The sequence below is a fragment of the Chelonoidis abingdonii genome, chromosome 2 (genome assembly GCF_003597395.2).
Source record: "Chelonoidis abingdonii isolate Lonesome George chromosome 2, CheloAbing_2.0, whole genome shotgun sequence".
NCBI lineage: Eukaryota > Metazoa > Chordata > Testudines > Testudinidae > Chelonoidis > Chelonoidis abingdonii.
Genome location: NC_133770.1, coordinates 111,986,069 through 112,130,247, shown reverse-complemented (window position 1 = coordinate 112,130,247; position 144,179 = coordinate 111,986,069).

The window sequence follows — 144,179 nt, the reverse complement described above, 5'->3', positions numbered from 1 at the left end:
CTTTTCCAGATCACATATGATTATAGAATATCAGGGTTGGAAGTGCACTTAGGAGGTCATCTAGTCCAACCCCCTGCTCAAAGCAGGACTAATCCTCAGACAGATTTTTACGCTGGTTCCCTAAATGGACCCCTCAAGGCTTGAGCTCACAATCCTGGGTTTAGCAGGCCAATGCTCAAACCACTAAGCTATCCCTCCCCTCTATATTGAGTAGCACAGGTCCCAGTACAGATCCTTGAACTATTTACCTCTCTCCATTGTGAAAACTGATAATTTATTCCTACCCTTTGTTTTCTATCTTTAGCCAGTCACTGATCCAAGAGATGATCTTCCCTCTTATCCCATGACAGCTTGTTTTACTTAAAAGCCTTTGGTGAGAGATCTTATCAAAGGCTTTCTGAAAGTCCAAATACATTACATCCACTGGATCACCCTTGTCCATATGATTGCTAATACACTCAAAGAATTCTAATAGATTGGTGAATCAAGCCATGTTGACTCTTCCCTAACATGCTGTATTCATCTATGTGTCTGATAATTTGTCTGGTACTGAAGTTAGGCTTACTGGCCTGTAATTGCCAGGATCACCTCTGGAGCCTTTATAAAAAAAATCAGTGTTACATTAGCTATCCTTCAGTCATCTGGTACAGGGGCTGATTTAAATGATTGGTTTCAAACCATAGTTAGTAGTTCTGTAATTTCATATTTGAGTTACATTAGAACTCTTGGGTAAATACAGTTTGGTCCTTGAGAACTATTACTATTTAATTTATCAATTTGTCCCCAAACTTTCTCTATTGATACCTCAATCTGGGACAGTTTCTCAGGTTTATCACCTACAATGAATAGCTCAGGTGTGGGGGATCTCCCACACATCCTCTGCAGTGAAGACCAATGCAACGCTTCTCCATAATGGCCTTGTCTTCGTTGAGTGCTCTCTTGGTACCTCAATCATCCAGCACTCCCATTGACTGGTTGGCAGGCTTCCTGCTTCTGAGGTACTTTAAAAAAAATGCTGTTTATTTTTGTTCTTTAGCTAAGTTGCTTTCTAATTTTTTCTTGGCCTATGTTATTATACTTTTACACTTGACTTGCCAGAGTTTATACTCCTTCCTATTTTCCTCTCTAGGATTTGACTTCCAATTTCTAAAGGAAGCCATTTTTCCACTAACTATTTCTTTTACTCTGCTATTTACCATGGTAGCTTTTTTTTTTCTTTTTGTGTGTGTGTGTGTGTGGTCATCTTACTGTTGTCGTTGTTTATTATTTTATTTATTTGGGGTACACATTCAGTTTGTGCCTCTGTTATGGTGTTTTTAAATAGTCTCAATGCAATTTCAAAGCATTTTTCCTTTGTGACTGTCCTTTTTATTTTCTGTTTAACTAGCTTTCTCATTTTTGTGTAGTTTCCTTTTTTTGGAAGTTAAATTTTATGGTGGTGAGTTTCTCTGGCATTTAAATCCATTACTGTTGCTATTACTGAGAAGTTCAGCTATATTCACCTCTTAGTCCACATCCTGTGTTCCACTTATGCCTAAATCAAGAGTTGCCTCTCCCATTGTGGTTTCCAGGACTAGCTGCTCCAAGAAGTAGTCATTTATGATGTTTAGAAATTTTATCTCTGCATCCCTTCCTGAGGTGACATATATACAGTAAGTATGAGGATAGTTGAAAACCCCCATTATTATTCCATTTTCTGCATTTGTAGCCTCTTTAATCTCTCTGAGCATTTCACAATCACCATCACCATCCTGGTCAGGTAGTTAGTAGTATATTTCTACTGCTATACTCTTATTGTTCAAGCATCAAATTTCTGTCCAAAGAGATTCTGTGGTACAGTTTTATTCATTTAAGATTTTTTATTTATTTGACTCTGTGCTTTCTTTCACCTATAGTGCCACTACCCCCTAGAAAAAATGACTGTGTCATTCCTATATATTTTGTTCTTTGGTATTATCATGACCCATTGTTTATCCTCATTCCACCAAACTTCCACAACAGCTCTTATATCTCTAAGTCAGGTCTGCATGAGCTCTCCCCTGACATCCAGTGATGAGCTAGAGAACAAGACTTTAGAAATCAACCTTGTTTACATAGACATGCCCACTCTGCCTATGTGCACAGCATGGCGGAGCTGCTTTGCCCAAATGATTACTTTTGGTTGATGTTGGCTCACAAGTCACTTTGTCATTGAGTGCAGGGGTAATTAACTGTTGCTATCCTTGTTGTGTGAATCAAGAGCAGCAGAATTGTGCGTGGCAGCCCTGATTGTGGGACTCACCCTCAACTTAACTGCACTCACTATGCAGGGGCCAGGGGGGCCAAAGTCCAATAGAGTTGAGAGAGGTTGTGGACAGGTGTTTGTACCTGGTGTTGTTGTTTCTTCCTCCAAGACATCATTTGACTCTCCTCCCTTCACTGTGTAATGACAGAGCTGATTAACACTCAATAGTGAAAGAAACTGTCCAGCCTGCACTAGCAGTGAGGCTTCCCTGCTAACAGTTGAAATCACTGAGAGCTAAAATCACTGAGAGCTGTGCTAAGTGGTGGGACCTCAAGACATCCCAGAGATGCAGCAGAGCAGCAAGCAGCTGGCTGAACAGCGAATGACCAACTAAGTGGCCCACAGAGTGAGAGGAGTGGCTAACGAAGAGAGCAGTGGGGCAACTGGTAGAGTGGCCAGTGGAGTGAGTATTGGGACAGCTGGTGGAGTGAGCAGGGCAGCTGGTGGAGTGAGCAGAGCAGCTGGCTGAGCCAGTCCGTGTAGTAAGCAGGTTGTCTCTCCCCCTAGATGGGAAGTGAACTCATGGAAATGCACCTCTGAACTCTGGGTCTTTACTGACCAAGGATTGTAAGTGGGGTGTGGGGGAGGGAGAAGGGAGGGGCATCTTGAAGGAACATTTGATTATTGGACTTAAGAACCTGAGGCAATGGACACTGCCTATCTTACTCTGGGGTGGATGTTTTTACACATGGTTTTATGCTTATGAAACCTAGTTGTGGCATTTTCCCAAGTTAATGCCAAGTTACTTTCCCCCTTTTATTGAAAGTTTCTTTTCTACACTCAGAAGCCTCTCAGAAGCACCCAGAAGGTGATGTGTAATTTTCACAGATTATTGGGTGGAGGCTCAAGCCAGTTCTGTATTGTATTGTTGAAAAGGAACCCCTAGATATTGAACCTGGCCCTTGTCATTGCTGAATCTACCTGGCAGAAGGGTTACATATCAATATGCTAATTTAATGCCAGGCACTTTAGATCACTCATCTTGGTATTTAGACTTCTAGCTCTTGTATAAAAGCACTTCTGTGTTGTATTTAAATGGGAGTCTTTTAGGTTTGACTGTTCCTCAGTAGCTCCTATCGGTGGTTTACCAATTTCCCTTCTATTCTCTTTACCACCTGTTAGCTTTCTCAGCTCTTAGTTTAAAACATCCTTTACAGCCTTTTTCACTTTACATGCCAGCAGTCTAGATCTGTTTGGTTTCCTTCTTGTATAAACTCCTCCTTTCCCCAGTTCCTAATAAACCTAAAACCCTCTTCCCTATATCATCATATTATCCACACATTGGGATCCTGTAGTTCTGGCTGTCTTTCTAACACTGGGCATGCGAAGTATTACACAGAATGCTATCATAGAGGTCCTGGATTTAATCTCTTACCTAGCAGCCTAACTTTGGCTTCCAGGATCTTTCTCTTACCCTTCTCCATGTCACTGGGTTCTCGTTTTCACTGATTGTCTGTCTGACTGGCTTGTTTGTCCTTTCTACTTGAAAGGGCAGGCACACAAAAAATTGATTTTTAAAAAATTAAACAAACGTATTAACCATTAAAAATGGCTCCATTTGGATTTTGCTTGATTTTAGGGTTAAAGTTCAGGTGATCTCTTTTCTCCCAAGCAGCTCTCCCTTATTTAGTTCTACTAATGTGTGAAGTTTTGCAAAGAAAAAGTTTTGCAAAGAAAATTCAGCCATCCTATACTTGGGTTTTTTTATTATTAATTATAGCGAGAAAACACTTGCCATTTCTTTAAGGGAGAATAATGAGAACAAGCTCTTAAAGCAAATACAGTACACCAAACCTATCCTTTCACAGCCTTTCCCTCGTGGAACCAAAAGGGAAAACCGAAAGACATGCTTTAAAATGGAACATGCTTAAAATGGACATGCTTTAAAATGGAAGTCCTGCCTGCAGTCACACTTCCCTAACTTGGAGGGATTTGAATTATTGAAAAATGTCCAATGCTGTCAAGTAAATATGTGTCATTCAAATAAATAACCACTGTACTCCAGGGTAATATTTATAACAATCTGCATGAAGCCCAATGGAACAATATTTTTTCAAGAAGGTTTTTAAAAGAAACACAACGTCTTAGAAAGAGATTGGAGAGCAGTTCAGGATGAGGTCATAACGGACTTGAGTAATTGAGCCGTTGTAACATTTCTACAGTCCAGTCTGAAAAGTTGGGTGCCTACATTCAGTTATCTAAATCCATATTAGAGATAAAAAAAATCAGCACAGAAGTAGACACAGTTGGGATCATGTTGCATAAAAAATACAATTGGTTATTATCTGTCAGTTAATTAACCACTATAAATTAAATTACAAGGCTCTTGTCTTTATTGCAATCCAACACAAAGAATATGCAACAACATTTAGTAAATTACAACTTGTGCAACTCCCCATTAACTGCATAATTTCTTTAATACATTCCCTAAGTTGCACCACTAAACATTCTATTGATTATGACAGACGGTAACACTGGCTGAAATTGTAAAAGAGAACTTTTAAGGTATTATGTCTAGCTATTCCTTTTTATGACTGTCTAGTAAAGGTCATTTATGCACAGCTTCCTCTGAACTCATTTTTCTGTATTAGGTTAACTTGGATGATATCTGCCTGAATGTTTTTGAAGTACTACTGCTAGACTATTCAAGCTATAAGACTTAATTGCTCTAAGTGTATACATGAGAATCTCTTTAACCTTGCAAGCTGAATAATAGCTCATTGCTTTCCTAAACTCTTTATGTTTTGATATTGCATTCCTTCAGTACCCAAAACTCCCATTCACTTCACTGGCATTTAGGATGTAATGTTGATCATCCCTCCACATTACTTAGAATTTTTAGTTTTCAAAATTACATTCAGAGCTAAATTCCATCCTATCCTGAAAAGTTGCAGTTGCGGTGAGTGGAGGGATTTTTCTCCACAGCATCCAGATCTGTAAAGTAATATCAACAGAGATTTCTCCTTACTATGTGTCTCCAACTGTGTACTTCACAGCTGCAAGATGGACACAGACACCACAGCTGTCATCATCATCATCAGGAATTAGACCCAGGGTATTCATCACCAAATGCATAAGCTTCCATTACTTGAGCTCTAGGATTTGATCCCCACTGATGACCTTGAGGTCTATGTATGTATGTAGCCTTGGTTCATTATGAAATGGGACTTGGGGACCTGAGACTGAGCTTGTCTGAAATGAGGAATACAGTATATAATACATTGGCCTAGTGTGTGCAATTGTGAATGCCTCTGTCATAGGTTTCACCCCCACTCTTAACTTTAGGATACAGATGTGGGGACTTGCATGAACACCTCTAAGCTTAACTACCAGCTTAGATCTGGTCTCGCTGCCACCATCCAGATTTCTGAGTTATCTGGAAAACTCTGTCTTCCCCAACGAAACCTTCCTCTCCCTGGGTAGCCTTGAGAGACTCCTCCACCAAGTCCCTGGTGAACACTGATCCAAATCCCTTGGATCTTAAAACAAGGAAGAATTACTCCTTCCCCTTCCTTTCCCCCACACCAATCCCTAGTCAGTCCAGATCCAATTCCCTTCGATTTAAAAAACAGGGAAAAATCAATCAGGTTCCTAAAAAGAAAGCTTTTAATTAAAGAAAAGAAAGATAAAAGAAAAAAACCTCTGGGAGATAGCATACAAGCTGATCTCACAGACAACAGATTTAACACACAGGATGTTCCCCTGGGCAAAAACCTTACTACACACAAGAACACCCAAATTTATTTACTCCCCTAATTGCATAAAGACAAGTTACAAAAGAAAATAAACATAAACCTATTTATTCCTTTCTAAAACTTAGTACTCTGAGAAGAGGCTGGTTCCCTGATCTTTTTCACTCCAGCTGAAACTGAAACTGACTCTAAACAAAGGAAACTTCCCTCCTTCTTTTTGAAACATTTTGTTCCCCCATTGGTTCCTCTGGTCAGATGTCAGCTAGGCTAGGTGAACTTCTTAACTCTTTGCATGTAAAAGAGGCATTAACCCTTAACTATCTGTTTATGACAGCCTCTAATGGCATGTTTCTGTAATTATTCAGACTACTACAGGCTCACTGACAAAAGCTACTTTTTTTAGTTCATGTGGCAAGGGGCACCTTGGTGTCCTTTTGGTACACTCGGTCCTGGGTTCGAAACCCTCTTACAACAGTGGTCCTTGCAAGTTTATGTGGCCACAGTTCACTATACCAGCATCTGGAAGCAGGACTGGTGAGAGTGCCTACTGCCCCTTTCACAAGCAAGGGTGAGGAGTACCAGTTCCTACTTGGGCATCTAGCTCAAAAACTACAGCTCCCTCTAGTGCTGTGTACTGACACAAGCACACAATTTGGGCCTTAATTTTTTTCCTGTCTGTTCAGTTATTCCAATGACTTTAATTAAACCATCCCAGGAGACATTAACTCAGAGAGATTTTTCTCAGTTGTTGATAGTTTTACTTGATTAAAAACAAGCAGTAAACTCAATTCCTTTTATTTTCCAGAATGATCAATAGTAGTGTTATTGGTGTTATTTAATAACAGTTGTGGTTGCTGTGAGGATTTTCAGTCCATTTTCCAACTCTGTAGACAGTGTTTCATTATTTTTGTGGTGCTCTCAAGAAGAGTGCTGGAATTTGGGGAACATAGAAACTAAGATTGGAGAGAAAACTCATCATTGTTTTAATTAGGGGTTGTTTTAATATTTAGAGCAGGGGTTAGCTGTCCGGGCCGAGTCTGTTAAGTGACGTCTTGCCTCCAAAATTAGTAGAGTCTTGTCCATTGTGATCACCTCACTATGTGCAGGACTAATCTCAGATTAGCATTTGTCATAAGTAGATAGCTAAGGTAAGGGTTAATTTTCTTTTACTGTAAAGGGTTTACAAAGGGAACCAAACACCTGACCAGAGGACCAATCAGGAAACAGAATTTTCAAAAGTAAGGGTGGGAACCTCTGGAGGTTTTTGGTTTTGTGCTCTGTCTTTTGTTTCTCCCGGCTATGGAGGAAACAGCTTTCCTGCTAACTCCTATTGCTTTCTAATATTTCTCTACAAAAGCCGTGAAGTAGCAAAGGCAACAAAGGAAATAGGCTGTAATATCTTGTGTTTGTACTGTGCTGGAATGGTTTAATTGGGCTATCGTTTAAATCGACTGTTTATCATATTTTCTTCTATAAGCAAGAGCCTGTATTGATCTCTTAATGCAGTATTATTGTTTTGTATTTTCTTTCTTTTTATATAAAGTTTCTTTTTAAAACTTGTGGGAGTTTCTTTTCCTAGTGAGGCAAAGGGATAGAAATTTCTGTACCAGGTATCTGTCTCCCTCACGGGAAGACAGAGAGGGGGAGGGAAGCATTACATTCTGTTTTGACTTTCCTATTGTTCCCAGGGCAGAAACCGGCTCTGGGGAAAGAGAGAAAAAATCAACTCTGTTCTCTTGTGTTTGAGGTTTTTTCTCTAGTTACTGCTACGAGACCAGGGAGGGATGAATCTCCTGGTGTGTTAGCTGGGACTAGCTTTGAATGCCTAGCCTCGGGGGAGGTAAATAGCTCTCTTGGTTTTGCATTCAAGGAGTTAAGTATAGCATCGCCCAGGCTCACCCAGGAAGGGGGGGAAGCTGGGGGATGAGATAAGGAGACCCAGGGGTCTGGGTCTTGGGGGTCCTCCCAGGGAAAGTTGGGGAGGCCATAGAGGGGGGTCCACCCAAGGAATTTGGGGAACCCAGGCTAATAAGAGCCTAAATCCTATCTGGTGGCAGCGAAGTAAAATCCAAGCTGGGTATAAGCTTGGGGGAGGTTCAGGTAAACACTCAGATGTTAAACTCTAAGTCCAGATTTGAGACAGACGTTTACCACAGCATTGTCGAAACAGAGGTTTCAAATTCACAAATGTACTAAGGTACCCAATAAACGCCAGGTTCAGATGTGTAAATTTCAATTTCGGCTCCGCTGTGATTGAAAAAAATGCTTTCTGTGTCTGTCTGTCTGTCTTTCTTTCCACAATTGACTTAAGAAGAGCACTTTAAAGACTCAGAGAAAGTGCCACCTGCTGTGTCCTTATAGCATTTAAGATCCAGATCCTGAAAAATCAATGTGACTTGTACGGGTATGAGGATCTGCCCATGAGGAATCCTTTGAAGTATTGAGTCGTAAAGTTGTTGTCATTCCTTTCCAATGAAATTTTGGCATGAGGAAGAATTACAACATTAATAATTTTGCTGTTGCAAAACTAATATAAAGCATCTGAGGTTTCAGCAGAAGCTGGGCTGGTAACACAGGCTCTTATTAAGATTTGCTGACACTTCCCATGAGAAGACCATGTTTTCAGTTGCTCATAACTCTGCCAAACTTTAATTGTTTGGGCTGAAATTTTCCATGCTGGGTGGCTGCCTCAGGCTGAATAGTTTTAGGCATTTCTCAGTACCAGTTTAAGGGAAAGGATGTTGTTTTGGAATGATAAAAAAAAAAGCTGGTGATCTTTTCTTGGAAAATCTCTAGTGTCCCAGGTTTTGGAGCAGGGACTTCAATTTTGGCAAGGTGTGGGGGTGACTTTTGTGTCAGACATGTGCTTTTTGTTGCGTCTGTGAAAATCCACTCTGACACTTCCTGATGATACCCAGGGTTGTGAGGCACCTCGCTACCACCTGCTCTTAGCGTGAGGAAGTCTTGTCTTTGTCTGCCACAGGTCAGATTTCTGACTCCACTGGCCATGGGCAACACAAGCACTTAGCCTACACTGGCTTTCTGTCCCACTGTAGGTAATCAGTAGGCACATTCCGACCCCCGAGTCTTCTGAGCATCCCCCTGGGGTGTCCAGCCACTGGACACTCACAAAATTCACAGGTCCACTATTGCCAAAGGAATAGGACACAGCAGCTTACCAGTTTCACCACTCTACTCAACTCAATAAGCACTTCGATTTTTTAATAAGGAAAACAAGTGAACATTTATTTAACAAAGAACAGAAATGTGAGAAAACATAAGTAGAATTAATGGAAACAAATAGTTACACATAAAATAACATCATAACACATTTTCTAGAGCCTAAACATAACTAATAAGACATTCTCCTGTCCCATACAGGATAGTTCACTCAAAGTTTCTATCCTAGTGTTAAATATCCAAACCACCTTTCATCCTCCATTTATAAAATAATCCAGCTGGCAGCTTGTCCTCCAGGGGAAGAATATCTGGATGTGGCTCTGCATCCCCAGATATAGTTCCAACAAGCCATTATCTTCAGTTGTGAGCAGGGTAACCCCTGCTTTTTGGTTTTTATTTTCTTGTAGAACTTTTTCCTTGGAGACTTTGCAACCTCTTGATTAGCTTTTTTCTCAGATTGTAAATAGTCATTCATTGTGAAGTATACAATACTCAACGTATATAAATCTGGAGAGGTAGATAAGCATCTCCCACTTGAAAGAAATTTGTTTATCCTCTTCCGGCAACTAGCCCCAACTCACAGACCTTATGAACATAATTTTCAGGGTGTATATATACATAACTCCTTGCACATTTCACAATGGTTATGATGATCAGTGTGACACAGGTTTTCAGTAGCAACCTGACATGAAAACCTTTGAATTTTTATATAGAAACCAGATCTAGGGGATCTTACAATTCTGTGCAGCACTGTGCACTCTACCAATTAGCACGAAGAGGTCCCTGGCTCCCATCAACTAAATTTTTTGCCTAGTTATTAGCCTCAGAAATACCTCCGTTTGCATATGCCAAGCAGAGTTTTTTTAGAGTTTAGCAGCTAAAAACTCAGAAGATTCCACCCTCACTGAGTATGCTCAAGCCTCTAACAGCTCTCAGTGCTGATCAGACTGTGCATGTACAATCGCCAGTGAGCAACTGAGCACTTTACATCACTTCACAGCTCTTATATATGACCAGACTGCACATGTACTATCACCACAGAGTGACTGAGCAAGCAGCATGAGAAGGAAGCCACCTGGTTTGAATGCAGGGGAGGGGAAAAAGCCATGCTAGGAAGGAAGGAAAAACGATCAAGACAAGCATTCTGGTAAGACTGGGACTTAACAGGGGGAGAAACTGTGACTGGGACCTGGCAATGGGGACATTGGGATTGGTTGGGCAAGAAATCCAGGATCTGGGAGTCAGATGGGGACTGGGACTGAGAGTTGATGAAGGAAATGGGTCATAAGAAGAACACTGAGATCGGACAAGGAGGCAGAGACTGACACTATGAACCAATGAATGAGGTGAACTGGGGAGTATGATGAGGGGAGACAGATCTGACATGGAGCTGAGCTGAAATGGGAGAACTTGGGCTGCCTAGGCAAAGAGATTGAGACAAGGAGCTGGTGAGGAGGTGCAAGATTGAGGTGGAATGCCTGTGGGAGAGAATAGAAAGATCAGACAATGACTGCGGGGAGACAATTGGGGCTGGCTGGGCAAGGAGACTTTGACTGGGATGAGAAGCCTGAGAGCTGAGACTGAAACTGGATATGTGAAAACAATGGGACTAGGGAAAGGAATCAGGGTGAGGCTGAGACAAGACTGGAACAAGGAAAGTTTGGAGTGAATGAATCAGAGGAATCTGTGTCCACTAGAACTCTCTCCAAAGCCTGGAACGGAACCCGTGATTTCTGAGCCTCACCATCCCTCTGCTGGTAGCAACAATCTTGGAAACTCACTGACAGAGTATGTGTCTCATCTACCTCTAGTGCTGATTAAAATAGAAGATGGTAAGCTACTATTGCTACCAATCACTCTCTTAGCTCAAGTGTCAGAGGTCTGTGCAGAGGAGCTAAAGATTCTAACCCTACTGATGACCCATGAGGATATCAATATGATGCCACATGGTGGAATTTCCTGGTTTTTTTTTTTCCAGTTTGCTTTTTTTAAAAATCTAGGAAATTGAACGTAACAAATTACATTAAAAGAAGATTATTGAGGTTGCAAAGTAAAGTACTCAAAGGATAGGAATTTCCATAATTAAGGCTGCCAGTGCAACTTTAATTCAGTCACTTTGTGTGAATGCATTATGATACAGTCTTTAATTACATCATCCCATGTGATTTTTTTTCCATGGGAACCCTGCCTCATTCAGTGCACAGCATGATTGGTGCTGTGGAGATGAATGAGGGCTGTGTACTAAAGGAGGTGGTTGTCTACGCAAACATTGCCTCAATCATTGGAGAGGTTGGAGGATGTGCAGTGAATGTGGCTGAGGAATTGCGGTAGAAGAAAGTACAGTCATCTGGTTAAAGCAGCTGAATGTTGCTCTGAAGAACTGGATTCCATCCATGTGTCTGGCAGGGAGTTCCGATGTGATGCCTGGCAAGTCACCTAAACTAATTTTTTTAGAGCTGGTCATTAACTGTGTTTTCCTCATTTCCTGCATGCCCAGCTTGAAACCTTGGGTCTGATTTGCAGAAGTACTGAGTATTCATAGCTGCAACTGAAGTCAATGGGTCCTGTGCTCCAGTATATAAAATAATATATAACACTATGTGCACTGAAAAATCAGGTCTGAGTCACCTCAAAGTGGGCACCCAAACTTAGTGGAAACCTTTGCTCTGAATATGTCTATGCCTCTGTGTCTCATCTCCCCATCTGTAAATTGGGGATAATAATAATCCCACATTTTACAGGAGTGTTGTGATGATGCATTAATTGGTCTTTGTGAAGCACTTCACTATAGTGATGAATGCCACAGAAAAGCCTAGGAGGAAATTAATCATTCTATATTCAGAGTAGGGTGTGGATAGTGTGCAGTAAATAAAGCCTGGGGCCACATATTAAACAATGAGGAAAAAACAAAATATTGAATAGATGCTCATCATGTGATTACTGTCCATCTGGTGCACTGAATGAAGCAGGGGCTCTATGGAAATAATAGTATATGCAGGGGTGAAAGTAACTTAAGGGCTTTATCGTCTTGCAGGGCCAGAGTCCTGAGCAAGCAAGGTAGGGAGGAAGCGGTTCTCAACCAGAAGGGGCAGTGCCTCAGGTAGAAGGGGCAGGCCTTTAAAGCCCCAGGCCCTTTATATTGCTGCCAGTACCCCGGGGCTCCAGCAGGGATCTGAAGGGACCAGGGCTCCAGCTGCATTAGTGGCAGCAGGGAACCCCGGGCACTTTAAATAGCCATTGGAGCCCCATGGTAGTGGTAGCTGTGGCAGTGATTGGGAACCCCTGGGCTCTGGTGGCAATTTAAAGGGCCAGGGGCTCCAGCTGCAGTAGCAGCAGCTGGGAGCCCTGGGTCCTTTTAAATTACTGGCCTGGGGAAGCTGCCCCGTGCCAGTACGGTCAGCTGTGTACTGGCTCTTGCCAGTATGCCATACCGTACCGTACTGGCTTATTTTCACCTTTGAGTATGTGATCAAGTAATTAAAGACTGCATCATAATGCTTACACAAAAGGGGGCTGATTGAAGGTAATCTTCATTCTGGATTCCCTAATTTTTGAGTGCTTGACTTTGCAATTTTAATAACTTTCTTTTCATATCTTTTTGGGTGTGCAATATTTATGTATGTAAAATATGGCCATTAGGTAAACCATATTTGAAAAACAAGTAATTATTTAATAAGAAATTGGTGACCTTTTTTTCTTGCCGTATTGATTTTTGTCCAAAGACAAGGTAATTTGTATTTTGAGGCTCATGCTGCTAACCACTGGTTTTAAGAACAACACATGATACTGTGGTTGCCTGAGGCTGTAGAATACTGGAGTCACTGAGTATTATCAGCCATCTGTCCTGTACTTTTGAGGGGAATGTTACATTCGTGTGAGTGCCACCTTTATAGTTTGGGAAATTGTTCTCCTGGCATTTTCTATAGGTTCTCTGATGTTTTCTGATAAGCATTTCTATAACAGTAGAAAGTATTTCTGAAGAGACATTTTAGAATACAATATAATCCAAGGCCAATTAAGCAATTATGCATTCACATCTAAAAAATAGTATTGAATCATATAAAAGTAGAAGACATAGTAAACACAATATGTGAACCAGAAAAATACAAAGGGTGACTCACAAAACAAAGTGAAATTAAATTAGGGTACAATGTTCAGAACTGCAAGATTTTGAGATATTTAAGGGTGAAGTTCATCTTATTGGACTGGCTAGGTTTTCAAAGTTAGGCACACAAAATGTACACATATATATGTATACATTTTACTTGTATACACATGTGCAGGATATGTGTATGCAGATTAGATAATAGTACAATCATATGGCCAACTGGGAGAAAGAAATCTTTACTTGCATGCCTAAATCCAATAGGCACTTAACTTTGAGTACCTACTTTTGAAACTCGGGTCCCAGTTTAACTTCACAGTTAAAGCTCTATGCTTTGTGATACCAAATATATCTTCTATCAGCCCATTTTCTCCACTTCTCCTCTATATTATACAGTACTGTATATTTTAGGTATGTACAATAAAGATGGTTGGAAACAAAAGAAAAGCATTAATGAAAAATTTCATCAACATATTTTTCCTATTTTTCACTGAAAAATTATTTCACCTATATTTCAACTCTAGCCTATAGCATTTTTTCTTATCTTTGTTCTGTTATAGCTCTGATCACTGTAGTTTCTGAGCACCTCCCAAGTATTTTAAAAAGAAATTAAATATATCTTTCTTTCCTGCGTTCGGAGAAATATGTGTAAGTGAATGTGTTGTGTGTGTATGAAGAACCTATGAAGAACTATTAAAGGACAATTAGGTTGTAGAAATGTTTCATATTTAGTTCTGAAGGTGGTGAGTTCTGGGGTCATTTCTCACATAAGCTCCTGTGAAAGTTGTTATTATGATTTACTATTTTTATTATCATAAGAATGGCCATCCTGGGTCAGACCAATGGTCCATCTATCCCAGTATCCTGTCTTCTGACAGAGGCCAATGCCAAGTGTCTCAGAGGAAATGAACAGAACAGATAATAATCAAGTGATCCATTCCCTGTTACCCATTCCCAGTTTTGGCAATAAGAGGTTAGGGACACTTCAGAGCATGGTTTTACATCCCTGTCCATCCTGGCTAATAGCCATTGATGGCCCAATCTTCCATGAACTTATCTAGTTCTTTTATGTTTTCCAATGTGCATTATTTTGCATTTACCAACATTGAATTTCATCTGCCATTTTGTTGCCCAGTCACCGTTTGTAACTCTACACAGTCTGCTTTGCAATTAACTATCTTGAGTAGTTTTGTATCATCTGCAAATTTTGTCGCCTCACTGTTTACCTCTTTTTTCAGATCACTTATACATATGTTGAATAGTACTGGTCCTAGTACAGACACCTGGAGGACACCACAATTTATTTAATAGTGCCTAGACATGGACCATGCTAGGTGCTAGGTTTGTGCTAGGTGCTGTACAAACATAGGACAAAAAGATGGTCCCGTGCCCAAAGAATTTGCAATATAAGTATAAGATAAGAGACAATATATGGCTACAGACAGACAGGAGGATGCAAAGAAACAACCATACAGTACTGGTCAGATTGATAGGTTGTGGTTTCAACACATCAGCAACCTAGCTGTTATTAAGTTCTTTGTAAGCATCGTGGCAGAGAAGAGTTTTAAAAGAGGATAATGTGGTATCTTTGCCTATGTTTACAAGAAGTGCTCCCAAGCATGAGGGGCAGCACTGGAGAAAGCATGAAAGTGCTTGCTTGAAAATTTAACAAATGAGTGATGGAGGCTGGCATTATGGGCAGACGTGTGAATGAGAGATGATATGTAGGCTGGAAATAGGCTATGAAGGGCCTTGAAAGTGAAGACAAATTGCTTAGTTTTTGTGCAATAGAAAAGGGCCAGCTAGTGAGGGATGGAATGCTCAAAGCAAGAGGCACGGAATATGATCTTTGCAGCAGCATTCCAAAGGGAGGTGAATGGGACAACAATACAGAGAAACACAAGTAGATAAAGTTTTCTGCAGTACACAGCACTGCACAATCTATGATGTTCTGTTAGAATTTAGGCTATCAGTGTAAAAATCATACAAAGCTATATATATTAGTTACTTCACACTTGCCTTTTCAGAGATGAGTACAGTTTCAGGAAGTACTGTCAGTCTCAGTTTCTTATACCGATAAGATTAGCCACCATATCTTTCTGCTCGCTCTTATTTGTGGAATTGGACAGCTGAAACTGTATCAGTCTCTCACACTCCTCAACCATCTCGTAGCGGTGGCCAGTTTTATTGTTCAAGGCCATAGAGGGAGAGTCAATCTTTCAGGCAGCTGGGCCTCATCCAATGGATGGATTTAAATATCAGCATACAGATTTTCAGCTGGATGCCTGTGCTAAGGAAAGAACACTAGAATGATATGTTCATGGCAACCTGTGTTGCTAAGCAGATGGGCGGCTGCCTAGTTTAGGCTGCACATTTACTTCTTTCTAAAGTGTCATTTTCAGGTGTTCTTAACTTTCTCAGTGTTTTACCTTTGGGGTTGAAATTTGGCATGTTTGTTCTTAGGCCAAGAGCACATCTTTCTGGGAAGTCTGAGCTAAAAATATTCATCCACTTTCAGGGACAAACCCAGCAGAAAAAATATACTGTCCTCCTGTAATTTTGTAACCTCTTTTTGCCACAGCTTTAGAGGTTGCTTTTAAAAATGAGAACAAAGTTCATCAGTTTCAGAGGAGTCTTTCAGTGGTCTGGTGAAAACTGGTTGTGATTTCTCAATTATAAGCATTTTAAAATCTGCTTTGTACAGGTACCCCTGAGTTTTGTAATGCGAGCAACTAATGGTCTGTCACCATTCTTCTGGCCTTGTGCATTCATGCATAAAAACAAAGCCTTATAAGGAATCCTTGCTCCTGTATATTTTGGGAAGGTGATTATGGAAGAAGATATGGCTCAACATGATGAGGTGATTGAGGGAGTTTACATACTTTTGGCTAGCTGCCTTATCCCTCTTACTCATTTTTAATAAGTACCGCTGAGTCCACTCTATAGCAGAAGAATGCAGGAACAGTCCCATTAGAAGCTAGTTTAAAGGCACTGTAGAGCTTATGCTCAAGAGCATTCTGTTCTCTGTCTGTGGTACACAATAGTTTAATCTCCTCAAGGGATGATACTAGGGCCTAATTCTGGTTATTCATTTGGTGTACGGGTGACTGGGTAATGTGAGGAGGTCTGACTAGACGATTTGATGGTCTTTTCTGGCCTTAAACTCTATGACTCTATGCTTTATAAAAATGGCTTTCTTCCATCTTCCTGAACTTGCCATGCTCTGAATCACTCAGATGGGTCTTCTCCATAAAGAATATGTCAAATTTGTGGTTGGTAGCTGAAATAGCACTTATTTTAATGAGTGAGTGAACCCTTCAACTATAAGGATTCAATAGCATATACTGTTTGTGACAAATTTAAGAGAAATATCATCTAGTATGTTGAGATGATGGAAGCAACCTCCAACCGCCTTCAGATTACAGCCCTGATTCTCATTTGCTGCAAGGTCACTTTCCCCTGTTCAGGAAGTGTAAAGGGGCCTTAACATGGGTGTAACTCAGTAACTCTCAGGATGGTGTAAAGTTGGTGTTATTGCAAAAGAGAATCAGGTCCAACTTGCATTCTCTCAGTCAATAGAAGTATTCATAATATAGAACTTTCTCTTCACCTGATCAAAACATATTCAGAATAAACAACAGGAGATAGATAGATAGTGTGTGTGTACATACACACACAGAGCATACTGCATAAACATAGCTGTGGGAACTAAGGTACATTTGAGAACTGATAGCCTTCTTGACAAAGGAAAGATGCACAAAAAGTTTCACACACCTAAATGTATTTAGGTGTGGTTACAATCAGAAAAGTTACTGTAAAAATGACATTGTTTAACATATTGTTGTGTCATAGTGGCTTCCCAATTACATTTATTCAGTTGATGAGTCAAAAGATGGTTGTTCTAATGGCCAAACATGCAAACTCTAGCTGGGTTCACTCTGTCTTTTACATCATCATCCATCTGAAATTGGAATTTAAGTTTGCTACTGATGCATGAGATAGAATAATATCCAGCTCAATCTTGTAGAGCTGTCTTGGTTTTGCAGTGCTGACAGTACTAAACATTTGTTTTAGTCATTAAAGAAAGTAGATATACATCAAGTGCACAGGTAAAGTAGATCAGTTGGGTAAGACTGTGGTATTTTTCATAATCGCTTTTCAGGCCATAACTGCACTTTAAAGCTCTGGATGTGGTGACACAGCTAGTTTGACAGCTCCACCACTTTAGGCCTTTTTAACATCACAGCAGGATACATTAACATACCTAACCCTGACATAAAGGAAACAATCAAATTCAAACCTCAACACAATAAACTAAGTGCTCTAGCAAACATTGGCATCAGCTAACCACCCACCTTTTGCCTGTGGTAATCATTTTCAGCCACTGAATTTCAACCCACCCTCTCCTTAATTAAGAAAGAAATACATAATAAAAAGGGAACAGTCTTTGCATACTTACAGTGCTCTTAAAATGATACATATAATCAAAACCTCAATTAGCATCCAATTACTGTAAAGAGAAAGAAAATAGCAAATAACTTCGAAGCAAGCTACAGTTTGGCCTGTTTGATCATGATAGCCATAGCACCTAGAGCAAAACATTGTATTTTCTAGGTCTTAAGATTTTTGAAAAAGAAGCATACAAGTTTGCTAAACTTTGGGCTAGCATATATATATTGTTTATATTTGCATCAACTCAGGAATGTTTTCAAGAACTCCAGAGGCTATAGACATGGACTCACAGAGACTACAGGAGTTGTCAGATGTGCATCCTTCAAGCATCTCATTTGTGCTTGCCTGCTGATAAAGACTACAGGGTTGCATACTTTGTGCGTCTCTAAGCCACGTTGTACAGCCAATGACAGAGAGCTATATATTAGAGCTGCTGCCTGTAATGTATGTAGGCAGCAGCAGGAGGCAAAAGAGAGATTCCTTTGTCAGTGAGCAAGGAGGGAATGTGTAGGAAGTGGAGCAGGGGTAAAGGAGAGGGGAGCAGAGATGGGGATCACAGGGAGTTAAAGACATCTCTCCAACCCCTGCACTCAGAGCTGCTTTGTCATTTACCCTCCAGTTATTCGTTAACCTGCTGTAATCACTCTCTTTCTCTTCCCAGTCACAGATTCCCCTTTATGAGCCAATATTTGCAGAGGTTGAGCTATTAAACACAAGGTTCATTATAAACTGTCCCCGATTTCCACCCTCCCCCTCCACCAATGTCCCTGCTTTCCCCTCCCCATATTCCTCTTCCTTCTAACCTGCACCCTGCGTCCCTTGTCCCCACTATATGTCATCTCCATCCCCCCCCTCCCCAGCACTTGTCATCCCCTCCAATCTCCTCCGCGTCCCTGCTGCTTCATTCTTTCCCTTCCAGGCCCTGTTTCCTTTTCCTCCCACCACCACTACTTCCCTTCCCCTCTGGGTCCCTGCTTCACCCGTCACCATTGCCCTACTGCTCTAGCCCCTGCTGCTTCCCCTCCCAATTCTTCCTTCCTCTGCCTCTGTGTCCCCATTTTCTCCCACTAGCTCCATTCCCCCTCCCCGTAACAATGCTCTTTATGTCTGATAGACTCTTGGCTATGCAGTCTCCTCACACAGAAAGTTAAGCTCATGCCTCTGATATGCATAAGCAGCAGCATGGGGCACCAGGGATGCTAACTCAGGCGCTTCCAGTTTTCACCAAAATCGACAGGGTTCTGCCCATTGATGCCCAGAACATTCCCTGAAATATTACAATTGGTTGGATGTGGTGTTCAAACATTTTTGTGTTGTTTGTATTTCTTCTTCCTCCACCACGGAGCAGGCCTAGGGAGGCACCACACAACGAGGAAGGAAAAAATGAAACCTCCTTCACTCTCTTCTCCTCTATAGCTCCCCCTATTATTTCTTTTCTTTCTGTCTCAGAGATGTCATTCAGGATGTCATCATCTTAAACACCATTGGGACATGGGCAGAGTTGAGAGGGTGTGTATGTGTGTCCATTCTAGCAGGTATTAATGGCTGCCATCAACCAGTTCTTTGATCAGTCAATGGCTATTTTCCCATTTTTCCCATCTGGTTCTCTTTTTTTTCCCCAAAAAATCAATAGGGTTCTGCCCATTCATGTCTATAACATTCCCTGCAATAGTGAAGTTGAGCTGTTTCAAAGTTACCATATTACATATATGACAACAGTCCTAGCGTAATTTCTTTTCACCAGGGTTTTCCAGATTCTTGATTTTTTTTTCTTCAAGTCTGATTAAGTTGATTTATGCTTTGGTGATGGCATCTGAGACGAGTTTCTTACCTCAGAAACCAATTAGTTGATATCCCTAATTTGCATAAGTACTATATTGATTAAAGTGGTAGATTTAACCTGCCAACATTTCAAACTGACATCAATTGTCAAAATGCAATATCTTTCATTGTTGTTTGCAATATTACAGTGGTCAATATCCCCCACAACACACCTTTCATAATCCATGGGCACTACAGATGCCTATCATAGTGTGCTACCTCATCTAGTGCAAAAATGCTCAAATAATAACTATGTGAGTGAAGCCAGATAATCACTGTGGTCTCAAACACACAAAGAAAAATGATAAAGGACAAAAACACCTTATCACCTAGGCATGAACATTTTTCATAGAAAGATCGCTCCATATTTGACCTCTCAGTCCTAATCCTCAAAGGAAAACTGCCCAAGAACTTCAAAAGATTAGCCTGGGACCTTACATTCAAAAGTTTGCCAGGCACTGAATTTCATGATCTTAATAAATACACTGTATTTATGGCTTATTACAACAATCTGTAAATCACTAATGCCTCTTTTTTGTCCTGTGACTGCCGAAGTGTTAACGGGCCACTTCACTTTGAATGGGTTCTTACAATACAGTATGTGTCAACTACTCAGCCTAACCAAGCTGTTCCACTTTGTATTTAGCTGTGATACTACCAGTACCTTTTCCAGACCTGAAGAAGAGCTCAGTGTATCTCAAAAGCTTGTCTCTCTCACCAGTAGAAGATTGTCCAGTAAAAGATATCACCTTGCCCACCTTCTCACTCATCAATAGTCAACATAGCAGAAGCCTTCTAAAAAGAATTTTATGTTGCTCGCCATTACATTCCCTTCTTCTTCTGACATAGATAAGCGGCTTCCTTCTCTCCTATTTGGCTTCTCTCTTCACTCACTCTCTTTCTGAAGATTCTTGGGCCACACCAGAGGTGTCAGGATCTTCTCCAATTAACTATTAACTTGATGGGGAATGATAAAAATTGTTATTTTAATTAATGAGTTTCTCCTTCCTTTCCTATGCTGTACAGAAAAAAATCATATAGTTTGGACATATTGCAGTGATACTAAAGCCCCAGGAGTACCTTTTTTCCTAACTTACTTTGAAATCACTACCAATGACCATTTTAAAGATTATCTTAAAATTTTAGAATGTCCACATGTTTAAAATAAGATAAAAGAAAGAGTCTTTCCAACTTAAAAGGCCTGGGTTAAATTTAATCAAATCTGTACATTGAAATCATTTCTCTCTAATATTTTGATTAGCAGCTCTAATCATCATTAACCAGCTATTGAAAGGAATCAATATTTATTGGCTATGGACAACCATTTAAGCCTAAGGGCTGAGTCACTTGATTAAAAGAAGCAAGGTAAAAGGCAAAAGGCCAGAATCATTGTAAGTATACAAAGGTTTTTGTTTTAACTCACCTATTCTATTCCATTCTAAGGCTCATTAGGATATACTCAGACTTGTTAATTGCAGTATTCCCTTATTAGACCTGTTCATAAATGATGGTACTTGCTGTAGTGTACACAGAATCCAAATTCATTTATTTGTTTCAGGTAGAGCTGTGCAAAACCATCAATTATCTCTCTGCAAATACCGGTATTTTGCATTCAGTGTTGGTATTTACCACGGGTATTTGGAAATCTGATGTTTTCTTCTGGCTGTCAGTTTCCTATCCATATTCCTGCTTTGGAAATCTTTTTAATTGGGCAAAAGGGGCTGGACTGGGTCTTTATGTACTCAACTGATTGACAGATTTGCCTCCTGTTTTCTGGTAAGTGGAGCCATAAACCTAATTATGAAAGTTGCTGCTGGATAGTATGGGGGAAGAAAGGACTGTGACAAACTGGACTACCTGTTAGTTTCCTTTTCTGTCCTCCATAATTTAAAAATTCATAATTTAATTCTGGTGTAAAATGGTGTAGCCTTGAAGTCATTGATGCTACTCTAATTTACACCACATAAAGGTCTACTCTGTTATGCTTTCTCAACTGAACAGAAGCTTTAGACATGGAACTGTGAGAATTAAATTACGACAAGAAAGTTGGAAAGAAGAGTGTGATATCATTGTGCCCCCAATTTACTAGTGTACAGGTATGCCCTAAAAACAGTAAAGTGTCAAGACAAAGATAGTGTAATGGGCTGCTGGTAGAGTCTGACTATGTTGTTCTTAGTAGAGGTTATACACTGAAGTGCTTTGTGGGATTCCAGAAACTGACAGGCCCACTGTATAAATACTGAATAGTCTACCAAAAGACACTGATGAAGAGCTTTCATTATTCAAAGAAATTAGCAACACTGAAAGCACATTCATTACTGTGATGTTCAGGGATGGCTCTATGGTTTTTGCTGCCCCAAGCAAGGCACTCAGGCGGCCTTTGGCGGCTTGCCTGTGGGCGGTCCGCTGGTCACGCGGATTCAGTGTTGTTTCTGCGGGTGATCTGCCAGCCCTGTGCCTTCGGCATACCTGCCACTGAATTGCCGCCAAAGCCACGGGACCGGAGGACCTCCTGAAGGCGTGCCACTGAAGCCTGCCGGACCGCTGCCCTCATGGTGACCGGCACGCCACCCCCCCGTGGCTTGCCGCCCCAGGCACACGCTTGCTGCGCTTGTGTCTGGAACCACCCCTGGTGGTGTTGCATGAGGCCGTCTGCTGTCTTGTGCATGCTGCTATCTTTAGCTGCCAGAACAAGACCTATTTTCCACTCAATTGCTGAGCTTATTGTTGCATAGATTATTCTGTGTTAGGAGAAATTGTCCATGACACACACCTACACACACTCACACACACACAGACATCCACTGTTCCAGAACAAAAGACCTTTGCAAGTAACTCTAACATAGAGAGGAATTCATAAATTGTTTTCATACTCTATGTAATGCAGTTGTAATAAAAAGAGAAAATATACATATAGATCAGAATTACAAAGGTATTTAGGTATGTAAAAAAGCAGATAGATAGTTAGACTCAGATCCCCAAAGATATTTAGGTGCCTAATTCCCACTGAAATCAATGGGAGTTAGGTGCCCAATATCTTTGAGGCCCAGGCTCCTCATGGGATTTACAAAAGAGTCTAAGGTGTTTAGTGACCTTACTCCCACTGGATGTTACTAGGATTTAGGCATCTAACACTTAGGTGTTGTCAATCCATCTTCAACTTTAGGAGCCTAAATATCTTTGCAAATCTGGCCTGTAGCTCTAAAAAGAATAAGCATAACTATGACTGCTGACTACTTAGGCCATATTAGAACATACAGGTTTATGGGGGAACAAGATTAAATTTAGATGGTTAGGGACAAGAACATTGTGAGGGTGGAAAACAGGGCTGTTTTTTCTTGTATTGCCTAATATATGAAGAAAATAGTTTTATAAATTTTAAAAATGTGATTGTTCCTCACCATACATTTTTATTTATACTGACCTAGAAAGGTGATATAGTATACTAAATAATACAGCTGGTTGAACTTTTTCATTGGAAAAACATTTTTAAGAAATGTGACCCCTTTTTGAAAATGGATTTTTTTTTAAAAAAGCCAGTTGAATTTTCCCAAAGGTTTCAGTTCTTCAAATTAATTTCTGTGTACTACTAATTTTTTTCAATATTGAGTTGGGATATGTGTATGTATGTTTCTTTGGTTTTCAAAGGCCAATTTTAATTGGTCTGTTGAGTGGTCTGGTGTGAAAAAAATGTTTTAAAAGAATTTAATTTCAAATTGAATTTTTTAAATGATATTTTAAAACATTTTTGTTTTTAAAATCTACTCGTTCTGAAATGCAGCAGAATGAAACTGTCTGATAAATTTTCATTAAAACATTTTTTACATTTTTCCTTGGCACTAATTAATAACATTTGTAATTGATGATATTATTTCACTTGGTTTAGATAAGTGTAAAATACATATCCTGAAATAACTTGTAAAAGAGATTCATACTGCAAGGTACTCAGTACTCTGGCACTGAGCCAGCAAAACACATAAGCACCTGCTTAACTTTAAGTGCACAAGTAGTCTCATTAACTTCAGTACTCTTTAAACTTATGATTATATGTAAGTGCTTTGCTGGATTCGAGTCAGAGTGCTGAGCACCTGCAGGATCAAGCTCATGTTCTGATTTGACAAGAGAGATTAAGAGGTGTCTAATTGCAAGTTGTTCATCTGAATTCTCAGGAAGTGCCACTGTGTGTGAGCCTGGACTGAGTTTTTACTGCTTGCATGCAATGTATTTAAAGATAGTAACTGTGTTTCAAATTTTATTATTGCTGGAGTTATTGGCATGCAGAATTTAAACATATTTTCTTATACCTAATTAATATTCTGAGGATTCTCTAACCCAGAGGTTCTCAAACTGTAGTTCAGGACCCCAAAGTGGTCACGATCTCGTTTTAAAGGGGTCACTAGCAGGGGCGGCTCTAGACATTTCACCACCCCAAGCAGGGCGGCATGCTGCGGGGGGCGCTCTGCTGGTCACCAGGAGGGCGGCAGGCATCTCCGGTGGACCTCCCGCAGGTGTGCCTGTGGAAGGTCTGTTGGTCCCGTGGTCCGCTGGTCCACCGTAGCAGCCTGCTGCCCTCCCGGCGACTGGCAGATTGTCCCCCGCGGCATGCCACCCCAAGTATGCACTTGGCTTGCTGGAGCCTGGAGCCGCCCCTGGACACCAGGACTGGTGTTAGATTTTCTGGGGCCAGGGCCGAAGCCCAAGGACTTCGGCCCTGGGCGGTAGGGCTCAGGCTTGAGCTTTAGCCTGGAGTGATGGGGCTCAGACTATAGGACCCTCACCCAGGGCTGAAGCAATGGCATAGCTAGCAAGGGACATTTGGGTGGGCCCCGACTTTGGGTGAGTGGGCAATGATAGGGGACAAAGGAGGGAAGAAGAGATCGGGGGTCTCACTTTCGCCCAACTGCTCCAGTCCAGCCAGCCTTGGGGGGAGTGATGGATGCTCTGGCCAGTGGCTATTAGGGCCTCACACATGTACAAGTGCACCCAGCTCCGGGAGGAGACACCAACATCTGTCCCCATCACACAACCTTACACGAGGCCTGGCTCCCCAAGGTGGTAGGCCTATGTTTTTTGATGATTGCCGCCACCGGACCGGCCAGCTAGCCAGACACCCGTCTCCTGCTGTGGTGCGCATGCATGCATGTCATGCTCATCAGGCGCTCACTGCTGTTCCACTGCTGTCCCTTCCCTTCTGGTTGGGCCAGGGGTGTATGCATTCGGTCTGTGGAGCCCTCCAGGTCTGGGTGGCACACACAAGTGCTGAGGGGAGGGCCTGGATGCTAAGTAGGTGGGCTGCAGCCCACCTAGGCCCACCAGTAACTACACCCCTTGGCTGAAGTCCTTGGGCTTTGGCTATGGCCCCCTCTACCTACAGCAGTGGGACTTGGACCTTGCCCCTGCCCTCTGTGCCTGGGACAATGGGGCTCAGGCAGGCTCAGGCTTCAGTCTTCCCTTCTAGGGTAGTATATTAATTTTTGTTGTCAAAAGGGGGTTGCAGTGCCATGAAGTTTGATAATGTCTGCTCTAATCAATAATTATTGAAGGGATAGCTCATGAGAATAGCAGTACTGTGTGGAAGCCAAGATTTTTAAAAGTATCTAGTGATTTGGAGTGTTTCAGTTTTTGTGTACCTGACTTGTGACACACTAAAGGGCCTGATTTTCAGAAATGTCTGACAGTGGGTGACCAACAATCAAGCCCCTTTAATTTGGCCTTCCCAGAACTAAAGCACCCCAAAACACTCATCATATTTGAAAATCTTGGCAGGACCCTTTCACCTCGAAGTCATCACTTCAAGTTCTTCCCAGGTCTTTTGTGACAAAACACCACAACCACCTGGAGGGTATCCATTGGTTAATGCGAAATCAGAGAAAGTTCTTTATACAGTTCCTACTGGATGGATGATATCACAAAATCCATCATCACAATTGACTTTGATTGGCACCTATGCTGACAATCTCAACAGGGATGCCAAGGACTTGGCAGGGTGGACTTGGCAGGGTGGTGATGAGGTGAGGAAGTCTGCACATTTGGTCTACATTCTGCACCAATACTTTAAGCAGCAATCTCCAGGGCTGTCAATCCAGCACTTTTCATAATCATTCAATTAACTACAAATTTAAAAGAAAAAAAATGTGATTTCTTGATACATATGCCTATCTGCAGTCTCCAGAAGAGCCTGAAAACAGTGAAGTTACCTGTAGCAGACCATACATTATTTTGGAGTCCTGTAGAGTTGAGGTTTATTTGTGGCTTTATGGAAAAATATTGCACTTGCTTAGGAATAAAGATGGAGGACTGGCGTCATAGCACTGGTGTTCCTTTTGGTAATTTTTTCCTGGTGTCTGTATTGCTGCTCATTTCTGGAGTTTTGTAATGATCTCAGGTAATTGTATTTCTGTAGGAATCATTACTAATAGCTGGTACAATCTGAAAGTGTTTATTCCCTCTGAAGGAAAAAAAAAAGTATAGAATGTGGAGGAGGAAAGGAAACGTTTCTGCAAGCTACCTATGCAAGCAATTATAATTCAAAGTGCATCTGAAGTAATTTAAATCCTTCAGTAGAAGTTCTTATCTACTTTCTGTTAAAGCTTCTGCAGTAACATTAAACTGTCTTTTTCACTGCAGTTGATATGATTTTTACCATAAATAAAAAAACAGTTTAAATGAGAGGGTTGTGATGCAGGGGTATTTTACACAACTTGATGGTCTTATTTTTTTAGTATTTGTTCCATTTAATCATTTGTGATTGTTAAGTACTAATATATATAAAATATATGAATGAATGAAACCTGCTTATTACAACAGTGAGAATCAGTATAACATTTGACTATTCACTTTGCAGATTTGTGGCAGCAAAATAAATTTTGCTTGGAGGTACAAATGTGTATTTGCTTGATAGGTTTTCTTCCCCATATTAAACTCTGTATATATATTACCCAATATTTATTCATCATGACATGTGCAGCATGTACAGTTGTCTGTCAGTTTACTTTCATTCAAATATACTTGAAATTGTACCTACGATATTTACATTAAAATGAATAAATAAATCCTAGGCTAATGAACTTTGTTAAATATCACTAAAATGGCAAGGCATTGGCTCATTTACAGTTAAATCTGTGAACAGCCATTATGATAATGAATCATTAGAATCCTGCTCTTTGAAACATTACTTCAAAAGCTGTTTCACAGAGCTCTTCATACTGTGAGAATGACGGAGCATCTGAAAAATATTCATCCTCAGACATAAAGGGTTGGGTATGAGAAGATGCAATAAGCAAATATTATAGCTCCTTTTACTTTTGAAGATCTGGGTTCAAATTTGCATTAAGTGGGAAATGAAAAGGGGTTGGGTGGCTTAATCAAAATGCCCAATTGAGATCTGAACATATCAGAACATCCGCTATACAATTCAATACAGTTGTCTGGTTTTGATTGTGTGGAGCCGATGACTGGTATTCTGACTACAGTTCAGAACTGAGATGTAATGACATTTCTTTTCCATAATAGCTAGAAATCTTATTCTCTCATTCAACCCCTTCAACTGCAATGCCAATAACATTTGGTTTGAATTAAAATATCAGTATATTTTTCCCCAAAATTCTTAAGGATCATGCTTCTGCTCATCTTATGATACACACAGAAAGTTTGCCATTTGTGTGTGTATTTTTTGGGCAGGGATTATGTGTCTTGCCAATACAGCACAACTTTAAAATGGTGTATTGGACTGCAACATTTGCAGTTCATGCTTTTCTAGTTGTTGAGAATTGTAAAGCATGATTTTTTTAAAACCAGAGGTATAATCAAATTTGCTTTCTGTTAAAATTCAAGAATTAAAACTAAAAAAAAAAAACATTAAAAATTTAGAATCTTGGAAGTTTGAATTTAAAGAAAAAATGGCAAAATGTTTGCAAATGTCTTTTCATGTTTTGACCAACTCTACTCTAGATGTATCTCCTGACTGCTAGCATGATCTCTATCTGCAGTGAGTCCTCACTAGCTTGTTCTGATCCAGGCCCCAATCTCAGCAAAAGCAAAGTAATTGTTTTATTAAGGTCTGAGAAAAGAGGCAGTCATATTATCATAATGCTAAGGGCACCACAGATCATTTCATCTCATCTTTCTCTCTTCCCAAATATTCTCATACACCCTTTTAACACATACAGGATAGCCATAGAACCACTTCAGTAGGATACAATTTACCCCAGCTAGGGCCTGGAGGTGAATTGCTAAAACTTTGTGGTCAACAATATCAGAGATTGATACTTAAAAAGTCAGCATGGACACGTGATCTCCTCTCACTATAACAAAATCATCAACCACCAAAACTAGTGCTGACTTCATTCCGTAGCTTGTCCTGACTATTAGAGATCAAGAAAATCTGAAGACTTGAGAACATCCAAATCCCTTTGTCTTAATCTTCTTAATCAACTTACTCAAAAAGTGTCCATAGACCTAACCACCACAATAGGACACACTCCAGGGACATCAGGATTTGGGGAGGAAATTAATAATCAGCATCAAGACAATTAGAACTTCAAAATGTTTCTCCCTGGCCTGAGTGTTGTCACACTATTTAATGGAAATGATTTCTAGAAGTGTCGTGTAACAACAAATCCTATTAAAATCAGTGGGTGCTTCACACCTTGGAAAATCAGGACACTTATTTAGGTGATTATAGAGTTAGGAGCCTAATTTTAGTCACCCAGGTTAGGAAATTGTTGCTTACTGTGTATAGAACATAAAAGCATAAGCATAAAGTGGAACGGTAGTACAAAATATTCTGTAGAGATAAGCAAGCTGTGATTGCTTTGAGACTCAAAGGCCATATTTGCCCTTGATTATTTAAATACTCTGCTATCTATTGCAATTACAGGTGTATATCTGATGTAGAATCTGATATTTTAACTTAATCTTGCTCTCATATATATATATATGTATATATATATATATATATACACGCACACACACACACACTCCTCTACCTCGATAAAATGCTGTCCTCGGGAGCCAAAAAATCTTATCGCGTTATAGGTGAAAATACGTTATATCAAACTTGCTTTGATCCGCCACAGTGCACTGCCCCTCCAGAGCGCTGCTTTACTGCGTTATATCCCAATTTGTGTTATATTGGGATAAAGGTGTATATATTAGCAAAGTGTTATGGTTGAGACTTTAGTCTGAGAAAAAAATGTGTGTGTATTTATTTTTCCCTTTTTAATGTTTCAACCATAATAGTGTATTAGCATAGGTTATTTGCACTGATATATTGCAGTCCAATGCTGCCAGCATTGTACTGTATGCAGCCAGCATAAGAGCCGTGGTTCAATACAACAGTTAATCAATATTGAAAATTGTTTCTAATGGTGAACTCTTGCTGCTGTTTACTGTTCTGCACTTGTCAATGCTAAGCTTATGCTGCCAAATTCATATAGCCTTTGTGCTCCAGAATTCATATAAACCACTAATGAAAAAACATCCCAATGTCCCTCATTGTCTATAACATCAATAGGAAAATAATACTGAAGAAAAGCTTCTGTCCTATTTTACAAAGGTTATTTTTAGTGATAACTTCAAAAGGTAAGATAAGTACTCCAAAGGTAAGTACTCCAAAATCTAGATGATTAGTCAAATATCTGTCTCTCTCTTGAGTCTGCCAAAAAGCACATAAGCATGTTCTTAGATGGGCCCTGATTCAGCAAGAAACTAAAGTTTCTCCATTACTCAATGGGAAAATTCAAATGCTGAAAGCTGTGCACCTGAATCAGAGCCTAGGTTTCCAGAATCACCTGCTCCCATCAGGATAGGACAGATACAACTTAGATAATGTTTTCACCCCTCTAGCCACTACAGGAATATCTTTTCCTGCAGTATTTTGGCATGTCTGCTTTCAAGCTCAATCTGACCAGCCCCTTCCCCTCAGCCCCCCAAGAATAGAATTTTTCAAACATCATTAAAGCTTCCGTTTGAGTTTGGCTCATGCTTTGTGTCAGATCTCATTTTATCTGAATCACTTCAGTCATTCCTAGTTATTTTTTTCTTTTCAACTGTGGTCCTGATCCAACAGTGAGTTCCACAATGAGGAAACCCCTGCACCCACAGCGCTCATTGCAAGATCAGATATAACCATTGGCTATACACAGAATACAAGTATGGAAGTAGTGGTTTGAGTCGTGCTTCAGATTACATACTAATAGCAATATTAAATCCAAGTGAGAAAAAGTAAACTTTAGTAAATAAATATGTAACAAACCTGATCATTTGTCAAGTCAGCATACGGTAGGGGATAGGGAGTTGGTCCCAGGACTCAGGAGCTTGAAATTTGGTTCCCAGCTCTGTCACTGACCTGCTGCGTGACCTTTGGCAAATTATTTCATAGTGCCTCAGTTTCCCTCGCCACAAAGCAGAGATAATGATATTTACCCTCTTTTATAAAGTACATTGATATATGTAGACAAATGGTATTATAAAAAGCTAAATATTATTATAAAATAATTCTGAACAAACCATATGATTGAGGTTTAAACTGCCAAAAAATGACCCCTTCCCAGAGGTACATATCGAAAGAGACTTTCAAGGGAAGGAAAAGAAAGTTCCTCCTCCAGAGTCTCACAACAAAACATCTATATCATATGAAAGGGCTAAATCCTGGTCCTACTGAAGTCAAAGAGAACATTCTCATTGACCTCAAGAGAACTAGTATTTGTCTCTGAATGTTTTTAATCTGACAGGACAGTTCACAAATTTGAACTAATGTCTGAAGTCTAAAGCTCTAGCAGACAACGGGGAGCAGCCTGTAGTTAACTTTATTTTAAAAAATGTATACTGGGAATGAGGAAAAGAAAATGGTCTCAAAGCTCCCAGCTCCAGCAATTCAGAGTTCGTACAATTGGGCTATAAATTTTACAAGGACAGGCTTTCTCCTGAGATGTCTGCTACTTCCCACTTCTTATGGAGCTGGAAATCCCCCGAGGACAGCCTTTCATTTGTTGGAGCATTCTGTCACTTCTGTATCTGTAGTCAGGACAGGAAATATATAGCAGCAAAGCAATCACAAAAGAGTCACAATAATAAAAAGAAAAAAAAATCCTCTAGCAAGTCAGTCTTTGGATGACCTACCTGCATTATGCACTCTAACCCCCCTGAAGAAACTATAAATGTTAAAGTGTTGTATTGCTAATATTGCTGAATTTTGTGTCTAGGCAAAAACCAAAGTCATTACAGAAGGGCTGCTAGCTATAGACTCTGCTTTTTACATTATGTCCTGTTTCTTTATTTATTTTGATTTTTGAATGGTGCCCAAGGTACATTCCCAGGACACCAACATTTTATATAAAACACACATACAAAGAATAACAACTGGATGGGCGTTAATAATAAAACCCTCCCAGCAAATCTGCATTAGTAATGTCCCCACCCTCACTCAGCAGAAAGCTCTGGGCCTTTTAGGGACTGGTAGTCCTACAGGGGCATGAAAGAAATGTGCTTGCACCTTCATTGCCTCCTGAATGGCATCCACTATCTCCCTGGACTCTGTTGAGGAGAAGGGGGTTCTGTCTAGGTGTGACATTATTGATATAATCTGGGACCATATAGTACATGGTGGCAACCAAAGTCCTGTAGTGGCACCAAATCTTATGTAAAGGGGGACATATAAGGTGTCTAAGACCAGGTTATGGNAAAGGGGCTCATATAAGGTGTCTAAGACCAGGTTATGGGTTGCTGGTTATGATTATGCTGTCTGTATGTCTGTATCATTTTGTAGTTGAAGTTATGAGTATTGGCTGTATACTGTCTGTATTTTAAATTTGTGCTGTATTTCTGGGAAAAATCCCAGACAAGTGGGTGTTAGTTCTGCCTAGCCTGCTTGATGGCCCATTAAGGACTATCAGCTATACATCTGATCCATTGAGAGAAGGTAGATATGCCTTGTTACTCAGCAAAGTATGCAGGAACTTACCCATGTGACTCCAGACTCCATTTTTCTGTAATTTTCCACAGTAAGAACAAAGTGTTCTTACACCTGGAAAGGATTATAAAAGGCTGATGCCTCATCTCCATCTCAGTCCTGCTTCTTACCTCTGGAGAAACTTTGCTACGAACTGAAGCTCTGAACAAAGGACTGAATGACCCATCCCAGCTGTGGATGTACTCCAGAGACTTGATTTGAACGTGCAGTTATTCTATCACTGCTACAAGCCTGAATTAAGAACTTTGCCATTACTGTATGTAATTGATTCCATTTAATCAATTCTAGCTCTTGTCTATATCTTTTTCCTTTAGAATCTAAAGGTTTATTCATAAAAGGATTGGCAACAGCGTGATTTGTGGGTAAGATCTGATTTGTGTATTGACCTGGGTTTGGGGATTGATTCTTTGGAATCGAGAGAACCTTTTTCTTTTATTGGGGTGTTGGTTTTCATAACCATTCAGTCCCAGAATGAGTGGCACTGGTGGTGATACTGGGAAACTAGAGTGTCTAAGGAAATTGCTTGTGTGACTTGTGGTTAGCCAGCGGAGTGAGACCAAAGTCCTCTTTGTCTGGCTGGTTTGGTTTGCCGTGGAAAAACCTTAGCCTTGGGCTGTAACTGCCCTATTTTAAATGATTTGTCCTGAACTGGCACTCTCAGTTGGGTCCCGCCAGAACCGCATTGTCACACTAGGGTTCTCTGCTCAGTGCCCCCTTCTGGATACCTAATTTTGAATCTTTTGACCCACACTCCGTTCCTGTTTTCTTATTTGTTGCATCTCAGACTTAGTTGATCCCCATGTTCTTTTTGAGCTCTTCCCCTCTGAAAAGAGGGTAGTCCTTTTGGATTGGTAAATAGATTCCCTTTGGAGGATCTGCCCTGAACCCAGGGACCACATATTCCTCTCCCCATCCTTACGTACTTCAGACACTGGCCAATCATAACTGGAGTCCCTGTGCCTGTGGAGCAGGAAGGAGGTGGGGGCATGGACCTGCCTGTTGCACCCGCTCATGAACTTCACATGGAAGCTCATTATGGGATCTGGGCCCAGGGTAAGGTGGGGAAATAGGCAGAGGAAGCATTGTTATCTCCATTTCCCAGTTGGGGAACTCAGGTTGAGAGAAATAGTGACTTCCAAATATCATTCAGAAAGTCTGGAGCAGAGCTAGGGATTAAACCCACATTTCTGGAGCTTGGTGCCTTCACCACAAGACCTTCCTGCACCTAGCTTGGTCCGAAGTCTCAGGAAGTTCACTGCTGAAGAAAGAAGGGGCAAATTCTCTTGCTTCTGCAAGAGGATTTTCTAGCTTGAAGGCATATTCGGGTGACAGGACTGAAGCCCAAAGACCTTAATTTCTTCGAATTGTGACCAGAAAGGTAGCATTATTTAACACAAATTCACTATGTAATTTATAAAACATGTTTTAAAAACCCGGGTAAAGGATCATTACAACATGCTCATTCTGGTATTATGTTCTCCATTTTATTGCCATTTCAAGAATTTTGACTTCATTTGTGTAGCAGAACCTGAAACAGCACACTGCTCATAAATGCAATATGACTAAATCACACTCTGCTACTGCTGCGTGTTTCTGCCTAGTAACTGGTGATTTATACACACAAGCATATAATTTCAGAGAATTTTGACTCCTAAGAAAACTTCAAACATCTTAACTAATAGGTGTGACCTTTTACGTGTTAGTCAAAATGATGGACGCCGTAAACAAAGTGACCTTAGTATTTGAAAATAGAATGAATATAATGTATCAGTGCATGACCCCTAAATCACTGCGAGAGTTTATCTTAAGTACTCAGATTCTGTTTTGATATGCAAAACCTGAGAGCAGAATTTAGTTTTGAACACAGAAATAAAATTAGCAACCAGAATTTTTGCAGTGGGGATAAATTGTGTTTTCTCTTCTTTTCTTCTGACCTTATACCATGTTCACAGGCCATACTGCTGTGCTCATTGGCCAGAGAGAGCTGTTCTAATGTGATGTACTGTGATATACTCCTCTAGAGAAAGGAGGAAACAGAACTAAGATCCCAAGTGGTATCACTGTATGGCCACTGTACTGGTACCTTTGGCTGTCCTGTTGTCAGTATAATTAGGAGGCTGGAAAACTCAAGCTCATATTTCCAGGTAGTTTTTAAGAAAATGCTTTAATCTACGTAAAATACTGCTGTGCTTTCATTCATGTTTTGGCTTCAAAAATCAGCAAGGACTTATATGGAAACACAATATACAATTTGTTCCCACCTACTTATTACCTAGATTACATATTAATGCTCTATAATGTCTTACGCTCTGAAGAGTTATGCTCTAGGAGCTGAGGAGTAATTTACCACACTCCTTTATGGTTTCTTTTCTGGTTAGTATGTAAGAGGGGATAGACATGGCTCTGCCTTCTCCATTCTCCTCCCTACAACTTCCTGTCCCTTTTCTGCCAAGTTTCTCATTGAGAGGCAAGGGAGGCTTTTGGTAGCATCCCTGATGCTGCCACAAGTGCAGGGGCAGTGATTCTGAGCAGGCCTCATATGGTCCATACGCGGGGGGAGGGGGGGATTTCTTGTTCATACTCTGCTGTTATGCTCTTTACTAAGTGCAGGACACAACGAGCCTCAAATATAAAATTCACCTTAGTGCATGAGTTTCACTGAGCTCTAACATTTCATTACAGGGCAGTGAAAATGTCTCTAAGTCTCAATAAGGTCAGTCCTATGACAAGATAATGGTTTTATTTTATAATGAGATAGAGAAGGTGGGTGAGGTAATATCTTTTATTAGACCAACTTGTGTTGCTGAGAGAGACAAGCTCTCAAGCTGCACAGAGCTCTTCTTCAGGTCTGGGAAAAGGTAGTCTGAGCATTGCACTATTTTATAATGTCAGCCTCTGCATTTCTGCACCACTAGGCACACTGTTTGGAAGAAGTGATGGACAATGGGAAAGTTCATAGAATTATTATTTAATTTTACACCACTCTAAGTGTGTGTCTATACAGCTGCATAGAAAAAGGGTTTCCTTATACAATTTTCTGTGTCTGATGTCATAAGATTTGATATTGTATATTTAAAATGAGGAAAATAACAGGGAGAACACCAAAGAATGTATTCAATAACAAATGCATATTTATTAATTCGTATTTCTTCTCTAGTGAGTAATACCAACCAAGCACTCTCCCTCAATATTAGTGACTGAGTTACAGATGAGATCTTTGGGTGTTGCTATACCCCTTCATTCTGCGCTAACCACATATCCTCATTTTGCCCCAAGTTCAGCAAATTGCTTAATCTCATGTTTAAATCTATCCTTATTCAGAAAAGGGCCTAATTCTCTGTTTATTCAAAAAAAAAATCCCATTGAAATCAATATGCTTAAATGCCTGGGATGGACTTAAGTACCTGCTTACAGTCAAGCACATGTTTAAATGATTTACTGCTTCAGGGATATTTATCCTTCCATCTGCATATGTCCCACCAACTCCCCCAAATCTAGCAACATCACTCTTTAGCTGGAAGGACATTTTCAGTAGTTCACCTTTTGGGGTCACTCTTCATGGTATTCTACTGGGGGCACTCAGAAAGCATGGTATCTCCAATAGTTCCTAGTCTATGGAACCAGGTGTGCAGAAGTCACTCTTTGGTAAAGGGACCCACCTTACACTCAGTTGAAAATACTTTGACGGTAGTCACATAAGCATGAATCACCTAGTACACTTGTGATTCAGGAAAAAGGCTTTGAAGATGCTGCAATCATTCAAAAGCAGTAGAATGCCCCTACTGTTGTCAATATTTCATATAGTTGGGTCAGGTCCACAGTTGCAAAGAGCATTGAATTGTGGATCTATACTTTTCAAACAACAAAGTCATTTTCGGAGCTGTTCTCCACATGAGTCCAGTGAAAAAGATACTCAGTTTACTTTGCACAAATGAGTTAATGAGTGAAGGGTATGTGTGGAATGCTAACCTTTCAGGGGTCGGATAACTTTTTATGATCCACAAGTGTCATGTAAATTCTGGCACCCTGAGTTCTCAAGAAAGGAGTTATTCAGAAGAAAGAGAGAGGGAGGCTACAAAATCCCACTTGCTCCTTCGTGTCTTTGAGATAAATAGATTGTATGATATTATAAGGTAAAAGTTACAACAAATGGAGTTTGTGACAGCGGATATGGATATTTTAGGAATTATAAAATGAACTACCTCCTGGCCTTGGCCTTGATGGCCCAGGTGAACCTACCTGTATCACTTTGGGCAGCTATAGCCTGAGGATAAATGACGTGGAACATTTTTCTTCTTCAGCTGTGTTCTCAAAGTTGTTGTATATTGCAAGGAGGAATTAAAGATGAGGAAGGTCATAAGAAAGGTATTTAAAGGTGAAATTTCTTTCTAAATATAAGAAAACATACCAGCAGAGCATTTGGAGAGAAGCTGTTGGGCATGACTCACCACTAAGTTATTATGACATTCCTCCTCTTTAATTCATGCCAGAGCAACTCCATTGAAATCTAGTTACATCAGAAAAAACGGATGTTACACAGTGGCAAATCAGGCGCCGTTATTTTTAGTTCATCTTAAGAGACTGTTGAATTAGTGATTAGTCTTGCCATATAGCCACAGACTAGCACTGAAGAGTTGGGAGGCCACACCTCCCCAAGTGGAACTTAGGGTAAAATTCTGCCTCAGGTAACTATGTTCTATCTTCTGAACTCAAGTTTCATAGTTCCCTGGTGTGCAGTAGGTAACTCAGGCCATGGCTACACTGGAGAGTTAAAGCACTGGTGGTGGGTTTACAGCGCTGCAACTTAGTAACTGTCCACACATGCAAGGCACATCCAGCGCTGCAACTCCCTGGCTGCAGCGCTGGCTGTACATCTGGTCTACTTGGGGTATAACGATTGCAGGGCTGGTGATGCAGCGCTGCTCTGCAGGTGTGGACACCAAAAGCGCTGTAATTGGCCTCCAGGGTATTAGGAGGTATCCCAGAATGTCTGTTCACAACAAACTGTAAGACTGGGCTCCCTGGAGCTGCTTATCTAAAAAACAAACACAGCTCCTGTTTGCTCGAGAAGAGGCAGGGGAATTGCTTTGGAATGTTCACAGCTGTTTGCTTGAGTAGAGAAGCCACAGGGCGGAGGGGGAGGGGGATCCTCTGTTGGAGCTCGGAGTACATAATTTGCATTTAGTGAATAAGAGAGGGGTAGGGGAAGGGAACTTTTAAAATGATTGCAGGTTGGTGATATGTATGTTCCACTCCTTAGAACTTGCAAGGCAGGGAGCTGACAGCTCCAAAAATCCACTCTCTCTCTCTCCCCCACGCTTCTCCTCACTCTCTTCTTTTGAAAAGCACATTGCAGCCACTTGAACGCTGGGATAGCTGCCCACAATGCACCACTCCCAACAGCACTGCAAATGCTGCAAATTTGGCCACACTGCAGTGCTGGTAGCTGTCAGTGTGGCCACACTGCAGCGCTGTCCCTACACAGCTGTACGAAGATAGCTGTAACTCCCAGCGCTGCACACCTACAAGTGTAGCCATACCCTCAGAGCATACTGTATCCCTTCAGAAGTTGCAGCACAGTCCTCTCAGTCTAGTCAGCTCTCATTGTTGCTACATGAGGTGAAACATGACCTTGATCTTTTTTGCCCCATCCCCTTTTGGTGTTTTGCACTGCAGGGAGAGCAAAGGAGATTCATTCTCTGTGGTTCTGCAAGCACAGGGACCACAATTGTCCTAGGCTGCAGGACAGAGATTCAAAGTGCATACTTGCACCTTCCTCTCCCACAGTGCAAACCCAAGAACCAGCTGGGTCTCTAGCAAGTGCATATTTCAGTTCTTTTCACCACATGAATATGTAACACACACCTATATCATTGTAAAATATAAGGGATCAGGTGACATATACCAACATTTGTGTTGTTTGCACACACATGCATATTAAATCTGGCAGAGAAATGAGTAGGGGTGAGAAACCTTGCCTATATTATCAGAAGCCTTTTCTCTTCAAGCTGTTTCAAAGATTTTTTTTTTTACCATTTTTTGACAAAAATTGGCTTCTTAATAAATCATACATTTTCTTATGAAGGTTTGTTTCCATCAAAATTTGGGCAGAAGCGGCAATTGAAAAATGGAAAACTCTCCAAACTAGATTTTCTTTCAAAACTAGACAGTCTAACTCTACTCTTTTATCTTAATGGAGCTGGTGGGGTTGGAGAAAATGTTGTTGGAGTGTGGTTTAGAGTAAATGAGTGTATGTAATCCATTGTGGTGGATTACACTGCTCTACAGCCAAAATGCTTCTGAAATAAATGTAGTCAAACTTTACTAATTCTGGGTCACTGAGAACGAAAATGATGCTTAAAATTGTTGATTGGCTCTAGTCTAGCTGTTGGGCTCCAGACTACAGCAGTGGAATCTCCTGGCAGGTGATCTTAGGGGTTTCCATGTTCCGTGACTGTCAAAAGGATTTTGTCCCATTCTTCTTTCATGGAAGGTGATCTTGGTAGGCCCGCAACAACATTCGATGGATGTGATGGCAGCCCTCAACATTGTTCACGTAATCCAGATGAGTGGAGACTGTTCATTGATTCATCAGAAGACGAGTTCGTTCAAGAAGCTGGTTTTTGCTGACATAATGAGCAGATGTTTTGCCAGTCAATTCAGTTGGTCATGCGGCTCCATATGAAGGAAACGTATGACACATGAAACAACTTTTTAGGTGCATGTAAACTATGAACCAACATCAGTGGCAGCTTTGTGGCGATATTGAAAGGTTGTTGCTCTCGTTGCTTGGTCTGCAGACTAGGATAACACAAAGGACTAGCTGTTTGTCTCTGCAGAATGGGATATAGTCGTGCAGAGAAGATTCCTATTACATTCAAAGAAAAGATTGGCCACTCTGACAGTCAATTGGGAGCTCTGGAGGAAAAGTGTTCAGCATCCACCACTTGTTTGAATTCAAGGAAGCTTTTGTTACCAAACAACCAATATACACATGGCAAGCTGGGTCTGATGAAGCAACTTTGTCAAGGCCATGGACAAACAGCAAGCAGCTTTCTAAGTACCTCCCGTGGAAAATTTCCAAGGTTAAGTGAGCTAAGATAAAGGCAAGGTGTTTTTGTTGGTTCCTACAGAATTCGTGAACATTCCTATACCAAGAGATGATGCATTTGACCATAGCGACTGCCGGGGCAAGGAGAAAAGACAGACAATGGAAAACCTTCCATTAGTGAGCAATAAATTATTCTCAAAAGAAACAACACAGGCAGGACAACTTACAGGTTTGTAATGGGTTGGAAAACCATCCCTCAACAAGTGCATACAAAAGCCTTGGTTGCAAAACATGTCACTAAAGATCCATTTATTTTAATCACTCTCATTACAGATTTTTTTCCACTGAACTATCGGAGCAGCTGAAGACGACGAGCACGGCGACGAGTTTCACCAGAGAACATTGCAAACAAATGGAGAAACGCTATCAGGGCAAATGGAGAACACAAATTCAATTGCTTGCAGACTAATTGCCAGAGACAGTGAGAAGAGATGCCCATTTAATAGAATACCAAGAGGACAAGCCAATGAAGCGCCGAGCGAGTAGGTAGACACTGGAATAGAACTAAACTATGTACATCATAAGTTTTTTGGTGCCTTTTGGTTTCAATAATAAAATTAATTATTACTATAACACCTTTCTGCTGATTTTTAAAAGTGTACAAATAAACAGGACAGGTGAATATTATCATGTAAAGCAACCATAAACAGCATGAAAAGACCTAGGTTTACAATTTATGGGTTAAAAACTCTAACTATACTACACAATATACATGAGACATATAAATGGTAAAAACTTAAATATCTTAGAAACAAACAGTAGCCAATCAGTTGTTTTAATTGTCATATTTGAATTCAGCACATCAAAATACATAATAAATGCCACATTTTATCTCTGAAGCAGACGACTTCTCAAAAATTGTAGACTAGTGTTATATGAAAGTGCAATAGACTTTATCGTGGAGGTGAGGATGTTAAAGTGTGCTTTAACTGACTGTGACTGTGTTGTTGGGATTTGCATTTGAGTAACCTTAACTCTAAATTAAGCCGTTATTGTGTGTGTGTAGGGGGCTATTACACACACACAAGTCCTCCAAACAAAAAATGTGTGCGTATATGTACATATTTATGCATGTTCCTCTCTTTGATAGTTTTGATTCATCAACATACGTATATGTGTGTGAATTCAAAACTAATGTGGATACATTGCACTTAAATTTTCTTATTTTAACTATGGTTAGGATTTTCAAAACAACCTAAGGGAATTAGGCATCCAAAGTACATTGCAATTCCCTTAGGCGCCTTTAAAATCTCTGCCTGCTGTGTGTGTGTGTCTGTGTCTGTGTGTACACATATGCACACACAATCATACATATAGAGATATACCGCACACTCCACTATCAATGACCTAAAAAGGTCATCTTTGTAAAATGATTTTATAGGAGGGCTTGGGGAACATTCACGGGAGTTGTATATAACGTAACCACATTTCCTGCACTACCTTGTTTTATTAGGGAGGCTCACTGCTATGACAGCTGAAGAAGACCACAAAGATGCTTTCTGAAGAATATGATGACATATGTTCCAAGTTCCATATTCTCATTACAAGTTTTTTAATGAGAAGGGATTAATTTTCTACCATTTTCTATTCTCAGTACTAGTCATTGAAGGGAATAAGGTATCAGGGGTTTAATGCCTAATTTGTATTCAGTGAATCTTAGTAGTGAGCTACACTCCTTTGACCTTTTCAATACTTCATACTTTGGTTGGGGGGTCATTGAACTCCTTTCTTGTTTATAGCCTTATTACAGTAATCTAAGGAGAAAAAAGTACAACGGCCAGCCAATCAAACTTCACAGTATCAGAAAGGTCTGGTTAAATGCAGTACACTTCTATCAGTTCAAGAATATACAAAGCATTAAGCTTCTAATACCTGGAAGTATCAGAATGAAAATGGCATTTTACCCCATCCATATAGCCAAGTTTGTAAGAAGAGTTGGGGAACAGAATCAACATACATTCCACAATTATTGGTGTTGATTCTCCAAGGTCTTGCTCCTTTGTAGTCAGGTATATCTGTACAAAATAATGTACAGCTTTGGATTAGGTTTCTACCACTAACTTTGCACCAATATAGATGACTACAAAAGGTATATGGCAGTGGAAAAATCAGGCCTATTGTTCAGTAATTTGCCCTTATAAAAACCTTTAAATGAGTTCATATGTATTTAATACAGCTGGTTAAACATCTTTGAAATTTGGATTCAATATTTTTGTGGGAAAAAAAATAAATTTGTGTGGATTTTTTATAGAAGTCCAGGTTAAGGATCAGTAGAAAATTTTCAAAAAATTGAAAATTTAATTTAAAAAATTGTAAAAATTCTTCAGACTTTGTTGACAAGTTCTGATATTTAATTTTGATTGGTTTGGCTGAACAAGCAAAAGTTTGGATGCTTATCCCAATCTTCTCTGAACCACTTTGAGTTTGCAACATTGGACTGGAAATCTCAAAAGAATTCAGCTTCTTTTTAATGTAGTGCACATGCTTAATTTTACACATGAGTAGGTTCACGCAGTGGGATTTCTCAAATGTATAAAATTAAACTTGTGTGTAAGTGTGCAGAAGCATGGCCTAGAATGTTATTTTGGCACTTTTATTTGAGGAAACTTAGGAAATTCAGAAGCACAAAAAGGAAAAAAAATGCAGAAAATAAAGAGTTAATTTAATTGTTTAAAAATACATTTAGATTTTGGGTGAAGACTTGTGTCTTTTTTTAAATTATTATTATTTCATCTGAATTGGATTACACAGCTCAAATAATTATTCTGTTAAACCAAATTAGATAATTAAAGTATGTCAAATAAATACCACTCGATTGCTAGTAGCAAATATAATTGATGTTCCCTGCATATAACAGACATTGTTTTTATTCCTCAATTGTTAATCCTCAAAAATGCTTTAAACAGTCAATTGTAAACAATATACCATACATTTCATGTCTTATTAAATGTAAATTAAATTCAGCTTGAGACCCATCATTTAAAACTTACTTAGAATGGTTGCTGGACTCTCCTGATGAAACATTATTTAATATGGTTTGTGAGGCCACAGGGAGAGATAACAATTTGGAGAATGAGGGCACTATGTGTCCAGCATCATTTTAACTGTACTAAATATTAATATCTGGTATCCCTGAATGGCTGAATTTAAAAAGATGGTGACATTAGGCAGAATGTGAACATCAAAGGGACTTTTAACCTTAAGTGAATCAGGTCAATTACATTTCTAGCTTTAATGGTGTCAGACAGATACAGGGAAAATGAAGCATTCTGAAATCAAAGAAAGCAACGGCATAGCAATCGCATAAGTTACTATTTACAGAATGTGGTTCAGATACCATTCCAAGTAATATGTTTATATACCAGTTGTATATAAGCCAAAACATCTTCAGATATTAGAATAGTATTTCATTTTTAAGTACTCTAAAGTACTGTATGGTGAAATAATAGCAATGAATTATAGTTGTGCAGGAACTCCAGAAAGCAAGCATATATGGTGGAGCTTTTGGGAGATGCTTAAACAACAGGGGGATGGGGGAGTAATCTGTCTGAATATGTTTTATGTTTGGCTAAGAGTTAGTAATGGTGATGAGGCAGATCTTTCTGCCAGGTTCATTGCCTTTCCATTATTGCAAGTGATCATCATTTGCCTTAAGTAATGTTTTTGTTACATGGTTAAGGTTACCTCAAAATATAGAATAATCTAGTACGTACCATTCAGAAATGATTCCATAACTATTTTTTAAGGAGAATTTAACATTTTTAAGGGTGATACCTGAATGTATGTACTATGGGATATCAGTTTAATAAACTGTGAAGCATTCTTGCTATGGCGAAGTTTACATGCCTGAAACATAACAAAAATATGTAATATTTTGTTGCTATTTGTTTTTATTTAATAAGGATGCTATTATACCAACTAGCCAATTTTTCTTTAAAATGAGATCATTATTGAGAATCTACAGTGAAGGGCTGACTTAAACTGTGATTATTTTTTAAGAACTGATATTGATTAATAAAACAATCACACATTCAACATTTCTATTGCAATAGTCAAATAACATTGCCTGATTATTTTCAGTTTCCCTATACTTGCCTTGATAGCACTGAGGAAATACCAGTGAATTATCTAAGACAGCGGGGAAGATTTTTAAGGCAGACTATTATATACCTGTAATGTTTGTCATTTACTGATGTTAATTATAGATACGTATATGTATCATAGTTGCATTAGGGTTATGCTCAGCTTGTTACTTGATTTTGTATAGTGTGTGCTACTTGCTCATGACTATCAATAATGTATATTGCTTCTTCTGAGTTCCTGAGTACTTTTAACTCCTTGTGATGACAATGGGAATTAAGAGCACTCAGTGCCTTGCAAGATTGGGGTAAAATTTTCTGAAGAGCCCAAGTAACATAGGAGCCAAAGTCACTTTTGAAAATGAAGTGTAGGTTTCTACTTTTCTGCAACTCTTACATGAGACATCAGCAATATATTTTCTGTAGAGATGTATTCTCATAATGTCCTCCAAAGAAAGCATCATGGAGCGAAAACATCCGCTGCTACTTCCCGAGGGAGAAAAATGAAAGAAAATTCACTGAAGACTTGCTAAGTAGCACAGTGAGCTCACCAGGAGGATATTTGCCATTCTCTGCCTGGGTACCATACTGTGAGAATGCTAGCTAGGAAAAATAAAATAGCCCTGTCCTTTACCTCCCAGCTAGATCCTTTTCCTCTATTGCCAGTCTGCTTTTTGCACATTTTTTCCTGTGGGTAGGTCAAAGATGAAATGCTTAATTTTACTGTGAGTAAATTCAATAGTCATCTGGTTCTTGATGATCAGAGAGTTACATAAGAAATGGGAAGTGGAATAGATTTCTTTGGGTATCTGCTTAGGGAATATAGGAACTTTCTGTTGAACTAACGGACTTGTAGATTTAATCTCTGTTTTATGAAAACACAGCGTGGTAAACTTTTTTTTTTATAGGCATTGGGTCATATTATAAAGTGAACATTTCTCATGCCATAAAAAAGGAATAAGAGACACAAAAAATTTAAGATGAGCAAACCTCAAAAGAGTCAAAAATATGCTTAAGTTTTGACAAGCAGGGACACAAAAGACTGGATCTTCTCCAGAAATATTTGAACTTTGTGAGGCCACATAGGCATGAAACTTCCATTTCCCATCTCCTTCCTTGCAGCCTTCCAAGTTTTTTTTCCAGTTTCTGCCTTCCAGTGGCACCATTTCCCCCAGCAATTGTGTCTGTCTGTCTTCATATATACATTCTCCATGTGCTCTCTACCTTTAAATTTTGGGTTACAGCCAGAATTTACATAGCCTAGGACAAGAAGTAGAGGTGCCCTCTTCCTCTACCCCAGGTACCTTTTTTCTGCTTCAACTGTAAAAGGCTGCTGGATATAAAATAATGTTAATTTGGTCAATACTTAAGAACTTAGATAAAAATTATTGCAGGAATAATAAGGATTGGATATTAAAATTATTATACTTGCACCTGCCTTTCCTTTCAAGGTATTTTTGCCCATTCCTTCTCCTTGCTTACAGTTTTCTTAACTCTTGCAATTTTATGTCTTACAATATTTTGCAATGTTCTTAAAGACCCAGTTTCTGTAACCAACAGATTGCATGAGAATCTCAGCTTTCATTTGTTTTATAACATTCTCATGATGTAGAGAAAAAAACATGAAGCAAGTGTATCCTAGAGGCTAAAAATGGGGCTCAAAATTTGTATTTTAAAGTTTTTTTAAAGTCAATCTTATAACTTTTAGAGCCTGACTCAAGATTTTTGAAGACTTGTAATTGGCAGTACTGTGCTGTGTTTGTTTTGACTCTGCCTTGTTTCTGTCCCACATCCCTTTGTGTTTTTCAGCTTGTCTTTGAGTACCCTGTGTGTTTTTCCATCTTTCCTGTCACTTTCATCCTCCTGTTGTTGCATCTAATGCAGTTTTCCTTACTAGGTTGGCTACTTAAGCCATAAGTGATGAAGCCAGCAGGTAAAGCCGCCATCATCTTATGAAGAAAATTACATTTGACCCCACCCACCTTATCTCTGGTGGTTTGCATATTGCTGCTTTGGGAAGCTCTGCAAACATGTAATCACACAGCTAGTCCAAGGTGAAGTTCATGCCTGCTGGTTCTCTGTCCTGAGTATAAAGGTAGTTGGAGCATGCACCTTGTTGCTGCCTCTCCACAAAGAGCTCTCAGTTGCACCACAAGTACTCCCAAGGCTTTGTCTAATGCTGCATCCAGAACAACAGTATCATGTGCCCCTATCCTTTTGGATGGCAACTTTGCTTAATTTTGATGATTGCAAAATTTCCAGCCCATGGAAAATGCCAATATTTTAACATTTGTTTGGGAGATGAATTGAGATTGAAAGTCAAAATATCAAAAATTTTGATTCAGAAATGTCTAAATGTTTGCATTTAGCATTTTTGATTGAAACAAAATACTTTCTTTCTGGTCAGCTTGGCATTACTTTGTTCCTGCTGAGCAGCAATGGGGCCTCATGGGAGTAACAGTTCTGGGTCTCTGATGTTCCTATTTCTCCCCAGAGCCCTCCTGTAAGGTGATGAGTCACTCCTACGCTATGCTGCAGCTTATCTGGTCTGATGACTTTCAGGGTAGGTATACAAGCCTCACAGGAGGAACAGCAGCTCAGTCTACTCAATGTCACTCCAGGGCTTGGAACTCTCCTATTTGACGGTGGCAACAGACTCACTCAGCCTTAGCCTGCTCCAGCCCTGCTCTTGCTCCTTCCTCTTTCTAGTCCACCTCCTGCCTTGCTTTCACTCCAGCTTTGCTCCAACCACACTCTGTACTCCTGAGTCAGGCTCCGGCAACTAGGCCTGACCATCCCCATCATGGTTTCTGATGCCTGCTCCCTGACCATACTGTATCTCCTATGATCCACCATAGTTTTGCTCTATGGTTAAGCCTCCATGACATACCAAGGCTGCTGAGGTGGATGAAGAGCACTAATGGCAACCAAGCATAGAGTGAGTGAAAAGGTTACAGGCCATGTTAAATCTCTCCATGTTCCATCTCTGAGAAGAAAATCAGGGTGTTTTATCACAAGTTCAGGGAGATGGAGAGAGGAGAGGACATCCTTACCAAAATTGTGCCTATGTTTAAAATGATTTGAGCCAGTTCAGTTAGCCTCAAGGTCAATTGTTTCATATCAAGTGTTGGATGAGTTTTGGGGCTGCTGGTAGGCCATCAGTGTACGTAATATGATCAAAACAAGGGGAGAATGGAGCTCTCAGATGACAATTGTGTGACGCTGTATGGAATATGGAGGACAGTTACTTTATAATATTGTTAATACAAATATTGGAAGATTGCACAGAATTTGACCAGATATGCCATGTACGGTATCTCTGAAAATGTTATGATTTGCAAAGTATGATCATCTTTATAGATTTGTATCACCTTTGTATTATCAGTTATAGATATGTAGACTATGTTGTGGGGGGAGGGATAGCTCAGTGGTTTGAGCATTGGCCTGCTAAACCCAGTATTGTGAGTTCAATCCTTGAGGGAGCCGTTTGGGGATTGGTCCTGCTTTGAGCAGGGGGTTGGACTAGATGATCTCCTGGGGTCCCTAATAATCTATGAATTCTGTCTGTATTTCCAAACTTGTGCTGTACTTCTGGGTGGCACATCTGGACATATTGGCAACAGCACTGTCTAGCCTGTTTGATGGCCCTTCAAGGGTCATCAACTTTACAATGAACCCACTGAAAGGGCCAGGGGACTACACCTTATGATTCAGCAAGACATGCAGGGGAATGCCTATAGAGAGAACTCTAAGGTCTTTCAATGCCATGTGCTATAAATTTGTTTTTGGAAGGGAACAAAGGAAGTAGTACCTGACACATGGCAAAAGGACTATAAAGTGTAGCTGCATCAACTCCATTTTGTCTTCAATCTTGCTTCTTAGTTCTTATCTCTGGAGTGACTTTTCTACAAACAAAGCTCTGAACAAAAGACTGAATGACCCGTCCAAGCTGTGGATGTGTTCCAGAGGGACTTTCAAGCCAATAAACTTACCAATACTGCTAAGAACCTAATATGTGGACTTTGAAGTCTTTGTATGTATGTGACTGCTTTACCATTTAACTCTCTTCTTGTTCTTTCCTTTTCTCTTGATAATAACCCTTTAGTTTTAGATCCTAAAAGATTGGCTGGCAGCATGGTATTTTGGGTAAGATCTAACTTAATAAAATATTGATCTGGCAATGTAGCTAGCCCTTGGAGGTTCAGAAGAACATTTTGTATAGTGATAAGAGTTTTTAAATAACTCCTCATCTTACTGCACCCAAGTGCTGATTGGGAACCAGAGAACTGGAATTCAATAAAGGTGGCTGTGTGATTTCTATTTTTGCTTCTTGATAACCAGTGTGGGAGATCAGGAGAACAGTTTGTGACTGGTTGAAGCATTTAACTTTAGTGTTCACCACCAGTTTGGGGAGTGTCTGCTCTCCCTTTTGCAATCTGACCTGCCCTAGGCACCCCAGATGACAAAGTGCACAACCCTGTTTCACTTAAGCACAGTAGAAGTAATTTCAAAATGTGTCAAACTGCAAATTACTTAGATGAGATTAGAATTTGTCCCTAGGTGTCAAATGATCTGGAAATGTATATGCCTCATCAATTTTTCTCATGACAGTTTTAAAATGAAATTTACACATATGTTATCTGGGCATAAACCCGTCAAATAATAAGTGTAGTTTTTTGTCACTCTTTATTTAGACATCTTACAGCTCCCAATGCTGTTTCTCTACCCTCACACCCAGCTCTGATCCTTTTCTGCTATACTGATTTGTTTTCCACTGAGAGCTAGAGCAATGCAGCCTCAAAGAAGCAGGGGAACCCTTGTGCAGTCTTCACAGCTTTCTGAAGTACATGGGATTACTTTGCATCACAGCATGAACTTCCAGCTTTCCCTGGTGCAGAAGAGGCAGAAGGAGGTGGCTGTGGAGAAGGGGACAGAGGAGGAGATGGTGGGAGATAGGAACCCCACTCTCACCTGCAGCTACTGTGTGTGGAGGCAATCATGTAATTCCATTGCACTTTTACATGCAGCTATAATTTGCACCCACTACTGCTGCACACTGGTCCATGACTACAAGTCCACTCTCTCGTGCCCCACAGAGGAGAGCAGTTTTGTAACCTCATAGCCTCCCGGCAGAGCCATACTCTGTGCCCCTCTTCAGGAATGGGACCCTGGTTATGTTGGAAGATGCACCTAGGGTTGGGAGTAGGGGTTGGGGAATAGACTGATGTTTTGACAGGTGATACACGATTGCTGGCACTGGGATGGGGCTGTTGGTACACTTCTCAGCACCTTTGGGTGCATCCAGTGGTGGTGGCACCATGAGGCACTGGTCCTGGAGTGCCTCTCCATAGTTACATGGTAACCCTCTTGTAGCATGGTGCTGGTGCAAAAGCATCTAATTAGCCCCTCCCCAGTCAGTTCCAATCAGCAGAAACAGATCGAGGTTGATGGAAAAGACCTAATGCTGGCCTGAGGATTGGCAACACCTGCTGGCCTGACAAGCCAAGGGCTATAAGGCTGGGAGGGAACCAGAAGGCTGGGGGCAGCCAGGGAGAAGTCAGTAAGGGAGGGAACTGGAGTCCTCCTAGCTGAAGGCTGACTGTGCCTAAAAAGCAGTGAATAATCCTATAAAGCCTGTAAATAGATGGACACTGGTGATGGGATAACTGTAGGTAAATAAATACACGAGTGTTGCACAACCCTGAAGGCTCTCTGAGCCTTATTGGGGGCAGCAAGTGGATCCCAGGAAGAGGGGCAGGTCCTGGACCCTGTTACACGTCTTCTTTGCGATAGTGATATGTAGCCACATCTGGCTGCCCTGCCACCATTACAAAATGCTCCCAAAGGATGAAGCACTTCCTTCTCTTCGCCCAGCAACAGGCCTATCCACTTGAGATGAACACAGATGTCAAAATATCAGAATTTCCCATGGTACTAAAGTTCCATTTTCCAAGAACAGGGGGCTGGCACCAGTAGAGGGTTCAGGATCCAGGGATTCCTGGTGAGTGGAAGTGGAAGGGGAAAATAGAATTCGGGTAAAGTGGAAGGAAGCAATGACTTGGGGGGAGAAAGGGGATTGATTTAGGAAGTGAGAATAAGAAGGCACCATCCAGTGGGATGGAGCAGAAAGGGTATCTGTGATTCTGTTCAAACTGCACTGTGGGGTTACAAAGCTATTCAGGCTCAGGGATATATCACAATAGAGCTTTCACAGTACAGTGCACTCTTGAGTGTAAATACTGAGGAAGCTCCAGAGAGCGTGTTATAGGAAGCTGCAGCACTGGCTATTTATTTTCATTTAGAAAAAGCACCTGTGATTGTAAATAAGTAGTCACATATGAAATGAATACTAATAGACTAGTCATCATGTCCTGATCTTGGCCCTGTGCTACTGAACAGTAAAAATATTTATATACTCTTAAGTTTACTTTAACAGTGAATAAAGCTTTTATGAGCAAGGACACCAAAGGAAAACAAGATCTCAGGGCAGAGAAAGGCATCCCTGGACATATATGGATCTAGTGGAAATGAGTTATTTATTTTAAATAATAACTTGTGTATGACAACATCATTTTTCTGTTCAAGGACCATGTCTGACACTTCACTGCAGAGAGCACAGGAAGGGTTAGTACATTGACAGAGGTTTCTCAATAGATCTCATGCTGTACAAACTTCTACAGGCTTTGCTCTAAATAAGAATAAAAGAAAACCAACAGAAATGTATAAACCAAAAAACTCAGATGAAATATTTCTATAAACAGAGACTAAGGGTAGGATTTTGAAAAAAGCCTAAGTGACTAAGGAGAATAATACAATGAGACTTGTGAGTAAAATTTTCAAAAGCACTTAAGTCACTTAGGAGTGTAAGTTCGAGGACATAAACTCCTAAGTGATTTTTGAAATTTTTTACCCAGAAATGCCATTGCATTTAGAGGGACTTAGACCCTGTTGAAGCTTTTACCTTGTGCTCTTAAGCCATTTAGATTCTTAAAAAATTCACCCTAAACTATTTGCATGTTATACAGAAATATCTTTTTATTCAGGATTTTTCTTGAATCCACATGGTGTCCACATGGTTTCCTTAAATAAGACCTGAAGAACCCCGAGATTATTAGTTAGTTTGTTTTTTTAAAGAAATACCAGTTTTATTGAAGGCAATGACAAAACTTCCATTGACTTCAGTAAGGCCAGGATGACACCCCGTTTTGTAGTATAAATAACAAGATTTACTTAATATTTAAAAATGCATGTGTGCAAAAGGAACATACACATCTAAAACTGATGCTGTCAGGTTAATTAAATCGGAACACATAGCTTTTAAAACAGAAGGCAAATTCTATTCAACATCTTTTCAAATATATTTAAAAGCATGTAAAACTGTAGGCCACAATCTCAACAAAACAGTGTTTGGGTGTTAGCCACTCATCCAATGTTTTGACAAATGGTTAAAACAGCGTGTACATGTTCATTTGCTCCCATTCCTGAGTACCTTTATACAAGGAGCTAGAGACAATATCTGCTCACAAAACGCATCAGAATCCATGGAGTGGCATGGAGCAGATAGGCTTGCTGCTTCTCCTGAAGTTAGTTCCTGCAAATCAAGGGAAGCAGTTTTCAAAATCTCATTCCAAAAAAAGCTCTTGCTGGGGGGAAAGATGATTTACTAATGGACTCTGTGCCTTCTGCCAGTAACGGTCCCACCCTTTTTATACCTAATTCCCAATAAAATAACCTGATCACATCTTTTACTTTATGATCTTCTTCAGCTCTACCTGATTTGGTTTCAAATCTAATTCCTTCTTTACTTTGATTTTCTATGTGTTGTGCCATAATTCTGACTCCAAACACAAACCCAGATCCAAACATTCCTGAACGTTGATTTATATATGGATTTGAACTACTTGGTCTCTATTTGGTAATGAATTATACCAAATTCTGGGATCTGAACTCCCTAATACTATTGGAAAGGTCCAGTTGTGGTCCTCATTTTAGGTTTAGATGAATTCATTTATAATATCATCATTCTGACAAATTTATGCATTAAATCTCTTTAGCAGTAAATGAAAACTTTTATGAGATTTCATTATAACTTCTAGAATAAAAATGCTAGCAAACTGTTATCTAATAAATACAACCATTATATTAGTGATCTCATTGTGTGTTATGACACCTATTCCTTGACAAATTATGGGCATATTGCAGGTGGGGAACAAGAGATCTGCCACTGTGGTAGAAATTTCACCATTACATGAATTATTCCAGAGTGAGAAAACTGTCCCCCACCCACACTCACTGACAGAGATCAGAACAAAATCTAGCTCTATCTATTACTTGCTTTAACAGCCCCCAATTACGAAGTCCCATCTGTTCTTCAGAACTGCCAGTTCACCTAACAGCCAACCACATTAGACATTTTGAAACTGTGAGAAGTTAGCTTGAGCTTCTAACAAATTATTCATGTCAATCAATGTCAGTTTCCCCATTACTATCAACAGAAGAAGCAACCCATGTCCAATTCCTATTTTCAAATCCAACTGAGACAGTTTCTCCAGGATAACTTCATGTGGCCCAAATGCCAGCTCTGTTAGTTGGAACTAGCTTCAAACTAAGGATAAGCAGCTCCTCAGTGAAAATATAGGAAAGAAATGCTATATACCACTCACCCACTTCAGTGGGTGGAGGAATTGAAGGGGGCCAGCAGCAAAACAGGGCAGCCTCAGCAGTGAGGGAAGGAGACACTCACTGAGGAAAACTAGGTAGCATCCGCCCTCTCCACTTCGGAGTCTCTGGCACCCATTGACCAGTTGAGGAAGAGTGAAAGTGAGTGGCCAGTATTCTCCAGCTTCCAGAATTTAACCTGGAGCAGAGTCATATGGACCCTCTTTTGGCTCCATTCCAGTAGCCTCACCCTGAACTCAGAATGGGAATCCAGTCTGCCAGATGCTGCAGGTCTAGCTGATCTCCTGTTTGAGGATCAGGAAAGAATTTTTTTCTCTCATGAGCCAATTCATCTTTCTCGCAGCACCTTTAAGCCACAGTGGATGAAGGAGAAATGTGCTTAATACCCACTTGAGGTACTTGGCTAAATTGTTAATTCAGCACAACTTGCAGCCAGTGTGGTTAAAAGGATAAAATGAATAGCTGGTGAGGGGCCTGGGCCTTATAGACTGAAGTTAGCCCTTGTGGTCCTCATGGGCTGAGGTCCCCACCCTTCTGTCCCTCTTGCCGGAAGGGGAGTGATAAGACTCAGAGACTAGGGGCTATGCTGAGGAGAACCTACTCCAAGTTACAGGTTATATGGTAGGAGCCCCGAAACTGCCACACTGGAACCAATTAATAGCCTAGTATCAGAGAGCTGTAGCTGTTGGCTGGATGCCCAGCTCTGAAGGCAGCACCACCACCACCAGCAGCAGCACAGAAGTAAGGGTGGTATGGTATGGCGGGGAGTTGTTATGGGCTTTACATGGTTATATTTTTCCACTTTTAAATACATATTCTTGCATTTTTACAATGGCATGAATTTTAAGGTTTAAATAGCAGAAATCATTGAATTGAAGATTTTTTAAATATATGACCATAAAATTTACAAAAATGGACTGTGAGTTTGGTAGGACCTTAGGGATGGGCGGGGAGCAACTCTCCTGTGTATTTAATTTGAATAAAAGTTAAGGCCTGCCACTTAAAAGACATCCATGTGTCTGTCCTCATTTCACTGTTATGTTTTTATCAATGATTTCTTGCCCATGGAGCAATGGGAGAACCAGATTTTCATTGACATAATCAGCCTTTGGTTCCTAAACTGCTTGAAAAACTTAGGACCACGTATCTTGCTGCACTTCGTCCATATATACAGTATGAGTAATGGGAGATGTTTTAGGACTGCATAGTAGATGTCTTCTAGGGCTGAACATTTAAAAGGGACCTTTGACTTTTAATGGGAGTTGAGCCCCTAACTCCCTATTCCCCCTTCATAAAAAAATCACAGCCCCAGGAGGCAAGGCTGACCATATCTATAAACCCTAATTTATAGTTTATGAATGGAATACAAAAATAGTACTTGGCACTTCTCTAGCACCTACCACTGAGGATTTCAAAACACTTTGCAGCTCTTGCATGAATTAAGTTTCACAACATCACATAGAGAGCTGCATTATGACCCAAGAGGTCTGGGTTCTGTTCTTGACTCTGCCACCATCCTGCTGGGTGACCTTAGTCAGGCCACTTCATTTCTATGTGCCTCAATTTCCTCATCTGTAAAAGGCAATAACGATACTGAACTCCTTGGTAACATACTTTGAAATCTGCTAGTGAAAAGTACTGTATGAGAGCTAAGTGTTCTTATTTTAGAGATATGAAACATATATACAAGAAGTTAAGTGACTTGCCCATGTTTAGGTAGAATGTCAGTGGCAGACCTGAAATAGAACCAGACATCCTGAGCCCCAGCGATGGTGGTCTCAATTTTCAAAAGGGACAAGTGATTTTGGATGCCCAACCTGAGACAACATAAAGGGGCCTGTCATAAACAGATAGTTAAGGGTTAATGCCTCTTTTACCTGTAAAGGGTTAAGAAGTTCACCTAGCCTAGCTGACACTTGACCAGACGAACCAATGGGGGGACAAGATGTTTCAAAAGGAAGGAGGGAAGCTTCCTTTGTTTAGAGTCAGTTTTCAGTTTCAGTCTGAGTGAAAAAGATCAAGGAACCAGCCTCTTATCAGAGTAGTAAGTTTTAGAAAGGAATAAATAGGTTTATGTCTATTTTCTTTTGTAACTTGTCTTTGTGCAATTAGGGGAATTATCAAATTGGGTATTCTTGAGTGTATTAAGATTTTTGCCCAGGGGAACATCCTGTGTTTTAAATCTATTGTCTGTGAGATTAGCTGGTATGCTGTCTCCCAGAGGGTTTTTTTCTTTTACCTTTCCTTTCTTTAATTAAAAACCTTCTTTTTTAAGAACGTGATTGTTTTTTCCCCTGTTTTTTAGATCCAAGAGGATTGGATCTGGACTCACCAGGGATTGGTGGGGGGAAAAAGGGAGGGGGAAGGAGTAATTCTTCCTTGTTTTAAGATCCATGGGATTTGAATCAGTGTTCACCAGGGACTTGGTGGAGGAGTCTCTCAAGGCTACCCAGGGAGGGGAAGGTTTTTGGCAGGAAGAGAGTTTTCCAGATAACTCAAAAATCTGGATGGTGTCAGTGAGACCAGATCCAAGCTGGTAGTTAATCTCAGAGGTGTTCATGCAAGTCCCCACATCTGTACCCTAAAGTTCAGAGTGGGGGTGAAACCTATGACAAGGCCTGATTTTCAGAATTTACCTTCCCTCCTAAAATTGGGCCCATTTAAGGTATCTCAGAGTTGGACACCCAAAAACTGAGGCAGCCAAAAACATGTGTCACTTTTGAAAATGCATGTCACTATTTCTACATCTCCTAGTGTAGCATTTTTCAGCTAATGAGACTAGCCTTCATGGAAACGCCAACCTTTTCCAAATAAGGGTGAGCCTGGTGACATAGGACTTAGATAGTTATAGTTTGATATCATTACTGTATATTGACAATTTTCTGACTTTGTGTGGTATGTTTTCTGCCAAGACACTATGTTCTAAAGGGTCTTAAAGTTGTTTTATTTTATGGCCTGTTTCTTTTGTTCCACTTTGTTTGTTTCTTTATCTTAGAGCTTTCCTATAATATAAAGCATAGAACAGATGTACACTATTCTTTTCTGACATGTCGAATATGACTTTGTATTGTACTTAGCTTCCTATATTTTTATTTCATTGTCATTATTATTTTTCCTTAACATTTTTTTAAAAAAATGTCCAGAGAAAAGGAAGAGGCTTATTATTAATATGTACTTATTTTATTCATTGAACATTAATTTGTTACCCTTGTTTCTAGGCTGCATCTGCAAGCTGCATATGCACAGCTCAGGAATTGGAAGAGAGCAAAGGTGGCATTATGTTACCTCAGTCTTGAAGCTGAAGACCAGGCAAGTCAGTGACACAATCACAAGTGGCCTCTAATTCTTGTATCTCTGCCCTAATTCACATCTGGCCTTCAGTGGGCCCAAAGGACCAGGCCAGTAGCAAGGGCTCACTGATAGAGGCAACGTGATCACATATCCTTCCCATTCGGTGCAACTCCAGGCAGGCAGACTGTTGAGGGCAGGGGTGATGTAGGAGATTCTGTAGTGGCTCTGCACTACCTAAGGATTCCTTTACACTGAGGAAATCCCCCACCAGCCACTTAAGACATCATTTTGACTGCTGTGGAAAACTCTTCTGTACTATAATGCCCATATGATGCTTAGCCAGGTTGCGTGGGATTATGAGGTCAACAAGAGTCCTTGTGTGTCTAGAATGAGCAGGATTTAGTCCTAAAAATACTAGATGCAGGAGTTAGATGACAATTTTGGGAAATATTACCATTATTGCGATTAGCTGTTGTCTCATAGTCAGATTTCCATTTGCAACAGGTGTCACCAGTAAATGTGAAGGTTAACATTAGGGTCAAGATCATGAGTTCTGATTGAACAAAGTGCAGTGCCTCACATTTTGATCAGTGTTTAGGATTGTATGGAACAAAGTCTGCTGAGGCACAGAAAAAAGAAAAAAGCTTAGAATGCAGCAGTCAGCCTTACTTTTAAATGTGTAGTGTTGATGATATTGAGGGGAATATCCAGAAGGAAATGGAAGTTATTGTATTTAGATCTTTAGTGATTCCAGACTGCTTCTGTGAAAACTGCAATTTAAACAGGGCCAGCGCTTCCATTAAGCGACCTAGGCAGTCACCTAGGGTGCCAGGATTTGAGGGGGCAGCATTTTGCCACCCTTGGCAGTAATTCAGCGGAGGGAGGTCCTTCCGTGCTCCGGGTCTTCGGTGGCAATTCTGCAGCTGGTCCTTCGCTTGCTCCGGGACCTGAAGTGCCCCAAAGATTGGGAGCACGGAAGGACCCCCCTGCTGCCTAATTGCCGCTGACCAGGAGCGTGGAAGGAACTCCGCCTAGGGCACCAAAAACCGTGGCGCCACTCCTGAATTTAAAGGGCTAGCAACCAATTTATTATTCTCTGAAATACAAAAGGACAGGAGCACAGTATCATTTGACAGCTTTATTCTGCATCTTTCTTCAGTAGATTCTGCCATTTATTCTCTTGGGAAGACTGGAAAGCAAGAGAAGCTAACCAGGTATTGTCAATACACAGCACTCTGCAGCTGAGAATGAATTTGGCAAGCTGATTCCTGGTGACGCAGCTTTTAAAATATAAGTAATGTAAATGGAAAATCTATACACTTGTTAATAGTTCGGGAAAGGTGATCTGTCATCCCCGAAAAGTTTAGAATAACATTAACTAAAGTTTTCTCATTATGTGCTGACATTTTTCATTGAAGAAAATGTCAGCTTGTTGGTTGAGATTGGAAATTATCCAGTCTATAGACAGGAAATGGCCCTAAAGGCAAGTCTGCACCACAGTGCTACACTGGCACAGCTTCACCAATGCAGCTGCACCACTCTATCATGTCTGGTGAAGATGCGCTATGCCGACAGGATAGTGCTCTCCTGTCAGCATAATTACTCCCCCTCCACCGACATAGTGCTTGTGTGAACGGTGCTTAGGTTGATGAAACTTATTGGCTTTTTCACACCCTTGAGCCATGTAAGTTACTTTGACTTAAAAGATAGTGTACACCAGCCCTCAGACACAAAGTTCAGATCCAGTTCCAAACAGACCTAAAATTCAGCAGTATCAAGATCAGTATTTTGGTAGAGGATCATTTGTCTCGTTTCCCTATTTTTTTTTAATAGTGAGCCCATCACAATCACCTGGAGTTACAAGGGGCTAGAGCTGAGCAAATAATTCATTTTACACATTAAAACCTCTCTAACTGTGAATGGCTAGCCAGCTACAAAAGCAGTTTCTCCTCCCTTGGTGTTCACACTTCAACTGCTAGAAGAGGGCCTCATCCTCCCTGATTGAACTAATCTCATTATCGCTAGCCTGATTCTTGCTTGTATATATATATCTGCCTCTGGAAATTTCCATTACATGCATCTGATGAAGTGGGTATTCACCCACTAAAGCTCATGCTCCAATACGTTTGTTAGTCTTTGCCGCTTTTACAGATCCAGACTAACACGGCTTCTCCTCTGATATTTGACAGTATTTTCCAGTGGCCAATTAACTTTGGCTTGGTTAGATGAGACACTGGACCTCAGTTCTTTACAGTCTTTCCTTGCATATGAATGGTATCTTTGTTCTCATCTGCTGTCATTCACCATGCTGTGCCACTGAATGCATCTGGCCTGTGGCATGTGTCCAATGCCTGTATTTGTCCACCTGCCCTACTGCATTTCATGTTCTACTGGCCACTGACTAGTTAGTCTGTATGAGAATTGCCTGTACTGTTGTGTCTACACCATGCTGGTGAAGCATATGACTCTTTCTGGTAGGAGCAGCAGTGGCTATGCTGTCTCACATATACAGGTTATGTTACTGCCACCATCTGCGTCTCAGGGACTGTATAGTAACCCTTTCTTTTGATGTTTTCCTTCTTTGTGGCTAAATAATATTAGCACTGGGGCCAGTTTTGTGACCTGATGCTTACTTCCATCAGCCCATATAAGGTCATCGTATGGTATCTTAGTCTCCACCCTATGCAGACTGTCCAACTGCCATTTATTACCAGTTTGGGCTGAGGATTGGGAGCTCCATGCCCTTCTCATTTTGGGATGGGGGAGGGGGTTGTTATATTTCTGCAAACAGCATTTATTTTTCAGTCTTTAGGAGTAGAGGTCTTTTGGTGTTTAAAAGGCCTGGCCAGTTCCCAGGGTTTGGAGATGGCTGTTGTGTCAGCAGCCAAACACATATCATAGAGCAAGGCATATCCAAGAACATGGCTTATTTAGGTACAAAAATCTCACATGTCTAGCTCATGGTGGCCCAAAATAAATGCTCTGTTCTCTCACAGAGTGGGGGGGAGAAGATGCCCAGGAAGGTCACAGAGGGATCAGATTCTAAAAGAGAGAACCACACCAAACAATATAAAACACCTTGACTTCCTTTCTATCAGAAGGCACTTGTCAGGAAGTAGGACTAAGCAGGTAACTAAAAAACAAACCAGAGTGTTTAGAAGTTTGCTGTCCCAATCTATAAAGTTCACAGCCTCTAATTCACTTTCAGGATAAAACAGACTGCTTGCCTTCTGTCCCTCTTGAGATTTCTCAATCAAAAATCTCTGTTTCCTTCACCGTCATTCAGTAATTAAACAACCATACTTTGGCATTTTGCAGTTCAAGTAGAAATCAGCTAACTTTTCAAAGTATTCGCAGGTTTCTTTCATTTGGCGTATTTAGCTTTACTTCGGCTTGAAGACTTCTTCTAAACACTCAAATATGCTAATTGAAAGACTAAAATCAAAAAATAGCAGAGCATTCAGTACTCAGTGCTTCCTTGATTATTCAGTCCCTCAGCTGTCTTAATTATTTAAAATGAGCTGCCCCAAACTATTATAATTACTTAAAATTCTCCAAAAACCTTTATGCTTTGACTTTCTACTAGTCTCAGATGTGCAAGTCAGCGCCAGCTGGCTTTGCTACCAGAACTCCTGCATTCTCTTAGCTTCTCCCCAGATCACTCTGACTTTTCAGTTTTTGAGCCGTGTTGGGGAACAATTGAAAACAATTGTTTATTAAGGCCCTAAGATAAAAAGCACCTGTCAAAGTGCAACAAGCAAAATTACTGACAAGTTATTTTAATGATTCACGAGTGTGATGCAAGAACTTTTATCAAAAATTCCCCGTAAAACCTATATTTACAGAAGATAAGAAATGTTGACATTAGAAGTCATCATATTCCCCATAACTTCCCCATTCTAATAAAAAAATAAAAGTTAATGGTTAATTTAGGTTGCATACACATATGCTGAATTATGATGCTTGAAATATAAAGATGAAGAATCACTGAATGCTAAAAATAAGAGTTTTGCTAGTTTAATATATTAGTTTATATTTACGAATAGTGAATGTGTTTGGATGGGATAATACTTGTGCCAAGGCAATAGCCTATTTTTTGCCTGGCATGGATGTTGCCAAGTTCTTTCTCTTACACAGATTTGCATAGATAGTGCTAAAAGTCCCTATAGTGGGAAAAACAAGAGCAAAGTGACATGAAGATAAGTAATCACATGGAAGTAGCTTAAAAAGGAAACGCTGGGTAAACTGAAGCTTGTGCATGAATGTTGTTTGGATTATGAATTCTATGTTTAACGTTGATTGGAGGAATACTAATGGATATGTAATGTGAAACTGCATACGGACCAAGTGAGCTGGGTGTCACTATGCCTCAGTGGGTCATAGCTGAAAATGCCAGATTCTGGACAAACTGCTGAGAAATAGGGCAGACTCACCCAAAACTGGTGGTTATTCTATCATTACATTATATAAAGCCCTTAGGGGAATGGTCTTTCCGATACATCCACAGGAAGGCTTCTATGGTCCATTGTTAAAGTGAAGTGTTCATACTGGGCCATCAAGTCTGAATAATCCGTTCACAATGGGCTGGCCAGGCTGGATGTAAATGACTTTGCGGGTGTTACCCCAGGAATAAATACATTTGAGGTACAGATACACAGCCAATATTCATAACTTCAGATGCAGCGATGATACCCAGTTTTAAACATGATAAATTTGTTTAGCAAATCACAATGTTTCCATTGACACCTTAGTTGATTACTTTGTACAAGATTTGTTTCAATTGTGTAACAGTGGCAATAACATAAATGCTCATATTCAATCTTGTAGCATCACACTGGGGTCCCAAGTTGGAGAAATACCGGACCAGAAAATAAAAGAAATAAAGCATGAGAGGATCAGACCAGAAACTGAGACAACCATCATGTCTGGCCTAAATATATGTTCATAAACTGTAAGTGACAATAATTCTGTTTGAAAATTTATAACTAAAAGACTATATTGGGTGGACTCATGACTCAGTTTCCCACCTTACAGCCACTTCAGGGATTTGTCTGGGTTCAAAGGAAAAACAATATGTATGTGAAGAGAAGGGGGTGACTCATCCAGTTACAGACCTAGCTCCTGATCTATTTCCTAAAATATCTATTTATTAAGCCATTGCAGCATGATACTTCTTTACTGGTGAAGAACCATCTCCTTACCCAACTTCTGGACATAGGTCAGCAGAACAATGCAGAAAACACTTTTGTGACAGGGCACTATCAGCAGCACCCTGATCACTGACATTGCTGCAGTCTGAGGAAGGCTGCAAACCCAGCTGAGGACAATTGTACAACTTTATGTTGGGGGATTGTGAACACCTGGGTGACAATCACAGGGCTAACAAGGTAATTGAGGAGAATATAAGAGGAAGAAACAGGCAGCAAAGGCAAGTTCAGAAGGAAGCTCAGAGGGTGAGCCTAGGGGGGGTGTGAGGGCTACCGGGAAGCCTTCTCTTGATTGCAGGGTAAGAGAAGGAGAAATACATACCTTGGTGACAGATAAACAGAGGGGTGTGTGTGTTGTGTGAAGCCATCTGAATTGACCAACTAGTGCAGTTCTCCAGGTAGTGACAGAACTGCTCTGTGACAACTTTATAAAGATGAAGTGAAATCTGAATAAAAAGACTGTCACTGAGCGAAGCAGTCTGTGAAGAGCCCAAAAGACCATTACTGGGATTATTTTCTTCTTTGCCATTATACCAGACTCTAAAACTATATGCTAGGTTTGATTCCCCAACAATAGGAGAAGTTCAACAAGAAGGCCTTGATCCCATAAGAAGCTGTGAGGAGGCAGATCCCTGCATCAACACTGAGCCACACTGACGTCAATGGCACTCTATGTGGATGGTAGAGTCAGCCTGCAGGATCAGACAAAAATATCAGAAATGAAAGATGCTGTCTCTGAAATGGAAGATTTTTGCTTCCTACTGGTAAATGATGCCAAAGAGACTGATAGCCATCAGGTAGGAAATGCCTTGTGCAAATTAAAATGGTAATGAATGTTGGAAGAACTTTAGAAGCAGGAGAATAAAGTGATAAAGAAAACATAAGAATTATTGATTATCCACAGGGAACTGAAGGCATCTATATAATATATTTTTGCCAATGTACAAAGAGACCTCCACATGGGAATTAAAATCCATTCCCTTTTTCTCAACTTATGTCTGATGCTGCAAAGGAACATACCAAGTATCCATCCACTTGTGCAATGCTTTAAAATAAGAGGGAGCATCCTGAGAAATATTTGCTATGGTAAAGCTATAGCTAATAATAAATACTGAAATTTGGTCTTATTTTTTAGTCAAAATAATTTATCATTATTGCTGTCCTGTTTGCTAGCTCACCAAACTTTTATTGCTTCCTACATTTCTTGTGGGAGAAATGTTCCTTTCTGTCACCTCTCCCCCATAAAGCTATGAACAAAGCATGTGGATAGCTTTCCCTTGAAACATTTTCATGACAGGTTGGTTTATGTTGAACTTCTTCATGTATACCGTCAGTTTTGTTTTCAGTTCCACTCACCTGTTTGTCTCAATTCTTTTGTGTAGAAGCAAATTCCACAAAATGGATTTAGACTGTACAGTGAAGTGTTTCCTTTCATTCACTTTAGATTGGTTACCGGTTAATTTATTTGAAAGGCCTCTTGTTTTTTTTTATTTTCAGGACAGGATGAAGAGCTCAGCCTCATCCTTTTTTATTTTTAATTAAATCATTCATTATTTTGTAAACCTCTGTGATTTCCCATATCACTCTCTTTTCCCCTTATGTACGGTCAGGGCCGGCTTTAGGAAGTGCAGGGCCCAATTCGAACAGTTTCAATGGGGCCGCGGCAGGGATGACTAAAAAATACAAAAACAAACAAAAAAAACACATGTAAAAAAACATGTGGGGCTTGTACTCACCAAGCGGTGCTCCAAGTCTTTGGTGGTGGGTCCTTCACTCGCTCCAGGTCTTTGGTGGCACTGAAGGACCTGCCGCCAAAGTGCCACTGAAGACCAAGTGAAGGGCCTGCCACCGAAGGCCTGGAGCGAGTGAAAGACCCGCCGCCGAAGTGCCCCTGAAGACCCAAAGTGCTGCCAGGTGAGGAAAAATTTAAAAGGCATCTCTAGCCAGGGAAAGGATTCTCACTGGGCATGGGGCCCGATTCAGAGGAATTGGTGGAATAGCCCTAAAGCCGGCCGTGTGTACAGTCACTTGTCAAAGTAGAAATACTCTTTCAGCAGAGTGAACTACCTTGGGTTTGGAAACAAACTTTTACTTGTAAAATGTGTCTGTGAGTATGGGAAGTGATAATACTGATCCATCATTTTTCTGCATGGCTGCACATTCAGTTTACATTGCTTAGTTGTCTTTCTCTGAACAATGACATCATACTATCTATATGGAAAATTATGAAGTTGACACCTATATAATGTACAGAACTAGTAGCTTCATCAATGGTTAAATTTGCCTGACACTTAGCATTGTAAGATTTTTTTCCCCACTTTTGATAGCTTTCCAAAACTTGCCCATCTTGAGAAATTCAACCCAAATGGTTAATCAGCCTCAGGGTGAATATTTGGTAGCTTCAGCTAATATAATCCACATACAGTCAACAGGTCAGGCAACAGAAGAAACAGATTAGGACAATGAGATGGATGAAGAGGAGATATTGGACAGGGACAGATTGGAAGAAAGAACAGAAGTTAAAGGGAGGAACAAGGGCAGAATGTTCTGTTACCCCAGAGAACACTCCCCTACAGTTCCCTGAATGGAACCCAAGATACCCACATCTCAACGTTCCTCTGCTGTCAACAAGTGTCCATGAAATGCATTGGCAAAACTTATATCTTGTGCTGTTTTTGTTGTGCTCTTAATAGAGTATGACAACCTGCTATTGCTATCAGTACTCTTATCTCAAGCAGCAGAATATGGGCTATGGATTTAAGGAGTTCAACTCTGTTGAAAACCTGTGTAGGTGTCAATCTAATTCCATGAGGGACTTTCTGGAGCATTAATATGCATTTTTAAAAATGAAGGAAAGTACACAGAAAAATAGTTAAAATAATGTTACTTGCAAATGAAGCACTTAGAAGTTAGGAAATGCCAGAATTAGGACTGTCTATGCAACCTTATTAGCCTATCCATATCATCATACTCAGAGCAGAGACTGAGGTGGAAGCCTTTAGTGCTGCCTCTTTCAGGGCGCACACAAGGAAACATTATTAACCCTTCCCCTCCAGTGACTGACATGACAGGGAGCAATCAAAAGACTCTGCCCAGCCCATGGCTCTGGCTATCTTAGACGTAAAGGAATTACTTTTCCCATATATTCCTGTGGAGACAGTCTTTCTCCTCATCTGCATAGCCTCATCTTCATTGTTCCTCTTTTGTCATTGTTCTTATGCCCTCTAGGGGGAGGGATAGCTCAGGGGTTTGAGCATTGGCCTACTAAACCCAGGGTTGTTAGTTCACTCCTTAAGGGGGCCAATGGGGTAAATATCTGTCTGGGGACTGATCCTGCTTTGAGCAAGGGGTTGGATGAGATGGCCTCCTGAGGTCCTTCTAACCCTGATAGTCTATCATTCTGTCTGCTCCACAAAACTTGTGATTGCCTCACACATAGTCTGCCTCTTTCCTGTTACAGCTCTTCCATTTCATATAAACAATGAAATATTCAATGGTCCAGAGAGGGAAACTGACTCTATAACCAAACAATTAGGACTCTCCTGGGATGTTTAAGACCCAGGGTCAACTCTCTTCCAGATCAGGGATTTGAAGTTGGGTTTTCAACATCCTAGTTGAGTACCCTAACCACTAGACTAATAGATCATCTGTGGAGCTCCCTTTCTGTGGTTTTGACCAGTAATTCCCTCCAGGACCTGAGAAAACTTTCCTTACTTAGCTCCACTTTTTAACCCCCTTCCCTGCCAAAAAGAAGTTTTTCAAATAGTTCCCGACCCACTCCATACACAGATAGTCATTACACAGCAAATTACACAGTCAATAGTCAGAAAATATTCTCTGCTTTGTAGGAATGTCCCCTATTGGGCAGAAGAAACTTCATAAGTTTCAACTTTAGGAATGTCCTCCATTGAGAGGCAAAGGGGTATTTGGAAGGTGGAAAATAAGCCAGAGAGATTTGTTCTCTGTAGAAGAAAGACTGTTTCCACCCATTGATGAGCAGGACCCACAAAATCTGTGAACGTCTGTGAGTATTCACAGGAGAAAAGAGAACATCTTTGGCTTTAAAAGCACATATGAGTGAATAATTTGCCCCAAAGTGGGAAAGAGGTCCTGGAAGTACCTATTTATAATGCTAAATGTAGTATGAGTAACACACATGCATGTAACATGATTGTGAACCTCTGCTCTTTTTCTTCCTGAAGTCATCTTTGGAAATATGTTTCCTCTTCATGGTAATTGTTTGGGTTGTGGGTTTGTACATAAAGGAATGCTCCTCATAGAAAATGTTTAATTGCTTCTTTTTCTTTGCTTTAGACTCAGCAAAACTACCTCGCCTCACAAAGATAAATAGCTTACAATAAAAATGAAACCACATGGATATTTGCTCCAAGTAATGTATCAACTAGTTTCCCAACTATATTTTACTTCCTCAGAGTACCAGAAAACAAATTTGAAGACTATACTAATGCTCAGATGTATACCTGAAAACTACAAGACATCATTACAGGGTACTTTTGAACCAGTTCTTTTTTTTTCTTCTTTTTGCATAATATATGTGCACTCATTCTCTTTTGAGCTATCACAGCATGAGTTGAAATAATCACTCTAATTTATATGGCAAAACCCCCTCATTTGTGCTGATGAAATGCAGCTCATGACAACTCCAATCCCGTGGTTTTTAATGCAATTCAAAAAGCTGTCTGCATTAAAAGAATATATTAGGGATGTGAACAACTGATAGCAGTATGTTTTGTTTAAGTCTTGGAACAAATTCCTATGTGCGGGAGGGGAAAAAATGGCCCCAAGATTTTTTGATAGAGTATACTTCTCTGGCTGAAGTTTCATTTCAAGGCTCAGTCACATTTTAAACTTTTAGTATGAGGAATAAAAGTCTCATTAAGGAACTCTTTGGCATGTGAACCGGTATAATTGTTATTTGCAAGACTTGCTAGCAACAAAAAAAGAACACAATAGTTAGAGTGGTGTTAAAGTACTTCTTGAATAGTGAAATCATGTTCCTGGTGGGAAAGGATAAGGAACGGCACTGAGTTTATAGGGTCATGTTTTGTAGTATACCTGTCAGGTAATAATATCGCTGTTTTACTTTACTTTGTTTGCTCTGCGAAAGACCGAGATCTTACAGTGTAAATTAAGGAAATAATAAGATCTTAGATTCTAAACTTACACATAGAGCTAGGCGAATAACTGATTTTTCAAGTTCAGTGGCAGTTAAATTTGGAAAAAAATCAGTTTGGGTTGATCTAAAACTTTTTGGAATTTTCAGTAAATTGAAGATTCTCTTTCAGGGTTGTTATAGATCAGAGATTTGAACTGGGATCCCTCCACAACTGAAATAAGTCTCTGAATCACTGGGCTAAAGTATACAAATAGCAGAGAAATGGCACTATCACCAATACTTCGTCCTCTGACTGTTCAGTGACTGGCCAAAACAGTTTGTGTCAAATTTACGTATAGTTTCAGGTCAACCAAAACTGCACTACTGTTCAATAAACCATTTTCCCAAAACTTTCCCCAGCTCTATTTACAGGTCAGTGCAACATTCAAAGGGTCCAGATTTCCTTTCACTTTTTTGTGCTGGTATAACCCCATTAACTTCAGGGCAGTTATACCCCAATTTAGAGAGGACAGGATAATTCAAGACCAAAGAGTGGTGTATAATTTGCTCATAAAACTCTCCACCATAAGACTGTCTCTTTGGTAACAGAGTTTTTTTGCTTCCATTACACGACTGACCCTTCACAAACATACATGATTAAAACCATATTCTGCCCCTGGATGGATCCATAGGGGCCATGACTTCCAAATTGTCTGTAATGCTCAAATCAGACACAAAGCAGCCGGCAAGTACCTATAAGTCTAGCCCTAAATGTTTAAATTAATTCACCATCCTCTAAATAGCAAGTGTCCCAATTTTTGTTTTATTTCCTGTACTTGAAAAACTTTTGAATACAAAATCAGAGGACCAGGTTCACCAATTTATTTCAGCTACTTCATGCTGCTCCAGTGATGCACAACACTTGTAAAGCCAGTTGAACTGCATGGATAAAATGGATTTACAGCCAAAGCATCCTGGCAAATCTCGTCCTGAGCTTCCAGGTTGTATTGAAAAGAGATATAAGGCTGTGATCATTATTACAAGGCTTAGACTGGAAATTCTGCCTGCCCTACCTGGCATTGAGGGAGAACATTCTTGCTACTGCATTCTTTGGTGTCATGCAGTCTGCTACTCCTTGTTCATTAGTCCTGCTCTGTGAGACTGGAGAGGGGACCAAACTCCTCTTTTGCCATTCACCACATGCCCAGAGGCCCCATGAATTGTTTGCTGGTATTATCTACAATGTGATTTGAAGAGACATGCATGCTTACACATCAGAGTTACATTGGCAGACTTAAGTCCCTGGAAAGTATTGTGGTAAGGGATGAGCTATTTGGGCCCACAGAGACTTGCTTCAAACCTACATTATTCCAGCTTTAAGCTACTGTAACACCATTAGTTAAACACACAGAAAACTGGAGTAATGTAGGGATGAATCAGGCCCTATATATTCTGTAAGGTGAAATGTATCCCTGTACAGAGGCTTAGCACAAAGTCTATCTTTCAATGAAGCCCCACTGAAATGCTCAAAATAGAGTATAAGTGAGCCTTGAGTGGTACTCTGGTCTTTCTGCAGATTCTTTGTACATGAAAGATAGGGTCCAAAACCAACCTGCATTAAGCAATTGTGTAACTGATTACCCATACCACCTTTCTTTGGGTTCTTTTAATTTCAATTTGTTAATTAAAGGAAAGGACTCAAGAGTTGAATTTAGTTTTATACAGTTTTATTAACCAGCCTTAACAACAGCAACTCATACTATTGTATCTAAGAAGGCAAAAATGGACTGTGATTTGGCTAACACAAATAGAAAATTGGTTGACAATCATTTCTGGTTTTCAGAACCAAACCACACAACCACAATAGAAACTAACACTTAATATCTTGGGAAGGTGACTGTTTAGATTTTTGACAAAGAGTCCCTCAGAATAAGAACCTTGCTTTCTCTAATTAGTTATCAACTCTGTGATTGCTATAACAGAGGAAAAAGAATCCAAAGCTAGATCACAGTACAATCTGGTCAGTTCCTTACATGCCAATTCACTACAGTGTCTTTTCCAACTAGTCCAGCCTTGTTACCTGTTTCCTGATGAATGATTTTAGACCCAGAATATGACTAACACACCTAACTATCTAACAAGCTCCTACATTTATGACAAACTGAACGGGCTAAGCGCAGTTCAAAAAGCTTGCACAGTTGGTTTTATTGTATCTATATACACCTAGAATTTGAAAGGCAGTGTGAAAACATTAACTATGATAGACACATGTACAATGTTGTATAATCCTAGTTAACAACAGTAACTTATTCAGGTTTAAAACTGCTGTACAGCAATCTGGACTGGAACCTGTTATAAAACAAAGCCACACTGTAACTATGTGATAATCTGATATATATATGGAAGCAAGTTACACTTCCTTACTAATTAGATACCCAGTTTCAGGAACTGGTCATTTGACAGATTTGAATTTTCACTCAAGAGAAAGTCTGTGTTACTGATCACCAGCTCCTTGCTCAGCCATCAGCTTTCAGCTCAGTTATCATTCACACTGCAAACACAAAGGCAATGAAGGATGGACATAACTATAATATTTTGCCAGTGCACTAGCAAGCAGCCTGAATTGGTGAAAAATAGAGACGTTTAAACATGCCTACCTGATATAGGTGCTTGATGTCACCTGGAGGACTTCCAGGTTGCTGGTGCACGACTTCAGTCTTCTTTTCTGGTATCTTTGGCTTTTTGAAGTGATATGCTGAAGGTGACAGGCCACTTTATCCCATTTCTGCTGAATGATCCAAGTTGCTTCCTTTTCTTGGATATGCTAGCATGAACCAATCAGATGGTGACTCATCCTTCTTCAGATGATTCAGAAAGTCCAGCCAAAATAAGAGTCATCCTCTCTCATCATCCAATCAGTGAATGAGACATCACCTTTTGAGTACTTGCAACTGGGACTGGAATTTTCCAGTCTTTTTATAAAATAGATCTCGTCACGCCATCTCGTGTAAGACAATTTAGGCCATAACTGTTGGGTCAGCCATCTTGGGACATACCTTGAACACCAACTGATTTACTCCAGTCAGCAACTTCCAAGGGCCCCTTTGCAAAGCATTCCTGAGCCAGCTTTGCAGTTATGCTTGCTCAAGTTGCAGTCTGTCCATCAACACTGCTAGCTTCTGAATATCTAGTTTAAAGTTCATATAGCTTATACAAAGTCCATGTTCTCTAAAGCTCTTTAAACTTGTTTCCACAGTCCATTATACAATGCAAAGTCACTTCAAGAACTGTTGTTTCCCTGCAGGCCAGAACAGTTGTATCAATCTTCCATTTCTGTGCTCCTTGTTTTAACAGCAGTGGTGGGATTTTGGTGTGTATGGCTGAGCAGAGTCTGTATATTATTAATAAAAAAAGTTACATTTCTGTTTATTCCACTCTGTGGTCAAGTGTCCTTATAAACACACTGTATGGTTTCAGTTCCTTTTATTCACTGCCTCCTTCAGCACAGGTGTATTTCACTAACTCAAAAGTATAAGCATGCTTGATTGCAAACAGTAACAGGATATCCCATGAGGTAAACCCTGTCATTAATCAAAGGGGTAGCCGTGTTAGTCTGGATCTGTAAAAAGTGACAGAGAGTCCTGTGGCACCTTATAGATTAAGATGTATTGGAGTCTGAAAAGTGGGTATTCACCCACGAAAGCTTATGCTCCAATACATCTCTTATTGTATAAGGTGCCAAAGGACTCTGTCGCTTGTAATTAATGTTTACAATATTTTGCCCAAAGCTGTATCGCTTATAGCCGACTTCTCTTTTATTCACCTTTTAATTATACTTTAGAGTCCATCAGTCCTCAATTTTATTACTGTATCTTGCACATCATATAGTATCAGTGTTTGATATTTGAATATGCTTTTTTTAAAAAAAAATCTTTCATTTACAGACAGGGAAAGTCTCTTTAGCTGCAAGCAGTGATTCACTCTTGCAAAAGGCTGCAGCAACTCAGAGTTCTCGGACTATTGATAAAAATCAGACTTTGCATTTTATTCTCTTATCCTTCCATTCCATATTTTTTAAAAGGCCTCAATGCCCGGGAAAATCTTAAATGGTATCAACACATGACTTTGGGGTCTTAGAAAGCTGAATTTCATGCATTGTCATTATTCCAAAATGGGTTCATTGGTTTATTTATGTTCTGATTTGTAAAAAGCACATCCATTTCCAGACCTCTGGATGCATGTTCACTCTACACCAGCGGTTCTCACACTGTGGGTTGGAACAAAGTGGGTCACAACACCATTTTAATAGGCTCACCAGGGATGACTTAGACTTGTTGGGGCCCAGGGCCAAAGCCTGAGCCCCACTGCCTGTGACTGAAGCCCTTGGGCTTTGGCCCTCAAGCACGAGCTGGAGGGGTTTGGGAAGGCTCAGACTTTGTCCCCACTTCTGGAGTCATGTAGTAATTTTTGTTGTCAGAAGGGAGCTGCGGTGCAATGAAGTTTGAGAACCCCTGCTCTACACGAATAGCATTTTCTAAAATAATATGTTGACAAATGTCAGCTGAAATAAACCTAAAGTAGACAACATTGTCTCAGCATTGGATTAAAAACATCTGAATTCAGAAGGGAGACATGATTCAAGAGAAAGGAATTCAAGAGTCCTTGGAGAATCTCTCCTAATGTCAGAAAGAGACTTACATTCCCTGCAGCCTCTAAAAAACTTGATTAGAAAATAGGGAAAGACGCCAGAACACCATCTACTCCTTAAAAACATGTTAAAGTACATACAGGGGCCAATCAAAGGGATATTTTAAGTTTGTAATCGTAATTAAAGGCTCGTGACAATGCATATGCACAAAGGGGTTGAGTTGAAACAATAGTAAAGAATACAATTGTCAGACACATAGAAGAACATAAATTGTTGGGCAAAATTCAGCATGGTTTCTGTAAAGGGAAATCATATCTTACTAATCTATTAGAGTTCTCTGAAGGGGTCAAAAACATGTGGACAAGGGGAATCCAGTAGACATAGATTTCCCTTTGACAAGGTCCCTCACCAAAGGCTCTTATGTAAATTAAGTTGTCATGGGATAAGAGGGAAGGTCCTTTCATGGATTAAGAACTGGTTAAAAGACAGGAAACAATGGGTAGGAATAAATCATGAATTAAATCCTCAGAGTGGAGAGGGGTAACTAATGGTGTTCACCAAGGGTCAGTCCCAGGACCAATCCTATTCAACTTATTCATAAATGATCTGGAGAAAGGGATAAACAGTGAGGTGGCAAAATTTGCAGGTGATACTAAACTGCTCAAGATACTTAAGATGAAAGCAGACTGTGAAGATCTTCAAAAAGATCTCATAAAACTAAGTGATTGGGCAACAAAATGACAAATGACATTTAATGTGGATAAATGTAAAGTAATGCACGTTGGAAAAAATAACCCCAACTATACATACAACATGATGGGGGCTAATTTAGCTACAACTAATCAGGAAAAAGATCTTGGAGTCAACATGGATAGTTCTCTGAAGATGTCCATGCAGTGTGCACGAGGGCGGTCAAAAGCAAACAGGATGTTAGGAATCATTAAAAGGGATAGAGATAGGCAGAGAATACTTAATTGTCTTTATAATATCCATTGTTACGCCCACATCTTGAATACTGCTACAGATGGGTGGTCTTCTCATTCTAAAAAGAGAATACTGGCATGTAGAAAAGGTGAAAGAGGCAACTAAATGAGTTAGGGGTTTGGAGAGGGTCCCATTGAGGAAAGATAAAGAGACTAGGACTCTTCAGCTTGAAAAGAGGACTAAGTGGGGATGACAGAGGTATATAAACTATGAAGATGTGGAGAAAGTAAATAAGGAAAAGTTATTTATTGTTCCATACTATAGGAACTAGGAGGCACCAAATGAAATTAATGGCAGCAGGTTTAAAACAATTAAAGGAATTCTTCACCGCAGCACACATCACTTATGGAACTCTTGCCTGAGAGGTTGTGAAGGCTGGACTATAACAGGCGTGAAAAGGTGTAGTGGTCACCCGCAGCACATCCTGCTGTCTGCCAGGAGTTAGTTCTCCAGACCTCAGAATGCCCTCTGCAGTCTGGTGTCCGCTGCCGCTGGCCCCCATGTCGCTTCCAGACCAGTTCCCTTTACCAGTGGCAATTACACCTGTGCAATTACCCCAGTGTCTATGGTTTCCCTCTCTGGGCACGGGGTTCCAAACCCGCGGCTTCTCTGCTCCAGAACTTCGGTGGGCCTGGATCAGGCCTGCAGTCTAGGAGTTGCCGCTTGGAGCTCCTGTTCATCCCAGTATCCCACAGGACAGGCTCTGCCTCCTCCCCCGCCTGGAGAGAGCCTTCTCTTGGGCCTCTGGCTCTCAGCCTTTTAATACAGGCCAGCTATGGCCGTCTCCCCAGTCAGCCCAGCTTAGCAGCTGTAGCTACAACCTTCTCAGGGCTGATTTAACCCTTTTTCTGCTGAGAGCTGGGAGCCAACCCCGCTACAGAATGAATAAAGTCATGGAGTAAGCTCTCATTAATGGCTATTAGCCAGGATGGGTAAGGAATGGTGTCCCTAGCCTCTGTTTGTCAGAGGGTGGAGATGGATGGCAGGAGACAGACCCTGTTAGGTTCACTCCCTCTGGGGCACCTCGCATTGGCCACTGTCAGAAGACAGGATACTGGGTTAGATGGACCTTTGGTCTGACCCAGTATGGCCGTTCTTATGTTCTTATGAGTTAAGATTGAACGGACAACCTTAATGCTACCATTTCGAGTGCCTATCTTTATAACTGTAGCATTCCTTTATTTTTGCATGAAATATATATATTGGTAGTGCAGTGTAGTAAACATGTCAAAAGTGCTGAAGACAAGCAGGAATGTGGAAAAACAATCTCTGGGACTGGCTGAGTGCAAACAGTTTCTGGGATTTTACCAAAGGAGAATTTACCATAATCAGCCACTGTGCATATATTGCACAAAACCCCTTGAAGCAGGGACCATTGCTTTGGTTTTTGTATGTACAGCCCTTCAGCACAAAAGGGCCCTGATCCATGACTCGGGCTCCTAGATGCTAGCATAGCAGAAAGAATGAATAATAATAAAATGAAACACATTTCCTTTGTGACCAGGTGTGCATCAAGGGCCTGATCCCAATTATAGTGATGTCAGTGCAAAACTCCCACTGGCCATCGTGCATGATCCAGACTCATGTCGAATTTCAGGTACCAGACAATGAGCCAGATAACCTGTTTTCATGGCAAACTCCCACAGGAAGCAGTAAAAAACTGTTTTCTCTTGCAGAGATTTGTTCCAAATCATTCAACTGAGAAATGTGACTTTTAGTGAAATGATGTTAAGCGAATCCAATTTCCCCGTAAGAATGAATGTAAATGGGGGAGTTAGGTTCCAGGGAAATTTTGTTTTGCCATACAGTACAGTACTATAGTTGAGAGATGCCCCTGCCTTATCCCACACAGACTGAAGGCAAGGAGGCTGAGGGTGCTGTAGGCTAGGAGAAGCATATTGTGCAGCAGCAGCTTCCCCTACTCCGCAAGTACCAGGGGTGAGGGGCTCAACCCTCGGCCTGCTCACACCACCCTTTCCGCCAAGCCCCCACTCTTAATCCATCTCTTCTTCCCCCACTCATCCCCCTTTACTCCACACGCCGCATCCTTGCTCCTCCTCCTTGGCCTCCTGATTGCAGCAATCAGCTGGCTTGCAGCGTTCAGGAGGCAGGGGACGGAGGAGAAGGGGCGCCACCTCCTTGCTCCTCCCCCGTCCCTCCTGGCCACGGCAATCAGCTGGCTTGCGGCTTTCAGGGGGCAGGAGGGAGAGGGGAGGAGCAAGGACTCGGTGTGCAGGCTCCCCTCTCCTTCCTCTGTCTCCTGCCCATGGCAATCAGCTGGTTTGTGGTGTTCAGGAGACAGGGGAGGGAGAGGGAGCCCACGTGCCAAGTCCTCACTTCTTCCTCCCTCCCTCCTGCCCCCGAATGCCACAAGCCAGCTGATTGCTGCAATCAGGAGGTGGGGGAAGGAGAGGGGAGGTGCTGATGTGCGAGGTCTGCCAGCAGGTGGGAGGTGCTGAGAGAGGGGGCGAGGGGAGCTAATAGGGGGGCTGCCAGCTGTGGACAAAGCAGGCAGCCAAAGGATGTTATAGTGAAATATTGCACAACCTTAAATGGAACATGTTCTGTAATGGAGCAGGGATGTAAGATAGAAACACCATTAAACCAGAGAATGTTAAATGGGGAGTTACTGTATATTGATCTGGCTATGTGGCTGATTCCTGGAGATCAGAAGAACCCTTTGCCTGGTTAAATTGGTTTTCAGTAACCACTCATCATGAAGTCTAATGTCTAGGCAGGGCTGGCTCCAGGCACCAAAGCAGCAAGCAGATGCTTGGGGTGGCCAACATCTGGCTCTTCAGTGGCAATTTGGTGGCGAGTCCCTCAGTCCAGACCTGGAGCCGAATTGCCACCGAAGAATGAAGTGGCGGCAGTAGAGTGCCGATTGCGCCTTTTTTTTTTCCAGTTGTGGTGGCGAAAACGCTGGAGCCGGCCCTGTGTCTGGGTGATGGAATGCCTAAGAAGACTACAGTTTTGACTTCTTGTTAACCAGTGTGGTGAGACAGACATTTACTTTTGTTACTGGCTTGGTATAACTAATGGCAGAATAACCACCAGTTTGGGGTGAGTCTGTACTATTTCTTAGCAATTTGTCCTGAATGTTACCCACTGAGGCAAGGTGACAGGAGGTATCAGCTGCAGGGTGCTCTAACATGTAATGCACTAACTTTTTGTATAGACCATGCTGGCTCAAAATACATCGATGTGGGCTGTTCAGGTCAGGCAGGTGCAGAGCAGCCTTGCTTAGAGAGGTCCCTATGCATGTGCCACTGCAGGTGTGCCAGATTTGGTGGTAGGAAGCAGCAGCAGCAGGAAGACAGGGCTGGCAGGGAACCTGTCCCCATACTCAATGGGGTGTGCATGGGGGAAGGGGATGAATGAACAAGAGGCACCACTGCCTCCCCATCTCCCAGGGGCACCTAGCACCCTTCATAGTCCCCCCGGTCTCCCACAGACACCTACCATCCTTACCTCCTATACAATCCCTTCTGCCTCCTGCTGGCACCCAGCCTCCACTGCCTCCCAAAGCAGAGCCCCCTTCCCACAACTCCTTGCTGGCACCACCCCACCACAGGTCCCAGGAGAAGGAGATCCTCCCAGTAAGTACCACAGCTACTGCCCCCTCCATCCCAAAATACAGGCTGTCTGAACTGGTGAAGGCACGCTGAAGTTTTGCCTAGTGTGGCAAAGTTTCTTGAGAAGCCTCTGGAGAGACAGTTAAGAAATGCAAGGAGAAAGAGTGAATGAGTCACTGATAAAAGAACAGAGCATACTGTCTGCGTGTGATGGGGGGAATGAGAAGAATTCACATAAATTTGGAATTGATTCTTGATAAACACTGAAAGATAATCATAAAAGGGGCCTTCTGAAATAAAAACTGGAATCAATCAGTAAAAGTATTTATGCATTTTATCTTAACAGTTTTTAATATGGAAAGAGTTGAGGAGAGAACAATAGCAAGTACATGCAACTAAATTAAACTCAACCTGTCAGCATATAGTCTTTGCAAAACAATCCAATGAAATGTAAAGCAGTATGGTCTGGAGGTTGATGCATTGGTTTGGGTATAAGGGGACCTGGATTCTATTTGTGGAATTGTGAATGAGTTTGTGTTTCATTCTACATCTCTGTGTCTTGTGTTTCCCTTCTCACCCTCTCTCTGGCTTGTCTATTTGGGCTATAATCTTTTGTTCCTCACTATATGTCTGTACACCAGCTAGCAAAGTGGGGCCCCAGTCTTGGTTGGGGCCTCTGAGTGCTAATGGAGATGTAAGCCCCATGGTCAGAAGACTTAGAGGGATAGAACTAGTTGCTCCCTCTGTAGGGGAAATCCAGCTCTGGCCACCTTCATTTACTCCATTTACTGAGCTTTGTAGCTCTGGTTGAAATTTATGTTTTGATTGTATGCATGAGAGATTATGAATATTTCTGCACTAATGAAAAGGCAATTGAATTGTGCAGGATGTGCTGTAGAGTGAGAGGGTTGCCCTGAATGCACAAGCAGTGGACTTTGGTTTGGTAATGAAATTCAAGAGGATGAAGAGCTCTGCCTTAGAGACTAGCAGCACACACCAGTGAGTTGGAGTGAAGTGTGTGGGAAATTGTAGCTCGAGGGACAAAGGCTGTTGCATATTCCTCTCTATGTTGGGGGCTGGGGCGAAATCTATGAGCTTACGCTGTACAGTTCTCTGTGCTGTTCAAGACGGAATAAATTTGGGTTTATGTTTCAGAGGGGGTGCATGCCTAGGGAAGTGAGAGTTACCTTGGCTTTAGCCTTTCTACTGTTGGTTTGTGCAATGGCTAGTCAGAGAGCCTGCATGTAACTGCAACTGGGTGTGCCCCTACCTGTGTGAATGCTGGTAGAAATGTAGGACAGGGAGTGGATCTGAAGTTTGTCACAGGAGAACAGTGAGAGAAGGAGCCAAGGCTGGTGGGTCAGAGGGCTGAGTGGTACCCAGTTCAACGTGGCACACCAGGAGGAACCCGTCATAGAGTTGATATCCCACCCTGAAGTGGAACCTGTCAGAGTGGTTTTCTAAGAACTACAGCAGACCAGTGGAGAAGAGCCCACCCCTTGATTTCCTTGACTACTAGTGAGTCTAACTGGATCTGTGAATAGGGGTTTAGGAGGGTGGGGTTTGTGGTGGGACTGAGTACTGGAGCTCCATAAATCAGACAATTATTATTTGGAACTAGCAAGTTGACCAAACTCCTGATGCACTAATTTGAGTTACTCGGTTTCTTTTATATACATACATTTAGGATTTTCACATTTCATTTGACTATTCTTTCTATTCTCCAAATAAAAAAGATACTTCTGGTTCCAAAGCATGCCAGAGCCTAACAGATTTGAGAAAGTGAAACATATATCAAAAAAACCCAAAACAAAACAAAAAAAATACAGCCAAAGCTTTTGCTTTTTCTTCAAACAGAGTAATACTTAAAGCTGAAAAGAACTTGGTTACAAACAGCTATTGTAAATATAGTATTCTGTAGTACCAAGTCTCATAATGGAAGCCCTATATTTTACGTGCTCTGCAAGAGTCTGGTGGACCTAGTTAGAAATGGGTAGGGATGGGAATCCAGCATGACCTTCCTCCATTTCTCTGTGCATTAAAACAGAATTTGTAGCTGTTATTTAGTGTCCAAGATTTAAGAGACCATTGTGTGTGTCAGGGAAGCACTGTTCCTAAAGAAGCCCTGCCCTTTTGGAGAAGCAGCTGTCAATGGGCACAGCTGCTAAGAAGGTGTGACTGGAATCCCAAGTGCTGCAAAGGAGTTGAAGTGATTCAGATTTTGAACCAAGTTCTGTACTGTTTACTGCATATTTATCTGGATTTTCTTTCTTACAGTAGTTGCGTAATGCAAGCCTAATCCAAGCTACCAATTCTGTAGATTAAAAAAAAAAAGTCAAACACAGTCACTAGATGCTCCTGGCACCTGTGCAAAATAAAGCATATAACATTTTACCTTGGAAGTTTAAAGGGAAGTTTTTGCCACCTGGGAAGCTCTTGCTGCTTTATGTGTAGCATTAACACACGTATTAAGAGCAGTGTCACACATAAGACATGAGAGATAATTGTCCTGCTTTAGTGGGAACTGGGACAGCCTCACCTGTAGCACTGTTCCAGTTCTGGGTGCCATGTTTTAGGAAAGATGCGGACAATTTGAAGAGAGTCCAGAGAGGAACCGAGGAACCAAAAAATGATAAAAGGATTTGAAAACCTGACATATGAGGAAAGGTTTACTCTTGAAAAAAATAAAGACTGAGGGAGTAGGGGAGAGATCTAATAGCAGGATTTTATAGGGAGGACGGTGATCGATTACTCTCAATGGCCATTGATGATAGGAGAGAAGGAATGGGTTTAATCTGGATCAAGCAAGATTTAGGTGAGCTATTAAGCAAAACTTTCTAACTACAAGGGCAGTTAAGCACTGGATAGACTACCAAGGGAAATTGTGGAATTGCCCTCACTGGAGGTTTTTTTAAGAAAAGTTTGGACAAACATCTCTGAGGGATAGAGTCATAAATTACAGGCTTCACAAAATGTATAATCCTATTGGGAAACCAAATCTGCATGCAATAAATCAAAGTGGGAAAGATGTCTTCCTTTTTAAAACATAGTTTACAGCCTGATTCAATTCCACATTGTCAGAGAAGTACACTGGATGTTCCATTTAGTTCTTCTTTCTCATTTTAGTTAATCTGCTTTCTGCTGACTTTACACTGCCCCAAACTAAATTGGTCTATGTCTGACTCTGAGCTTTTCCTGATACAGCCAAAAGAGCCTGGATGTTCTGGTCTGGAAATTCTATTTACACTGAACAAGTTCCTTCATTTAACATGTGTCATCAGGGCCATATCTTGGAAGAGGAGAATTTGTTTCCCTTTCTATTTCGTGTGTTTCTTTTTGTAGGTCACCAACTCAAAATGTCCTTTATCCCAGAGATTAACCCTATGTACTCTTACTGCTCTGCCTTCCTTTTCTGTGTTAGCAGTGAAACCCTTTGATTGAGTCTGCAGGCCTATATAACAGTGAGAATATCAACAGTCATATTATGCTTTTATATCTTTGGGAGCCATTTCTCCAATAAATAAAATAAAATTTGTAGAGGCTCTGAACCTCCGCGTATTTAAGAAATCCCAGTACATAAAAGATGTAGTCACATATTTGCCTTCCCAGTGATAAAATATGTTTATTTTCTTTGTATATTGATCAGCATGGTGAGATAGTCTATTACTGCATATCCCTGTGCTCTCCCTTCTCCTGCCACAAATCTGGCATCTGGACAAGTTAATGTACTGTTTGTGGACTTGATCCACAAGGTAATCATAGAGAATGATCCTGATTTCTCAAAGAGCTTAGGCATGTGCTTGACTGTAAGCATGTGAGTAGGAACTAGTCATGCATAGGGCTATGCATGTCCTTTAACAGAAGTAGGCTATTTTTCCCCATTGCAGTTAAGTAGTTCATTTCTTAAGTTCTGTTTTGCTTCTTTGCAGGGAACAATGATGTAGTTCTCAATAAAAACACAATATTGATTTCATCCAGAAATATATTATACTAATCCATAAATAAAATATTAAACTGTTCATTTTGCCAGGAAGAATGTCAAAAGCCTTGCAAAACCAATGATTTTAGATAACGTTGTTGTTGCTGTGAATATTATTTTAATTAGTGTTCTGCAGCTCGATGATAGTTGGCCTATTTTGAGTTTGAAATAATATTCCATGTTAGTTGGAAAATTAGGGCTAAATTAAAAATGTACATGCAGTTATAGTAGCTAATAGATATATTGTGGTTAGCTCACCAATGTGTTACTCCAACTTTACATTGACTTAACTCCATTGAGGAAAAACTGCCTATCACTGAAGAAACAGTCATTAATCAAGCCTGATACTTGATGAGGCAGTGTCATTCAGTGGTTAGGTCAATGGACTGGTATTCGGGAGAACTAGGTTCCATTGACAGCTTTCCCTCTGGCTAGCTAAATGATCTTCAGTGAGTTACTTTAATCCCGTGTATCTCAGTTTCTCCCTTCTCTATAATGAGTATTATTTTTAAGCTGCTTTGAGGCATTGGGATGAATATTGCTATATAAGATCTATGTAGTAATTATGATGATGATAATAAATGTTTCTATAGTTTTTTTGTCTATTAAGTATTGTATATCACATCAATCAATTAAAATGTTAGCATTAGATAACTTTTGTTACCATGAAAGAAGATGACTTTCTTGTTCCAACTCTTTTCCTGACTAGCTGCAAGGCAATCTTAGTTAATGACTAGATTTAATTTTTCCAGCAGCATCTGGTTTCCCTTAGGTCATGTTTTATGTTGTTAAAAGAAATTCTGGGGCTAAAAGAGAAAAAATAACTTGATTCCTCTTATGATTAATGATATATTGGCTACAAATTGTTTCATTGTTCTGTTAACCAGGGAAGGGTTTTTTCACCAGTTGTACAAGATTTTAGGCCAAGTAACGTCAACTTTAATAACTCCTAGAGGCACTATAACTCTGCTTTAAACGAAATTATAAAATATCTAATGTGGCATGTCTTTTATTTTGTTAAAACTGTAGAGTAATAAACAATAAGAGTTCTCTGCTTAGAGAAAATTGAGACACGACAAAGAGTTAAGAATTCTATAAATGCATCTGGCACCCTATAAATCATCAAGTAAAGAAAATGCTGACAAATATCAACATCAGTGGAGTATTGATCTACCAAATGCACTTCAGCCTCTCCTTAAGCATACAAATTAAATGAACTGGAATAGAAAATCAGATTCTTTGGCACTGCTAATATCTAAATAGAATTGTTGGGAGTTTTGTAATTGTTCTCGCCTAGCCTTTTACAGCTCTCACTTTACTTCATTTAAGATGACAGAGACTTCTGTAATATCTCATTTCATACACGAAATATGAAAGTGAGCATTTAATAGCATGCCAGTACCAAATAAGGTTTAATATTTCAGATGCTGATGATATCAAACTGCAAATGGATGTTGGTGTGCTTTGTATTAGCCTATGGTTTTGAGGATGGAGAAAAGAATTCTAGAGGATTGTAATACAGGGCACATTTTATACTAGAATTTCACCTTGAATTATCGGGGCCAGAGTCTAATTCAAATTTTCACTATGTTGAGGAACACCTTCATCTACGAATAGTTCCATTGATTTCAGCAGGGTGACTCATGGAATAAGGGACTGCTCCATATGAGCAGAGGTGTCAGAATTTGGCCACTTAACAAGTATTACAAAAGGCTGTAACAAAAAACAAATGTCCCAATAAACTATTTAGTCAGTTATATGTGGACAATAACATCTTAGTGTCATCAATGTGCCCCAAGAAAAGTTAGGAGGCTAAAAAATCATTGTTTTACTCCCCTTTCATATGCACAATATACAGTAATTACTGCCCTGTGATAAGACTGATGGTCTATCTAGTCCAGTGCCCTCTTTCTGACAGTGGCCAATATCAGAAGTGACTGTCTTATACCCGGAAGCATATGGGATTATACCCCTTATAGCAGTCATGGGCAATAACTGGGCAATCAGGGGACAAGATAATTTCAAATCTGGGGAGGGGGAAAAGGCTTTGTTTTGTCTGTTCTTTGTCTGTCTGTTCTGTGTGCTTGCCGGAGACAGATCAAGAAGGCAAGCAACCCAACTCAATTAGAATAAGTAAATAATAATTAGGGAATGTGTTAGCTTACTTTTATTTTTGGCTTGTGATTTTCCTTGTCTAGAGGGAGGTTTTATCTAGAGGGGAGATCTTCTATGTTCTTGAGTCTTTTGTTATTCTGTAAAGTATTTACCATCTCAATTTTACAGAGGTAATTCTTTTACATTTTCTTCAGTTCTTCTTTTAAGAACCTGATTCTTTTTTCATCATTTTAAGATCCAAGGGTTTGGGTCTGTGTTCACCTGTGCCAATTTGTGAGGATATTATTCTCAAGCCTCCTCAGGAAAAGGGGTGTAGGGGCTTGGAGAGATATTTGGAGAAGGTAAAGGCTTGGAGGGATTTTTGGGGAAGGTAGGGCTCCAAGTGGCCCTCCCTAAATGTTTGTTTAAATCACTTGGTGGTGGTAGTGTTACTTAATTCAAGGAATAGGGGAGTTTTTAACCTAAGCTGGTAGACATAAGCTTCAGGGGTCTTTATGTGGGTCCCCACATCTTTACCCTAAAGTTCAGAGTGAGTAGGAAACCCTTATAGGGTGCAAAATGCTACCAAATTAGAATGCATTCTATTTCTACCTTAGGATTGTATTCTTTTAGCCATACTGATTCTCCATTCCAGGTTGGCAGCTTGTCATCATGAAGCTGACTCTCCCACCTGGACAATTGGCACAACCAGTTCTGAGGTGGACCCATACTTCAAAGTCCTCAAAAGCTAGCTCTATAATTAGTATGTCAGCTTGTTCAGCAGCTGTGGCCTCACAATGCTGGAGGTGAGGATAATTAGTTTCTTGTCCTGAGTATATACAGGTGCCACTTGGCCATGAAGCAAGTAATCATACATTCTGCAATTCATGATCTCAACTGGATATTTCCACCCTGACTAACCCATTTCTGATCTGCTATTGCCACAGGTTATTGCCAGCTGGGGGATTCCTAGGGTTGGGAAAGGGCTCCCAGGCACTCACCTCTTAACAAACATCCTGGGCAAGGGGGTATTAGATTTAATCCCTGGAACAAGTACTTAACGTTAGAACAACACTTTTATGTAACCCCAGCAGGAGTACACATAGTTCAGGATCTATAGAAGGGGTTACCTAGATTCCCTTGCGCTGATACAGTACCCAGCCCCTCACACCTGCTGAGACACAGACTCTCTGTCCCACACCAATGCAGTTCCCCCACCTCATCTTTGAGTCACGCCAACCTGTCTGTGCAGTCTGCTGTGGGTATGCAGTGCGAGCTTAGAATTATGGTTCCTGCTGCATGGTCTCCACTGTTCGGTCAGCTCTAGGCAGTGTTTGTAAAGGTCCTTTTTGCTAGCAGCTGGCTCTCCACCAAGCAGCTCCCTTTCTGACCTAATTCAGGGCTCTTCTTCCTGCACCTGCTTCTTCCTTTGTTTCCTCTCCAAACCTTCCCAGGCTGGTCCTCCACCCTGCCCCCGTCACTTGCTCATTCTCCCAACCCTCCCAAGGGTCAGAGTTAATTGTGTCCTTGTTTTAGAATGGCATATCCATGCCCCATCCCCCCATCAATCAGGTTTGTTTGGAGCCGAAGAGAGAGAGGGGGAAGAAGAAAGAATAAAGGAGGGAAGGAGCTTTCTGCCCAGCCCCACATGTTACAATTTTGGAAATTGGAACATAGTAGCATGGGACGAAAGAGCAGAGAGTAGCCCAGTGAAGGTTATTAGGCTCTCTTTCTGAATTAAGGCAGTGATTTATGAGAATTATAGTAGGCGTTTGTTTTACAAATGGATTAAGAGCCTTGTTTAAAGTTAGTAAGTTCCTCTCTCTGGTTCATCCCCATTATATTTCACAAGTTATTCTGTGTATTAATTATTGTAGTTTGATTGCATAGCTTATTAGGTAATATATTATCGTCCTCTCTGAGACCCCAGTTGAAGTCCTAGTAGTGCATGGTTGTGCACGTGTACAAAGCAGTTTCTCAGAACACGCATTCAGGATCGAGAACGTATTTACTGGAACTAAAAATCTGATCCCTGACTCCGCAGATCATAACATTTACCAAAAAAACCCAAAGAAGGACTCGTGCCCCTTGCAAATCTGTAGTGTGCTACATATGGCATAGCATTTGTTGCCACAATAAGTTAACTTATCTCATAAATTCCATTATTTTATTAGTGAGCCATTAATGACTAGTTAATCAATTTCCAAATTTTGTTACCAATTAATAAATTAGAAAATTTGAAAACTTTTGCTTGAGTTACACAGTTGAAAATGCATATTTAAAAAGTATTGTACATATTTGTACACAATGTCTGCAAAACAGAATCATGTCTTTTCTGAGGCTATGGATTTACGATGAATTATAGCAAATGACATTGTGTTCATATCGTCTATGTAACTTAGTAACACAAAAATTGTAATTATTTCCATTTAGTGTAATGGGAGTCACATCTGTCTATAACTATCATATTTCCACAGAGCTCATCAATATAGGTATTAGGACTCAAAGGGTGGGATTTTCAAAGGCACCATTATGCAAAGGTCCATATGCATAACTAAAGCCTTGCAATGAGATTAGCCAAAAGATGCTGCTCTAGGTGAGATGAAGGGTTAGACCTCTTATCTTGATTTTTATTTTATTTTATTTTTCCCCTTCTCCATTATAAATCTTTGGAAATTTAGGTCAGTGAATATTTAGGAATTGAAAATTGAAAATCTAAGATCCTTTGAATTTTAAATAGCAGGTGGGATGATGCTTGGGTGACTAGGGCACCCAGTAGCTTTAGTGTGGTGTCAGCTTGTTCAACTTCTGAAGAATAAAATTGCTGATCCTGAGCTAGCATGAGATAGTTAAAAATGAAGGGTTGAGAGGTGAGACATTAAGGGAAGTTATAGGATCAAGAGCTGGAGAGAGATCATGTAAAATGAGATCTGTACACAGTCACTGAAAAAGTATGATGAACGATGCAGTTGCAGACAATTGAACTGTCAAACAGGTTCTTGTTTCTTTAGAAGTTGTAATTTTCCAAATGAGTGAATTGATTGAAAGAGGGTATCAAAATGTAGACTCAATACACTCACTGTGCCCACTGCATAATTACATGGTTAGGTGACAGAGAAAAAGTAAAAAATAGCAGGTGGACAAAGCACATGTGTCCACAATACTGCTGTACCTCTTGTGTTTTCTGATGTATTAACTTCCATGATTGTTATCATTAGTATTTAGAATTATCAGATCCCCATTCTGTTACAAATTATAACAATGCATGACATAAAACAGTCCCCCACCCCAAATAGTTTACAATAAAGAATCGAGGGATATGGCAAAGACATGGGAAGCTCAAGGTAACAATGAGATGATAATGAACAGCATGATAAGCCATGATTGTAGCACACAATCTGCTGACCATTGTGAAGTGATATCAGGGCAGAGATGAGTTTTAAAGAGCAGTTTGAAGAAGGATAACATAATGGCCCTGCTAATTTTTCTAGGAAGCTCTTCTCATGTATAAAGAGATACCTGCTAAACAAGCAATCACTTCATGGATGAACTGACACCTCACAGGAACCAGTCTCTGTCACAAAGTGAAGCAATGAGATGGTAGGATTTGTCAGATCTAATCAGATCATTGGTGCATCTGTTGTAGTAGATCGGGAGCTAGCACCCAATTGTTGGGGAAGGGGGGAAACAACAACACAGCTACATCAAATCCCATTAACACATGTAGGCAATTGTATAACATTGAACACAGAAAAAGGTGTCTTTCTGACACCTGCATGCAATCCACTTATACCCTGAAATATGATATTTGATTTACCTTTATCATTTAATCTTAGCATGTGTAGCTACCAGTGTTGTTAGGGACATAACATTACCCACTCCTTTTTAAAATTCAGCTGGAGTTTTTGGCTTGAGGACCTCCTATGAGGGTGAATTTCACAGGTTGATTGTGTCTGCATAAAGGAGCATTTCCTTTTATTGGTTCTAAATTTACTGTTTTTTAATGACAGAAAAGAAAACTGGAGAGTAAAAAAGCAGTTTCATTGGCAATAATCTGTTAGAGTGCACCAGTGAAAACTAGTTAGCACATTTTTGTTGTTGTTTTTGCAAAACAAAACAAACAAATAAACAAAAATCTTTCAACAACAACAATACAAACTGATTTAACCCCACAGAGCTCTATGCTCATTTCCATGCTCTTCCAATCATCCAAAGATTCAATAGAAAGAATACTGAAAAGTCAATCACAATCTGAATAACAGTGATCGTAACTGAATTAAGTATGATAACTGGAGTTGACAAGACAGCAAATGAAAACAAAGACTTTGAATGGCAGTAGAGAAAATTTTGGGGAAATGGAAGCAAACTTAAATGGTATTAAATAGAGTTAAGACACGGAACGAAAGTTTACTATGATGACGTGTAAAGCATTCAATAACTGTACATCTGCAAAATGTGTTTATATGGTTTTTATCAGTAAGAAACAATGAAAGCAAACCAACATGATGAGCAAAGAAATCTAACAGTTGTAATCCTATCTGAGGAACTGTCAACTCAAGCTCTAAGTCAATAAGTAAATAAGATTATTTCTAGAAAACAAAAGGAAGTTAAGAGTTAAAAAGCATAATTATAACAACTGAGTTTATAGGCATAACTATTAGTAGTTTGTTTAGGTATCCAATGATGAGTGAGTGAAGAAGACAGCCCTAAGTTGGACCATTTGAAAACTGACTAAAATGGAAGACCAAAGTCCATCCCAGACTCCTTTAAGGAGTCACCAAATTAATTTGGTACTTATACATGCATTTTGGACATTGGAGAGGTACTGTGTCAAAGGGTAAATTCCCCCTTGTTGCAGGGGTCATACACCACCAAAACCATGCAAGAGGGCTGGGGCTCTGCCTCAGCCTTCTATAGGCTGGCACTGCAAATATATCAGGTCAGATTAGTGTAGGAACCGTGGAGTGCAGACCAGGGCAGCTCTAGGGAGAAATGCATTGTATAGCTCCACCACTCCACATTAAAGGAATGAGGGAGCTGCAGCAGTAGACATAGTAGTCTGAAGAAAGGACCATGGTGGGACTGCACTGCTGACCCAAGCCCTGCTTCAGGTTAGGGTAGCTGGTTGTTTTGTGTTTGTTTTTTTTTTTTTGTGCTTTGCTTTGCTTTCCCAGACCTACTCCCATCTCAGCATTTCACATGCATAAACCCTGTGTTCTTTATGTGGGTGAAGTGATGGTCAACGTGAGAGTGAGAGGCTAAGGTAATACCAGGGAACCACAGATCTGGAAGCATGAATAGAGAAGACTTAGGGCTACACTACAAAATTATGTCGAATTTATTAAAGGTGACCTGTAGTCTCCAATTTTACAAAATCAATGGTGTATTTCCCCACTATGTACATTCCGTTGGCGGAGTGCATCTCCATTACCATAGGTAGCATCAACTCACAGACCAATGCACTGTGGGCAGCTATCCCTCAGTTCCTGCTCCCAACTAGAATTCTGGGTTAGGCTCCCAATGCCTGATAGAACAAAAACATTTTTGTGAGGTGCTATGGGTACATATTGTCAGCCTCCCATGATGCACTTGGCTCCTCCCTCCATCCCTCTCTCCCCGAAAGCAACGGAAAACAATCATTTTCGCACCTAAGTCCGAGTTACTTGTGCAGACACCATAGCATAGCAAGCATGGATCCCGCTCAGTTGTGCGCAGTAGTTGTGAGCATCACAAACATCGTCCTATGGTATTTGCAGAGCATAGCCAGGAGCAGCCACGCAGAAGAATGTGATGCCATGCAAACAGCTATACTGGAATCCATGGAATGGAGCAATTTGCACATACTGGCAGCAACAGGCAGATTTGTTGACACAGTTGAACGCCGCTTCTGGGCCAGGGAAATAAGCACAGATTGGTGGGACCACATTGTGATGCAGCTATGAGATGGGGAGCATTGGCTGCATAACTTTTGAATGCATAAGGGCACTTTCATGGAATTTTGTGAATTGCTTTCCCCAGCCCTGAAGAGCAGAAATACCAAAATAAGACCTGCTCTGACAGTTGAGAAGTGAGTGGCAATAGCCCTGTGGAAGCTTGCAATGCTTGACTGCTACTGGTCAGTTGGAAATCAGTTTGGAGTAGGTAAATCTACCATGAGGACTGCTGTGATCCAAGTAGCCAAGGCAACCAATTCACTTCTGCTAAGAAGGGTAGTGACTCTGGGAAATGTGCAGGACATAGTGGATGGCTTTGCTGCGATGGGTTTCCCTAACTGTGTTGGGGCAACAGACAGAACGCATGTCCCTATCTTGGTACCAGACCAGCTTGCCAACAAGTACATAAACCGGAAGGGCTACTTCTCAATGGTGTTGCAAGCACTAGTGGATCACATCAGAGACATCAGCATGGGATGGTCAGGAAAGGTACATGAAACACTTATCTTTAGGAACTCTGGACTCTTCAGAAAGCTACAAGAAGGAACTTTCTTCCCAGACCAGAAAATTACCATTGGTGATGTTGAAATGTCAATAGTTATCCTTGGAGGCCCAGCCTACCCCTTGCTCCTGTGGCTCATGAAGATGTACGCAGGCAGCCAGGACAGCAGTAAGGAGAAGTTTGACCATAGGTTGAGCAAGTGCAGAATGGTGGTAAAATGTCCTTTTGGACATCTAAAGTGGCACTGGGACAGTTTACTCACTAGGTTAGACCTCAGGAAAAGCAATATTCCTCTTGTTGTTGCTGCTTGCTGTGTTCTGCATACTATCTTGAAAGTAAGGGGGAAAAGTTTCTGGCGGGGTGAGGGGGTTAAAGCAGATTGCTTGGCTGCCAATTATGAGCAGCCAGACACCAGGGCAATAAGAAGAGCACACTGAGGTGCACTGTATCTCCGAGAAGCTTTGAAGACCAGTTTCATGAATGATCCAACACCAATGTGACAGTTCTGTGTGTTGTTCCTTACCATCAACCTGGCCCCCTTTTCTCAGGTACTGCCCTGTAAACTAACCCCCCACCAACCAAAATGTGCACAGTGAATAAATAGCCTCTTGTCCTCAATTCATGCATTTTTATTATGCTAACAAACACTGAACAGAGACAGCAATGAATAGCAATGTTAACCAGATGTGGGCCTGATAACACAGGGAGGAAGGGGCAAGGACACATAGCTTGTTACAATTGTACTGTTTAGCAAGCAAAGCCGTGGAAATGAGAGCTTTCTGCTCCATGAACCATCCCCTGGAGTTGAGTTCAAGGAATAATGGAGCTTCCCCCCTCCACCCTCACCCCGCATTCTTGGATGTTTGCAGGCAGGCATGCTAAGCACACACAAAAGGGCAGGCGGTGTGAGAGCATGCCCGGGGACATTGTTTAGTGTGGAAACTCTTGGCACATAAACAGGCTTTTCTGGGAAGCACCCTTTGTGTGGCTGCACTGTCTGCCACTGTATCCCAATTGTTTACCTTGAATTAAACAGTAACCAAAATTGCATTTAACCCCCATAGTGTTATTACAAGTGTGCACTCACCAGAGATGCCTTTCCCTCCATCACAGTCCCACACCAGTGGATCCTGTGAGGGGATTGGCTCCAGAGTTAAGAAAAGGTCCTGGCTACTGGGGAGAATGGATCCTCCACTTGCCTGCTGTGCATTCTCCTCCTCCTCCTCTTCCTCTTCCTCTTCCTCATCAACAGCGTCCTCCTCATTGTTGACAGTGGCTGCCTGAGTCCCCTGGGAGACTGTTGGAATACTGGTGGGGTCTCTGCCTAGAGTCACATGCAGCTGCTCAAAAAAGCAGCATATCTGTGGCTCAGCACGAGTGACTGTTCACCTCCCTTTGTCTTCTGGTACACTTGCTTGAGCGCCTTTATTTTCACATGGCACTGCTGTGTGTCCGTGGTGCAGCCTTTTCCCCCCATGCTCTGTGTGATTTTGACATAGATTTCAGCATTTCTTCTGTTGGTTTGGAGCTCTGCCTGCATAGACTCTCCTCCCCACACAGCAATCAGATCCAGTGTCTCCTGTATGCTCCACGCTGGAGCACATTTGCATACCTGGGCAGCTGTGGTGGTGAGCTCTCCATGCTGATCAAACAGGAAATTGAATTCAAAAGTTCCCAGACCTTCCCTATTTATCTGGCTGAAGTGCAGTGGAGTTGAAAGTGCTGTCCAGAGCATACACATTGGAGCACTCTGGGACATCTCTTGGAGGCCAAACAAGTTGAAATACAGTGTGCTGTATCTACACTACCCCTAATTTGACCTGGGAAGGTCAAATCTAGTGCTTCTCCTCTTGTTGAGGTGGAGTACAGGCATCAATTTTAAAAGGCCTTTAGGTCAGCGGGAAAGGCTCTGTAGTGTAGACAAGCCAATTATAAATTCGCTCCAATGCAGGGACTGTTAATCTATCGACATAGTGTAGACCAGCCTTCAGTAATTGGTTAATGTGTAGTACTTATATAGATAGGCTGAGTAGTGTGAGACTAAGGTTGTGAGTTCAAGCCTTACCCAGAGCATGTTATGATATAAGTGGCTCTTGCCACTCATTAAGAGAAATTGAAACTTAATTGAGTACCATCAATGCTAATTCAGAGATTGTGACCAATACATCTCAACTTTTAGAAGAAGCAGACAAAAGAGTGGAGAGGGGAAAGCTAGGTGTGCAGAGCTGAGTGCAAAAGCTATGACACAATTTAAAAGTACTCCAAATTTTTACCTTTGCAGAAGTCTCTGAAATTCAAAAACGTGCAGGTTTCATGTCAAATTTTTGAATAGGATTTAAGTTGGCTAGGAAACAAGAGGTCCTGGCTCAGCCACAGACCTCCTGTGTGGCCTTGGACAAGTCATTCATCTGTTCTGTGCTTTGGTTTCCATCTATAAGATGGGAATAATACTTCCTTACCTCACAGGGCTGTCATGAAGAGAAAACTCCATGCCCAAAATACTGAGGTGATGGCCACTTTCTGTACAAGCAAAATTTTAGTGAAGAGGAGGAGCTCAGGGAGCAGAGTGCAGATGTTGAGACTCCCTCCCCAGTCTGCATAAACAGCTTTCTCAGATCTAGATGTATGTCCAGATATCCATCTGTTTCAGGCTAAACCTCCTACCAGTTCCAGGAAGTGGAGGTCAGATTATGTTGTCCCTCATGGAAAAATTCGAAAGAGAATTGACAAGCCTGTTTAGGAAGGAGCAGGGAGGTGAACAAGGAGACAATAAAAATAATGGATCACATGCTAAAGTACAAAGAAATATAGGTGGGGAAAACTAATTAGAGATATGCATTTATACATACTGCTGCACTAGGCATCCAAGGGCCATTCCTAAACGTAAAACATCATGCCTTTTATCAGTCACCATTTGTGGTGTGTAATTGTTCAAGTTAGTCATTCTGTATTGTTTCTACTTCCTGAGTTGACACCTGAAACCTTATAAACAGGGAAGGAAAATCAAAGATTTCAGATGGCCATATGAATACTTCTGGCGTATCCACCTGAATTGGATTAATATTCAAGATCTTCACTTTCACAAACACTTTTGAGAACCAAATAATTGGTGGTATTAATGTGCACAGAAAATGAAAAAAAAGATTAATGTTGTTGAAACAGATATAGTTTTTTACTCAGGTGAATATTCACAAATCTTTTTCAGTATGTACCCAGGTCTTATTCTTGTCAAATTAATTCAGTACTAATGTTTTCAGGTAACTATATTATTTAGGGTTTTTGTTTTGTTCTTAACTATGGCATTAAATGTAACAGAAGGGGAGCTACGTCAGCATGAAATCTTTGCTGCATTGAAGTCCATGGTAAAAATCCCATGGCCTTCATTGAGGCCAGGATTTCACCCTCTGTCCTGATGATAAAGCCACAAATGTCAATTAGTGAACTACATTCTGCCTCAAGCAGGTTCCTTACCTTAGGAAGACCAAGGAAATTTGTGCCTACAGCCTTGGTCACTATGAATGAGGCTGAGAAACAGCAGAAGACAAGAAGCTGGCACCCACTGGGTCAGCCTTCCTTAAACATAAGCTCAAAGTCTTTCTCCCCATTTACCAGGGAACTCCTCCAGTCTGTCCTGGACTTAGTTTATAACTACGTTCTCTTCTTTCTCTTCTAAGGCTAAGTACTGCTACTGTATTAAGGCAGACTCCGTTGTTGGTGTTCTTGCATTTCATGTTCCTGTCAGTCCTAATCCTTCCATTTTATTCTATATAGTTCTTATACCTCAGTGGTTCTCAACCTTTCCAGACTACTGTACCCCTTTCAGGCATCTGATTTGTCTTGTGTACCCCAAGTTTCACCTCCCTTAAAAACTACTTACTTTCAAAATGAGATACAAAAGTTTCAAATCACATTATTACTGAAAAATGGCATAATTTCTCATTTTTATCAGATAATTATAAAATAGTTTGGAATATAAATATTGTACTTACATTTCAGTGTGATACTTGAGCCTGTCTTTCACTTGTGAGCCTTGTCTGAAGCCCAAACCCCAGGCAGTGGGGCTGATGCATGTAATTTAGCTTTGCAGGGACCCCTGTGGTTTAGGGTCCTGGGCAACTGCCCTACTTGCTACCCCTTACTGCCAGCCCTGCACTTGCGATCCCCCTAAACCTGCCCCATGACCCCTACTCCATGGGTGCTGCAACTCTCATGTTGAAAAACTCTGATCTAGATTATTTGAGTATCCTCTGGAACACTTCTGCATACCCCCAGGGATTCGCATACCCCTGGTTAAGAACACTGTCTCGTGCATCGCCATAGTATCTGAGGGCCTTAAGCAACACGCAGCGTGACTAATGGCCTTTATGTGGTGTTTGTTCTCCAATCCCCTGTCCAGGGGGAGAAGCATGTACAGTGGAATGTCTTGTTGTGGTAGGGTACATGTCTCATGTTTGGAGGAACATTCTCTCTGCTCCTTGTACCAGGTGCTGCACCGAGTTCCTCTTTCCAAACTTAACACACAAAAGGTTGCTAGAATTCAACAGTAGTGAGTGAAAGATGACCTTAAAGTCTGACCCTATGAAAACTCACTAAAATAGAAGGCCAAATTCCATCCTGGACCCCTTGAAGGAGTCAGCAGTTTGAGATCTATAAAGATGTATTTTTGGACACTAAAAAGGTATTCTTTGAAAGGGTAATTTCCCACCTTTCACAGGCGGTCATACACACCACTTAAACCAGGCCTGAAATTCAAAAACGCTCCTTAAGAAAGTCTTTGACGTTCAAGTCAATGCTTCATCCTTCTTACTTTTGTTTAGACAGAAATGAAAAAGCAACAGTGCAAAAATCACAGACCAAAGGAAATGTTTGCAGCAATGCTTCTGTAGCACTAATAATAACACACCTACTCTACGAATACTTTTGTACAGTCCCACCAGAAAGGCTGGATTTTAATGCTTATGCAATAGGCTGGAAAGATAGAGATACTTAACTGTATGCAAAGATGTTTTGCAAACTAAAGGAAGACCATTTGTTAGTAGGAACAGTTCAGGATGTAGGAAGACTAGCTGGTTGCCACAACATTCAGTACAAGGACTAATTTTATTTCCCCTCTTTGTCAGGTAGTAAATCATAGTATGTAGATGAAATAGCTGAGACAAGATTGAGGGGCACTATTCATTGCAAGATAGTAGAAGAATAAAACAGGTAAATTACTAATATAAACTGAAAGCATGAGCACACAAGTGAGACGATTTTATAAAGAAAAAAGAGAGAGGTAAGAGTGTAAATTTGCTTTAATTCATTCAAATTTAAAGCAGGTTCACAAATACTATTTTTGCAATACTCAAACAACTCTTTTAGTTAGGCTTACCTGCCAATCTAGGCACACCTCACTAGGTTTCATATGTCGCTATGGCTTCAGCTTCAGAAAAGTGCCCTAGAATGTTTTAACACTCTGCTACACTAAGTTTATAACACATCCATCTCCATTAGTAGTTGGTCTTCTCGGTCTCTTCACAGGACCTTTCATTCAGTTCACTATAGGTGTGAGAGCTGCTCAAAGAAAAAGAGGCAAGGAGGATGAGAATTGAGAAAAATGTCAAAAACATTGAAGTCATTTTCATTTTATTGGTTTTGAAAAGGAACACATTTTTGTATTAGTTTGAATTGTATTGCAAACTTTTTTAGGACATTTTCTGGAATTTTTCCTGTTTTCTTTCTCCTTCACCTTTTCCCTCCCCCTAGCTTTTTTTCCTTTTCTCACTTTGCCAGTGCAAAAAGGGGGAGAAACATTAAACCAGAAAAGAAAAACGAGAAAAAAATGTTTTTATTCATTCATTTCTTTGGTTTTCTAATTTGTCAAACCAAAACATACAAAACAATAAATAAATAAATAAATAAAACTGTATTTTGAATGATTTAAAGAAATAGTTTGAAAAATTTCAACCGCCTCTAATAGTTTGAAAAATTTCAACCAGCTCTAATTATAGCACAGAGCCACTCTACTATAATTAAGGCTGAACACCACTGTCTGTTTCAAGGTGGACTATTTTTAATTGCTCTGATAAGTATATAGTTTTTCAAAAACTTATGGGAACAAGAAATCTAAGGAGGTTTTGTTTGTTTGTTTGTTTGTTTTTTGTTTTTGTTTTTGTTTTTGCTGTGACTTGCCCCAATAATTATGATTGATGTAGGTCCCTCTGGTCTTTTCATTTTCTTCTGAATGCTATGGCTGGATTTTAAATCATGGAGATTTGAGCTGTTTTCATCTTTTCCTAACCATATCTCTGTCCAAGGTTATAGATGGGGGACCAGCTAGGTAAAACATATGCATTGGCTTATCATAAGAAAACTGGTCTAGGTGATACTGCTGTTAGCCTTCACAATTTCTTAAAGGTCTCTTTCCAGTTACACTAAATAGTGAATGAAAATACATACTCTGTTCCACAAAAGGTCATTGTTTCCTATGTACGTAAAGATACTCTGTTTTCTGAAAAATTGATGGCGCAAAAACTGGAAGTATGGCTATGATTCCTTGATCATGGCAATTATTTCATACCACGATTTCAGGAGGTAAAATTAGATCCACTAGTCTTAGAAGTAAAATAGACTCCTGAAAAAAAAACTCATTTTTTTATCAAATGGCCTATCATTACCATGGCTAACTCTAAAATACTGTGTTTAGTATATCATGCAGAATTCATGCTTTCTGAAACAGGAAATATTGAATACTTTTCAAAAGATGAATATGAAAATGTTCCACTTAACTATGCAACAAATCTAGAATACAAAATATATATTAATGTGGTTGTACGTGAATCCTAATCACATAATTGCATATGTCTTCTGTAGGAGCTCATACAGTATATAAACCACGGGCAATGTTTTTCTTTTTGAACTTTAAGTAAATCACACATCCCTAACTCATACATTAAATATATAGAGAGAATAAATATCCATAGTATACTTGATTTATTTATCATAGAAATGTAGGGCTGGAAGGAACCTCAAATCCCCTTGCACTGAGGCAGGATCAAATATACCTAGACTATCCCTGACAGGTGTTGTCCAACCAGTTCTTTAAAACCTCTAATGATGGGGATTCCTCAACATACTTTGCAAGTCAAATACCAGAATGTAACTAGCCTTGTAGTTAAATTTTTTTTTTCCTAATTGCTAACCTAAATCTCCCTTCCTGCAGATTAAGCTCACTAGTCAGCCATTGATCAGTACTCTGAGTATGGTCTTCCAACCATTTGTGAACTTACTTTATAGTAATTTCATCTAGCCCATATTTCCCTAGTTTGCTAATGAGAATGTCAGATGTGACTGTGTGAAAAGTCTTACTAAAATCAAGGTATAACTTATCAACTGCTTCCTCTGATTCTCTAGGCCAGTAATAGGGCCATCCTTACCCATACACAGTCTATGCAGCTGTGTAGGACACCAGGAAATTTGGAGCACCAAATTACCCCAAATTTTCTGGTGCCCTATGCAGGCACCAGTGGCCAGCCTAATCCCCCAGCCAGCTGAGCCAGCCAGGAACGCTTCCCCTGCTCCCGCCCCGTGCTTAGTCTACCCCTTCCCCATAGACCCCACCTTTGCTCTGCCCCATCCCCACCCCCACTCCACCCCTTCCCCTGAGCTATGTCCGGGGGACTGCAGCAAGGGTCGGGCACGCCCTGCACTCACTGGGTGGCAGCAAATGGAGCAACCCGGCCCCAGCCCACTCCGCACTGCCAGTGAATGCTGGGGGGGCAGTTCCTCCTCTGCCCCCGCAAGTCCCAAGGCTCGAAGCCAGGGGAGCAGAGTGGAGCAGGCTGAAACTGGGTCACTCCACTTCCTGCCGCCCCGTTAGCGCAGGCTCGGGCCTGCCCTGCAATCACCGGGCAACAGGAAGTGGAGCGACCCTAGCCCCAACCTGCTCCGCTTTGCTGGCTTGTGCTGGGGGGAGGTTCCCCCCTGCCCCCCAAGCCTGCTCCTACACCCCACAGACCTTGGGTGCAGCCTTCCCCCACCCCCTGTGGAGGCCTGGGGATGCCCCCTGCACCCACAGGGGAGGAGGCTGCGTCAGGCACCACAATGTCTAGGGACGACCCTGGCCAGTAACCCTGCTAAAGAAGGAAATTAGGTTGGTTTGGCATGATTTGTTTTTGACAAATCCATGCTGGCTATTCCTTAAAACCATATTAACCTCTAGGTGCTTACTAACTGTTTAATAACACTGCTCTACAGCCAAAATGCTTCTGAAATAAATGTAGTCAAACTTTACTAATTCTGGGTCACTGAGAACGAAAATGATGCTTAAAATTGTTGATTGGCTCTAGTCTAGCTGTTGGGCTCCAGACTACAGCAGTGGAATCTCCTGGCAGGTGATGTTAGGGTTTCCATGTTCCGTGACCGTCAAAAGGATCTTGTCCCATTCTTCTTCATGGAAGGTGATCTTGTAGCCTGCAACAACATCGACGGTGTGATGGCAGCCCTCAACATCGTTCACGATCCAGATGAGTGGAGACTGTTCATTGATTCATCGAAGACGAGTCTTAAAGCTGTTTTGCTGCATAATGGCAATGTTTTGCCATCAATTCCAGTTGGTCATGCAGTCCATATGAAGGAAACCTATGACAACATGAAACAACTTTTGAGGTGCATAAACTATGACCAACATCAGTGGCAGCTTTGTGGCGATTTGAAGGTTGTTGCTCTCTTGCTTGGTCTGCAGACTGGATACACAAAGTACTGCTGTTTTCTCTGCGAATGGGATAGTCGTGCAAGAGATTCCCACTACATCAAGAAAGATTGGCCACTCCGACAGTGACTGGAGCCTGGGAGGAAAAGTGTTCAGCATCCACCACTTGTTGAATCAAGGAAGATTTTGTTACCACCCTTACACATCAAGCTGGGTCTGATGAAGAACTTTGTCAAGGCCATTGACAAAACACAAGCAGCTTTCAAGTACCTCCATGGAAAATTTCCAAGGTTAAGTGAAGCTAAGATAAAGGAAGGTGTCTTTGTTGGTCCTCATGTTCGTGAACTTCTTCGAGATGATGCATTTGACCATGCACTGCGTGGCAAGGAAAAGATGGCATGGAAAGCCTTCCAGTTAGTGGCAATAAATTTTCTCGGAAACAACAAGGCAGACAACTACAGGTGGTTGGTCGAAAACCTCCTCAAGGCATACAAAAGCCTTGGTTGCAACATGTCACTAAAGATACATTTTTTACACTCTCATCTACATTTTTTTCCACCGAAGTGCAGAGCAGTGAGAGACGAGCATGGCGAGCGATTTCACCAGGACATTGCAACAATGGAGAAGCACTATCAGGGCAAATGGAGCCCATCAATGTTTGCAGGCTATTGCTGGACAGTGAGAAGAGATGCTCCATTTAATGAATACAAGAGACAAGCCAAGAAGTAGACACTGAATAGGACTAAACTATGTACATAATAGTTTTTTGCCTTTTGTTTCATAATAGATTTTATTTATATAACCGTTTTGCTGATTTTTAAAATGTTACATAAACAGGACAGGTGAAATATTATCATGTAAAGCAACCATAAACGCATGAAAAGACCTAGGTTTACAATTTATGATTAAAACTCTACTATCTACACAATATACATAGACATAAAATGTAAAAACTTAAATATCTTAGAAGCAGTAGCCAATCAGTTGTTTTAATTGTCATATTTGAATTCAGCACATCAAAATACATAATAAATATCACATTTTATCTCTGAAGCAGTTGACTTCTCAAAAATTGTAGACCAGTGTAATTTGTTCTATTATTTTTCCAGGTATCAATGTTAAGCTGACTAGTCTATAATTCTCTGCGTTCCCCTCTTCAAAGACATTTTTGCCCTTCTCCAGCCCTCAACTGTCCTTTATGAGTTCGTTCAGATAATTCCTAATGGTTCTGAGATTGTTTCGGCTAGTTCCTTAAGGGATGAATTTAATCAGGTCTGGCTGTTTTGAATATATCTACATATTCTTTAGCCAGTTCTTTCCCTATTTTAGTTTATGTTCCTTTCCCCTCATTGTTAATATTAATTGTATAGAGTATCTGGTCATCATGGGCAGTGGGTGAACTCCTGCTTTGGGAAGGCTAGCCCGTCAGCCCTGCCCCTTCTGCCCAAGGCCCTGCCCCCCACATGCCACAACCCCAAACCCCCATCCCCGTAAAAGGAGAAGCCCTGAGGGACCTCCCTGTAAGTGGACCAGAGGAGTCCCGGCCCAACCTCTCCAGCTGCCAGCACCCTTCCTGCCGGATCCTCCCTCCCCAAAAAAGGCCCCCAGCCCAGCCACCAGCCCCAGTGCCTAGTCACTTCACTCACCTGTCCACCACTGGCTCTCCATATCCCTCGTCTATCCCCCATCCCTGAGGAGGAGGGACGCAGCAAGCACCAGGGACCACCAGGTGTAAGGCAGTGGAGCGGAGGAGACGTGTTCAGGCAACAGCAGTGGTCGGGACCTTGGGGAAGGGAAGGGGCCACTGCAGCCCAGGTGTCCAGCAGCAGGTGGGCAGCAGCTTAGCCTTCCCTGGCCTATTATACCCTGTCATAAATAGATAGCTAAGGGTTAATGTTTCTTTTACCTGAAAAGGGAACCAAACACCTGACCAGAGGACCAATCAGGAAACCGGATTGTTTAAAGCAGGGGAAGGAACCTCTGGAGGTTTTGGCTTTGTCCTTGTCTCTTTGTTTCTTTCGGCTATGAGAGAACAGCTTTTCTTTCTATCTTCAAGCTTCTTTCTACCCTGCTGTTACCAAGTTGTAAGTACAAAAGGAAAAGCAATAGGTTGATATTGTAGTTTGTATTTACAGTTGTGTGTTACTTGGCCTGGACTGGGTTTAAATTGGCATGATATCTTTTGGAATCAGACTGTTTTTCCTATTTTCTTACTTAGCAGAATGCCTGTATTGATTCTTGAAGCAAAGTTGAGATTCTAATGCTAATTCTTTCTTTTTAGTTATATAAGGTCTTTTTTGAAGACTTGTTGGAGTGTGTCTCTCTGGGTTAGATTAAGGGCAAGGGGCGAGGAGATTCTCTGTGTGTTTAGATTACGGGGGCCTAGCTCTAGCTAGCACCACGGATGGGCGAGGGGGTGGGAGCATTCATGGGGGAAAGATGAGATAGGATCATCTCTGATTTCCTTCGTATTTGGGGGGTTTGGCTCTTTATGGAGAAGGAGACAGGTTTTCTTGGTATTGTGATGTAAAGAGATTGCATCAACTCTCTCAGGTTAGCCCAGAGAGGAAAGTCTGGGTGGGAGAGGGAGGGGGAAGGGAAGGGAAGGATTTCCCTTGCTGGTAAGATTCAGAACTCCTGGGTCTTGTGGGTCCCCCCAGGGAAAGGATTGGGGAGACCCTGGAGCTATCAGGAGCTCTGAATCCTGATTGGTGGCAGTGAGATCAGATCCAAGCTGGTAATAAGCTTGGAGGAGTTTCATGCTAAGCCCCCAGATTTTGGACGCTAAGGTCCAGATTTAGGACAGAGGCTTATGACATACCCACCCCCCCATGCTGGTCACCATTAGCCTTTTTCGTGGGGACTGGAGTAGAATAGGCATTAAGCACCTCAGCATTCTTGATCTCATCAGTTATTAGCTCTTCTTTGCTGCTAAGTAGAAGACATACATTTGTCTTCATCTTTCTTTTGCTCCTAATGTATTTAAAGAACCTCTTCTTATTGACTGTAATGTCCCTTGCTAGATTTAATTCATTTTGTGCCATAGCCTTTCTGATTTTTAGCCCTACACAATTGTGCTATTCTTTTGTACTTCTGATTAGCAGTTCATCCATGTTTCCATTTTTTTGTAGGATTCCTTTTTGAATTTCTGGTCATTAAAGAACTCCTGATGAAGCCATATGGACCACTTACTATTCTTATTTTTCCTTCACATTTGGATATTTATTTATTTAACATTTTGACACAATAAATCTAGGTTTCCTGAAGCACCACACTAATGCAAAATGTATTAGCACAAACAGCAGGAGTTCCTAACTTGCCAGCTTCAAAGGGTTGATTACAGTCAAAGAACAGCAACAGACATTTATGGAACTTTGGAAAACTACTTATATGATTTTTAAATGCATAATAAACAGACTGCTTTATTGTAATAAATGTGCCACTGTGTATAAACTTATTGTAAGGGATGGGGAAAAAAGATAATAAAATGGCATATGCAAATAGTTTACTGTGCTCTTGAGGACTTAAAAAATATGGATATGCATTTCTAAAAAAATAATATATTAGCAAGCTTCTGTTTTTAGTATGGCATAGAAGACTTTAGAATAATACTAGTAAAAGTGAAGCTAGGTTTTATGTGGTCCCTTTATTCAGAAAACAATCACAGACTGTCATCTTTTACTGCACCACCTACAGGTTGAACATATGTACACGTTGTTATTGAAGTGTGTAAAATTAAAATAGCACTTTTCTCTGTGTAAACTGGATTCCTTCCTGCAATAAATCATCAGCATAGCACAGATTTCATTTCCTTTCCTAGTACACCCTAATGGGAAAATAGGAGACTAAAAAGAGTTGTTTGAGGTTTCCTACCCACCAGAACCCTATGTAACAGCTGGATGCATATTTGCAAAACAAAAGATACATACAACTCAATGATACATTTAGAAGAGGCAGCAGAAAATGCGTGACTGCAGACACAGCAGTACACATTTTTCTTAAAGATTTATACTGGTGACAAAGAGTAGCATTTTGCCCAATCTCTCTGGCCTTGATCCTGCAATCAGATCTCAGATCTCCAGATGTGGATCTCAGTGCCTGCACTGAGCCCCATTGACCTTAATGTGGTTCTATGTAGGCACAGGTGCAGTCTGTCTGCCAGTGCTTAACAGATCTGAGAAAAGTGCTGTGGAGGTGGCGGAAGGCTATCATAATCTGGGCACAGCAGCTTTAGTAAAACGGTGCTTGAAGGATGCCCCTTGGCAACCTGACTCAATAGTAAATTATTTTTTTTTGGTTGGGTCTGTGACCCCTGGTACCACCACCCTTCAAGCACTGCTGTTTGCACAGATCATTACAGCTTCAGGCTGTAAATGTCCATTTTTCATTCAAAATATTAAAAAAGCAAATCCAGCAAGTCCCTGTAAAATCAGATGTACAATAGAAATAATTATAGATATGGATTGCATTGTGCATTAATTACCAGCTAAATAATATCTGTATGAAATAATTAATGAATCAAACTTTTTAAATGTCTATTAAGGTAAATAGTATAATTGCCCATCTAGATTTAGTGTGAGTGTTTTAAGACAACTATCAAAAAATATCTGCTGTTCACATTTGCCCACTGCAATATTTTCTCAAAGTGAATATAATTAAAAAGCCATATATTCATCACTTGCCCTCACTTTTTATGTAACTTTTCAGATGCTGACCAGCAAATAGCAGTCATTTTTTTTTTAAAAAAAGGGGAAGGGTTGCTTAAGACGAGATTAGTAGCTGGATCTAAGGGATTTACTACCAACTGTTTAAAAGTGCAGCAAGAATTTAAAGAGGAGATGAACAGAAGTATTTCCCAAATCAAAAAATAACTTTTAAGAAGGTGTATATGAGTCATAGGATCTGGAAGAGAAGCAAACTGGATTACGTGCCCCCACCTACTGCAAGTAATTTAGTTAATTTTCAACACTTAGCACAACATTTCTGTGAACATATTTTAGAGGGTTTTCTCCTGAGACACCTGTCTAAGCTGAATCTGAACTATAATCATTAAGCTACTGTACTGTTCTCCATATAGAAAATGTGTCAGAGAAGGCAAAATTTACCCTTTAAGGAAAATCTCCTCCTACAAGAGCACAAGAGCACAACCACTTCTTATAGGACTATGCCACCACAGCAATGGATGCAACACCCCTTCCCACCGCCGCCACCACCCCCCCCCCAAAAAAACCCTTTTTCCCTTCCCCATAGCCAATGCAAAACCATAGCTGGAGAAGTGCTACAGGCAATGAAAGGGCTAATCATTCAAAACAAATAAACTAAACACAAGGTTAAAGTACTAACCACTGCTAAGAACTCTCATCCTACTCTGCAAAAAAGATAAATCAAATATAAGATGAACATCCTGGAGCAGAGAATCCCAAACCAAAGAACAGAGCATAACCATCCTGGAACCCTTGAGTGAGTTAGGTTCCATTACACACATGGGAGCATCAAAAGCTCTAAGGAGTCCATTACATGAGTAGGTGGGAAATTCTTGTTGCTCCTGGCAAGTGAAAGCCAGCCAAGAGCTGCCAGAACTATTAGTGAGGTTAATCAAGGGGCCAATTTATAGACAATGCCTGGAGAATATAATTACTCATGCAGTCCTCAAGAAACCAACACATAATTTTATTGGTTTATTTACAGTTTCGCATTTTTACAGGACTTTGCATAGAGTCAATTTCATCATTTCTCCTGTATAGTCAGTTCATTCTCCCTGCTACTTTGTGTGGCTCTTAAGAGGGGGAAATGTAACTGGAAAATTCTAAAAATTGACAGGAAGGGACTCTTGGGCAGGTGTACTATCTGACACTACTTTTAACTCATTTAGCACATATGAGTAGATTTCAAGTTGCTGGGGTAATTATTCAGCTTGTCACCTGTATGATTTAGAATATGAATGAAAAATCTTTAAAAGAAACTGATTCAGGGCCAGCAAGACCCAGCAATACCGCCATGAACTCAGACTCAGAGTCACTTACACCCACTCTGCCTAAGCATGAAGGAGTCTAACCAGTAATAACTAATATGCCAAGGCTTGGAAGGTGTAAATTAAAGCAGTCCCCACCCTACTTTAATTGACATCTGCTTACAGTTCCTCAGTATGCAATTTACACCCACTTAGACTTCAAGCAAGTGGTTATAAGTGCCTCATATAGGAGTTTAACTGGCCTTTTCTTCACTAGAAAATTGCATCTTTAAAGTAGCTAGACATTCAGGACTCCTGGCTCACACAGACACAATGCTGATCACAATTTTGCAGTCAATGGAGACAGGGACAAGTTGTTTTCATTATTATGTCAGCTAGTTGTGGGAAAAACCTGGCCCCAATAGGCAAAGAATGACTGCAAAGTGGTAGTCAACATTGTTAGTTTATAGCAATATTTTCCAAAAGGTGGGTCCTGAACCAACAGTGGGGTGCAGGAAGGTTCTAGATCGGTCACCACATCGAGGGCTGGCTAAACCCATCACTGAGTCCTTGCCTAGCTGGTGATGAGAGAAGGCCCGATGGAGAGTGAACCCACTCCATACTCGCACTGCAGTGCTAGCTACTATCCCATGGGACTGGGCCCAGATTTCCACTCCAAGTGTTGTGACCTGGCACACTGGGTCACAACAGCACTCAGGTTTGGCCTGACCATATTACCATGCCACTCACTCAAATTCAGCCCAGCCATCCCTCTGCCATGATGGGGCGGCCAGGTCAAACCTGAATCGCTTTATGATCCCATGTGCCAGGTCCTAACACTCAGAGCAGGGAGCTGGGCCCAGAAACAGATGCTGCCTCTGCAGGGTGCTGCTTCCTCCAGAGCTTCCCCTCCAGACAGGGTCAGGATTAGGTATGTGATGCCAAGGGTGGAAGTTTCACTTATGTAATGGTGGCTCACAAGAAAAGGCAGCATGCAGTTGGTGGGTTGCCTTAGTATAAAAGTTTGGGAACCATTGGTTTATAGCAGTGGTAGGCAACCTGCAACCTCTCAGGGAAATCCACTGGTGGGCTGCCAGACAGTTTGTTTACATTTGCATGTGGTTCACCATTCCCGGCAATGGGAGCTGCGGGAAGTGGCAGCCAGCTCATCCCTCTGGCCCCCATCATTTCCTGCGGCTCCCATTGGCTGGGAACAGTGAACCACGGCCACTGGGAGCTGAGGGTACCCATGCAAATGTAAACAAACTGTCTAGTGGCCTGCCAGCAGATTCCCCTGATGGGCCGTGTGCAGGTTCCCACCACTGGTTTACAGGTTTCCTCAAAGTTGTGTTCTATCTTGATGTAGTTTTCTAGTGAAGACAAGCCCAGCAAAGGTAATGTAGTATGAGTTCATAAATGTCTTTCTAATTGACTAATTACCCGTGAACTTGGTCCTGGGAGCACTGCTAGAGGTACATGCTGACTGTAGTTACTAGACTTTCCACAGGATATTGGCAGTAAAGGTTGGCAGAAAATTTTGGCTGAAACTCTTTTTGCTGGAAATTGCAGATTCAGGTCAATCAAAACATTTTGCAAATTTATGTCAAATTTGCAGAATTGTTTCAGTAAAAATAATAATAATAATAAAAAAAGGAATTCGGAAAAAATTAAAATATTTCATTTCAACATTTTTAAAATGAAATGTTTTGATATTTTAAATTCAGAATTACTTTTCTTTTCTAAATGTAGTTCAATTTTATTTAGCAAAAAAACCTCACTTATAAAGCTTGAAAATGAAACAAACATTTATTTGCCCGATGAATGAAATTTTCCATTTGACTCAAAGTGATTTTTTCCCCAAAACTTTTGGTCACTGAATATTTTTTTTTTTAAATTTAACATCAAAGTAACTTTTTTCTCAGAACTACTAGCAAATCAAAAATTCAGTTATTCACACAGTACTACTTGGCAGGACCAGGGTCTTTGCCAGGTCAGCTTGTTACTCCAGCCAAGTGGTTATTCTTTTGTGGGGTGGATATCAATATTGCATCCTGTGAAAGAGCATTATAAACTAGGGCTGCTATGGCCCATGATCCTCCAGAGCCCAAGAAACCTTGTGTTGATATCTGCATACCCTCATATCAAGTGCACATGCCACAAAAGCACAATCTGGCCCTTAACTAGAGAAAGACACTCAGTATCAATCGGAAATTATACCATCTGTTTATGTAACCAAGGCAATTCACTATTTGAATATCACATGATCACATTTTAAAAAAGAAAAATGACACTCTCTTTTTCCACTTTAGCTTCCACTATGGGAGATCATTTCTCTCACAAAGATTTAGCCAGTCTATTTATTTTGTTTCTTGGGGAATATAAAATGCCTTTTCCAGTAAAATAAAATTACACATAAAGTTGACCTTTCCTGACCTCTCCAGGAAAGAAATACATGACTAATTGTATGATAACAAATTAATCTCAATATGGTTAAGTACCAAAGCACCAAGTAGAGATACAAAGTACTTTTATGTGCTTTCTTACTAATTTGTTGCTCACCAATTCTCTTTATGTTCATTGCTTTATCATCATCACATCCACCACATGCTGCCAAGAGGCTTTCACATTAGTCCAGGCTGCTGTATAAAATTGTACAACTGATTGCTTGTTTGATTGTTTTCTGGGCAGAGCAGTGAAATAAATGAAAGCATTGTGTTGGCAACTAATTTTCTTAATCAGGTTAAACTTCTACAATTAATGCATTCCATATGTAAGTAAATAAATAATTTTGATCTAGCTGTATTTTTACACAAGCACACTTTAAAATATATGGGAATCTGCTGGAATAAATGAAAGTTACTTGGAAAGACTTTTCTCCTTTAAATAAAGTAGGCCACATGGTTTTAGCAAAGAAATGAATAATGATTTTACCAAGGGGACTTCTCTCTCTCTCTCTCTCTCTCTCACACACACACACACGCACACACACAGAATTTTAACGTGTCAGAAAACAAAATCATAGAAAGCTAAAGTGAAAAGTGAAAAGTACTGAATGTTCTCTAGACCCCAAGTACAATAAGGGTGCATTAAGGAATTTAGTCAGGGAAGGGTTGTGAAAGGTGGCTTCAATAATAATGTCTCAGCCATTAAAACCATTTTTCTGCTACTTGGATCTGAGAGTCAGAGTCTCAAGAAGTTAGACAGCTATGAGTCTTCTGTCAAAGCAATTTTCAAGTCAAGACATAATTCCTGATTCACATTCATGAAACAATGAGAAACAGACCCCCTTGTAAGGGATATATGGAACAGATATGACTTGAGTGGTTAATAACAAATGGGTCCTTCTGGCTCTCAAAAAAATAATTTAGAAAAGTTATCCACCTCTGTTTAACCCTAAATGGTACCCACCTATGAAGACAGTAAAAATTGGTTCAAATCATGTTAGACACTTTGTCTAAAGATGACAGATCAACCAAGGTCAGGCATACTCCTCCCCAAGAATATAAACTAAAATTGCTAAATGAGAGTATTGTAAATCACCTACACAAGACTCTTTCATAATATGCGTATTGATAAAACCTCTTTCTCTCTCTGAATCTAGCTAAAAAGAACTCCAAGTTACCAAGCAAGCGTGGGGGAGATATAGAGCTGCTGAAAAAGCAGTCAGCGTGGGGGATGACTCACCACATAGGAATAAGGAGTTTTAAAAGATCAGCATGGGGCTTGGCCCCTCCCTCATTCACTTGGAGCAAGCTGGGCAGCACTCACCCTACCTCCCTAATTAGGTCACAAACATGCCAGGTGTTTAGTTATATCTGTAGTGGGCATTACTCTAACCACTCCGCTAAGGAGGGCTGGGAAGAAATTTTTCCCTTACCACCACATTGGCCAGGTGCAGTGTGTGTGTGGGTGGGGGGAGGGAGGCTTGCCTTCCATGCAGCAGGTTCAGGTAGGCTCTGTTCATGCACAGCATGACGGGAGGTAGGCCATATGTCGCAACTATTTATTTAACTGTATAGTGGATGTTCAGTGCAGGTACTCCATAAATGAAGGCAGAAAAGAATGGAAACATGGCCTGGAAAAGGAATTAAGGAGAGGTGCTTGATAATTAAGGAAGTGGGGGGGGCAGTTGGGGACTCCTATGATTGAGACAGCAGGGAGTCAACCCCCTCATCATCATAGTCCACCTTAACCCCTTCTGCGAGGGGGGTGGTTGGAAAGGTCCCAGGTAAAGGAATTGCTGGAGGCACCTGGATGAAAAGTGGGGGAGGGGAGAAACTGGTGGAAAACTCTCCTTCCCCCTCACCCCCCAGAATTGGATGGAATTGGTAAGGTCCTGGCAAGGGAATTGCTGGAGAGACACTGAAATTCTCGTGGATACTGCCTGAGTGTTATCGCATTTCTTCTGTCATTTCCTCACAAGCCACCGCCTCAAATTATTATTCACCTTAGCTATGCACTGCTCCCAGTGTGACATAACTGGAAATTGCAGAAAGTAGGCCTGTGACACTTCAAATTCCATATAGTGGGGAATGACAAATTATACTTTTTATATTATAATAAGTTATCATTTATTGTATCTTGTCATATAATCATATAACAATTAATAGGGAATTATGTTCATCAAACTGGATTACACTTCACAATAAATGCTTTCTATGGAATTTAGACAAACTTGGCCATTTAACCCCATGAAAAATCTGGTTCAGCATGAACATTATCCCTTAAATATTTTTAGTGACTAGATTAAAATGAAGCCAAGTATATGTGTGTGGGGGCGGAAGTGTTTGCTCAGAGTAACAAATTATAAATGATGAACATGGATTAATATATATTCATCTGTCCCAATCATCAGTATACTGAGATGTACTTAATTTTATTTTCAACCACTTAGAATCTTCATGTTCATATATGGACTCAGTTTGAAAACAAAAGAATTTTGGAGCAGTTTTTCCCAAAATATCAAGTGCAATTGCACATCTATAAACAAAAGAACCTGAATCATCATCTCTTTCAGTTTATAAACCAAAGATTTACTTCCATGCAGATTCCTGTATACAAGGTGCAACCATAGCCTATGTTTATGGTTTAATGATACAATCCCAGAAGCAGATGTTTAACATAGACGGCAGATATACTTCAAATGTACTACACCTCTACCGTGATATAATGTGGTAGTGAGGAGCCAAAAATCCCTACGACGTTATAGGTGAAACACCATTATATCGGGGTAGCGGTGGCAGGGCTGCAGCGGTGATTTAAAGAGCCCGGGGCTCGGGCCACGGGGAGCCCCAGGCCTTTTAAATTGCCGGCGAAGCCCCGCTGCTGCAGCCCCGGGGTAGCTGTGGCAGGGTTCCAGTTGTGATTTAAAGGGCTCAGGACGCTGCAGCAGCCGGAGCCCCGAACCCTTTAAAGCGCTGCCCAAGCCCCACTGCTGTAGCCCTGGGGTAGTGGTGGTAGGTCTCCAGCTCTGATTTAAAGGACTCTGGGCTCCCCGAAGCAGCCAGAGCCCCGGACCCTTTAAAGCGCCACCAGAGCCCCGCTGCTACCATGCTATATGTGAACCCATGTTATATTGGGTCACGTTATAGCGGGGTAGAGGTGTTATTAGTCATGTTTATTACAATAGTACCTAAGAACAGAGTTATAAAATCCCTGCCCCAAAGAATTTACCATCTAAATAAATTTAGGACCCCGGTTCAGCATGGTGCTGGAGTATGGATATAATTTTAAGTTACTTTAGTAACTTTGACTTCAACAGCACTACTCACATGCTTAAAATTATTAATCTGTTTAAGTATCTTGCTGAATTGGGGGCTTAAACTGTTCATATGAAGCACCAATAACTTAGGTTAGCAAATGTCCTAAGCATTTGATTTTCGCCCCTAAAAGTAAGATATCTGACATTTTTTCATTTAAAACAAACCTTGATAGTTCATTTCAGCTTTTAGGTTTCAAAGCTTTACCACTGAGAGCTAACAGATTCAGTAGCATGCCTCCAGGATTTTTAGGGTCATGAAGCCATTTGGAGAGATGTTACAAGAATGACATAACATATGATATAGGTCGACAAGGCTATCTGCGCACTAGTCACTGGCCTATGCTGTGTATTCAAGGGCATTCAGTGAACAGCAAAATGCAAGGCTGCTTTGAATACTGATATTCTTTGACATAAAGTCAAACTCTCAGAAATGGCACTTGTAAACAGCAATAACAGTGCAACCCCCCCCAAAACAAAAATGCCACATGCATTCACATAGTGATCCGTGAGGGAAAGAGAAATAACACCATTTTGTGATGGACTCTGACATTCTTCACTTTGTATGATGTTTAATAGGGGTGGTTGAAAAATAGCATTTTCACTTACATTTAGCCCCTAGAGATGGTGAGGGGTTGATGTTGACCAAAAAAAAAAATTGAGTCAGAGGGAATTAGAAATTGAGATTTCAAATTTTTCAACCAATTCAAATGCTTAGGGGCAGAGATGACAAGAGCCTTGGAAATACGATAGACAAACAGACATTGCTGGTAAGGTAATATCTTTCATTGGACCAACTTTTGTTAATGAGAAATGTTGGTCTAATAAAAGATATTACCAGACCCACCTTGTCTCTGTCATATCCTGAGACTGACACAGCTACAATAACACTGCAGACAAACAGATCTAGAAGATATGTGAAACCGACAAGAAATCAGCCAGCATCTGTGGATAGCGGATTTGATTTAATTCTAAATAGTTATGATGATGATTCTAGGCCAAGTGGTGCAATAGTTGCCTATGACCATATTTTCACTACCCTCATCCTCTCTCTCCCACCAGTCCCCTCCTTTTGTCACACCTCTTTGTTGTGAATTTTGGTTCAGATTATTTTGTAGAATCTTTGGGCCAGGAGCAACATTAATCCATTGTGTCTGTCAAGTTCCAAGTCCTGATGGGGGCCTTTACACGCTACCACCGTTTAAATAAATAATAGAAGTTGCTCAGCATATGGTTAATTACAGGCCAAATTCTTCCCTCAAATATGCATGCCCAGCGGTAGTTGACCTCAATGGAAATTACACACACTGAGCCTCAAATTTAGAATATGGTCTTTCATGCCACACACATGCAGATTTTTTAATCCCCAATAATGCTTTCATCAAGCATTGTGTGCATTATGCTTTAACCTTATTTGCTGACCTTCAGTGGTTAAAGCCCTTATTTGGTTTTATACACTGTACACATGGGCTCCTCTTCATGTTTTCAATACACTGCCTTAAAAAAAAAAAGATTTAAATTCTAAATAGCCTTATAGTAATTTAAATTACAATTGCACTGGCCTCCTGTGTTTTCCTAATCTATTTGTGGGACTCAGTTACTACCATAGCAACAAGTAATCTACTCTTCCTAGGTAAGGCTTGAGAATGTTATGAATATCTGGCAATAAATACAGCAGTTTGCTTTTCCAAGTGCTTTATCTCTCAAAAGGATTAACATATGTATTAGCTTAACATAAATATTTAAATTGATATTTTACACTTACATTTTTTCTAAATTATTTTATTGACAACCCAGCAGTAAAGGAAGCGTAAGCAGCAGAACTCAGAATCAGAACTGATCAGGAGAAATCTTCCCAGCTGCAGAACACACCAAAAAGCTTTCCCAGGTGGAAGAGGAGAAAAAAACATACTGGACAGAGCCTAAAAAGAATGGAGAGGGTCAAAGACAGAGCAAGGCCGTGGCTCTGCCTATTTCTCCAGTACACCTACTGGCAGAGCTGCGGGTTTTGGAGGGACATGTATGTGGCACCTTCTTGAAAGGTATTTGAACCAGATCATTCTATCCTGCTACAATGCAGTCTGTATCTTAATGCCACAGTAGCTCAAGTGTGTCTCTGTGTATCTAATGCATGTTTTACTTTATAAGACAATAATTGAATTAGAAGGAGATAGTCTGTGACAGCTGTAATGAAAGCAGGAACCTTTACATTAATTGAAACATACTATGTGTTCTCCAAGGCATGGTAGGGTGGATTAGGAACCCTGGTGCTGATTCCCCACTAACATCTAACTACAATTTAGATGTAATGGAGAGGAGTGGCTGCAGGGAGCCAGTTGTGACTGTATCATTCAAAACAACCTGGCTGCTGGTGTTGGGTCTCTTACAGCAGTGAAGGACTGGACATAACAGAGCTCAGCTCCACCATACTCTCTCCAGCCCTGGCTTGCTCCTACCCCATTCCCATCCCCCTTTACGAAGTATGAGGACTACTGTAGAAGGCAGCTATGCTACCTCCCCCAGCTGTACATAAGCAAAGATCCCCCCCTGAATTTTCCTCAGAGAATCTCTAGAACACAAAGAGGCCTTAACAAATTGGAGAATCCTGCCCTCAGTCATAGTGCTCAGGTATTGGGAGAGTACAGATCTGTCTGCACTGCAATAAAAGACCCATGTGGTCCATGTCAGCAGACTCAGACTTGTGCGGTTTGATCTGCAGGGCTAAAAATAGCAGTGTAGACATTGAGGACCAGGCTGGAGCCCAGGCTCTGAGACCCCATGTGGGAGGTGGCTCTCGGAGCCCAGGATCCAGCCCAAACCCAAATGTCTACACTGCTATTCTTAGCCCTGCAGCCCAAGCCCTGTGAGCTCAAGCCAATTGATCCAGGCTCTCAGATTTAGTGCTATGGTTATTTTATTGCAGTGTAGACATGCCCACAGATGCCTTGATTCAGTGTTGTTTCTTCAATTTTATGTCTGTAAACTATATTTTTCACCCTTAGTGTAACTTACTATTCTTTAAATGAAGGATTTGAGCTATTATTTTTCCGTTAAAAAAATAAAGGGAATTATCCCCCCAAATGCTATTAAGTTGGATGTTGACATTGTCTTTATACTACCTGGCTCCTATTTTGATTTTCTGTGATTGTTAAGGACACTGACTTAGTTTTCCATCTTCTGTAATTATGTATGAGTAACTCTGATTAAAGAGAATGGCTGTTTAGCATGCAAACCGAAGGGAATGTTAGTCTTGTTAGACTTTTCTGGCTCACACTGAATTGAATATTATAACAAATAACACTGCAATGACTACTAAATCCCATTGTCTGCAAAGAACAAGAACTGTTCATTTCATATATTAGTGCTTGATTTGTTGTAGTGCTTCCAAAATGTCACCCAGCTCTGCTGCATTCCTACGTATCTTCTTGGTCGCTTTTAATTGTAATGTTTTTTGTGAGGGAATAAGTTAAGTTTTGCCCTCTTTTTTTTCCTGTGAGCTACAAATTTAGCTTCAAACTCTCAAAATGGGCATGATGTGGGCCTCTCAAAAAATCCTGGGCTTATAACTTTCAATAACCTTTGTTCCACCTCCAAACTATTTATGTATGCGCAGTTTGAGTATTCTCTGCATGGAAGATCTTGGTTGCTCAAAACTGCATGCCAATAAACCAAAACACAATTTTTGGCTTGCAAACATACAGAATGTTTTTCAAAATTTCTCCCACAAGACATGATCAGATGCAACAAACAAACAAACAAACAAATAAATAAAAGGTGTAGATTACTTCCCATTTGTAAGCCACTTATTGAAGAATCAGGGCTATTGTAATTTTGCTACAAGGGGAACAATTTTCAAAAGCACCTAAGTGACTAAGGAGCTTGTGTCCAATTTTGAAAAATGTCTTAGGCACTCGGGCAGATTTTCAAAGGAAGTTAGTTATTCAAAGATGCAAATAAGGGTGTAGTGAGATCATTGATTTTAATAGCAGTTAGGTGTCTACGCTGTTTAGGGGCTTTTGAAAATCCCACTAGGCACCTATCTGCATCTTTAGTCACTTAAATACTTTTGAAAATCTGTCCATACATGTCTAAGTCACTTTTGGAAATGAAACACGAGCTCTTAAGTGATTTAGACTTTTTAATATTTTTTAACCAAAATCCAGATCAATTTTGAGAAATGTTATACTTTTTAATATGGTCTGTAGTTCAAAATCAAAAATAATATAATGTACTGCCTTTTTTAAAGTTTCCAAATAACAAAGTAGCCCTCTCTTCAATATTTAGGATATATATAATTTTGTTAAGAGATCAGACAGCTACCACACTAATTTTAAGTCTTGCAAAGCAGATAAATAAGTTTTTTCAAGTGAGCAGCTTGCAACTTGGCAGCTCTGATAAAGAGTCAAAGAAGAGTATTAAGATATTTGGCCAGAGGCGTTTGATATAAAGGGAGAGGGTAGGAGAGAAAGAGTGTATGCATGCATGCGAGTGATGCAGGGATGGTTCCTTGTTTCAACATTCAACTCTCCCCCTTGGAGGACTTCTGCAGTTGTCTCCATCAGGAAAGTTCTTTTCTGGTGGGTTTGTTGCACATAATAAATATTTCCTCTTTCAGGGACTCATTCTAAAGAAGTGCTCTTGCTTAAAGATCAAATCAAATACCATGAGAAGGAGAAAAGGTAGAAAGAACCTGAAATGTCTTAAGATTATTCTCCTTGTGATATTTTACTGCTTCTCAGAATTATGGCGATCAACAGTTCCCACTCTGGAAGTGAAAAATGCATTTTCTTTCACGATTGTTTAAATCTTTTAGGGATGCCTTTGTGACTGCAGTACAAAATGACTGATCTGTGTGACAGCTCCTAAACCTGCAGACTCGGTGGGACTTACTTTATTGTAATATTCAGGGCACTATTTCATGATGCAGCATTCAGCAAACCATCAATCATCATGAGCAATATATAATTATGTAAAAGAAAAAGCTTTTTTAACCTCAAGGTAATGTAAAACACTTAAACATAATTGCTATGGATGTGTCATTTTAAATAGATAACACTGTCTGAGATGCAAACAGTGTGGCTATATAAAAGACTAAAAGATAATAATAAACACAAAACAAAGGCAAACATAAATGTAGAGGTGCTGTCTCCTGACAAAGACACAAAATATTAAATAATTCTGAATCCATAATCAGGGCCGTCCTTAGGATTTATGATGCCCTAGGCGGGATTATTAAACTGGTGCCCCTGTGCCTGTCTTGCTCTTAGCAACACAAACATATGCTTAACTTTTGGAAAACTTGCCACATGCATGTTATAAAAAACAATTTAACTTAATTAAGCCACTGTAATTCTGATGGACTAGCACTAAAGAAGCAGCACTATAGAAAAAATTCTGATTTGCCAGAATGATGCAAATAATATAATGTTTTTAATGTCAACATTTTATTGGAAACTTCTATGAAGAGGTATTGAAACAAGGATTTGTTTTTAATTAAAAACAGTCTTTCTGGCTTTTTTTGGCTGCAAAAGCAGTAATAATGTCATCGTATGACAAATCCAAAGTGATGTCTTGTTTGACGACAAGAATAGCAAGACTAGTCAAGTGTTCCTGACTCCTTGTAGAGCAAAGATAGTTTTTAATGAGCCTTAGTTTTGAGAAACTCTGTTCTTCTGATGCTCCTGTTATAGGAATTGTCAGTAGAATACGAGTGCAATGTACACATTAGGATATATGTCAACGAGTTTGCTGATATGAATAAACTGTACAAAGTCCATCATCGATTTTGCATGTGGCAACATTGATGACACTGTACTCAATTCTTCATACAGTTCAAGTCCATTTAAATCAAAACCATCGCCATGCTTCAGGAGGCTCTGTAGGTCAGGGGTCCCCAACGCGGTGCCCGTGAATGCCATGGCACCTGTGGGGGCCTCTCAGTGTGCCTGCGTACTGGCCAACAGATGAGTATCCGCCGAAATGCCGCCGAAATTCGGTGGCATTTTGGCAGCGACGCCTCTGGATCACGCCACTTACTGCCAACAAGCACCATCATCCAGAGGTGTCACTGCCGAATTTCAGCGGCATTTCGGCAGATGCTTGTCTGCTGCCACGGTCTTTCATCTGGCACCTGGGGGACCACGGCTCTAGGGTCTTGCACTTGGTCATTAGTTGCTCTTGTTTTCCTATTTCATTGAATTTAGTCCTGCTCAGCCAGCTACCAGCTGAGTGAATGGAACCCCAGGCCGGCAGTGGGTTGAGTGGCTCCGTCCGGGTATCAGCCGCCGGCCTGCTCAGCCTGCTGCCAACCTGGGGGTTCTTGGGGGTACCCAGACCAGCAGTGGCTGCTGAGTGGGGCTGGCCACCGGGACCCCAGGTGGCAATGGGGCAGCAGCCAGAACCGCAGAGCAGCGGCAGACTGAGCAGCTCAACCCACCGCCGCATGCCATCAAAAATCAGCTCGTGTGCCACGTTTGGCGCATGTGCCGTAGGTTTCCGACCCCTGCTCTATACACTAATAAGGAGATGAGCATATTACAGTTGTTGGAGGCCTCTATTTAGCAGTAAAAGGGCTATAGGAAAGTCAGTCAACATTTTCTATTTCTCTGATGAAAACTGGCCCACGCCCTTCCCCGTACCAAACTTGTCACAAATAATTGTCAACAACTTAATTTTCTGTTTTTGGCTAAGATATTGATTTTTTAAAAAAAATATTGAAATTGTATTCAGGATTGTTAGCAAGCATTTTTGGGGACCAAATTTGTCAAATGACAATCTAAATAGCAACACAATACTGGTTTCGTGCTTGGCTCAACCCCCAGCCTGCTGGTCCAACAGCTGCAGTAGAGGAGGAGATAGGTGGAAAACTGCAGGACCCCAAAATCCACCTCTTGGGGTGCAAAGTGGCAACAGCAGCAGGAAACCCTCAGGTCCGATCACACGCTAATGGGCACCACCGGCAGCCCAACAGACCACGGTGAAGCTAGCACAGCATCTGATCTCAAGGACAGGGCACTCATGGAGCCACAGCAGCTCATCCTGCCCTGTGCAGCTCCCCCCGGATGACATGGATCACTGTGAGCCTGGGGGAGAGAAGTGCTCTCCAGCTAGGGTGATCAGATCCAGATGTCCTGATTTTATATGGCCAGTCCTGATATTTGGGGCTTTGTCTTATATAGTCACCAATTACCCCCACCTAGGGTGACCATACAGCAAGTGTGAAAAATCAGGACAGGGGTTGCGGGGAATAGGAGCCTATATAAGAAAAAGACCCCAAAATTGGAACTGTCCCTATAAAAGTGGGACATCTGCTCACCCTACCCCAACCCCCTATCCTGATTTTTCACACATGCCATCTGGTTATCCCCAGCCCAGCCCTGTGCTACCCTTCCAATCCTGGCTGCCTGCCAAGGAAGTGAGTTACTTTCACTTTCATTCCTCAGCCAGCCAACCTCCCCTTCCCCCCAGCACCTCACCAACCCAGCCCTGACAGAGAGGAGAGGGGAGAGTGGGGTGCTCCATGGGGGGGGTAGGGAGAAAGCCCTGACAGAGAGGAGAGGGGAGAGTGGGGTGCTCCATGGGGGGGGTAGGGAGAAAGGGGGGTGCTCTGTGGGGCAGGGGGGAGAAGAATGGATGTTATGGGGAACAACAAAGGATACTGCCAGAGCCGCCGAGCCTGCCTCACCTCACACAGGGGGAAAGAGTCACACTCACAGGTGAGTTCCTGCCCAGAGACCCCAGCAGCCAATCCCCTCCCTCAGACTGTGCTGCATTCGGCTCTCTCTAGGACCCAGCAGCCCTGCTCTTACATGCTCCATTGCTTCCCGTCTGTCCGGGCTCCCGGCAGAGCGGTGCCCCCAGGCAGAGTGGTGCCCTAGGTGGCTGCCTGTTCTGCCTATGGCTAAGGACGGCCCTGTCCATAATTAATGATAGGCTGTCTGAAGGAATAATTATAACATCTATGTTTTAAGGTAAGGACAATTTATAAGCACACTTTGAGTGCTTAGCTAGAGAATATGCTCAATTAGTAAAAAAAATCTATATAAGGATACTACAGGCAGAGAGCACTGAGTTGAATGGAGCAATGTAGTTCTCACCTTTGCTATTATTTTGCTGGAGGGACAAAGCTGATTTACATAGTAATATCACATTGCTTTAAATTGGGGATGCTGCAACCCTGATTTGGGAGTTATGGATACTTTACGTCACTCTGGAGATGGAAAGGGGTCATAAAGAACCGCCGCATAATCTCCCAGTTGTAGTGGGGAAGGGCTCTCTTCCTACTAGTATGTTGTCCTGCCCTTTTTCTGTCACAGGAGATGTTTTTTCAGTATGTCAGGCTTGAAGAGGAGATATGAGGGATCATGGCCAGAGTGCATTGCAATGATTTCCCTACACGGGGGGGGCGGGGGTTTACACCCCTCTTGAATTTCCCCAACACCTCCCCCCTGCAGTTTTTTGAACTAGTTACATGCCAAACCTGGTGGCTGAACTTTGAGACTTTGTCCTCAACCACAACTATTTCACATTTGGGGACAATATATACTTTCAAGTCAGTGGCACTGCTATGAGTACCTGCATGGCCCCACAGTATGCCAACATCTTTATGGCTGACTTAGAACAACGCATCCTTAGCTCTCATTCCCTAATTCCCCTACTCTACTTGCGCTACATTGATGACATCTTCATCATTTGGATCGATGGAAAAGAAGCCCTTGAGGAATTCCACCATGACTCACAAACTGAGTGATGGGCCAACAAATAGGCACATGCAAATCAATGTTGATTAATGTAAGTCAAATAACTTGGGACAACATCTGTCCACTCTACCAAAATGAGAGTCTGAATTAGCTGTTAACACTTAAGAAAGGATCTTGAGTCTGTGATAGTTCTCTGAAAACATCCACTCAATGTGGCGCGCAATCATGATCCCATATTCCGTGTCTGTTTTAAAAAGGAAGGTACTGTGTGGCATCCGTTAAACTAACAATGTATTGAGCTAGTTCTGTGGCCACTCATCGGAACTCATAGATGACCTATATGTGAGCGAGATTATAATACATACAGGAACTAGGAAAGTGGGAATTGCCAACCATCTAAGAGGCTATATCAATTAAGATCGCTGTTGTCACGATTAGGAAAAAAAACTTCTGTAGGATAACAGACAGCCATTTAGACAGTTTGACAAGAAGCGGTGTGAGGTGCTACATGGGACTATAGATTCAATGGTGTGAAATGGCTCAGCCACCCAGTCCTATTAAGCCCTAAACGATGTATCAGTTGCATATAATTCACAGTTCACAGTTCTAAGTTAGGTCGTTTTTGAACTTTGTTGTTGCAATCAGGGTCACTCCTTGAATCTTGATATGAAGGCCAGAGAGCTGAAGTGTTCCTCACGGTTTTGAATGTTATGATGCCTGATTCAGAATTGTGTCCATTAATCTTCCGTAGAGCTGCTGGTTTGCAACGGACATGGCAGATGGGCACAGACAGTCTCTACGCAGAAGAATAAATGGACACAAATCTGACATCAGGAATCATAACATTCAAAAACCAGTAGGAGAACACTTCAACCTCTCTGGCCATTCAGTAACAGATTTAAAGGTGACAATTTTGCAACAAAAAAGTTTCAAAAAGACTCCAACTAGAAACTGCTGAACTTGAATTAATATGCAAACTAGATACATCAGTTTAGGCTTAAATAGAGACTGGGGATGGCTGAGCCATTCCACACATTGAATCTATTTCCCCATGTTAAGCATCCTCACACCTTCTTTGTCAAACTGTCTTAAATGGGGCTATCTTGATTATCACTACAAAAGTTTTTTTTCTTCCTGCTGACAACAGCGCATCTTAATTAATTAGCCTCTTAGAGTTGGTTGGGCAATTCCCACCTTTTCATGTTCTCTGTATGTATATATATATCTCCTCACTATAAGTTCCATTCTATGCATCCGATGAAGTGGGCCCACAGAAGCTTATGCTCAAATACATTTGTTAGTCTTTACGGTGCCACAAGTACTCCTTTTTAAAAAAGCAAACAGAATATTGGGAATCATTGATTGCCGCTGCACATTGAGTGGATGTTTTCAGAGAACTATCCACAATGACTCCAAGATCTCTTTCTTGAGTGTTAACAGCTAATTCAGACTTCTTCATTTTGTATGTATAGTTGAGATTGTTTTCCAATGTGTATTACTTTTACATTTATCAACATTGAATTTCATGTGCCATTTTGTTGCCCAGTCACTCAGTTTTGTGAGATCCCTTTGTAATTCTTTGCAGTCTGCCTGGGACTTAACTATCTTGAATAGTTTTGTATCATCTGCAAATTTTGCCACCTCACTGTTTATCCATTTTTCCAGATCATTTATGAGTATGTTGAACAGTAGTGGTCCCAGTACCAACCCCTCAGGGATACCACTATCTATCTCTCTCCATTCTGAAAACTGATCATTTATTCTTACCCTTTGTTTCCCATCTTTTAACCAGTTACTGATCCGTGAGAGGACTTCCTTCTTATCCCATGTTGGCTTACTTTTCAAAAGTCAATTTAAATTAAATACTTTTTTAAAATTTATATTTTTTAGAAATCTAGACCTGTTTTGTGTTTTGGTGTAACTTGCATTATTCTTATGTTAAATTTGCATCATCATAACAAAATATTTACATTATTCATCTCTCTTTTATATATCTCATTGGTTCTGACACACCCTCTGTAAATTCAAACACTCCCCCCTAATTTCAGTTCCTGGGGAAACCACTGGTGTATTGTGCTCCATCTATTGTGTGACAGTGTAATGGACTGCAGAGGGCTGCTACAAGCTGGAACAATTAAAAATTTTCCAAGAGTGCTCCAGATTGGGACAGGGCTGATTTTTCTCCCAGAATTAGGGAGGTGCAAAGGTGACTTAAAGCTTCCTTTTTCTGTCTTGCTCACCCTTTTCTGCAGCATCTCAGGAAAGGAGTTTCCAGACCTAAATTTGTGACATGAAGAGCTAGAAATGTTGAACTCAATACAGAGGTCTTATAAATTATTTCTCAGTCAATTAGTTCTATTAGTCATGTGAGAGCAGGGGAGGTGGGAAGTCACCTTTCTGCTCAACTTTACCCCATCTTACAAACTTCAGTTAGTTGTATTTTTTTCCTCTTACAGACCCATTCTTTCCATTCCCAGAGCGTTTGGGGTTGAAGGAAATATTTTGCTTGACCTGAAATGATATTTTTTTTTAACTTTGGAATTTGCAGAAAAATTCTAAAAATACTTGTTACACATTGATCACAATTTTTTTTCAGAACTACCACCAAGCCAAAAAAATCAGTTATTCACATGACTCCAGGTAGAACTTTTTACCTCTTGAACCTCTAATCTAACTTGTTCTTCTGATTATTGTTCACCCACTCATAGTAAGGTCTGAGCATAGCAAAAACATATGGATATATTTTGAAACAACTGGGATTAAAGTCAATTTGTGATTCAGGTGCTCTGTCACAGTGATGGAGTATTCCTGGTAAATTGTCATATCCAACCTCTGTCTTCCAGAAAAAAAATACATTATGATATATAACATTTCTTTTATTTCAGTAAGTTTAACTTTGGTTCTCAATTTCTGTTAAACCACCACAGCCATACACACAGAAAACAAATGCAAACTTTTGTCAATGTCCTAACTTCCAGATAGCTGGATTTAGTTGTGAAAGACTGAATGCCAAAGGGCACACATTTGTAGAGACAGATTTAATATAATTCAGCTGGTCCTGAGCTAGGTGTCAATGATGTTCAATTTAGCATGCCTTTAAGGGAAGGAAACATAGCTTGCAAGATGGGAACAGTGTCCTTTGCTTCTAACCACATTTTTTATCTTTTAGCTAGGGAACCAGTGACTTTGGGAAAAGACTGGAACCTGCTAATATGAGTTTAAGGACACACATTACTTGAACTTTGCCATAGATAAATTAGTTTAGTGAAGAGAATTCTGCATTTGCATGTATCCAATAGTCAGAAGCAGAGAAACTCTTCTATGTTTTGTTTCAAATAAGAATTTTCTTCTTTCATCTTTGCCATTTATATGGTTTCTTTTCTTATGACAATCCTTTGTTAGGGGACAGCAGAAATCTATCTAAACCACTACATTTGGACCTGTTCAAATGCAGATTTTTGGTTCATTCTCTCATTAATATAGGGTCAATTTGCCAGTATATTGTCCACTCTCCCCAAATTTAATTATATTAATAGTTTGAAAGAGCAGAACATTGCAGGAAAGGAATAGGGGAGGGGTTGAATGGAGTTTAGCACTGGAAGACTAAAACAATAGAGTACAGATGGTGGAACTATTCTTTCTGAATAATATCATGAATGTAAACCCTTTCTTGATTCACAAAGCACTTGTGAACCAACCATGATTTTCAGCGAACATATTCTGTGGGTCTTGGTTGATGTAAACTGTTATCAAAATAAAGTCAATGGAGCTGCATTGGTTTACATACTCATTTGGCCCCATTATTCAAAAGTGTTCATTGAATAGTTTGGATGGATAATTTTCAGATTGGGTATTGTTCAAATCTGTTTACTTTGGCTATTTGTCTTTTTCTCTTGTAACTTGTGTTGGGTGGTTTACCACCTTAGACACATATTGTTTGTGCTTTCTGACTGGAGGGCTGAAAAGTTTTAAACAAGAATTTTTTTTAAAAAAGTGAATAATGAAAATCTACTGATTTCTTATATTTATTTAAAAGTGATTATTCATAAGTAAAATTATGAATAGGAAAAGCTCCATATTTTGCCCTGAACACTTCATATCCATGAGACCACAAACATGTCTTCACTATTTTCCCTGTTGCATATGCCATTATCTCACTCCTCTCTCTCCCTACTGCTCTTCCTTCCTGCAGAAAACATGGTTAGATATGGTTGAAATTTCTTAAATGTTGAGTTTTCAGTGAAACTTTTCATCATTTGTGATAATATCCCCTCAAAAATCTTTTCAATGGAAACTTTATGGAGTTTGAGCAGCTGCTTGATTTTCCCCACCAGGCAATTTAAATATTTTGATGAAATTTCAACATTAAAAAAAAAAATTCTAAAAATTCTACTAAAATTGCTACTGTTTTTCCATCCAGCTCTACACATGGCTCAGTTATGCCATTTAGGGTATGTCTAAATGGGGATGAAGGCCACGCAGCATTGCCTTGGATGGTCCCAGTCAGATGATTTGGGCTAGCGAGGCTCGATCTGCAGGGCTAAAAATTGCTATGTCAATGTTCAGGCTTGGGCTTTTTATCCCCATGTAGATGTACCCTTGAAGGCTTCACTGTTTCAGCTAGACCACTGGAAGGAATTCTGTTTCACGGACTTAGACACTCTCCAGATTGGACATGGGGTGAGTAGGTGCTAATTCACCAGTTAAGGTGGAGGCACTTCTTCTCAGTTTGTTGAGTGTGTGTGTGTGTGCGCGCGTAATGGGAGAGGGAGGGGGCACATCATGGCTTTGCATCTCCCCACCCCTCTTAGTGCCTAGGGAATATCCTAGGTCAGAAGGTGCCCAAAAGGATTTCAGTTGTAGTGGGCTGCTGTGCAGCGATACATAGAGGGAGCTCTTTGCTCTCTGCTCTCCCTTATGCATTCTCAGACCAGCCTGGCCACAAGAGAATAATTAGATCTGGGCCATTTTTTTCCAGTAAATACTTTATCTGACAAAAAGTGCATTTTTCAGTCTAATCAAGCTGTTTGTGCATTTGGATTGAATTTGGCAAATTGTTTCAACTCAATAAAAACAGAGAAAAACAAATTTAAAAAAAACGGAAATATTATGTTTTGACACACTTTCAGAGCAAAACGTTTCAATTGTTCAGTTCAAAATGTTTTGTTTGGAAATGTAGCTATATTTAACAAACAAAACACAATACACACACACAAAAGTTACATCCCACCCCCGAAAATGAAATGTTTCATTTTAGGGCCAATGAAACATTTTGCTTGGATCCCAAATTGAATTTTTTTCAGTGGTTTTCTTTTTCTTTTCTTTTTTTTTCATTGTGCTAAGGAAAAACAAATTGTAATTTGGAGTTAACTTGAAATAATTTATTTTATGGTATCTTTTTCAGTTCAGTCACCAGTCTGGATAATCTATTTTTCACCCAGCTCTAGGAATAATTTCTTGCTCAATCAAATTATATTTATATTAAATTCTCCCTGTTGTCTGTCTCTTTGGGCTGATGGGGAAGAGACCTGCACTTGCATATGCACCTACCCTACCTCCAGCTCTGAGACAGCAAAAAGGAGTTTCCACAGGTAGAGCTAGGAGAGGTGGGGAGAACAAATGGGAAAAGGAGAAAAAGGAGGGGGAAAGGAAAGAAGGGAGGGAAAATAAGAACAGAGAAGAGACAGGCAGATGAGGGAGGAAGCTTTTAAAATAAATATTATAAAAAAGCCCTTGTGTGAGTGGGAGCTAAACCTTCATGAACAGCATGGAGACTGAGAGGGGGGAGAGGATTATGGAATCATGGTAACAGTTAACAATTACACCCCAGCATGTTAAAACAACTAGGCCCTCAGTGTCAGGGTTGATTCATTCCAGCACGTGGGTTTTACCACAGTCTGGGAGCCTTGTCATGTAATCATCTAATAATGGTACTGGTCTGAGCTGGGCACAGCCCAAAATCCCTGTGCTCAGGCAGGCAGTGATCATTGAATTGCCAAATAATCTGTAATATTCACACTGTTTGGTAGATATTCTGTTTTGAGGCATGCAGGACTGGGAAGAGATCACAGAGTGACATCCTTCTGCCATTACTTTATGCTTTTGTTTCCTTTTAACTTTACAGCTCATATACACCACAAAATAAGTAATAAACATTAACATGGTCCTTTTTATAGTTGCCAAGCAAAGTCACATAAAACTAAGATTAATTCTGCCACAGTTCCATTTCTCTGCAAGGATTAGTTAATGGTTTGCCGTAATAAACACAGTTCATATTTTTGCTGACAGAACAACTACATTCATTGTTTTAAAATTTTTATCCTACAATTAAAGGCAAAATAAAAATTCATTTGGAAAAGCACTGTTTCCTGTGATTAGGGTATCAGTTAACATTTAAAAGCAGAGCAACTAAAATCAATTTAGGATATTGGAATGGACCCCAGTGTGAGATTTACCTGAGGCTGTCACAGGCAAAAAGAATGGGTTAAGAGATTATTCCAACAGAACGAGCGGACTGAGGGATACCTTTATATGATGGATTTTATTAAAAAATCTTTGTTTTTGTTTTGTTCATGTCACTGACAGGCTAGTCTAGTCTAAATAAAATCCAGTGACTGCTGACTTTTACCTACATAGCACTGTTTACTTTCTCATTGAGGCCAGTAAACGAAACTCTTCACTTCAGAAAAGAAAAGTTACAATAAAACCATAAGAGAGAAAGGGGAGACACATGGAAAAGCTTCCTAAAACATGTTAACACTAAATACACTAAAAGAAATCTTCTTCGGAAAAGTTAATAAGGCCCAACAATCCAACCAGAGGCAGACCTTTACAAGAACAGATAACATCAATACAAGTATCCCTAAAAGTGTTTTTAAATGAAAATAAATAAATAAATAAATGCAGAGACTTTTGAGAGAAAAGTCATTATGTGACTAGGAAAAAAACAAACCATTCCTTTATCCAGACACATTTCCCACACAATAGAGTTTTTTCTCGCACAAAATCTTTAATTGTAGTACTTAAAAGAGGGTTAAAATTTAAATTCTTCTCCAGATCTTCCCAAATATTTCTTTTGGTAGAATTTGCTGGTTGAAAGTTCAGAGCCAAATCCCTTCCCCATTGTAATTAATTGGCATTTTGCCCTTGAACTCCACTGAACTGGGATTTGGCCCAAAGTATTGCCGGAAGTGTGTGAACACCAGTATGTTTGATGGCAGAAGGGTTTGAATAGTGATTACATTTAATATGTATTATTTGTATTGTGGTAGTATCATCGTGCCACTGCTGGATGGTGCTCTCTCTCAGCTCTGTACAGTCCCTGGGAGGAACCCCCTTCAGTGTTTCAGCCATCCTCAAGCATTGTACTTACTTTCTAGGGTTAAGTCCTTTTACTCCCCTGATTCCTGAGACCACACCCTGGAGCCTTCAGAATGCCTGTCTCTCTCCGTGAGCTCTCCTCAGTGAGTCCACTCAAACTGGATCCCTGAGGGAGGCTTGTACACCCCAATGGAGCAATGCAACCCCAACCTGTTTAGACTGGAGTGACTCTCAGAGAGCATTGAGAAGCAGAAGGACTTGTTAAATGTCTGGAATACAGCCCTTAGGTCAGCCATAGAGAATGGGAAGCTACAGCCAAGTGCACCTGGGTCTGACCAGAGCCCAGTGCTTCCTCGCCCAACCCCCAGTCCAGCAGCTTATCTGCTTCCTGCAGACCACACTTTAACTCCATCTACTCCTCCTTCCTCCTTTGTCTTCTTTCCCAGGCAAATAGATCACCTGGTGGCTCTCTTGTCAGCCCCTTGTTCTCCCTCAGGCCAAAACTGGCTGGCTTCTGATTTGGGGTGAGCCTTTGGGTCATCAGTTACTAAGTCACAACCCGTCCAACCCATTATCTGAGATCCAGGCTGCTAGTGGGGTCACACATGGTCCTTGGCAAAAATAAATGTCCTTTCCCACAACTTGGTTAAACATGCAACTCATAGGGAAACAATATTAACTCAAAACATTAAGAAAATTCTCCATTTTATCATAGGTAGCACCTACAGTCCACAAAGGGGGATTAGGGCCTCATTATGCAAGAAACTGTAGACATATAATGCCCCAAGGATCTTGATGTTTTCTGGTTCTTGTCCTTTGAGGTCTAAAACCCTACATCTGGGGTTTTGAAGGAAGTCCAAAGTCATTTTAAGTATGGAAAAGGCCAGTTTAGTCCATTTTTCTACATCCTGTAAAAAGATAATCAACTTCACATTGCATTTAGTAAAGTACTTGAAGCATTAAAAGCATGGAATGCACTCAAGACACAGAGCAAATAAGGCAGAATATTCATTTTAAAAAATGTAGAAAGTTGGTTGAACTCAGCATCCCCAGAAGATTTATATGTAACCGTATTGCTATATGGAGGCAGTAGGAGTTGAGGTCCCTCAGTGTCTCTCACAAGGTGCTCAGCAGCTTGTACAACTAAGACTTTTACTTGACCCTGGAGATAAAGGGTAAGGAATATGCCTAAATTACATGAGTAAGCGTGAAGATGTTCACTTGCATCCCTGATTGTTGGGATATGTTTGGGTCTGGGCATCTGCATTAAGCAGCAGTCGCAGTAACTTGCTAACTATTCCACTGCAGAATTCCCCTTAGGACTGTCACATTCAGAACAGACTCGACTCAGCTTAAGCACTATGTGGTTATTGCATTCTATATTTAGATCGAGTGAACTTCTGGACTGTGAGGGGGATGAATGAGGTCACTTATCCAGCTGTTTTAATATCGGAGGCAGATCCTAAAATAAGCCTATGCCAATCTTTCAAGCTGATAACAAACTAATTTGGACCTGTATATAAGCCTTCATTGCTTTCCATCAACTAGATTGTGCAAGGATGGTGTGGGTTACCTTGCAGGAATGCTTATTCATTCAGTGGAGGAGGCACCTCTGAGTACTCTCCTTATGCTGATAATTTCTTTTGTAAATATACCTCTCTAAGTAAATAAAATCAAAGCTTTGTTCAAAATGTTCTCTTTTGGAATATGGACTAGGACTTTTATTTTTGTAAAATAATCTGGACCTGGACCTGATTCTGATCTCACTTACACCAGTGTGAATCAGGACTAACTCAATGGAAGTCTATCAAGTTACACTGATGTAATACCATTTCTAGTCTGGCACTCTACTGAGGGCTGTGGCTTAAAGGATACAGTCTAGCCCAAGGTTTGCAGTGGTTACACTGGAGTACTTTAGAAAGTGTCAGTCGTCTCAGCCTGACTGTGCAATTCTATATCCATGGAATCTGGCATTTTCCCAACGTGATTCAAAATGGAGCGTCATGGAATTGACCTTTTTTCCATAGCCAGGTTCCAAACCTTATATTTTCTGTCTCTCTGCCCTGCTGGGGCCTGCCTGTTGCTGATTCTTGCTCTCCGGATTCCTCTCAAGGGTAAGTTAGCTGTAGTACTCTGCATGCTCTCTGCACTGTTCGCTCTGTTCCATGGAACCGGGTAGCAGGGCAATCCTTTCACCGTTCCTTTATTCCCTCTTCTGTGGACCTTCCAGCCTAATTTTCCTTCTTCAAGCTGTCCACAAATTCACACAGTCATCACTGCATCAGTTTACATTCAGTTCATGTTTTTGAGCATCTCTCTGCAACTGTAAGGGTTGGAAACATATGTCTTATTTTACTGAAAGGGTAAAAAAGGGAGAAAATGGGAGGGTGGCTGTGTGGCCTCCCTGAAATTTGTTTGTGATGCCAAATGTATCGTGAGACATGACCCATATTCTGAGAATCCTTTCTCTAGAGTACAAATATATACAAGGTGCCCCAAATGCCATGAAGAGGAAAACAAAACAAAGTTAAAATTGATAACTATAAGGTTTCAATGGGAGGTTATAGACAACTCCACTGTGACAAAGTGATTCCTCCTATTCTGTCAAAACACATTAACTAAGAACCAGATTCTGTCATCAGAATGCTTTACTCTGATGTTCCAGTAATTCCATTGGCCCTTAGTGAACTGCTATTTTCTTTTTGGATTATGCAGAGTTTGTTGAAGTAGGTTTTTGCTCTATAGTTTATTAAATTTTATTTTCTCTTCTACAAAAGCAAGGAAACAAAACATAAAATTAATTATATGCTAAGCGTTATACATGAAAATCAAAAGAACTGTATCAACAGAAAACTATATCAAACATTGCCTTCACTCATAAGGCAAAAATATGCCAATAATTGAGAATGCATATCAATCACATAGTTCCATTTCTGAATTGTTCCATTTCTGAATTTATTATTTTAGAGCGTAATAATTAGGAAAACTATTTTCGGTGGGAGGAGGGGAAACAGAGTGGGGTCTGCAGACTTGGTCTTGGAAAAAATGCACATGACCCCCAAAAGAGCTTACAGTCTAAGCATAAGACAAAAGACAGCAGATAGATACAGACAGAGATGGAGGAGCAAAAGTAAAAATAATGGGACAATATTGTTCAGCATGATAGGAAGTGGTATCAGCACACGAGCTGCCCAACCACTGTCTATATTATTGTAAGCACTGTGATTGTGACGTTACAGCCTATATGATTTTTTAAAAATATGCTAATGAGTGAATAAAATGTAACTGGAATATGCTTCATGCAAAAGGTCTCTTGTAAGGTATCATTACAAAGCTTATAATCTACTGAGTATGATCATTCTATTTGTATAAATGTACCACTCTTGCACCTGAAACTAGAAATATGAAATATAACTCTGAGGACCTATTGTAATTATGCAAAGTGTGGGCCATTAATTGTGGTTTGGAATCTTGATGACTCCCATTAACCAGGGCAATTGACGGATGGCTCTGTTGCAGGCAGGCCTTCCTGTGAGTCAGGCTGGGGGAATGAAGGCTTGAAACTTGCAGTGACATGTGATCATGTCACCGTAAAAACTGAATCCATTTTAACCGATGTCTTCCATTGAGAAGGAGGACAAAAGGATCCCGCTCATGGCAAAGACATGTAGAGAGGGTGGAACGAACAAAGAGAGGGAGCGAGCCATCATGAGAATCCCTAAACCTACACTGAGCTGGAACAAGAGCTGTGACCAGGGGAAAGAATTGTGCCCAGGCTGGAAGGTGTCCAGTCTGAGAAGAAAACTTACCGAGCAGCTCTGGGGTGAAGATATCTGTATTCAGTTTATTAGAATAGATTTTTATTTTTTGCTTGGGGTGACTTATTTGTTCTGTTCTGGTTTTAAATTGGAAGCCACTTAAAGTCTACTGTTCTGCTATTTAATCAAATCACTTTTTACTTATTAATTAACTCGAGAGTATGTATTAATCCCGGTCGGAGCAAACAACCGTGCATCATCCCTCTATCAATGTTATAGAGGGCAAACAATTTATGAGTTTACCCTGCATAAGATTTAGACAGGGTAAAATGGATTTATTTGGGTTTAGACCCCATTGGGAGTTGGCATCTGGGTGTTAAAGACAAGCACACTTCTGTTAGCTGCTTTCAGGTAAACCTGCAGTTTTGGGGCAAATAATTCAGACCCTGGGTCTTTGTTGGAACAGATGGGAGTGTCTGGTTCAGCAAGACAGGTGCTGGAGTCCTGACCTGGCAGGGAAAACAGGAGCAGAGGTAATCTTGGCACATCAGTTTGCAGCTCCCAGGGGGGTTTCTGTGATCCAACCAATCACAGTGACAAAGGAGAGTTTTAAGGAGGGATATGAGGAGGCCAATGAGGCAGTTTATGGTGCCATCTTTACCTTTCCCCATGCTCAGTTTTTCAAACAAAAATGCCCTGGGGATGACAAAAATCAATCCATTATATATTAAGCACATCTGATATTGTACACAGTCCATATGTGGCTCTCACTCACACCAACTTTGATTTCAATGGTGTTATTCCAGATATACAGCAGCCCATATTTTACCAAATCTATGTTAGGTGCAGACTAAAAAGAAATGCCTTTTGAGGAATGAAAGAAGTAGGGGGCGATCACCAAATGCCACAGACCAAATTGCAGGACCCGAAGATTCATATTCATATTTCAGAACTCTTTATTCATAGTAACAAAATACTTCTTTTAAACAGTGATTTATACTCTGGATAATTTACTGTGCAAGTCTCATTCTAAGATTTAATTTCCAGTTTGGCTGTTTTAAGAGTTTTGTGCCCAACTAAGATGCTGTCACAAATAATTAATAGAGTGGTTGGAGGCTGAGCTTATATGGGCGTCTTGACTGATAACCTTTATAAATCAAAATGGAAAGAGCTTGTGACACCGTGTCCTATATTATTAGAGCACAAGAGTGAAAATCCATAGCTTTATTTTCTCTAAAACTGGGATGTATAGATTTGTGTATTTAGTAGATCCATCAGCAACAAAATTCTTCTTTATTATATTGTTTTTACAGGGACACAGAACTAACAACGTGATTGTCCCATGATCATTTAGGGTGAAACTCACTCCTGTGCAGAATGGGAGTGCAAGGCCTAATATTACTTTAAACCCATATGATCCTGCAAAATAAGTGAGAAATGAGGGAGAAATTAAGTGAGAAATGAGTGATACATGGGTCTGTTGTAATAATTGGGCTTACAAAATTACCTTAATTGGGAGCTCAACTGCAAGAAGTATGTAAAATCATAAGATGTCACAATAGCAAATGTTGATGGAAAAAGGTATGAAAGGGAGACAGAAAGACTAAATTAATCTAAACAAAAAGGTTTACTGATATTAATCAAGGACCATGTTAAGATCATGCCTGGTAAACAAGAAAATAACGAGAGTAAAAAGATCAGTTAGTCAAAACTGGTGTGTCAGAAACTCTGCCTAATTGGTGGACAAAAAAAAATGAGGGAATAGACTATTGCACCCATCTCTCCCTTTTTGGGTCTTTAAATAAAAAGATGTTGGAGGGAAAAGATGGTAGAACAGACTAAAGACACGTGAGTGAACTTCATCATCACGGGCTGGTCTACACTACGGGGGAAAATCGATCTTAGATACGCAACTTCAGTTACGTGAATAACGTAGCTGAAGTCGAAGTATCTAAGATCGAATTACTCACCGTCCTCATGGCGCAGGATTGATGTCCGCGGCTCCCTCTGTCGATTCCGCAACTCCCTTGGGCTTGGTGGAGTTCCGGAATCAATATAAGCTCGTTCGGGGATCAATATATCGCATCTAGATGAGACGCGATATATCGATCCCCGAGCAATCGATTGCTACCCGCCGATATGGCGGGTAGTGAAGACATAGCCTAAGACTGCCACCCCCACTGGCACTTGGAACCCTAGCCTTTGTCATTCTGATCTTGAGCGATGTCCTGACCAGACTGGGCCAGAGAGAGGGATTCAGAGGACATTGTTACCCCTACCACTTCCAGCTGAATCCCAAATGCCACGTGAGATCACAGAAGATTGGGGTTGGAAGAGATCTCAGGAGATCATCTAGTCCAATCCCCTGCTCAAAGCAGGACCAACACCAACTAAATCATCCCAGCCAGGGCTTTGCAACGCCAGGCCTTAAAAACCTCTAAGGATAGAGATTCCACCACCTCCCTAGGTAACCCATTCCAGTGCTTCGCCACCCTCCTAGTGAAATAGTGTTTCCTAATATCCAACCTAGACCTCCCCAAATGCAACTTGAGACTATTGCTCCTTGTTCTGTCATCTGCCACCACTGAGAACAGCCAAGCTCCATCCTCTTTGGAACCCCTCCTTCAGGTAGTTGAAAGTTGCTATCAAATCCCCCCTCACTCTTCTCTTCTGCAGACTAAACAAGCCCAGTTCCCTCAGCCTCACCTAATAAGTCACGTGCCCCAGCCCCCTGATCATTTTTGTTGCCCTCCGCTGGACTCTCTCAAATTTGTTCACATCCTTTCTATAATGGGGGGCCCAAAACTGGACGCAATAACACAGCTGTAGCCTCACCAGTGCCGAATAGAGGGGAATAATCACTTCCCTCGATTTGGTGGCAATGCAGCCCAATATGCCGTTAGCCTTCTTGGCAACTTGGGCACACTGCTGCAGCTTTTTATCCACAGTAATCCTCAGGTCCTTTTCTGCAGAACAGCTGCTTAGCCAGTTGGTCCCCAGCCTGTAGTGGTGCATGGGATGCTTCCATCCTAAGTGCAAATGAAACAGCTTTACACTTTAACAACAGCTCTAGTCCATCTCAACTAACTTCTTCTCTATTACCCCAAAATATTGTTGTTACCATCTTTGATACCGTCTAAGAGACTGTCAGACAAGGTTGTTCCCCCCTCCCCTCTTTTAAAACTCTTTTCAGCTAAAAGGGAACAATAAATGTTTTTACAGTGAAAGGTCTTACTTATTACTTTATATTTCAAGTGTTTTCACTGTTTTTCCTTTTTGTCTGTGCCTTTAAGAAAAGGTTACAAGAAGTTTTAATGTGTTTGCTATGGTACAAAGCAGGCTTGTTTAACACTTTAATTTGGACAGTTAAAGGGCTATGTTAACACTTTTGGTCCTATATTCCATCTAAATTAATACAACAGGTCTGACATTCTGGACAGAAGTAAATTTAGTCTAGATGACTAATCTACTTTAATGATTATGGAGTGACAACCACCATATTAAGCCATCTCAAGATATGGCTTACAAGGTGTGTAGGCCTAAATTAAGATAAATTGAAGGAGATAGCCTATCTCCTAGCACTGGAAGGGACCTTAAAATGTTATTGAGTCCAGCCCCCTACCTTCACTAGTAGGGCCAAGTACTGATTTTGCCCCAGATCCCTAAGTGGCCCCTCAGCAATTGAACTCATAGCCTGGGGCTTAGCAGGCTAATGCTCAAACCACTGAGCTATTCCTCCCTCCCTAAAAACAAATGAAACATTGATGCAGGCAATCTGCCCATGAGTTTATTTCACAGTGCAAAGAATAACTACTTTTAGACTATTTTAGAATAACTTTTAGAATAACTACTAAGTGGATATCAAGGATAGACTATGTTAAAGTCTATATTAGCCATGAGATAGTTCTGCCTCAAAACATGGATGTTGCTTTCATCATTATAAATGCAAATGACCTTCTGATATTTGTCAATTTATGTCTGGATTGTGATGTCCTGGAATTTTCTTCAAGATAATTGGACTGTTTGCCTTCTTGGACAGATTGTCTTTGCATTTACTATATTGTTAGTGGCTTTTGTTTTTTCTCAGAGAGAGTCTCAAACTTATTAGGATTCTCTGAGAGGTCAGAAGAAAAAAAAACAGAGAAAAGGCTAGACTAACTTTAGGTGATGTACAAGGGTTTTACCCAGAGGGGAGTTTTTAATTTGTTTCTTTAAGAGTTTTATAATGTATTTCTCCTGTGCTCTTCTAATCTGTAATTGTCTTATTCACTCACCTTTCATTATTCCCTGATGTCTGTCTTCTCTACCATTAATCCTTAGAAGGCTGAAGTCATGTATATTCATCCTCAGCTTCTTTACCCTCCCACTACTCCACAACTGGAGTCTCTGCTTCTCTACCTTTCCTTCAACATGATAAGAGAAGACCATGTTACCTTTTCCTTAAATCTACTTCTGAGCATTAGGACACATTTCTCTTAGTGGAACGATGCCACCAGTTCCCCACTCACGATGCAAAGGTGCCATCCCTATCACTCAGCTGCCTTCCTCAGCCAACTTTAATAATAAAATTATCTTAATAATTGATTAATAACCATAGCTATTATTTTATTATTTTATTATAATAAGGGAGTGAGTGCATAAAAATATATCAGACTGAGCTTGATAAGTTTATGGAGGGGATGGTATGATGAGACTGCCTACAATAGCATGTAGCTGATCTGCAACTGCTAGCAGCAAATATCTCCAACGGCCACTGATGGGAAGGGCTCTGAGTTACTAAAGAAAATTTTTCTCGATGTCTGACTGGTGGGTCTTGTCCGCATGCTTGGGGTCTAACTATCACTATATTTAGCATCAGGAAGGAATTTTCCCGTGGGGCAGATTGGAAGAGTCCCTGGGGGGTTTCCTTTGCAGCATGGGGCCCGGGTCACCTGCAGGTTTAAACTAATGTAAATGGTGGATTCTATGTAATTTGAGGTCCTTAAATCATGATTTGAGAACTTCAGTAACTCAGCCAGATGTTATGGGCCTATTGTAGGAGTTGGTGGGCGAGTTTCTGTAGCATGTAATGTGCAGGAGGTCAGGCTAGATGATCATGATTGTCCCTTCTTGCCTTAAAATCTATGAGTCTATGATATCTATAACTTCAAATGTCATATAAGTGCTGTAATAAAGGTTTGCGCTTATTAAACTACAAGACTTGCACATTCACAGTCATGACTCCATTAATTTATTAACATTACTTTGCAATCCACAACACTCCCACCTGAAATTGTGTTCAAGTAAGCACTTTTTAGGCTGGTATACTACATTTTCTAGCCAAATACACCAATGTCCATGGAATCCTAGATCTGAGAATATAACAGTAAAAGTGTGGGCTTTTAATGGTTATCTCCCTGTGCAATTAGCAAGCCAGATTTCTAAAAATCCCTGATCACTGCTCAACTACGAGGTGACTGTAACAAAACTGAGTGGTTTCTCACTTCAGATCTGGCATTTATTATTTCTCTGCTGGAGATCATTATTATTATTATTTATTAAAGAGTGCTTAATTCATGACACATCATTCTGTATACAGAACTCCCAGCATTGCCAATGGGAATGTTCCACAAAATGAATTGCTAGACTCCTCATATTCCATTGACTCCAGTGGGAGTTGAGAGTGGGCCATACATTTCATGATCCTATCCTATAAAAAATGGTCAATGCATGGATATTGTTTGAAAATGTGTTTGGTTTTTTTGGGAAAATAACAAATCAGATCCTTAGCTGGTGAAAGCTGTTACTAGATGCACTATAACCAGTAGTTTCAGTTCTAATTTTCCTTTTGCCCTGGGGAGAGAAAGTTCCTTTCCAAAGTTTGTTTGGTAAGTACATATTTAGATAATTTACAAAATGCAAATATAATTTAATTATGTTAAGTATTCACATATTGTTTACTGGAGAGGTCTATTACTATGTGAATATGTATTTAAGGAGTTTACAAAATACAAATTGTTTCCTCAACAATAAATTATAAATAATTATGATAATACTTTGCATAAACTGTAGATAATATATTTCATTCAAGGACCTGAAATTACCTTTCACATGAAGACATATTTACTGAGTATGCGTAGTTCCTTTCTGATACAACTCATAACAACTGCTTTTAAAAATTAGCATAAACATAAAGATTTCTTATGGACTAACAGTCCTTATTCACTCCTGTTCTTTCTGGAGTAAAGGAATAGACTAACTCGGTGGGTGGAGTTCCTGATTTGGGATTTTTCCTCTTGTTCCAGTGAAACTCCCTCTGATTCTGTTAATTTTCTAGACACGGTAAGATGGTAGTTTGCCTTGTCTCCGGGTGTGTGTAGACACTATGGCTTGACTAGCTGAGTTACTCCCTGCTAGTCAAAATATGGCAGATGTGACTGGCTGAATAAATTACCACTTCTGTGGGAATAATAGTCAACCGTAAAAATCTTGCAATATTTTCATTGTCTTCTCAATATTCTTCCACTCTGCCTTTCTTGACCAAGTAAATCTGTAGCTTCCTTCAGCTAAATGATTCAAAATGAGGAGAAATTCTCTATCTCCATTCTCAAGTCAGATTTCCATTGCACTTCATTAGCTATAACTTTGCTATCATCCTTCCTCTTGAACTTTCTTTCTCGATCTATTCTTCCTATGCTTTCCTTCTCTAAAATCTGCCTTTACAGGTAAACCATTGTTTGAAGTCCAGCTCTACTGACACCCCACTCATGCTGTGATCTCTTCTAACCAGAACACCACAACTCCCTGCTCCCCAAACTCCAGCACATACAGAATGGTAATGCTCACCTTCTCACATATACAAAAATCCTCAGCCACATTACCTCGCCTTCATCTTCAAACAGCTACACAAGATCCCAATCCCTTTTAACTAGTTCCAAATTGCCCTTCTTGTTCAAGACATTCTCAATGTACCTGCTAAAGTATCTCACAGACCTTTTGTCTTTCTGATTGCATCTCCACTTGCTCAGCCCCAGCCTTCCTTTGCCCTTTACATAAACTTATGCAGCAATAGCAAGACTGTGTGAAGGAACAGAGTTGGTGAAAGAATCTTGTTCTCTGTTTCATCAACTCAATTTGATCTAACTACTTCTCCCTCTCCCTTTAATGGACCACTATTTTTTTTTCTCTGCCTCTGTCTTTTTTTAAAAACTTTATTTTAGTCTTTTAGGAGATTTACCTGCTATATCATAGCTTAGCTCTATCAAATGTAGACAGCAGGACTAGAGGTACAGCTGCCCATGTTACGGAGCAACTGCATAGATATGCTATCAATTTTCATTCACTATATAATTAATTATTTGCAGTTAAGATTAGGAAAACCGTTGTTGTTCCTAGTGCTCATTTGTCACTGTTCTTTTTAACATGGCTGAAGCCTATCTCAGTTTGCCAGGAAGCACTAAAAACTGGGAAATAACTACAGGTCTGAAGTGTTTCCCAAGAGAAATGAACAAATGTCAGTATAACAAGTAGAGCTGATCCCTTTCAAAACATATATTGAAATAGCTCCAGGGAGGCACTATTGCTTCATGGCAAAAGCAGGAATGTTGGAGCCAGTTTTGGCCTGTGGAACTTGGGTAAGCCTCTTAAGGTCCATCTTCCTCAGTTTTCCAACTGTAAAATGGGTACTGTATATTAATACAGCTTGGTAGTGATGAGGAGGTATGAACAGAATAAGCTCTTACTCCTTCTTGCAGCTAACAATTATCTTTGGCAGGAGCAATCTCTATCTATATTTATATAGAGAGAAAGTAGGACTTGTTCCTTACAGGTTTACTTTTCTTACAGGAAAGGCAGTATCATGTGAAGTCACTCACTATTATAGCCATACAAGCTATAACAAGATAATGTAGTAAGGGGCTACTTCAAGCATTCTGCTATAACTTGACAAATGCTTTTTCAAGTATCTATGAACATATGGAAAATAAATTATTTCGGATTTTTTCCACTTCCTCCAATTCCCTTCCTTCATACTCCCAAACCCATGGTTTCCTTCTATTCCTCTTCCCTCACAAAAGTTCCCCACTACCACCAATTTCTCCTCACTGATCAGAGACCTTTATTACTGAACAGCCAGATAGTATTACTAGGCTTAAACTACTAATGTAAGTGGTTTTTCATCCTTTGATTAAAAGAGATATTAAAGTATTATTAATTATAATTAATAGTACTATTTTTAGGACTGTCAAGCGATTAAAAATTAATTGCAAATAATTGAATGATTAAAAAATTTAATTGTGATTAATCACACAATTAATCATGCTGTTAAACAATATTAGAATGCCATTTATTTAAATATTTTTGGATGTTTTCTACATTTTCAAATATATTGATTTCAATTACAACACAGAATTCAAAGTGTATAGTGCTCACTTTATATTTTTTTATTACAAATATTTGCACTTTAAAAAATAAAAGAAATAGTATTTTTCAATTCCTCCATTACAAGTACAGTACTGTAGTGCAATCTCCTTATCATGAAAGTTGAACTTACAGGAGATTATGCTGTCCACTTCTTGTTTACAATGTAAACTGAAAGTCAGAAAAAGCATTTGCATGACACTGTTGTAGCCAGCATCGCAAGATATTTATTTGCCAGATGTGCTAAAGATTCACATGTCCCTTCATGTTTCAACCACCATTCCAGAGGACATGTGTCCATGCTAATGATGGGTTCTGCTCTATAACGATCCAAAGCAGTGCAGACCGACACATGTTCATTTTCATCACCTGAGTCAGATGCCACCAGCAGATGGACAATTTTCTTTTTTGGTGGTTCAGGTTCTGTAGTTTCCACATCAGAGTGTTGCTCTTTTAAGACTTCTGAAAGCATGGTCCACACCTTGTACCTCTCAGACTTTGCAAGGCACTTCAGATTCTTAAACCTTGGGTCAAGTGACATAGCTATCTTTAGAACTCTCACATTAGTACCTTCTTTGCATTTTGTTAAATCTGCAGTGAATGTGTTCTTAAAAGAACAACATGTGCTGGGTCATCATCCAAGACATATTTATCCAATATATGGCATAATGTGGGTAAATTAGAGCAGGGAACATACAATTCTCCCCCAAGGAGTTCAGTCACAAATTTAATTAACGCATCATTGTTTTAACAAGCGTCATTAACATGGAAGCAAGTCCTCTGGAACGGTGGCTGAAGCACGAAGGAGTACACAAATATTTAGCATATCTAGCACATAAATACCTCGCAATGGCGACTACAAAAGTGCCACCCGTTCTCACTTTCAGCTGACACTGTATATAAGAAGTGGGCAGCATTATCTCCCATAAATGTAAACAAACTTGTTTGTTTAAGTGATTAGCTGAACAAGAAGTAGGACTGAGTAGACTTATAGGCTCCAAAGTTTTCCATTGTTTTCCTTTTGAGTACAGTTATGTAATAAAAAAAATCTATATTTTTAAATTGCACTTTCATGATAAAGAGATTGCATTACAGTACTTGTATGAAGTGAATTGAAAAATACTGTTTCTTTTATCATTTTTACAGTGAAAACACTTGTAATAAAATAATAATATAAAGTGAGCACTGTACACTTTGTATTCTATGTTGTAATTAAAATCAATATACCTGAAAATATAGAAAATATCCAAAAATATTTAATAAATTTCCACTGGTATTCTATTATTATTTAACAACGTGATTAGATCTGTGATAAACTGTGAAATTTTTTTTAATCACAATTAATTTTTTAATTAATCATGTGCATTATCTGAGATTAATTGACAGCTTATTACTACATTATTATTACATTATGACATTTCTCACAAATCAAGTTAGCCACAAAAAATTAAGAAAATAATGTAATTTTTTAATATAAATTGCCTATTTGGACAGCGCTGATTAAAAAAACAAATTTGGGGCTAATAGCTAATTATTATACTATAAAACTGCCTTTTATTGAAATATGTTTAATCAAATGATATCTTTGTTAAAGTCTCCAATGTGTTGTGAGAGCTATACCAAAATAACATCTTAAATAGGTCCTTGACTCAAACGACTTATATTATAATTTTGAAAATCTCTGCTAGTTTCATTTTCTTCTAAGTCTCTAGGTGTAAATCTTGACAGTAGCAAAAAAATCACCACAACATTCTGCCCGTAGATGAGGTGGCTGAAAATCATCCGGAGTGTTCTGAGGAATAATTTTTTTTTAAACTATGTTCCTCTGACACACAGGTGTGTCAGCAATCTGTCTTATTCTCCCTCACACAACCTCTAGCCCCACAGAAGGGCACAGATTGATGGAAAAAGGCCCAACCAATTTCAATCTTGGTTAGAACAGTTCAGCTCTCTATCCAAAAATAGATAAAACTGCAAGGTAATGTTGCAACATTTGAAACGAACAGACACATTTCTCCTCTTATTTATGCCAGTTTTATAGCGATCACAATGAAGTCACTCCTGATTTATACCAATATAAGTCAGAGGAGAAACATGTGCTGCCCACTGATCACTCAGTGCTTAAGGGGCTTGCAATGGCTCTGCTCTAGTTTGTATTTGGTTCCAAACTGTGAGCAAAACAACATAAATTTCAGAGTGCCCTATCTTGGTTCACTGTCTGGCAAGCTCAGCACTTAAAGGCACAGTCCCCAACACCACAAACCAGGCCAAAGATTTTAAGCTTTGGGGGTATTTCCAAGATTCTCCAGTATAGTACAGGCGCCTTGTGTCACACCACTGAAGTATTCTGGCTTTAAAGCTGCCATATCTTTACTTGGAAGGCTGATCACAATGCAAGGGGAGAAATCAATTCTCTGTTGGACCAGAAGCTTTTATGCCTGTTCTATGCCATCATCTTTCCCTGGTGCCAGCATAGCAGGCGTGGCTATGGCATCCCTATGGTACAGTGATCTCGAGACGTATTTTGAGCATTGGCCCTGTACACTGTGGCCCCTGCTCACTTGTAGGCTGCCTTTGCATCCCAGCTGTTCGATTTGCATGATGTGCTCTCTGGACACAGCTGAGGATCTGGCTCTATCTATTATGTGATATTATTTCCTTATAGAAAGCCCTTAATATTGTGTCTTTTATTCTTTATGCAGCTATGATAATATGAGGAAACCACATGGGCAGAGTAATAAGAACATAAGAACGGCCGTACTGGGTCAGACTAAAGGTCCATCTAGCCCAGTATCTGTTTACTGACAGTGGCCAATGCCAGGTGCCCCAGAGGGAGTGAACCTAACAGGCAATGATCAAGTGATCACTCTCCTGCCATCCACCTCCATCCTCTGACAAACAGAGGCTAGGGACACCGTTCTTTACCCATCCTGGCTAATAGCCATTTATGGACTTCACCACCATGAATTTATCCAGTTTTCTTTTAAAAACTGTTATAGTCCTAGCCTTCACAACCTCCTTAGATAAGGAGTTCCACAAGTTGACTGTGCGCTGCGTGAAGAAGAACTTCCTTTTATTTGTTTTAAACCTGCTGCCTATTAGTTAGTCTCCAAATAGCTGTGTTTACTAGCTATATACAATCAAGCAAGGCCTAGTTCCATCCATACCACTTCTCTGACTGGTTTCTAGAGGCTTCTCAAACATACAACAAAATTAATGCCACTAGAGAGCTCTCAAACTAATAAAGCATTAGTACCATATTCCTATACACTACACTTGATGAAAATGTTCTTTCTCAGCTCCTCACATGATATTCGCAGTGGTATATAATCAGAGAGATTAGCAACAAAGATTATTTTAGCAGCTGTTTTTTTGACGGAAGAGAAAGGGGTGAGATGGTTATATTAGACGCCAGAGAAGTGGAAGTTATAGCAATTAAGGTGGTAGATAATGAAAGCCTTGGGGATCATTTTGGCTGTCTGGTTAAAAAAAGAAAGACGGATCTTGGAGGGGGAAACCACAAGATATCCAGCATAGATATCCGGAACAAGCAAGAGGGAGGTGTCCAGAATGACTCCCACATTACTATTTATATCATTCAGTGTCCAGTCCTGTGATTTTAGTTAAGCAAAACTCTCCTGAATTCAACAGGAGCTGGATTAGGCCAATAATTTCATAAGGGGAAATGACAAGGTCAGCTTTCATGCAGATCTGCAGGAGATCATATCTACTATATCTGAAACTATTCAAAGGGGTCATTAAAAATTAGTATTTTGGAAAAAGTGAACTAAGCCATCCTTCACAGTAGGTTGGCTTGTTGATGTATATGTTCAATTGTTATTACATTTTGCCTCATGGGAATAGGTCCATTGAGATAAATACATTTTTAAGACATCCTGGGGCTAACAGGACACTAGGCACACATTATTCTACCTGTGTATTCATCAGAATATTTTTGTAACAAAAGGAAAAGACATTTTCTGATGCATTATGAACCTCCACGGGCAAGAGAAATCCTTGAAGAAAAATAACCAAAGATAAATTAGATATTATCGGATATCATGATCATTCTTCATGCAATAAATGTAGTGCCAAAACAATATTAGTTCTAGCTGATGTGTACTGTTAGACTTTTCAAAACAAGCTGAAATAGATAGGACTAGCAAATCACAGAGAGATCATTTATAAGTGACAGTATATATGTCTCCTAGTTTTTAATGAATCCCACCAGAATCTTTTTGAAAGTTCACAGCACTGAGTTATTCTGTCATTATTAATTACCAAGTTTGTTAAGGAAGACATCTCTTCTGCTCACATTTGATTAAGAGACAAAAGACACTATTTAACTTCAGGAGCACTCTTTAAAAGCATCATCTGTGTATCTATCTCCTTTGTGTCTCAGTTTATATAATGTTACGTTCAAATGGAAGATCTAAATTAAGAGTGAATGTTTTTAATCCAAAGGGTGCATTAGGGAGGTTCTAGGATGTGGGGGAGCGGGGAAGAGCATAATGTTGCCTTAAGCTGCATTAACTTCCACTGGTTTCCTCCAGGGGAGACTCTGGAGGAACTGACGTGCTCTAGTTGGATGGAGTCAGAAGGAGCAGTGTGTCTCCCCACCATCATCCTGCCTCCACTCCTCATCCCAACAACACGGATGGAGGGAGGGAGCTGGCACAGGAACTGGCTCTAACACTTCTCCCTGTTGAGAGTTCTTTTGTGCTGAGGCAATTCTCCATTGGCCATTTCTAGCCAACTTAAGTGGTGTGAATTGGACTGAATGGACCAGAGAATCAAGCATAATGGTTTAAGGACTAACTGTTACAGTCTGTTCTCGGTTACACTCTTGCAACTTATTGTCCACAGTGCTATTCCACAGGCATAAATGACATCACAAATTGCTACAATGTACCTGAAACCCTTGTCCCACCAAAAGGACTTAAAGCCACATTAGCGCTTATGTTGCTGTAAGAATTTTTTTTTTTTAAATACAAAAAATCACTGAGACATCTTATATGGACTGGGACTACACAATGACATTTTTAAATAGTCACATTTCAGACCAGAGTTGTAGGTCGAGGACCAGAACCTCATCTTGTATAAATAGGTGTTACCTCTTTTACTTCAATGGAGCACGACTGACTTACGCCAGGGGGCCATTGTGTCCAGACTCTTTAAACAGGTTCTCTGTAAGAAAGGATTAGTGCTATACTATTTTTAGATCTTCAAAAACAAAAGCAAAAAAAAAAAAGAATCAGTAAATAAATCACTAAAGAATCAGTAACTGGAAAAGTTGTCACTGACCTCTTGACCATGGGACTTTCTTTGGAAACAATCTTGTAAGCCAAATTTAGGTTTCAAAAATGCCTAATCTTTTTGCTCATGTATTTATCATTTTCATGAAAGGAATGAAAATAATCCTCAGACTCGTTTCAAATGCAGTCTGGCATCTGTTCAAGCATCATTCATTCACTTATGCCTTACATTATTCTTATGTTAAGCTGTAAAATGCCTTGAATAAAATTCACATTCTAATAACGAATAACTTCAAGAAAATCACAAATATTCTGTGAAAAGAAAGAGGTAAAATGTGTTGAATAAATAATTTGCTTCACACTTAACTACATGCCTGGTCCAAAGCTCAATGAGGTCAATGGACAGACTCCCATTAACTTGAGTGGATGTGGGATAAGGTCCAATATGCACAACTATAGAAAGACTAGGAGTACTTGCGGCACCTTAGAGACTAACAAATTTATTTGAGCATAAGCTTTTTTAGGCTACAGCCCACTTCTTCGACTGGCTGCTAAGAACTCCCTCTCCAGTCCTACCAGGCAATACCCAGGGAGAGAAACAGTGGAACTCCCTCAAACTAGAGACCAAGAATCAAGCAGAGGATGAGACAGACAGTGGAGTCTTCTGTGGCTTTGACTCTTAAGCCAGGATTATTGCCAGAGAAGGAAAATTCAAGCAGCATCATTTCCTATGTTGCCAGCAATGATCTACATCAAAATATCACCTCGTGCCCTCCCCTGTGCCTGAAAATCAAATGTTTTCTTTCTCTTTGGACTTAGTCTATCTGGGTCCTCTAAACAGTGTAAATAGAGCAGAAGAAGAAGAAGAAGAGAAAATTTTTGAAATGTGCTCCATTTTTATAATCACAGAAGAGAACTGCCTAGGAGAGAAGGAAATTTCAGTAGTTGAAGTGTGAGTGTCCTTGTGCTTTAAATCCAGCTGAAGGCTTACTGGAATATGTGCACATTTTTCCTAAGATGAAGTGCTTAAGAGGTAGATGAGGTAAACGCTATGAAAGATATTGAGATGCAGATTCTAAACTGTTATACATAGAGTAATACATATATGGGGTGAAATTAATTAAGGTGCAGTTGAGGTGCACTTCAAGTATAAGCCACATACAAGGTGTGTACACCTCAGCTGAGGTAGAGTAGTGGCCAGCTTGTGTGAGATGTTTTGCAATTACTCCAAAAATTCCCAATTTTTGACAAAAAAGGTGAACCCCAGTCACCTCTGCATGCTTCTTTCTGAAGTGGCTCCACAGAGCACTACTCTCTGACTTCTCCCCTTCTCTAATATGTGAGTCCCCACCTCTTTCTGCAGTGATTGTAGAAAGTGAAATCTGCCTTCCAAGCAAGCACAGAGAATCATTCCATACTATAGAGTGCAGCCTTCTTCCTCTGCTGCCCCTGGCTCTCATTTTGAACAAAAAATGTCAATACTTTCCCTTTTAACAGTTTTCAGTTAAAAACTTGTATTTTGGGGTAAACTTCAACATTTCAAAACTTTAGCACAACAATTTCATTTTTTTTGGTCTTCTAAATTGATAGTCTGTTTTTTGACCAGTTCTAGTCAGCAATTAAGAAGATTGCTGGGAAAAAGACACCAGAGACATGGTTGGGAAAAAGAATAGCAGAAGATAGTCTTGTAGACCATGGTTTTTCTAACTGTGTTCTTTATGCAGTTAACAAATTTTGGTGATGTTGAAAAAACAGAGACTTTGTAAACTATAGCATGCCTGGATTAATCTAATTTTGAATCTTCATTTTACTTTCTTTTAATGTTTTTTGTCCATTTAAAATAGTCCATTCCTGCTATTTTAAATTAAGGGCCTCTCATTATGGTATAAAAGCCCAGATTCTCCCCTGCATTCAGACCATTTTACACCACACCACCAACACAAAGTGGCCCTAAAGCCAGCATTGCTGGCCACTGAAGGATCACCCCAGTGTACTAGCGTATAACCAGTGTTTTGGTTCTTACACCATGCCCCTCAAAACCAGTGTGGGGTGTGTAGTTGGGCTTCTTTCAATTGCCAGTCCCTTATGGCTATTAGCTGCCAGTGCACATTAAATCAGCCCTAAGGCTACTCCCTCTTACACCGGAGGACAGGCTAATGAACATCCAAGCCTAGAATGGAAGGGAGTGTCTCATTTTGAAATTGATTATATTCACTTGAATAAAGGTTCTGTATCATTTCCCCAGATGTTAAATAATAGAACTGGAGTCTTTTGAGAACAGCACCAGCTAGTATAGTGTATGAAAACAATGACTTCCGGTGCCCAATCAGGAAGATAGCAGATTCACATTAAACATACTACAAAAGTTGTATTTTAAACTCAAGAAGCTTTTAGAAAGTTTAAGCAATTTCAGTCAGTGTGTTTCCATTTGCAGATGAACCTGGTTTCAAGGCTTAGAACTGAAAAATTAGGGTCACGGGGTTAAATCTATCCTGAAGAAAGGAGGGATGTGAAATGGCTAATAGATTAAAAAATGAATACTTGAAATGTGGTATGAACTACTGCATAAAGCCGACAGATAAAATAAAAGCTATGATTAAATATGAACTCATGCGCCTCTGTGTTACTTGGGAAATCAAGACTTCCATGTCTAAGTTTCTTGGGGGTATTAAATGGCATGTAATTAGGGAAGAAGTAAATAGATGAGAAAATTGCATTTTAATGCCTTTCCATGTTAATAAATAATAGATATGATAGTCATAGGACCTATGGGGCTCAGACACATGGGAAAAGGAAAGACAATGAAAAGGATGAAGCTGTGTTATCCTCATTATTTGCAGTGTGATTGTGCACTTTACCATGCCTGCACTGGAAAGGAAGAGACACACTCTTTTTCTCATAAGTGCTTTTTTTTAAAAAAAAAAAAAAAGGTGAGTCTGATTAGTGACTTTCTTGTAAAGCCAAGAATAAAAAGCAAGACTGAAGGTTGATTTTCTATCCTGGTAGATAAAGCTTTATACATATATTTAATAAATCTCCAAAAGGTAGGGACAGAGAGGGTGTAAGAGTTTCTAGATGAAGTCATCAGGCAACAGGATTTTGGGTAACAGGCAACACAACGCAGACAGGAGGCAAATATGCCAAACAGTCCCCAAACACATGGAAGGGGAAGCATTATGTCTTCTCCCCCTAGATACCAATAGCCACTCTGCTTTAACTGTGCACAGTTGGAGCTCTGCACCTTTCAGAGTGTGATACTGGAGAAGATGCTTTCCTTGGTATCAGGTGAATTCCTAATTTAAAAGCTGGTTCCTCTGGGACTTCTTTCCTCCTTGGAGAGAATAGGGCACAGGCTGGAAAGATTTGTCAGTGGTCCCTCTGGGAACTGTGCTGCCAAAGAGATGGGGAGATTGGACTACTGTGCTGAATTGAGAATGCTCTGCAAGGATTTCCAGGGATCCTTGCGGGTGGCAGCTGTTGTTCCTCTCAAAATATTGGGGTGTTGCCAATATTTGAAGGAGGGGGGTCCCACAAAAATCTTCCCAATTATAAGCTCCATTTCCCAGAGGTACATGTACTTGCAGAGATAGAGGTTTCCAGGACTGGTGAATCTGATCATTTCCCCCCACTCTTTTCAACACAATCTATTT